The sequence below is a fragment of the Anthonomus grandis genome, chromosome 20, assembly GCF_022605725.1.
Source record: "Anthonomus grandis grandis chromosome 20, icAntGran1.3, whole genome shotgun sequence".
Taxonomy (NCBI): Eukaryota; Metazoa; Arthropoda; class Insecta; order Coleoptera; family Curculionidae; genus Anthonomus; species Anthonomus grandis.
This window is the reverse complement of record NC_065565.1, coordinates 7868309-8010309: the sequence shown is the minus strand read 5'-3', so window position 1 is coordinate 8010309 and position 142001 is coordinate 7868309. Positions and strand designations below refer to the sequence as shown.

The 142001-nt window shown below is 33.0% G+C and overlaps 8 protein-coding genes and 2 long non-coding RNA genes across 18 annotated transcripts; 4 read left to right on the top strand and 6 right to left on the bottom strand.

Moving 5' to 3' along the window:
• Positions 1–25627: 25627 nt before the first annotated feature.
• Positions 25628–46932, bottom strand: LOC126748016 (cysteine--tRNA ligase, cytoplasmic). 4 transcript variants are annotated; one of them, XR_007664583.1, is made up of 12 exons: positions 46653–46932; positions 42558–42824; positions 42283–42499; positions 42023–42233; positions 41471–41709; positions 35844–36077; positions 35465–35786; positions 26794–26991; positions 26518–26717; positions 26234–26322; positions 25943–26171; positions 25628–25873 (listed from the first exon to the last, which is right to left on the bottom strand). XR_007664583.1 is itself a non-coding variant. In XM_050457017.1 (11 exons), the coding sequence occupies exons 1-11, from the start codon at positions 46829–46831 to the stop codon at positions 26102–26104; spliced, it is 2226 nt and encodes a 741-aa protein (XP_050312974.1). In that variant the 5' UTR covers positions 46832–46932; the 3' UTR covers positions 25628–26101. The 4 variants fall into 4 exon arrangements, 3 of the variants coding, with proteins under 3 accessions (XP_050312974.1, XP_050312976.1, XP_050312975.1); XM_050457017.1 differs by having other exon boundaries at positions 25628–26171; XM_050457019.1 differs by lacking the exon at positions 25628–25873 and having other exon boundaries at positions 26147–26178.
• A 163-nt stretch (positions 46933–47095) lies between these two features.
• On the bottom strand, positions 47096–53366 carry LOC126748019 (eukaryotic translation initiation factor 3 subunit M). Its single transcript, XM_050457021.1, has 6 exons — positions 53199–53366; positions 52933–53112; positions 52587–52681; positions 52311–52529; positions 51840–52249; positions 47096–47362 (listed from the first exon to the last, which is right to left on the bottom strand). Exons 1-6 carry the CDS (start codon positions 53241–53243, stop codon positions 47136–47138), a joined length of 1176 nt encoding a protein of 391 aa, XP_050312978.1. The 5' UTR covers positions 53244–53366; the 3' UTR covers positions 47096–47135.
• A 92-nt stretch (positions 53367–53458) lies between these two features.
• Positions 53459–63450, top strand: LOC126748017 (60S ribosomal export protein NMD3). Its single transcript, XM_050457020.1, has 7 exons — positions 53459–53644; positions 59173–59458; positions 59525–59765; positions 59818–60111; positions 62650–62917; positions 62972–63148; positions 63209–63450. Exons 1-7 carry the CDS (start codon positions 53601–53603, stop codon positions 63402–63404), a joined length of 1506 nt encoding a protein of 501 aa, XP_050312977.1. The 5' UTR covers positions 53459–53600; the 3' UTR covers positions 63405–63450.
• Positions 60234–62145, bottom strand: LOC126748024 (uncharacterized). Of its 2 annotated transcripts, none has more exons than XR_007664586.1 (3): positions 61425–61772; positions 61062–61242; positions 60234–60515 (listed from the first exon to the last, which is right to left on the bottom strand). It is a non-coding gene; the product is annotated as an uncharacterized LOC126748024 (long non-coding RNA). The 2 variants fall into 2 exon arrangements; XR_007664585.1 differs by lacking the exons at positions 61062–61242; positions 61425–61772 and adding exons at positions 61243–61424; positions 61971–62145 and having other exon boundaries at positions 60242–60515.
• A 3319-nt stretch (positions 63451–66769) lies between the features above and the next one.
• Positions 66770–73002, bottom strand: LOC126748021 (replication termination factor 2). Its single transcript, XM_050457023.1, has 2 exons — positions 72839–73002; positions 66770–67767 (listed from the first exon to the last, which is right to left on the bottom strand). The coding sequence occupies exon 2, from the start codon at positions 67760–67762 to the stop codon at positions 66887–66889; it is 876 nt and encodes a 291-aa protein (XP_050312980.1). The 5' UTR covers positions 67763–67767; positions 72839–73002; the 3' UTR covers positions 66770–66886.
• Positions 73003–73322: 320 nt separating this feature from the next.
• LOC126747886 (gametocyte-specific factor 1 homolog) lies at positions 73323–82137 on the top strand. Its single transcript, XM_050456799.1, has 5 exons — positions 73323–73553; positions 76761–76923; positions 76981–77109; positions 81542–81733; positions 81789–82137. The coding sequence occupies exons 1-5, from the start codon at positions 73537–73539 to the stop codon at positions 81915–81917; spliced, it is 630 nt and encodes a 209-aa protein (XP_050312756.1). The 5' UTR covers positions 73323–73536; the 3' UTR covers positions 81918–82137.
• A 4011-nt stretch (positions 82138–86148) lies between these two features.
• LOC126747776 (uncharacterized) lies at positions 86149–86764 on the bottom strand. The gene is made up of 2 exons (XR_007664392.1): positions 86356–86764; positions 86149–86294 (listed from the first exon to the last, which is right to left on the bottom strand). It is a non-coding gene; the product is annotated as an uncharacterized LOC126747776 (long non-coding RNA).
• A 37-nt stretch (positions 86765–86801) lies between these two features.
• LOC126747775 (odorant receptor 4-like) lies at positions 86802–93899 on the top strand. Its single transcript, XM_050456576.1, has 7 exons — positions 86802–87173; positions 87274–87392; positions 92157–92360; positions 92423–92685; positions 92738–92939; positions 92997–93152; positions 93826–93899. The coding sequence occupies exons 1-7, from the start codon at positions 86990–86992 to the stop codon at positions 93877–93879; spliced, it is 1182 nt and encodes a 393-aa protein (XP_050312533.1). The 5' UTR covers positions 86802–86989; the 3' UTR covers positions 93880–93899.
• Positions 93900–97891: 3992 nt separating this feature from the next.
• LOC126747774 (protein phosphatase 1D) lies at positions 97892–120037 on the bottom strand. The gene is made up of 11 exons (XM_050456575.1): positions 119794–120037; positions 119161–119368; positions 115391–115510; positions 115193–115315; positions 114861–115076; positions 111026–111179; positions 110825–110962; positions 109891–110765; positions 103429–103544; positions 103123–103246; positions 97892–103017 (listed from the first exon to the last, which is right to left on the bottom strand). The coding sequence occupies exons 1-11, from the start codon at positions 119887–119889 to the stop codon at positions 102890–102892; spliced, it is 2298 nt and encodes a 765-aa protein (XP_050312532.1). The 5' UTR covers positions 119890–120037; the 3' UTR covers positions 97892–102889.
• Positions 120038–120302: 265 nt separating this feature from the next.
• Positions 120303–140646, top strand: LOC126747773 (PR domain zinc finger protein 5-like). 5 transcript variants are annotated; one of them, XM_050456574.1, is made up of 10 exons: positions 120303–120505; positions 123637–123863; positions 123934–124090; positions 124150–124337; positions 124401–124492; positions 124541–124635; positions 124692–124846; positions 129208–129400; positions 129460–129634; positions 139439–140646. In XM_050456574.1, exons 2-10 carry the CDS (start codon positions 123650–123652, stop codon positions 140558–140560), a joined length of 2391 nt encoding a protein of 796 aa, XP_050312531.1. In that variant the 5' UTR covers positions 120303–120505; positions 123637–123649; the 3' UTR covers positions 140561–140646. The 5 variants fall into 5 exon arrangements, with proteins under 5 accessions (XP_050312531.1, XP_050312530.1, XP_050312529.1 ...); XM_050456573.1 differs by having other exon boundaries at positions 124689–124846; XM_050456572.1 differs by having other exon boundaries at positions 124686–124846.
• Positions 140647–142001: the final 1355 nt, after the last annotated feature.

Here is a 142001-nt window from a genome sequence, read left to right as displayed (position 1 = left end):
TTTCAATTGAATTTAAAAGAAACGGGACGTTTTTTGGTGCAGATAGCAAAAACCCCCTTAAAGTTCGCAAACCCTTACAACACCCGTTACGCGACGGAGGTATTTTTAAGGGTTTTCGTCCGAAATTCCCTTTAAACATAATGACTCTCGCATATGGTCTCTATCTCTCTTTCTTTCTCTGTTTCGATCGCAGAAAACGAAAGGATGGCCTACATTTCTTTTATTAATTCGTTTTTTTTTTGTTATATTGTTTATATGGGAATGCAATGTCTTGTCCCTGACCTCGATTGCATACATGGATATCGATGTTTTTTTTTTTTAGCAATTTTGATTGGATTGAGGGTCAATGTCCCTTCCCCCTCCCCCCCCCCCCCCCGTTTAACTATTTGGTTACTACCTCAAAAAAAAACGATGAACCTCGATCCGGAAATGAGCCGAAAGCTATTAGAGCCAGCGGGATACTACGGCCAATAAATAAAAATCTACTTTAATGCGATTAAAGGGGTGAAAAAAATCGATTTATCATGATTTAATAATTGATATATAAAGAGAATTTTATGTTTAGTAGCCGCAGAGAGAGACACTGAACACCGATTTTTCCATTATAACATCACGTTTTGTATGTTTAATTCATCTTAAAGTGAAATTTGTCTCTTCATATAATAGTCACTAGTCAAGTTGTTTAATCACCAGTCAATGGAATCGAGCAAATTATGGTTCTCTTCCAAGCAGTCGAACCGATATTCTTCTTCTTCTTTTCAGGTAAGAACCACTCATCAAGTTGTCATGTTAATGGTCCGAATCTTCTTCCTTTTTCTGAATTGTCTTTTTCTTCTTCTTCTTCTTCTTCTTAATATTTTATGTCCCTCAAGTGCCTGGACTTGAAAAATCATGTTTTTCTTTCAGACAGTCGAACCAAAGATTCTTCTTCTTCTTCTTTTTTCCATGTAAGCGCTACTCGTTCACTTGTTCTCATTTTACCGACCTGAATCTTTTTCCCTTTTCTGAAATGTCAATCTTCTTCTTCTTCTTCTCTTCTTCTTAAAAAACCAATTTCTTAAAAGCACCTTTTGACCCTGAAGTGCCTGGACTTGAAAAATCATGTTTTTCTTTCAGACAGTCAAGAAGAGATTCTTATTCTTCTTTTGTCATGTAAGAACTACGCATCAAATAGTCATATTGATGGCCTGAATCTTTTTCCCTTTCCTGAAGTGTCAATTTTCTTCTTCTTCTCTTCTTCTTAATATCTTCTTGAGAACCGATTTCTTAAAAGAAACTTTGGTTCCCAATTGCCTGGAATTGAAAAATCATGTTTTTCTTCCAGGCAATTGATTAGAGATTATGCTTCTTCTTCTTTTCATGTAAAACTCACTTATCAAGTTGTCTATTGTCATGTTAATGACCTGAGCCTTCTTCTCTTTTCTGAAGTGTCATTTGAGAAAATTGGTCATAACTTTTTCCAGGTACATTTCCCAAAAAAGTTTTATAAGACTTTTTTGAAGTACTTTGGGCAATTTATCCATTTCCAAAAAAAAATCAATTTTTTCGAAAAAAAATTTTTTGCCAAATTTTTACCCAAAAATTTTCAATTTTTTCAAAAATCTTCAATAACTACTTAATTTATCAATTTTCGACAAAATGTTTTTCTATATAATTTGTTCTGTATTTGAATAGGAATCCAATGCTGAAAGAAAATTTTCCATATTCCAAGTAGTTTTCGAGAAAATGAGGAAAAACTGTTTTAGAGTTTTCCTCAATTTTCCGGAAAACTGTTGGATCAAAAAATTATTTTTTTATCGCATCTGACGCGCATTGACATTCTAAGCAACTTTTGTTCTAACAATTTTTTTTCTCTGACCAATAGTTTTCCAGAAAAAAAATTAAAACCGAAATTATGAACATTTTTCCAGGGGTACCCCTTTGGATTTTTTAAAGAAGTAAAAACTGGCTATAACTTTTTTCTGGTGCATTTTTCGAAAAAGTTTTATGAGAGTTTTTTTGATGTTTTTTTGATGATTAATCCACTTCCAGAAAAAAAATTAAATTAAAAAAAAAATAAAAATTTCAAATTTTTTGCTCAAAATTTTTCCGATTTTTCAAAAATCCTTCATAACTTCTTTATTTTGAGATTTAGGACAAAATATCACTCTATATGATTTGTTCTATATTTGAATAGGAATCCAATGCTGAAAGAAAATTTTCCATATTCCAAGTAGTTTTCGAGAAAATGAGGAAAAACTGTTTTAGAGTTTTCCTCAATTTTCCGGAAAACTGTTGGATCAAAAAATTATTTTTCTATCGCATCTGACGCGCATTGACATTCTAAGCAACTTTTGTTCTAACAATTTTTTTTCTCTGACCAATAGTTTTCCAGAAAAAAAATTAAAACCGAAATTATGAACATTTTTCCAGGGGGTACCCCTTTGGATTTTTTAAAGAAGTAAAAACTGGCTATAACTTTTTTCTGGTGCATTTTTCGAAAAAGTTTTATGAGAGTTTTTTTGATGATTAATCCACTTCCAGAAAAAAAATTAAATTAAAAAAAAAAAAAAATTTCAAATTTTTTGCTCAAAATTTTTCCGATTTTTCAAAAATCCTTCATAACTTCTTTATTTTGAGATTTAGGACAAAATATCACTCTATATGATTTGTTCTATTTTTGACTGGGAATATAATGCTGAAAGAAAATTTCCCATATTCCAAGTAGTTTTCGAGAAAATGAGGAAAAACTGTTTTGGAGTTTTCCTCAATTTTCCGGAAAACTCTTGGACCAAAAAATTATTTTTCTATCGCATCTGATGCGCATTGAAATTCTAAACAGTTTTTGTCTTAACAATTTTTTTCTCCATCCAATAATTTTCCAGAAAAAAAATAAAAACCGAAAGAATGAAAGTTTTTCCAGGGGTACCCCTTTGGAATTTTTGAGGAAGACTTTTTTGAGTATAACTTTTTCCAGGTACATTTTATAAAAAAGTTTTATAAGACTTTTTTGGAGTTTTTTAAGTGGTCTGTCGATTTGCCAAAAAAAAAATTTAATTTTTTGAAAATTTTTTTTTTTTTGATTTTTGGGTAAAAAAAATTTGTCATTTTTCGAAAATTGTACATAACTTCTTTATTTTTCGATTTACGGTTAAAAATTATTCTACATAATTTGTTCTATTTTTGATTGGGATTCCAATGCTAGAAAAAAAATGTCCATATTTCCAATAGTTTTCCAGAAAATTGGGAAAAACTGTTTAGAAGTTTTTTCCAGTTTTCCGGAAAACTGTTGAACCTAAAAATTATTTTTTTATTGCATCTGATGCGCATTGATATTCCAAACAACTTTTGTTTAAACAATTTTTCTCTTCGACCAATAGTTTTCCAGAAAAAAAATAAAAACCGAAATTATGAAAGTTTTTCCAGGGGTACCCCTTTGGAATTTCTGAGGGAGACTTTTTTGGGTATAACTTTTTCCAGGTACATTTTTCAAAAAAGTTTTATAAGACTTTTTTGAAGCATTTTAAACATTTTATTAATTTACAGAAAAAAAATTCAATTTTTTTCAAATTATTTTTTTTTCACGTTTTTTACCCAAAAATTTTCCAGTTTTTTAAAAATCGTCCATAACTTCTTTATTTTTCGATTTACAGCAAAATATTATCCTATATAATTTGTTTTATTTTTAATTTAGAACCCAATGCTAAAAGAAAATTTGCTATATTCCCACCAGTTTTCGAGAAAATGAGGAAAAACTGTTTTGGAGTTTTCCTCAATTTTCCGGAAAACTGTTGTACTTAAAAATAATTTTTCTATTGCATCTGATGCGCATTAACATTCTAAACAACTTTTGTTTAAACAATTTTTTTCTCCAACCAATAGTTTTCCAGAAAAAAAATTAAAACCGAAATTATAAACATTTTTCCAGGGGTACCCCTTTGGAATTTCTGAGGGAGACTTTTTTGGGTATAACTTTTTTCTGGTACATTTTCCAAAAAAGTTTTATTGGACTTTTTTGAAGGTCTTGGATCGATTTATCGATTGACAAAAAAAAAATAAAATTTTTTGAAAAAATTTTTTTTTCACAATTTTTTACCCAAAAAATTCCTCATTTTTTAAAAATTGCCCATAACTCCTTTATTTTGAGGTTCACGGAAAAATGTTACTCTTTATGATTTGTCCTATTTTTGATTGAGAATCTGATGCTAAAAAAAAATTTTCCATATTCCATGTAGTTTTTGTGAAAATACGGATCTTCCAAAGGCTTTTGATAGGATCAAAAATCCACCTCCCGCGCCCCCGCTTAATTTTTTCCAGGGGCGTCATCACGTTTCTCAGGTTCATTTTTTTTTTTTAATCAAATTGATTGCTTTGGCAAATTTAATTTCATTATGGAAATTAGCCTTCACCCGCCCCCCGCCTCCCCCCCGAGCTTATTGAAAATAAAAGCGGATACTTTCAGATCCCCAGCAAGACGGGGGGAAGATTAATGAGTTTTTAATCATTCGCGTGCAATAAGGTGACGGCAAATCGGTTTTATGTGTAACAAAAAAAAATAGTCTTTAAAATCCCTTGAAAGGGAGGTTTCTTGAACGTTTTTCCCTACACTTTCCATTGCCTATAGCGAATTAAACCAACAGAAGAAATCATCATCCCTTTTTTTAAGGGAGGAAGCCGATGATGGTCCTCCGGAGGCCTCAAGGGCAATTTATTTAAAAAAACAAGGAGGCCGCAGGGGGGGTGGTGGAAGGAAGAGGGTAGAAATCCGTTGTTTAGGATGGGCGTAAATTAATTTAAAAGTCTACTTGGAATAAAAAATTTGGCCTCCTAATCAGGTGGGGTGAGGACGAAAGGGACGCGACCAACTGGATTTTTCCCCGGTTCTGCATAAAGAATGAATTACATGAAAAATTCATGGGGTCCATCGTTAAGGGAAGATAAATAATAATTGACGGTTCACCTACGGTTTGTATGGTAATTACTACCGTCCCCCCTCCCCCCTGCCCCCTTTGTAGAAAGAAAAAAAAAGTTTTATTTTGTTACTAATTGGGGGTCTATAATAATTATAAGGGAGGACAATTTGGACGAGAGGGGGGTTATTTACTGTGGTAACTAAGTTATTAATTATTTAAAAGAAAAAAAACGATAGATAGATGTTAATTTAGTGTTTAGAGTCATCATTTGTTTAATCAATAATAGGGTTGTCCTCGTTAATGAAGATGTTTTGGGACATGCACAAGGTGTTTTTAGTACAATTTTTTTTTCTCCGTCCTGTATAAGTACAAAAAGAACTATAACGCGGTCGGAGAGTTTAACCAACCCTTTGGGGTCCCAAAAAACATCTTTTATTCATTCCGTATGGGCATAAAATCGATAAAAACTTTACCCCACATCATCCGTGTGTCACCCACGCAGTTTTTTTTCCACTCTACCCCTTTTCTTTTTTTCACTATAAAACTTCCGCGATGTATTAGACAGTGCGAGAGAGAGAGTGTGTGTTTTAACTTTAGGGGGAGTAAACGTTGTCAGTGCAAAGAAATCGGTTCATTCTGGACCAAAATAAGTGACCAAAAGAAGTCCTGGTGGATGTGTGGCGGATGGAATCTTTTATTAAATGTTCCAGGCACAGGAGAATGGTCTTTGTTGTTAATATATTTAGAGGTCAGTTGAATCTGGCTTTTACCATGTAATTCATACAGTTTTTGAGGCTTTTTTGGGTGATCTATATTAAAAAAATTTCCCGATTTTTCAAAAATCTTCTATAACTTCTTTATTTTTAGATTTACGGATAAATGTTATTCTTTACGATTTATTCAGTTTTTGATTTGAAATTTAATGGTAAAAGAAATTTTTCAATATTCCCAATAGTTTTTGAGAAAATTAAGGAAAACTGTTAAGAGGTTTTTCCAAATTTTCTGGAAAACTACTGAGTTTAAAAATAATTTTTTTACTGCATCTAATGCACATTGACATTTCAAATAACTTTTGTTTAAACAATTTTTCTCTGCAACCAATAGTTATCCAGAAAAAAAATAAAAATCGAAATTATGAACAGTTTTCCAGGGGTACCTCTTTGGATTTTTTGATGAAGGGTTTTTGAGGTATAACTTTTCCCAGGTACATTTTTTAAAAAAGTTTTATAAGACTTTTTTGAAGCATTTTAAACATTTTATCAATTTACAGAAAAAAAATTCAATTTTTTATCAAAAATTTTTTTTTCAAATTTTTTACCCAAAAATTTTCCAATTTTTCAAAAATTCTTCATAACTTCTTTATTTCTCGATTTACAGCGAAATGTTATTCTTTATAAGTTGTTCTATTTTTAATTTGGAATCCAACGCTAAAAGAAAATTTGCAATATTCCCACCAGTTTTCGTGAAAATGAGGAAAAACTGCTAAGAGGTTTTCCTCAATTTTCCGTAAAACTGTTAAATTTAAAAATTATTTTTTTATTGCATCTGATGCGCATTGACATTCCAAACAACTTTTGTTTAAACAATTTTTTTCTGAATTGAATAGTTATCCAGAGAAAAAATAAAAACCGAAATTATGAACATTTTTCCAGGGGTACCCCTTTGGATTTTTTTAGAGAGACTTTTTTGGGTATAACTTTTTCCAGGTACATTTTTCAAAAGAGTGTTATAGGACTTTTTTTGAAGTGTTTTGGGTGATCTATCGATTTACCAAAAAAATTTTTAATTTTTTCAAAAAAATTTTTTTTCAATATTTCACCCAAAAATTTTCAAATTTTTCAAAAATCCTCCATAACTCCTTTATTTTTCGATTTAGAGCTAAAAGTTATTTTTTATGATTTGTTCTATTTTTAATTTAGAACCCAATGCTAAAAGAAAATTTGCAATATTCTCACCAGTTTTCGTGAAAACGAGGAAAAACTGTTTAGAGGTTTTCCTCAATTTTCCGGAAAACTGTTGAACCTAAAAATTATTTTTCTATTGCATCTGATGCGCATTGACATTCCAAACAACTTTTGTTTGAACAATTTTTCTCTGCAACCAATAGTTATCCAGAAAAAAAATAAAAACCGAAATTATGAATATTTTTCTTCAGAATGAATATTTTCTTTCTTTTTTATTTTACTTCAGACTACTCAATAAATATATAAGAATATATACCAAATAATATATACCAAATATATAAGAATATATAAATTCCGACTACTAGAACCCGAGATATTCACTTGCCAATAAGAGGCAAATTATTTTGTCCCTTACAGGCACTCCTGGACTAAGAATTCCATTATCTTGACTTCTAGTAAACGGATTTTAGTGATTTTTTCAAAAAAGACTAAAGAAGACTTCAGACTAGTCAACAAATCAAGAATTTCTAAATTTGGACTAATAGAACCCGAGATATTCACTTGCCAATGAGAGACAAATTATTTTCCTCCTTACAGGCACTCCTGGACTAAGAATTCCATTATCTTGACTTCTAGTCAATGGATTTTAGTGATTTTTTCAAAAATGCCTAAAAAAGACTTCAGACTAGTCCAGAAAACTGATGCAAGAACTCCAAAATCCCATTAAACCCCAATAAATTCATGTCAAACTTCCAAAACTCCCTCTGGACTTCGTTCCTAACGTTTTGAACTCCTGTACCATCTGAGGGTCTAATTCCGGAATTTTTTAAGCAAACTATTACCTGGAAGGGACGAAACCGACGAGTCCAGATGTATGGAATTAAAATTTAAATTCATTACATTTCACGTAGGACCCAAAGGAACCCACTGTTCCAGAATCGTCCCTTCCAGGACGCCTCACGGGCGTTTCCCGCCTTACCGAAGGCCTCCGACGCTTGCAACCAATGAATGTTGAATGAGTGGCCGTCGTGATTTCCCGATCTGACCCCTCTCGATTTTTTTTTAAATTAGTATTAAAGTCCGTTTGTGTGTGTGTAAGTTTGGGTCACCTTGTACGCGAAATTTGTATTAAATGCAACTGAACTTTGGTCAATGTATAATTAACTGGGAATGTAAAAAAAGGCGTCACACTTAAAGAACATTAATTCACTAATAAACCCCATAAAAGCCTATAAGAGATGTAATCCCATTTAATAGACCCCTAGTTACCAATTTATCACCAGGAGTAACTAAAAAAAGAAATAATTTATTGCATTTTTCTTCACCAAAAATGCATTAGCTCCAACCACACACACACAAGAGCACGAGCCTTCAGTTTACCCTCTCTTAGTTACCGTCGAACCGAACCCACCCCACCCCACCCCACGTACGTGTACTCTTAAAACCGTTTTCACAAAAAAAAAACAAAAAACTGTCGCCAGATTGTTCCCTTTGTTTAGCACTATAAAATCAAATTCCCCAGAAAAACATCTGAAAAGTGGAAGAGCCCCGCCCCTCGCGATCACTTTTGAGGGTTTGTCCTAAAAAATAGCATGTGCCCGGTTGCCTTCACCTGCCCCCTTGCTAAGGGTGCCGACTGCGTACAAATTTTTTTTTTTTTTTTTTAATGGTTTAAAGAAGAGTAGGGGGCCGCGTGTACCGTCCGTGGGTCACGGCACTCAAGTAATTTTTACGGGAGGGGGGGGGGGGGGAGGGGGGAGTAAAAGGCCTTTTTGAGGCTAATTGGTATTAATAAGGAGGAGGACATTTTCTATTAAGAAAACGCTCGAGAGGGAGTCGCGCTTAATGTCCCGTTAATTAATTGAGCGTTTCGTGCTTTTACGCTCCTAAATTTACTGGATGCTCGCGGATGACAGTAAATACTTTTAAGGTATGAGTTACCTTTGGAAATTAAGGGGGGGAGAGTGCTTAAGTGCTTTTTTGCAAATTAAAATGGATTTCACCGTTTTTTCTTTATTAGTAAAGTAAGCCGATGCTCCTCTAGACTAGAATAACTCAATCGAAAGCCTTTGAACAATCCAACTTGGGCATCAATGTTTTGTGCCGATTATATTAAAGTGGAAGGTTTTTAATTAGTCGCTTCTTAACGCAAACTAATTAATTAAAGCCTGAGGTCCCCCTAACAGTAAGAAGGGCTTAAGTCCTAATAAAACCGCGCGGAACGAAGTCACGAGGAAGCATATAGAAGAGAGTCGGTTATCTTAAAAGGATTTAAATGGAGATGCTTTGAATAAAAAAAAGAGGTTCTGAGAGAGGGCTGGGGGGAAGGGGTTTAAACTACCCTTAGAGCCGCCCCTGTTTTTTTTTATGTAAGAAAGTGATTGGGGTGGGGACTAAATCGCCCTCAGGAAGCATCGAAGCTTTTTGTGTGTAGCATTCGTGCCTACTTATACTCAGGGTTGTGGCAGGGTTTTTTTTTTGTTTGATTTTAGTTGGTGGTGGTACCCATGTTCATGTATTGTCCCCCCCACTTTGAAAATTGTGGAAAAGTGATTTTTTTGGACCTGGTTTTTGAGCCTGACAATGAGCATCAAAAGTGCGAGATCTCGGCTAAAATGAGAGCTATGACCTCATGGAAGGTCTCGTTGGATTGAGAATGACGAAATTAAGAGAAAACCGTTGGAATTTTCCAGATAGGGTTCATAGAAGCGGAGATATCGGCCTTCAAAGTTTGGGATTTTTCATTTTTCGGGTATATCGAATTTTTTCACCAAAAAATGATTTTTCAAAAAATCGAACTAATTATACCAGGGGCTTAATGGCATTCCGTACATCACGAAAACACCGGGTTATACCGAGATCCGAGCAGAAATAACAAAATTAGAGCACGTTGAAAATTGGGAAAAAGTCATTTTTGGACCTCGTTTTTGAGCCCAAAAATGAGCATCAAAAGTGAGAGATCTCAGCTAATATGAGAGCTATGACCTCATGAAAGGTCTCATTGGATTCAGAATGACAAAATTAAGACAAAACCGTTGAAATTGTCCAGATAGGATCGATAGAAGCAGAGATATCGACCTTCAAAGTTTGAGATTTTTCATTTTTCGAGTATACCCCCCCGTATCGAATTTTTTCACCAAAAATTGATTTTTTTCGAAATTAAACTGAGTATACCAGCGTCTTATTTGGGTCACCTAGATTAAGAAAACACCGGGTTATAACAGGATCCGAGCAGAAATAAGGGAATTAGAGCACTTTGAAAATCGCGAAAAAATCACTTTTGGACCTCGTTTTTGAGCCCAAAAATGGGCCCTAAAAGTGCGATATCTCAGCTAATATGAGAGCTACAACCTCACGAAAGGTCTCATTGGATTTAGAATGACGAAATTAAGAGAAAACCGTTGGAATTTTCCAGATAGAGTCCATAGAACCAGAGATATCGACCTTCAAAGTTTGGAACTTTTCATTTTTCGGGTATACCCCCTCCGTATCGATTTTTTCACCAAAAATTGATTTTTTTCGAAATCAAACTAAGTATACCAGCGTCTCATTTGGGTCACCTAGATTACGAAAACACCGGGTTGTAACAGGATCCGAGCAGAAATAAGGGAATGAGAGCACTTTGAAAATCCTGAAAAGGTCACTTTTGGACCTCGTTTTTGAGCCCAAAAATGGGCTCTAAAAGTGCGAGATCTCAGCTAATATGAGAGCTACGACCTCACGGAAGGTCTCATTGGATTCAGAAGGACAAAACTAAGACAAAACCGTTGGAATTTTCCCGATAACCTCCATAGAAGCCGAGATATCGACCATCAAAGTTTGGAATTTTTCATTTTTCGGGTATACCCCCCCGTATCAAATTTTTCACCAAAAATTCATTTTTGAAGTTTTCGAACTAACTATACCAGGGGCTTAATGGCAATCCGTACATCACGAAAACACCGGGTTATACGGAGATCCGAGCAGAAATAAGGGAATGAGAGCACTTTGAAAATCCTGAAAAAGTCACTTTTGGACCTCGTTTTTAAGCCCAAAAATGGGCCTCAAAAGTGCGAGATCTCAGCTAATATGAGAGCTACGACCTCAGGAAAGGTCTCATTGGATTTAGAATGACGAAACTAAGACAAAACCGTTGGAATTTTCCCGATAGCTCCCATAGAAGCCGAGATATCGACCTTCAAAGTTTGGAATTTTTCATTTTTCGGGTATACCCCCCCGTATCGATTTTTTCACCAAAAATTGATTTTTTTCGAAATCAAACTAAGTATACCAGCGTCTTATTTGGATCACCTAGATTACGAAAACACCGGGTTATAACAGGATCCGAGCAGAAATAAGGGAATGAGAGCACTTTGAAAATCGTGAAAAAATCACTTTTGGACCTCGTTTTTGAGCTTAAAAATGGGCTTCAAAAGTGCCATATCTCAGCTATTAGAAGAGCTACGACCTTGCGGATGGCCTTGTTGGATTCAGAATGACGAAATTAAGAGAAAACCGTTGGAATTTTCCGGATAGAGTCCATAGAAGCCGAGATATCGACCTTCAAAGTTTGGGTTTTTTCATTTTTCGGGTATACCCCCCCGTATCGAATTTTTTTACCAAAAAATGATTTTTCAAAAAATCGAACTAACTATACCAGGGGCTTAATGGCAATCCGTACATCACGAAAACACCGGGTTATACCGAGATCTGAGCAGAAATAAGGGAATTAAAGCACTTTGAAAATCCTAAAAAAGTCACTTTTGGACCTCGTTTTTGAGCCCAAAAATGAGCATCAAAAGTGCGAGATCTCAGCTAATATGAGAGCTACGACCTCAGGAAAGGTCTCATTGGATTTAGAATGACGAAACTAAGACAAAACCGTTGAAATTTTCCAGTTAGTGTCGATAGAAGCAGAGATATCGACCTTCAAAGTTTGAGATTTTGCATTTTTAGGGTATACCCCCCCGTATCGAATTTTTCACCAAAAATTCATTTTTCAAGTTTTCGAACTAACTATACCAGGGGCTTAATGGCATTCCGTACATCACGAAAACACCGGGTTATACCGAGATCCGAGCAGAAATAACGAAATTAGAGCACGTTGAAAATTGGGAAAAAGTCACTTTTGGACCTCGTTTTTGAGCCCAAAAATGAGCATCAAAAGTGCGAGATCTCAGCTAATATGAGAGCTACGACCTCAGAAATGGTCTCATTGGATTCAGAATGACAAAATTAAGACAAAACCGTGGGAATTTTCCAGATAGAGTCCATAGAAGCCGAGATATCGACCTTCAAAGTTTGGGTTTTTTCATTTTTCGGGTATACCCCCCCATATCGATTTTTTCACCAAAAAATGATTTTTCAAAAAATCGAACTAATTATACCAGGGGCTTAATGGCATTCCGCACATCACGAAAACACCGGGTTATACCGAGATCCGAGCAGAAATAAGGGAATTAGAGCATTTTGAAAATCGTGAAAAAGCCACTTTTGAACCTCGTTTTTGAGGCCAAAAATGGGCACCAAAAGTGCAAGATCTCAGCTAATATGAGAGCTACGACCTCATGGAAGGTCTCATTGGATTCAGAATGACGAAATTAAGAGAAAACCGTTGGAATTTTCCTGATAGCTCCCATGGAAGCCGAGATATCGAACTTCAAAGTTTGGAATTTTTCATTTTTCGGGTATACCCCCCCGTATCGATTTTTTCACCAAAAATTGATTTTTCAAAAATTCAAACTAACTATACCAGGGGTTTAATGGCATTCCGTACATCACGAAAACACCGGGTTATACCAGGACCTGATTCGGAAAGTGCCCTTTTAGTCGCCTCTTACGACAGGCAGGGCATACCGGAGGGCTATTCTCGTTCCCGACCCTCCACGGGAGATTATCATTACTATTATCATTATTATTACAATTCAGCAGCGTCCTCTATTACGTCGTTCGTTAATTATTTATACACACGCAAGTAGCAATTTTGCCAACGCTGTATATATACTGTTTCAACAACCGAATCTGAAGGGGACAAACTCAACTGGTTCTCTGCTAAATCAAAAGGGGTTTTGATACCACTCAGATGTTATAATGACTGTGTCAATTAATTTTCCTGAAATTACTATACCTATATGACAAAAGATCTCCTCAAGGGGACCTTAAGGGGTGAATTATTAAACAATCTCTGTGGTACAGGTGGCTTTTCTTACTTCGCGTCACGCCATTTCATATATCTCGATGTCATCCCCAAAAAGCAGAAAGAAAAGACGACGTTTTTTTTTTTTTGGGGAGGGGGGGGGGGCGGAAGGACCTTTTATAAATTTATAAAGTGACGGCCCTAAAATGTATTGTGCCCTTCTTATCGGCCTACTTTGTCCTCTCCGGCAAAGTAGAAGAAGACGAAGAAGAATAATAAAAAAAAAAGGAAAACGCTAAGGAAGATAAATTAAAAAAAAAATGTAATTACGGAAAGCGAGAGGGATGTCGTGACTGTCTATTGCTCCCCCCGTCTCGCCCCTCTCGAGGGGGTTTTTTTGACGTTATCACGGATGATGTTACCGGGTGACACCCACGTAGAATAAAGATTGGGAGAGGCAGGGGGGGAGAGGGAGGTAAGGAGTAATTAGGGTCCAAAAAATGTTCCCATAGCACAGTTTCATTGTACTGCTACTACTACTACTGTGTTTTTTCAATTTAAAACCGTTACAAATCTGAGCAAAAAAAAATGAAACCAAGCATATAATTATTTAAATGCAGTGGAGTGCAAAGAAGAAACACTCAAAGGAACCCTAATACTAAATGAGAAAAAAACGTACCAACGGTCAATCTTTTCAAAAAAATTACATATCTCGATCGAGTATCAATCGAACGCAAATGCGGAAAATAATGAGGTCGAATGTGTCAATCTTAAGTTTCCGGCAATTGACTTCCGCTTATTTATATGCATAATGGGAAACGGAACAACATGTTATAAGGGCCGCTACTACTTGAGGGTTTACCTATTTCACCAGAAAATAAAAGAAACGTCACAATACGGGGCATGTCAATCTGTGCACCGAACTGCATCTCTACAATAATGGAATCGGATGCAAATATTCAGTTGGGCGTAAGGAACCGACCGTTACGCAGTTTCCGGTTTTGATTTGATTGTTATCTCGCTCATTTACTTGCGGTTCAATGTATACGCGCCTTAAGGTGCCGCCATATGCAGTAATTCTTACAGAGTTGTCAGTCGTTATTAATACAATTGAATGACAGTTCGATGTGGCAACCGCGGCACTATAAGGTGTCAGTTGTCACTCGCTCTGTCAATGTCACTCAAACGTCATTTTCTTAAAAAGGCTCAAGATTGTCAAAATTGTCAAAACTCCCCGAATTTGAAGGTGAACATTCTTGTTGCAGAAAAAGTGGGAATTTGTCATGGGATTGCATTAAGCCGATACGTGTCTAATTAGGGTTTGGGTACCACTGGGTTACGGGAACTATTTTTACCGAACACTTGAAATTTTGGGCACCACTAGGGGAGAGTATTTGAGGGTCTTTTCCAGGCATTTGAGGCACTTTGAGTGCCTGTAAGTGACTTTTGAGTCTTCCTAAGTCTTTTCCAATCATTCGAGAGTATTTGAGGGTCTTTTCCAGGCAGTTGAGGCACTTTGAGTGCCTGTAAGTGACTTTTGAGTCTTCCTAAGTCTTTTCCAATCACTCGAGAGTATTTGAGGGTCTTTTCCAGGCATTTGAGACACTTTAGATGCTTGTAAGACACTTTTGAGTCTTCTTAAGTGTCTTAAGAGTTACTGAGTGTCATTTTCAGGCATTTGAGGCACTTTAAGTGCCTGTAAGTGACTTTTGAGTCTTCCTAAGTCTTTTCCAATCACTTGAGAGTATTTGAGGGTCTTTTCCAGGCATTTGAGGCACTTTAGATGCCTGTAAGGCACTTTTGAGTCTTCTTAAGTGTGTTGAGAGTTACTGAGTGTCTTTTCCAGGCAGTTGAGGCACTTTGAGTGCCTGTAAGTGACTTTTGAGTCTTCCCAAGTCTTTTCCAATCACTCGAGAGTATTTGAGGGTCTTTTCTAGGCATTTGAGGCACTTTGAGTGCCTGTAAGTGACTTTTGAGTCTTTCTAAGTCTTTTCCAATTACTCGAGAGTATTTGAGGGTCTCTTCCAGGCATTTGAGACACTTTGAGTGCCTGTAAGTGACTGATTTTAGTGATTTTTTCAAAAAAGACTAAAAAGGCTTCAGACTAGTCCACAAATCAAGAATTTCTAAATTTGGACTACTAGAACCCGAGATATTCACTTGCCAATAAGAGACAAATTATTTTCCTCCTTACAGGCACACCTGGACTAAGAATTCTATTATCTTGACTTCTAGTGAACGGATTTTAGTGATTTTTCCAAAAAACACTAAAGAATACTTCAGACTAGTCCACAAATCAATAATTTTTAAATTTGGACTACTAGAACCCGAGATATTCACTTGCCAATAAGAGACAAATTATTTTCTTCCTTACAGGCACACCTGGACTATGAATTTCAATATCTTGACTTCTAGTGAACCGATTTTAGTGATTTTTTCAAAAAAGACTAAAAAGGACTTCAGACTAGTCTACAAATCAACAATTTCTAAATTTGGACTATTAAAACTCGAGATATTCACTTACAAATAAGAGACAAATTATTTTCCTCCTTACAGGCATTCCTGGACTATGAATTCTATTATCTTGACTTCTAGTCAACGGATTTTAGTGATTTTTTCAAAGAAGACTAAAAAAGACTTCAGACTAGTCCACAAATCAATAATTTCGAAATTTGGACTACTAGAACCCGAGATATTCACTTGCCAATAAGAGACAAATTATTTCTCTCCTTACAGGCATACCTGGACTAAGAATTCCATTATCTTGACTTCTAGTGAATGGATTTTAGTGATTTTTTCAAAAAAGACTAAAGAAGACTTCAGACTAGTCCACAAATCAAAAATTTGCAAATTTGGACTACTATAACCTGAGATATTCACTTGCCAATTAGAGACAAATTATTTTCCTCCTTACAGGCACTCCTGGACTAAGAATTCTATTATCTTGACTTCTAGTCAACGGATTTTAGTTATTTTTTCAAAAAAGACTAAAAGGGCTTCAGAGTAGTCCATGAATCAATAATTTATAAATTTGGACTACTAGAACCCGAGATATTCACTTTCCAATAAGAGACAAATTATTTTCTTCTTTACAGGCACTCCTGGACTAAGAATTCCATTATCTTGACTTCTAGTCAACGGATTTTAGTGATTTTTTCAAAAAAGACTAAAGAATACTTTAGACTAGTCCACAAATCAAAAATTTCTAAATTTGGATTACTGGAACCCGAGATATTCACTTGCCAATGAGAGACAAATTATTTTCCTCCTTACAGGCACTCCTGGACTATGAATTCCATTATCTTGACTTCTAGTGAACGGATTTAAGTGATTTTTTCAAAAAAGACTAAAAAGGCTTCAGACTAGTCCACAAATCAATAACTTATAAATTTGGACTACTAGAACCCGAGATATTCACTTGCCAATAAGAGACAAATTATTCTCCTCCTTACAGGCACACCTGGACTATGAATTCCATTATCTTGACTTCTAGTCAACGGATTTTAGTGATTTTTTCAAAAAAGACTAAAAAAGACTTTAGACTAGTCAATAAATCAAGAATTTCCCAATTCCGACCACCAGAACCCGAGATATTCACTTGCCAATAAGAGACAAATTATTTTCCTCCTTACACTTCCTTTTTTTTTTACTGTGTGTATAATGTGACGGTAAAGCATGTTCTGTAGTCGACTCAATTTTATCCAACTTTAAGGTCTGATGATGGCCTTAATATGAGAGCAAAACACGTGTAATCTACTGTTAGAGTTAATAAATACTTTTGAGACCGAGCCTTTATAGTTCCCTTTAGATTCTTCCAGGCAGTTGAGGTTTTAGTGAAGCAATCAGTTAAAAACCAGCAAAAACCGCCCCTAGAATGAACAATTAGGGGCCTTTTACTCAAGTAAAACTGCCTTTAAAGCCCGCATTTCAACTGCCTGGGATAGAATATAATAGAACCACCTTCAAGGGAGTTAAACTGAGTCAATTCGAAGACTTAGGGCCTGGAAAACAATTTTTCTTTTAGACCTAAGAGGAGGTATAAGAAAATTGATGGTTTGTCCACGATATCTCAAGAACGGAGAGAGCAAACCAGTTCAAATTTTCAAGGATAAAAGACACTAAACCAATAAGTATCTGATTACTTTTTGGGTACCATTCGGGTACTAGAAGTATTTTTTTCAGCCCTTGAAGGGGCGTAATATCGATTTTTTGGGCCCCACTGCAAACCGTACCTTGAGACTTGAGGAATATTTAGGTAACTTTGATAGAGAGAGACAAAATTCGTCACGCGTGTTTCTGCTTATCGACGCCCTCAGGCCAAGGCAACCGGATAAGGAACAGGAAAATTCATTAAAGGGACCGTGAACACCGTGCCAATAAGTCATTAATGATTGGTAAAATTGCCAAGTCACGATAATAAAATTAAGATATTTTCCTTGCGAATATTCGAGCATAGAGAAGCCCTAAAATCAATTAATTCCGCTCAATTTGTCTCTCGCGGTCATCGTCTTAGAGCTTAAAGGGGATGAAAAGTCTTCGTCCTCGCCCCTTCACCCCCCCCCCCCTACGAGGGTTAATCGGAATCGCAAACGTTATTTATGCCTCCCCATTGTTCCACCCAGTCACGACTTAAAATACATAAATCTTCTCCTTCTCCCTTCTCTCCCTTACTAATTAAAAATGCAAGGAAGGCCCGTTTGCGACTGATCGGAACAAAGTTTGACCTTTAATGGGCTCAAGGTCAGTACCAGTACCGTTTTATTAGGACGTCTGCTAGATGGAGATCAAGCCTAAGAGTTCCTAAAGAAACTCACTGAGAAACAGTCGAAAAGGGAAAGAAACTCAGCTGTAAGAGAGAAGAAAGTTCCAGTTTTCCAGTTATTCCAGCACTTCTTTCAAGGTTATAAGGGCTGATTTCCAGAGAACCACTTGTTTGGAAGAAAACTGGAAAGAGGTCTTAGGGAAAGTCACTTCGAGAGAGTCAAAAAATGACGAGGGAAGGACTGGGGTAATTGAACAAACGTTTAAATACTTCCAGGCAGTCCGCCTGCCATTGTGTCATCGAATTCGGCACCTACTTCGACGCTTTTTACCGCAAAAAAACAGTTGAACGGCTCAGAAGAACCGTTGAACCTCATTTGCCATTCCGCCATTGGATTCGGCACCAAGGTCCTTATTTATCGTTAGGAACCTCTAGTTATTGTGTTTTTGCCGCTTCCAGCTTTAGTTGACTAGTTGTCTCTTGCTGTCGCAATGTTTAAGAGGGAGTGAGCGAGAGGGTGAATTCCTACTTCCAGAAAAAGCGCCTCCCTTAGTAAGATAAATCCGCTCGCTCCCTTTAAGACCGCGCTTTGTTTTTTAAAAGGATAAATTTAATTAAATTTATTATACAAGGGAACCTTATCTACCCCCCTTGATTTTTCTTCTCTCTCTGTTGTAGGACCGAAAATACCATCACGTTGCGAGAGAGAGGGAGGGTGAGGAGGGAGGCGCGATTCGCCTCCGGAACAATATTCATGATGGCTGCGCCCGGTTAATATAAGGCGTCGCCCTTAGGGAAATTAAGGAAGCGAAATTAGCATTTAGGATAAAAACAACCGAACGACGCGAGTGTAACCTTCTTATTCCCTCCCTCCCCGTTCGTTTTTACGCAGAGTATTTAGATTTCACGCAGCAAAAAAGGGGGGAGGGAGGGGGGGTCTCGTGTGAATCCGACCTTAGCATAATCATCCGGAGCACGTGATTTTTACTGCGTCAACTGAATCAAAACATATTTGATGCACCTTTGATGAGTTACTGCATAATGACCTTCTTCCCTTCATTCGTTTTACGCTTCTCTAGGTTTTACGCAATTCTTTAGATATTACGCAAAAACGGGAGGATCATGTGAATTCGACCTTAGGATAATCACCAATCAAGTGACTCAAGAAAATGTACTTGATCCACTTTTGATTTATTGATGAGTTACTGCATAATGACCTTCTTCCCTTCCTTCGTTTTACGCTTCTCTAGGTTTTACGCAATTTTTTAGATATTACGCAAAAAGGAGAGGATCGTGTGAATCCGACCTTAGTGTAATCACTCGGAGCACGTGATTTTTACTGCGTCAACTGTATCAATGAAATTATACTTTGATTTATTGATGAGTTACCGCATAATGACCTTCTTCCCTGCCTTCATTTTACGCATCTCTAGGTTTTACGCAATTCTTTAGATTTTACGCAAAAAAGAGAGGATCGTGTGAATCCGACCTTAGCATAGTTACCCGGAGCACGTGATTTTTACTGCGTCAACTGAATCAATGAAATTATACTTTAATTTATTGATGAGTTACTGCATAATGACCTTTCCTTCATTCACTTTACGCTTCTCTAGGTTTTACGCAATTCTTTAGGTATTACGCAAAAAGGAGGATCGTGTGAATCCGACCTTAGCATAATCACCCGGAGCACGTGATTTTTACTGCGTCAACTGAATCAATGAAATTATACTTTGATTTATTGATGAGTTACTGCATAATGACCTTCTTCCCCTCGTTCGTTTTACGCTTCTTTAAGTTTTGCGCAAAAAGGAGTGGATCGTGTGAATCCGACCTTAGCATAGTCATCTGGAGCACATGATTTTTACTGCGTCAAAACATACTTGATGCACTTTTGATTTATTGATGAGTTTTTGCATAATGACCTTCTTCCCTGCGTTCATTTTACGCATCTCTAGGTTTTACGCAATTCTTTAGATTTTACGCAAAAAAGTGAGGATCGTGTGAATCCGACCATAGCATAATTACAGAGTACGTGATTTTTACGGCGTCAACTGAGTCAACGAAATTATATTTGATGCACCTTCGGTTTATTGATGAGTTACTGCATAATGACCTTTCCTTCATTCACTTTACGCTTCTCTAGGTTTTACGCAATTCTTTAGATATTACGCAAAAAGGAGAGGATCGTGTGAATCCGACCTTAGCATAGTCATCTGGAGCACATGATTTTTACTGCGTCAAAACATACTTGATGCACCTTTGATTTATTGACGAGTTACTGCATAATGACCTTCTTCTCTGCGTTCATTTTACGCGTCTCTAGATTTTACGCAATTCTTTAGATTTTACGCAAAAAGGAGAGGGTCGTGTGAATCCGACCTTAGCATAATTACCCAGAGCACGTGATTTTTACTGCGTCAACTAAATGAATGAAATTATTCTTTGATTTATTGATGAGTTACTGCATAATGACCTTCTTCCCCTCGTTCATTTTACGCTTCTTTAAGTTTTGCGCAAAAAGGAGTGGATCGTGTGAATCCGACCTTAGCATAGTCATCTGGAACACATGGTTTTTACTGCGTCAAAACATACTTGATGCACTTTTGATTTATTGATGAGTTTTTGCATAATGACCTTCTTCCCTTCGTTCGTTTTACGCATCTCTAGGTTTTACGCAATTCTTTAGGTATTACGCAAAAAGGAGAGGGTCGTGTGAATCCGACCTTAGCATAATCACCCGGAGCACGTGATTTTTACTGCGTCAACTGAATCAACGAAATTATATTTAATGCACCTTTGATTTATTGATGAGTTACTGCATAATGACCTTCTTCCCTCCCCATTCAATTTTACGCAATTCTTTAGGTATTACGCAAAAATGAGAGGGTCATGTGAATCCGACCTTAGATTAATCACTAATCAAGTGACTCAAGAAAATTCACTTGATGCGCCTTTGATTTATTGATGTACCACCTGTGAACCTTCCAGGAACGTTTAGGGAATAAATAAAGACGATATCCCCGGTTGAACGTTCCTGTCTGGAAGATTCACTGGTGAATCAATTATTTAAAATTGATTAATTAAAGTTTGTTTATTGTGTTAATTGATCACGTTTGTTTTGTTGAAAATCATCAAATAAAAGACAAATTGTGGGTCTTGCAACGTGTGTTTTTATTGATTTACATCAGTTCGTTTATTGATTAATCGAGGGTTAATAAGAAGACAAATTGTGGTTTTTTTTCAATGTTTTTATTGATTTATGACGAAAGGAGGTTTTCTCCATTTATTGAGGCTCTCGCTACTGTTTAAATCATTTCTTCATCTTTAAAAGCACATAATTAAAGTTGGTTTGTTTAATAATTACCTAAAAAAGACAAAGATTAGAAAAAGAGAGAGAAATTGTGATTTTCCCTTTTTTTTGTTTGATGCGTACAAGATGCTCCGTTGATTGAGGCACGTGCCACTTTTTGAATCTCTAAAAATGAAGACATGATGTGAAAAATGAGAAAACGTGAAAATAAAAAAAACCTCTTACCGGTTTTTCCTCATTTTCTGGAAAACTATTTGGGATATGGAAAATGTTTTTTTAGCCTTGGGTTCCTTATTAAAATTAGAACAAATCATATAAAGTAACTTTTAGTCGTATATTGAACAGAAAAGATGTTAAAAGGGATTTTTGAAAAATATTTGGCCAAAAAAAAAAATTTTTTGAAAAAAAATTTTTTTTTTGGAAATCGATAAATCACTTAAAATTGATCAAAAAAGTCTTATAAAACTTTTTTATACAATGTACCTGGAGAAAGTTATACTCAAAAAAGGCTTCCTCAAAAATTCCAAAGGGGTACCCCTGGAAAAATGCTCATAATTTCGGTTTTTATTTTTTTTCTGGAAAACTATTGGTTGGAGGAAAAAATTGTCAAGACAAAAGTTGTTTGGAATTTTAATGCGCATCAGGTGCCATAAAAAAATATTTTTTAAATTCAATAGTTTTCCGGAAAATTGAGGAAAACTCTTAAACAGTTTTTCCTCATTTTCTCGAAAACTATTGGGAATATGGAAAATTATCTTGTAGCATTGGGTTCAGGGTCAAAAATAGAACAAAGCATGTAGAATAACTTTTAGTCGTAAATTGAAAAATAAAGAAGTTATGGGCGATTTTTGAAAAATGAAAAATTTTTCGGCCAAAAATTCGAAAAAAAATTTTTTTCAAAAAATTAAATTTTTTTTTGGCAAATCGATAAATCATTTAAAAAACTTTAAAAAAGTCTCATAAAACTTTTTTGAAAAATGTACCTGGAAAAAGTTATACTCAAAAAAGTCTTTCTCAAAAATTCCAAAGGGGTACCCCTGGAAAAACTTTCGTAATTTCGGTTTTTATTTTTTATCTGGAAAACTATTGGTCGTAAAAAAAAACTGTTGAGACAAAAGTTGTTTGGAATTTCAATGCGCATCAGATGCGATAAAAAAATAATTTTTACCTTCAACAGTTTTCCAGAAAATTGAGGAAAACTCCAAAACAGTTTTCCGCAATTTTCTCGAAAACTATTGGGAATATTGAAAATTTTCTTGTAGCATTGGGTTCATGGTCAAAAATAGAACAAATCATGTAGAATAACTTTTAGCCGTAAATCGAAAAATAAAGAAGTTATGGACGATTTTTGAAAAATGAAAAATTTTTGGGCAAAAAATTAAAAAAAAAAAATTTTTTTCAAAAAATTAAATTTTTTTTGGTAAATCGATAGATCACTCAAAATCCTTCAAAAAAGTCTCATAAATTTTTTTTGCAAAATGTACCTGGACAAAGTTATACTCCAAAAGTCTTCCTCAAAAATTCCAAAGGGGTACCCCTGGAAAAATTGTCATAATTTCCGTTTTTATTTTTTTTCTGGAAAACTATTAGACGTAGAAAAAAACTGTTGAGACAAAAGTTGTTTGGAATTTCAATGCGCATCAGATGCAATAAAAAAATAATTTTTACCTTCAACGGTTTTCCAGAAAATTGGGAAAAACTTCTAAACAGTTTTCCCCAATTTTCTGGAAAACTATTGGGAATATTGAAAATTTTCTGGTAGCATTGAGTTCCTGGTCAAAAATAGAACAAATCTTAAAGAATAACTTTTAGCCGTAAATGTAAAAATAAAGAAGTTATGGACGATTTTTGAAAAATTGAAAAATTTTTGGGCAAAAATTTAAAAAAAAAAAAATTCAAAAAATTAAAAATTTTTTTTTGGAAATCGATAAATTACTCAAAATTGATTTAAAAAGTCTTATAAAACTTTTTTATAAAATGTACCTGGAAAAAGTTATATTTAAAAAAGTCTCCCTCAAAAAATCCAAAGGGGTACCTCTGGAAAAATGTTCATAATTTCGGTTTTTATTTTTTTTCTGGAAAACTATTGGATGGAGAAAAAAATTCTTAAGACAAAAGTTGTTTGGAATTTCAATGCGCATCAGAAACGATAAAAAAATTATTTTTACCTTCAACAGTTTTCCAAAAAACTGGAAAAAACTTCCCAACAGTTTTTCCCAATTTTCTGGAAAACTATTGGGAATATGGAAAATTTTCTTACAGCATTGAAATCCCAATCAAAAATAGAACAAATCATTTAGAATGACTTTTAGCCGTAAATTGAAAAATAAAGAAGTTATGGACGATTTTTGAAAAATGAAAAATTTTTGGGCCAAAAATTCGAAAAAAAAAAAATTTCGAAAAATTAATTTTTTTTTTTGGCAAATCGATAGATCATTTAAAAAACTTCAAAAAAGTCTTATACAACTTTTTTATAAAATGTACCTGGAAAAAGTTATACTCAAAAAAGTCTTCCTCAAAAATTCCAAAGGGGTACCCCTGGAAAAATGCTCATAATTTCGGTTTTTATTTTTTTTCTGGAAAACTATTAGTCATAGAAAAAAACTGTTGAAACAAAAGTTGTTTGGAATTTCAATGCGCATCAGATACGATAAAAAAATTATTTTTACCTTCAACAGTTTTCCAGAAAATTGGGAAAAACTTCCAAACAGTTTTCCTCAGTTTTCTCAAAAACTATTGGGAATATTGAAGATTTTCTTGTAGCATTGGGTTCCTGGTCAAAAATAGAACAAATCATGTAGAATAACTTTTAGCCGTATATTGAAAAGTAAAGAAGTTATAGAGGATTTTTGAAAAATGAAAAATTTTTGGGCAAAAAATTAAAAAAAAAAATTTTTTTCAAAAAATTAAATTTTTTTTGGTAAATCGATAGATCACTCAAAACCCTTCAAAAAAGTCTCATAAATTTTTTTTGCAAAATGTACCTGGACAAAGTTATACTCCAAAAAGTCTTCCTCAAAAATTCCAAAGGGGTACCCCTGGAAAAACTGTCATAATTTCCGTTTTTATTTTTTTTCTGGAAAACTATTAGACGTAGAAAAAAATTGTTGAGACAAAAGTTGTTTGGAATTTCAATGCGCATCAGATGCAATAAAAAAATAATTTTTACCTTCAACGGTTTTCCAGAAAATTGGGAAAAACTTCTAAACAGTTTTCCCCAATTTTCTGGAAAACTATTGGGAATATTGAAAATTTTCTGGTAGCATTGAGTTCCTGGTCAAAAATAGAACAAATCTTAAAGAATAACTTTTAGCCGTAAATGTAAAAATAAAGAAGTTATGGACGATTTTTGAAAAATTGAAAAATTTTTGGGCAAAAATTAAAAAAAAAAAAAATTCAAAAAATTAAAAATTTTTTTTTGGAAATCGATAAATATCTCAAAATTGATTAAAAAAGTCTTATAAAACTTTTTTATAAAATGTACCTGGAAAAAGTTATATTTAAAAAAGTCTCCCTCAAAAAATCCAAAGGGGTACCCCTGGAAAAATGTTCATAATTTCGGTTTTTATTTTTTTTCTGGAAAACTATTGGATGGAGAAAAAAATTCTTAAGACAAAAGTTGTTTGGAATTTCAATGCGCATCAGAAACGATAAAAAAATTATTTTTACCTTCAACAGTTTTCCAAAAAACTGGAAAAAACTTCCCAACAGTTTTTCCCAATTTTCTGGAAAACTATTGGGAATATGGAAAATTTTCTTACAGCATTGAAATCCCCATAAAAAATAGAACAAATCATTTAGAATGACTTTTAGCCGTAAATTGAAAAATAAAGAAGTTAGGGACGATTTTTGAAAAATGAAAAATTTTTGGGCCAAAAATTCGAAAAAAAAAAATTTCGAAAAATTAATTTTTTTTTTTGGCAAATCGATAGATCATTTAAAAAACTTCAAAAAAGTCTTATACAACTTTTTTATAAAATGTACCTGGAAAAAGTTATACTCAAAAAAGTCTTCCTCAAAAATTCCAAAGGGGTACCCCTGGAAAAATGCTCATAATTTCGGTTTTTATTTTTTTTCTGGAAAACTATTAGTCATAGAAAAAAACTGTTGAAACAAAAGTTGTTTGGAATTTCAATGCGCATCAGATACGATAAAAAAATTATTTTTACCTTCAACAGTTTTCCAGAAAATTGGGAAAAACTTCCAAACAGTTTTCCTCAGTTTTCTCAAAAACTATTGGGAATATTGAAGATTTTCTTGTAGCATTGGGTTCCTGGTCTAACTAGGAATAACTTTTAGACGTAAATGGAAAAATAAAGACGTTATGGACGATTTTTGAAAAATGACAAATTTTTTTACTCAAAAATCAAAAAAAAAAAATTTCAAAAAATTAAATTTTTTTTTAGTAAATCGATAAATCACTCAAAAAACCCCAAAAAAGTCTCATAAAACTTTTTCGAAAAACCAACCTAAAAAAAGTTATTTGCATATTTCCCAAAATTGTTTTTCTTTTTTTTTTAGCAACGAATTGATGCCATTTTTTCAAAAATTCCCTGAAACACAAAAACGATAAAAAAATCTGATGACATTTACTCGACAGACAATCATTCACTAAAAAATAACCAAAAAAAAAAAAACAAACGATGATTTTTTCAATTGTTTTATTGATTCACAAAAAGTCTTTCCGTTGATTGTCACCTTTAAATCAAGTCTCCTGTTTTTTTATTGATTATGGCACTTACCACCCATTGAATCGACTCTCTATAAGTGAAAACCGTGATTTTTTTTTTAATGTTTTTATTGACGTACAAAGGGTCAATTAGTGACTGTTTTCACCCCAAAAAATGTTACTATTTGATACTAAACGAACGTCAATGGTACGAATATGACCTAAATAAAAGAAAAGAAAAACGTAATCGACACCGCACAATTAAGTCACTTAAATCTATATAAAATTACCCTCCATTCAAAAACAAAACAACGAAATTCTCTGTATTGTTCCCTACGCGTTATCAGCGTCTTGTTTCCGGGATTTTGGCCTTTAGTGTCTTTATTATCGGGTATTGTGTATCAAATTTGAGCCCTTCGATTGATTGATTGATTGACAGAAACTCGATATCAATTGTCCTGTTTGGTTGTGTGAGAAAATTTAAAAAACAAAAACACCATAAAAAAATTTATTGTTAACCTACAAACTGAGCACACTCAGTCAATCACTATGAATTTAGCGAAGCCAAATACTCCGCATACCTCCTCTCTTGGGCCTGATAAACCTTTTGCAGCTTCTTCGCTTGCCCTTTGCTCAGTTCCTTACCTTCGATGTCGTGCGTAGGAAAACCCTTTAACAGGAAAAATCGTAAATAGAGACAAGGAAACTTCATTTTCATGGAAATCCCACTCCTGAGGCAACGAAAGGATCAAAGGGAAATTATTGTTTGAGGATGGATGTGAACGAGTCCGAAACGGGTAAGGAACGTTACAAGGATGATTCAGTGGCCGGCGCGCCCTCCAGACCTGACCCCCCCGACACTCACCTTATCGTCAAAGAGCGAATACTTATCCGTCTCGCTCCTGAACATCTCTTTAGGCGGAACCCTTTTTTGAGCATCCTTCAAGGCCTGCTCCGCTTTCTTCCGTTCCTTTTCCAGCGCCCTCTCTTCATCCATCCTCCGTTTGGCTTCTCGCTCTTTCAACAACGTCTCCTTGTCGACCAGTTTGACCGCGCTACTGCCGTCTGAAACAACACGAGACGAACACAACAAACCTTGGAGTGACCTTCAACAAAGAACAACAGGGACGGACTGACTCACCGTCCTTGTCCTCCAGACGCACCCCCACGCTGGGCAAAATTTCGTCCCTGATGCGATCGCATTCGGTTAAAATGTCGAGGGCTTTGAGGTTACGCGCCTCCGAACGCACCTTGTCCCGGAAATCGGCTAAAATTCGGATGTAGGGCAAAATGGTGGCCTCGGTACTACAATGGGCCGGTTCGGAGGTACTCGGGAAGCCTACAAAGAAAAAGGGGATGTTGTCCTTGGGGGGGGGTGGTGGGTTGAAACTACCGATAAAAGACGCGACGACGTACGACCATCTGAGAGTGTGCGACAAGGACAGACACACCAAAGCTTGCTATGATCTCTGTTTAGGATAAGAAAGGGTGAGAAATTAAGAGAACAGGACTAAGAGAAGTTCGTTCGATAAAGCAAAAATTGCAACAAATTAATTAATAGAAGAGATGAATTGTTCTCCGATTTATGGTTAAAAACGATCGGGTTTCATAGCTAGTCGAACGCAGATTATGAGGAAATCAAGGGTGTGCTGGAAGGGTTGCAAAACAAGTTGTTGTGATAAAAAGGTTCGTTGAGAACAAAAATTGCTGTGATATGACAGTTCGGTGTGCAAAAAAATTGTTGTGATATGACAGTTTGGTGTGCAGAAGAAATGTTGTGATATAGGAACTTGTGCAAAGAAAATGCTGTGATATGAATGTTTGGTGTGCAAAAAAAATTGTTGTGATATAAGGATTTGTTGTGCAAGGTTTGTCTTTTTTTGTTAAAGTGTTTGTTGTGCAAAAGTTGCTGTGATATAAAAGTTTTTTGTGCAAGGTTTGTTTTATTAAAGGATTTGATGTCTAAAAAAATTGTTGTGATATGAATGTTTCTTATGAAGAAAAAATGTTGTGATATAAAGGTTTATTATGCAAGGTTCCTTCTTTTTTATTAAAGGGTTTGTTGTCCAAAAAAAATGTTGTGATATAAGCTTTTATTGTGCAAGGTTTTTTTTTCTTAAAGGATTTATTGTGCAAAGCAAATGCTGTGATATGAATGTTTGTTGTGCAGAAAAAATCTTGTGATATAGGAACTTGTGTAAAAAAATTGCTGTGATATGAAAGTTGGGTGTGCAAAAAAAATGTTGTGATATAAGAATTTGTTGTGCAAGGTTTGTTTTTTTTATTAAAGGATTTATTGTGCAAAAAAATTTTTGTGATATAGGAACTTGTGCAAAACAAATGCTGTGATATGAATGTTTAGTGTGCAAAAAATGGTTGTGATATAAGGAGTTTATTATGCAAGGCTTCTTTTTTTTTATTAAAGGTATTGTTGTGCACAAAAATTGTTGTGATATAAGGGTTTATTGTGCAAGGTTTCTTTTTTTTAAATAAAGGGTTTGCTGTGCAAAAAAAAAATTGCTGTGATATTACAGTTTGGTGTGCAAAAAAATTGTTGTGATATGACAGTTTGGTGTGCAAAAAAATGCTGTGATAACAGGGTTTGTTAAAACAAAAAATTGTTGTGATATAAGGGTTTGTTGTGCAAGGATTGTTTTTTTATTAAAGGGTTTGTTATGCAAAAAAATTGTTGTGATATGAATGTTTGTTATGGAGAAAAAATGTTGTGATATAAAGGTTTATTGTGCAAAGTTTGTTTTTTTTTAATACAGAGTTTGTTGTGCAAAAAAAATTGTTGTGATATAGGAAGTTGTGCAAAAAAAAAATTCTGTGATATAAGAGTTTGTTGTGCAAAGTTTCTTTTTTTTATTAGAGGGTTTGTTGTGCAAAAAAGTTGCTGTGATATAAGAGTTTTTTGTGCAAAGTTTGTTTTTTTTAATAAACAGTTTGTTGTGCAAAAGAAAATGCTGTGATATAAAGGTTTTTTGTGCAAGGTTTTTTTTTATTAAAGGGTTTGTTGTGCAGAAAAACTGTGATAACAGGGTTTAAGGAAAACAAATGTTGTGATATAAGAACTTGTGCACAAAAATGCTGTGATATGAGGGTTTGTTGTGCAAGGTTTGTATTTTTTATTAAAGAGTTTGTTGTGCAAAAAAAATTGTTGTGATATAAGGGTTTAATGTGCAAGGTTTGTTTTTTTTTCCTAAAGGATTTATTGTGGAAAAAAAATGCTGTGATAACAGAGTTTAAGGGGAAAAAATGTTGTGATATAAAAGTTTGTTGTGCTAAAAAATTGTTGTGATACCAGAGTTTAAGGGAAAAAAATGTTGTGATATAAAGGTTTGTTGTGCTAAAATTTTTTTGTGATAGCAGGATTTATTAAGGAAAAAAAAATGTTGTGATATAGGAACTTGTGCAAAGAATGCTGTGATATGAATGTTTGGTGTGCAAAAAAATTGTTGTGATATAGGGGTTTGTTGTGCAAGGTTTGTTTTTTTAATTAAAGGGTTTGTTGTGCAAAAAAAAATTGCTGTGATATAAAGGTTTGTTCTGCAGAAAAAATGTTGTAATATAGGAACTTGTGCAAAAAAATGCTGTGATATGAATATTTGGTGTGCAAAAAAATTGTTGTGATATAGCAACTTGTGCCAAAAATGCTGTGATATGAATGTTTAGTGTGCAAAAAATGGTTGTGATATAAGGAGTTTATTGTGCAAGGTTTGTTTTTTTTATTATAGGATTTGTTGTGCAAAAAAAAATTACTGTGATATGAAAGTTTGCTGTTCAAAAAAAAAATTGTTGTGATATAAAGGTTTGTTGTGCAAGGTTTCTTCTTTTTTATTAAAGGATTTGTTGTGCAAAAAAATGCTGTGATATGAATGCATGGTATGCAAAAAAATTGTTGTGATATAAAGGTTTGTTGTGCAAGGTTTTTTCTTTTTTATTAAAGGATTTGTTGTGCAAAAAAATGTTGTGATATAGGAACTTGTGCAAAAAAATGCTGTGATATGAATGCATGGTGTGCAAAAAAATTGTTGTGATATAAAGGTTTATTGTGCAAGGTTTCTTCTTTTTAATTAAAGGGTTTGTTGTGCAAAAAAAATTGCTGTGATATAAAGGTTTGTTGTGCAGAAAAAATGTTGTGATATAGGAACTTATGCAAAAAAATTGTTGTGATATAAAAGTTTGTTGTACAAGGTTTCTTCTTTTTTATTAAAGGATTTATTGTGCAAAAAAATGTTGTGATATAGGAACTTGTGCAAAAAAATGCTGTGATATGAATGCATGGTGTGCAAAAAAATTGTTGTGATATAAAGGTTTATTGTGCAAGGTTTCTTCTTTTTTATTAAAGGATTTGTTGTGCAAGAAAATGTTGTGATATAGGAACTTGTGCAAAAAAAATGCTGTTATATGAATGCTTGATGTGCAAAAAAATTGTTGTGATATAAAGGTTTGTTGTGCAAGGTTTTTTCTTTTTTATTAAAGGATTTGTTGTGCAAAAAAATGTTGTGATATAGGAACTTGTGCAAAAAAATGCTGTGATATGAATGCATGGTGTGCAAAAAAATTGTTGTGATATAAAGGTTTATTGTGCAAGGTTTCTTCTTTTTAATTAAAGGGTTTGTTGTGCAAAAAAAATTGCTGTGATATAAAGGTTTGTTGTGCAGAAAAAATGTTGTGATATAGGAACTTATGCAAAAAAATTGTTGTGATATAAAAGTTTGTTGTACAAGGTTTCTTCTTTTTTATTAAAGGATTTATTGTGCAAAAAAATGTTGTGATATAGGAACTTGTGCAAAAAAATGCTGTGATATGAATGCATGGTGTGCAAAAAAATTGTTGTGATATAAAGGTTTATTGTGCAAGGTTTCTTCTTTTTTATTAAAGGATTTGTTGTGCAAGAAAATGTTGTGATATAGGAACTTGTGCAAAAAAAATGCTGTTATATGAATGCTTGATGTGCAAAAAAATTTTTGTGATATAAAGGTTTGTTGTGCAAGGTTTCTTTTTTTAATTAAAGGGTTTGTTGTGCAAAAAAAATTGCTGTGATATAAAGATTTGTTGTGCAGAAAAAATGTTGTGATATAGGAACTTGTGCAAAAAAATTGTTGTGATATAAAGGTTTGTCGTGCAAGGTTTCTTTTATTAACTAAAGGGTTTGTTGTGCAAAAAAAATTGCTGTGATATAAAGGTTTGTTGTGCAGAAAAAATGTTGTGATATAGGAACTTGTACAAAAAATTGCTGTGATATGAGGGTTTGTTGTGAAAGGTTGGTTTTTTTTTATTAAAAGGTTTGTTGTGCGAAAAAATTGTTGTGATATAAGGGTTTTTTGTGCAAGGTTTCTTTTTTATTAAAGAATTTGTTGTTCAAACAAAATATTTGTGATATGGATATTTGTTGTGCAAAAAAAATACTGTGATATGAATGTATGTTGTGCAAAAAATGGTTGTGATATGAGGGTTTATTGTGCAAGGTTTCTTTTTTTTTATTAAAGGGTTTGTTGTGCAGAAAAAATGTTGTGATAAAAGGGTTTGTTGTGCAAGGTTTGTTTTTTTTTATTAGAGGGTTTGTTGTGCAGAAAAATTGCTGTGATATGAAAGTTTAGGGTGTAAACAAAATGTTGTGATATGAAAGTTTAGGGTGTGAAAAATAATTGTGGTGATATGAATGTTTGTTATGGAGAAAAATTGTTGTGATATAGGAACTTGTACAAAAAAAATTTGTGATGAAAGGGTCTGTTGTGCAAGGTTTGTTTTTTTTTATTAAAAGGTTTGTTGTGCATAAAAATTGTTGTGATAGAAGGGTTTATTGTGCAAGGTTTCTTTTTTTTATTAAAGGGTTTGTTATGCAAAAAATTGTTGTGATATAGGAACTTGTGCAAAAAAAATTGTGATAAAAGGGTTTGTTGTGCACAGAAATTGTTGTGATATAAGGGTTTGTTGTGCAAGGTTTGTTTTTTTATTAAAAGGTTTGTTGTGCAAAAAAATTGTTGTGATATAGGAACTTGTGCAAAAAAAATGCTGTGATATGGAAGTTTGTTGTGCTACAAAAGTAAGAAAAATTGTTCTGATATAGGAACTTGTGCAAAATAAATGCTGTGATATAACGGTTTATTGTGCAAGGTTTCTTTTTTTATTATTAGAGGGTTTGTTGTGCAAAAAAATGTTGTGATAAAAGGGTTAATTGTGCAAAAATAAATGTTGTGATATAAGGGTTTGTTGTGCAAAAAAATACTGTAATATGAATATTTGGTGTGTAAAAAATGGTTGTGATGTGCAAAAAAATGCTGTGATATAAGAGTTTGTTGTGCAGAAAAAATGTTGTGATAACAGGGTTTAAGGAAAAAAACATGTTGTGATATAGGAACTTGTGCAAAAAATTGCTGTGATATAAGGGTTTGTTGTGACAGGTTTGTATTTTTTATTAAAGGGTTTATTGTGCAAAAAAATTGTTGTGATATAAGAGTTTGTTGTGCAGAAAAAATGTGATATAGGAATTTGTGCAAAAAAAAATGCTGTGATATAAGAGTTCGTTGTGCAGAAAAAATGGTTGTGATAAAAGGTTTATTGTGCAAGATTTCTTTTTTTTTATTAAAGGATTTGTTGTGCAGAAAAATTGTTGTGATATAGCAACCTGTGCAAAAAAAGTGCTGTGATATGAATATTTGGTGCAAAAAATGATTGTGATATAAGGGTTTGTTGTGCAAACAAAAATTACTGTGATATGACAGTGTGCAAAAAAAAATGCTCTGATATAGGAACTTATGCACAAAAATGCTGTGATATGAGGGTTTGTTGTACAAGGTTTGTATTTTTTATTAAAGGGTTTGTTGTGCAAAAAAATTGTTGTGATATAAGAATTTGTTGTGCAAAAAAAATGCTGTGATATGAATGTTTAGTGTGCAAAAAAATGGTTGTGATATAAGGGTTTATTGTGCAAAAAAAATGTTGTGATACAGGAACTTGTGCAAAGAAAATGCTGTGATATGAATGTTTGGTGTGCAAAAAAATGGTTGTGATATAAGGGTTTATTGTGCAAAAAAAATGTTGTGATACAGGAACTTGTGCAAAGAAAATGCTGTGATATGAATGTTTGGTGTGCAAAAAAATTGTTGTGATATAAGGGTTTGTTGTGCAAGTTTTTTTTATTAAAGGATTTGTTGTGCAAAAAAATGCTGTGATAGCAGTGTTTGTTGAAACAAAAAATTGTTGTGATATAAGAACTCGTGCAAAAAATGCTGTGATATGAAAGTTGGGTGTGAAAAAATAATTGTGATGATATGAAAGTTTGTTGTGCAAAAAGATTTGTTGTGCTACAAAAGTAAGAAAAATTTTTGTAATATAGGAACTTGTGCAAAAAAAATGCTGTGATATAACGGTTTATTGTGCAAGGTTTCTTTTTTGTTATTAGAGGATTTGTTGTGCAAAAAAATGTTGCGATAAAAGGGTTTGTTGTGCAAAAAAATTGTTGTGATATAAAGGTTTATTGTGCAAGGTTTCTTCTTTTTTATTAAAGGATTTGTTGTGCAAAAAAATGTTGTGATATAAGGGTTTGTTGTGCAAAAAAATACTGTGATATGAATATTTGGTGTGTAAAAAATGGTTGTGATGTGCAAAAAAAATGCTGTGATATAAGAGTTTGTTGTGCAGAAAAAATGTTGTGATAACAGGGTTTAAGGAAAAAAACATGTTGTGATATAGGAACTTGTGCAAAAAATTGCTGTGATATAAGGGTTTGTTGTGACAGGTTTGTATTTTTTATTAAAGGGTTTGTTGTGCAAAAAAATTGTTGTGATATAAAGGATCATTGTGCAAGGTTTCTTCTTTTTTATTAAAGGATTTGTTGTGCAAAAAAATGTTGTGATATAGGAACTTGTGCAAAAAAATGCTGTGATATAAGAGTTGGTTGTGCAGAAAAAATGTTGTGATATAGGAACTTGTGCAAAAAAAAATGCTGTGATACAGGAACTTGTGCAAAGAAAATGCTGTGATATGAATGTTTGGTGTGCAAAAAAATTGTTGTGATATAAGAGCTGGTTGTGCAGACAAAATGTTGTGATATAGAATCTTGTGCAAAAAAAAATGCTGTGATATGAATGTGTGTTTTGCAGAAAAAATGTTGTGATATAAGGATTTTTGTGCAAGGTTTGTGATTTTTATTAAAGGGTTTGTTGTGCCAAAAAAGTTGCTGTGATATAAGGGTTTTTCGTGCAAGGTTTGTTTTTTTTTATTAAAGGAATTGTGCATAAAAAAGTTGTGATAAAACGGTTTCTTGTGCAGAAAAAATGTTGTGATACAGAAACTTGTGCAAAAAAAAATACTGTGATATGAATATTTGATGTGCAAAAAATTATTGTGATATAAGGGTTAATGTGCAACATTAACAGATATAAAGGTTTTTTGTGCAAAAGAATTTTTGTGATATGAATGTTTGTTGTGCAGAAAAAAATGTTGTGATATAGAAACTTGTACAAAAAAATGCTGTGATAACAGGATTTCTTAAGGAAAAAATATGGTGTGACACTAGGATTTGTTGTGCAGAAAAAATGTTGTGATATAGGAACTTGTGCAAAAAAAAATGCTGTGATATGAATATTTGGTGTGCAAAAAATTATTGTGATATAAGGGTTAATGTGCAACGTTTGTTTTTTCTTATTAAAGGATTTGTTGTGTAAAAAAATTGTTGTGATATAAAGGTTTTTTGTGCAAAAGAATTTTTGTGATATAAGGTTTTTTTGTGCAAGTTTTCTTTTTTTTTATTAAAGGATTTGTTGTGCATAAAAAATGTTGTGATATAGAAATCTGTGCAAAAAAAAATACTGTGATATGAATGTTTGGTGTGCAAAAAATGATGGTGATATAAGGGTTTGTTGTGCGGAAAAAATGTTGTGATATAGGAACTTGTGCAATAAAAATGCTATAATATGAGGGTTTGTTGTGCAGGGTTTGTATTTTTTATTAAAGGGTTAGTTGTGCAAAAAAATTGTTGTGATACAGGAACTTGTGCAAAAAAAAAATACTGTGATATGAATATTTGATGTGCAAAAAATTATTGTGATATAAGGGTTAATGTGCAACGTTTGTTTTTTTTTTATTAAAGGATTTGTTATGTAAAAAAATTGTTGTGATATAAAGGTTTTTTGTGCAAAAGAATTTTTGTGATATAAGGTTTTTTTGTGCAAGTTTTCTTTTTTTTTATTAAAGGATTTGTTGTGCAAAAAAAAACTGTGATATGTTTGGTGTGCAAAAAAATTGTTGTGATATAAGGGTTTATTGTGCAAGGTTTGTTTTTTCTTCTTAAAGGGTTTGTTGTACACAGAAATTGCTGTGATATAACAACTTGTACAAAAATTGCTGTGATATGAAAGTTGGGTGTGCAAAATAATTGTTATGCTACAAAAGTAAGAAAAATTGTTGTGATAAAAAGAAATTAAAAAAAAAATACAATTCAATAACTTCAATTAAGAAAATTCAAATTTTCAGGTAAAAAAACAATTTATTATCAACTTTGAAGAGCCACATCTCGGCAAATACCAACGGTACCACTGTTCCAGTGGTACCAAACCATTCAGCAGATCCCAAAAATTCTTTGAACAAATTGTCCCAATTGCCTGGAATAAAAAAAAAATATATTCCTAGATCAGTGAAAATCCCCTAAAAAACGAGGAAAATTAACCGAGTCAACAGAACCAAGAAAATCAGACCTCAGTACCCTAAAATTGTTTAATCAACACTTCAAATTATTTATTTCAAATAAAATTTGTAAATAGAAAAAGACGACACACCCTGTATATAATAGCCATACCACTTACCGATCCTCGGGATACCGGGGGTCGTCCCGAAAACCCCCAAAATCTTCGTGACGTACACGGCGAGATCGTACAACAGCACCTGATTGGCCGGTTTCCGCACCTTAAGGTAAACATTCGCCGCGCTCACCAACTCCCTTAAAGCGTCCAGGGCCGACTTGGTGTCGATGTTATCGCACAGGGCCGTATGCACGTTTTCTTTCGCGCTCAATAATTTTTTATTTAAATTTAGCTCCAGTTCGGACCATTTTGTGAAAGTGTCAAAGGTCGTCGCGTCGGACAGTGTCAGTTGGTGAGTGGCGTCTTTTACGTTTAAGAAAAACTCCTTAAAAAAAGCAAAAAACGTGAGGAAACGTCGCTTTTTTCGTGAGTTATGACTCACGTTGAACAGTTTCTCGTACTGTAGGGCGCACTCCATGGTGTTCCGGCTGTAGTCCAGAGTGTCCCTCCAGGCGTGTAATAGAAAAGCGAACCTCAATTGTCTTGCCGTGTACTTGGACAGGGCCTCTTGTATGCTGACGAAGTTTTTGAGGGATTTGGACATTTTGCAGCCGGCTATCGTTAAATGGCCCGAGTGGAGGAAGTATTTTACCCATTCGGGGTTGCCGAAATGGGCCTGAAAATCGAGAGTTTTTCCGTATTTTCGTGAAAAGTGTGGGGGGTTTTGAAAGTTTTCTTGTAGCGTTAGAATCGGGATTGAAAATAGAAGGGATTATGTGGTGTAGCGTTTGGGCGTAAGTTGGAAATTAAGGGAGTTATGAGGGATTTTTGTGAAAATTGGAAAAAATTTGGATGAAAAATTGAAAAAAAAATTTTTTGAAAAAATTATTTTTTTTTTTGTAAATGGATAAATGCTCAAAAAGGTTCAAAAAAGTCTTATAAAGTTTTTTTGGAAAATGTACCAAAAAAAAGTTATGCCCGTTTTTCCAAAGGGTCCCTCAAAAGTTCCAAAGGGGTCATAATTTCGGTTTTTATTTTTTTTCTGGAAAACTACTGGATTAAAAAAAAAATTGTTAAAACAAAAGTTGTTTGGAATTTCAATGCGCATCAGATGCAATAGAAAAATAATTTTTAACTTCAACAGTTTTCCAGAAAACTGGAAAAAACTTCTAAACAGGTTTTCCTCATTTTCTGGAAAACTATTGGAAAAATTGAAAATTTTCTTTTAGCATTGGATTCCTAGTGAAAAAGAGAACAAATCATAAAGAATAACATTTGGTCGAAAATTGGAAAATAAAGGAGTTATGGATGATTTTTGAAAAATTTGAAAAAAAATTTTTTTTTTGGAAATGGATAAATCACTAAAAAAACATCAAAAAAGTCTTATAAAACTTTTTTGAAAAATGTACCAGAAAAAAGTTATTGCAATTTTCCAAAGTGTCCCTCAAAAATTCCATAGGGGTCATAATTTTGGTTTTTATTTTTTTCCTGGAAAACTACTGGATAGAAAAAAAAATTTTTAGAACAAAAGTTGTTTGGAATTTCAATGCGCATCAGGTGCAATAGAAAAATAATTTTTAACTTCAATAGTTTTCCAGAAAACTGGAAAAAACCTCTAAACAGATTTTCCTCATTTTCTGGAAAACTATTGGAAAAGTGGAAAATTTTCTTTTAGCACTGGATTCCTAGTCAAAAATAGAACAAATCATAAAGAATAACATTTAGTCGAAAATTGAAAAATAGATGAGTTATGGATGATTTTTAAAAAGTTGAAAAATTTTTTGAGTCAAAAATTTGAAAAAAAAAATTTTTGGAAAAATTATTTTTTTTTTAATAAATCGATACATCACCCAAAACACTTCAAAAAAGTCTAATGACATTTTTTTAAAAAATGTACCAAAAAAAAGTTGTAACCGATTTTCCCAAAAATTGCTCTTCCAAAGGGGTACCCCTTGAAAAATCTTTACAATTTTGGTTTTTATTTTTTTTCTGGAAAACTATTGACTGGAGAAAAAAAATTGATAAAACAAAAATTGTTTGGAATTTCAATGCGCATCAGATGCAATAGAAAGAAATTTTTTAACTTCATTAGTTTTCCAGAAAACTGGAAAAAACCTCTAAATCAATTTTCCTCAATTTCTGGAAAACTATTGGAAAAATGGAAAATTTTCTTTTAGCATTGGGTTCCTAGTCAAAAATAGAACAAATTATATAGAATACTATTTAGCCGTAAATCGAAAAATAACGAAGTTATAAAGAATTTTTGAAAAATTGGAAAAAATTTAGATGGAAAATTGAAGAAAAAATTTTTTTCAAAAAATTTTTTTTTTTTTTGGAAATGGATAAATTACTCAAAATACATTAAAAAAGTCTTATAAAACTTTTTTGAAAAATGTACCAAAAAAAAGTTATAACCGATTTTCTTAAAAATTGCTCCTCCAAAAGGGTACCCATGGAAAACTCTTCACAATTTTGGTTTTTATTTTTTTTCTGGAAAACTATTGGTTGGAGGAAAAAATTGTTTAAACAAAAGTTGTTTGGAATTTCAATGCGCATCAGATGTGATAAAAAAATAATTTTTACCTTCAGTAGTTTTCCAGAAAACTGGAAAAAACCTCTAAACAGATTTTCCTCATTTTCTGGAAAACTATTGGAAAAATGGAAAATTTTCTTTTAGCATTGGATTCCTAGTCCAAAGTAGAACAAATCATAAGGAATAACATTTAGTCGAAAATTGAACAATAAAGGAGTTATGGATAATTTTTGAAAAATTGGGAAAATTTAGATGAAAAATAGAAAAAAAAAAAATTTGAAAAAATTTAATTTTTTTTTTGGAAATGGATAAATCACTCAAAAAACATCAAAAAAGTCTTATAAAACTTTTTTTTAAAATGTACCAAAAAAAAAGTTATAACCGATTTTCCCAAAAATTGCTCCTCCAAAGGGGTACCCCTGGAAAAATCTTTACAATTTTGGTTTTTATTTTTTTTCTGGAAAACTATTGGTTGGAGGAAAAAATTGTTTAAACAAAAGTTGTTTGGAATTTCAATGCGTATCAGATGTGATAAAAAAATAATTTTTACCTTCAATAGTTTTCCAGAAAACTGGAAAAAACCTCTAAACAGATTTTCCTCATTTTCTGGAAAACTATTGGAAAAATGGAAAATTTTCTTTTAGCATTAAATTCCTAGTCAAAAGTAGAACAAATCATAAAGAATAACATTTAGCCGAAAATTGAACAATAAAGGAGTTATGGATAATTTTTGAAAAATTGGGAAAATTTAGATGAAAAATTGAAAAAAAAAAATTTTAAAAAAATTTAATTTTTTTCTTGGAAATGGATAAATCACTCAAAAAACATCAAAAAAGTCTTATAAAACTTTTTTTAAAAATGTACCAAAAAAAAGTTATAACCAATTTTCCCAAAAATTGCTCCTCCAAAGGGGTACCCCTGGAAAAATCTTCACAATTTTGGTTTTTATTTTTTTTCTGGAAAACTATTGGTTGGAGAAAAAAATTGTTTAAACAAAAGTTGTTTGGAATTTCAATGCGCATCAGATGCAATAGAAAAATAATTTTTAATTCCAGTAGTTTTCCAGAAAATTGGAAAAAACCTCTAAACCAATTTTCCTCAATTTCTGGAAAACTATTGGAAAAATGGAAAATTTTCTTTTAGCATTGGATTCCTAGTCAAAAGTAGAACAAATCATAAAGAATAGCATTTAGTCGAAAATTGAACAATAAAGAAGTTATGGATGATTTTTGAAAAATTGGGAAAATTTGGGGGAAAAATTGAAAAAAAAAAAATTTGAAAAAATTTAATTTTTTTTTTTGGAAATGGATAAATCACTCAAAAAACATCAAAAAAGTCTTATAAAACTTTTTTTAAAAATGTACCAAAAAAAAGTTATAACCGATTTTCCCAAAAATTGCTCCTCCAAAGGGGTACCCCTGGAAAAATCTTTACAGTTTTGGTTTTTATTTTTTTTCTGGAAAACTATTGGTTGGAGGAAAAAATTGTTTAAACAAAAGTTGTTTGGAATTTCAATGCGCATCAGATGTGATAAAAAAATAATTTTTACCTTCAATAGTTTTCCAGAAAACTGGAATAAACCTCTAAACAGATTTTCCTCATTTTCTGGAAAACTATTGGAAAAATGGAAAATTTTCTTTTAGCATTGGATTCCTAGTCAAAAATAGAACAAATCATAAAGAATAGCATTTAGTCGAAAATTGAACAATAAAGAAGTTATGGATGATTTTTGAAAAATTGGGAAAATTTGGGGGAAAAATTGGAAAAAATTTTTTTTTTAAAAATTTAATTTTTTTTTTGGAAATGGGTTAATCACTCAAAAAACATCAAAAAAGTCTTATAAAACTTTTTTAAAAAATGTACCAAAAAAAAGTTATAACCGATTTTCCCAAAAATTGCTCCTCCAAAGGGGTACCCCTGGAAAAATCTTCACAATTTTGGTTTTTATTTTTTTTCTGGAAAACTATTGGTTGGAGGAAAAAATTGTTTAAACAAAAGTTGTTTGGAATTTCAATGCGTATCAGATGTGATAAAAAAATAATTTTTACCTTCAATAGTTTTCCAGAAAACTGGAAAAAACCTCTAAACAGATTTTCCTCATTTTCTGGAAAACTATTGGAAAAATGGAAAATTTTCTTTTAGCATTAAATTCCTAGTCAAAAGTAGAACAAATCATAAAGAATAACATTTAGCCGAAAATTGAACAATAAAGGAGTTATGGATAATTTTTGAAAAATTGGGAAAATTTGGGGGAAAAATTGAAAAAAAAAATTTTAAAAAAATTTAATTTTTTTCTTGGAAATGGATAAATCACTCAAAAAACATCAAAAAAGTCTTATAAAACTTTTTTTAAAAATGTACCAAAAAAAAGTTATAACCAATTTTCCCAAAAATTGCTCCTCCAAAGGGGTACCCCTGGAAAAATCTTCACAATTTTGGTTTTTATTTTTTTTCTGGAAAACTATTGGTTGGAGAAAAAAATTGTTTAAACAAAAGTTGTTTGGAATTTCAATGCGCATCAGATGCAATAGAAAAATAATTTTTAATTCCAGTAGTTTTCCAGAAAATTGGAAAAAACCTCTAAACCAATTTTCCTCAATTTCTGGAAAACTATTGGAAAAATGGAAAATTTTCTTTTAGCATTGGATTCCTAGTCAAAAGTAGAACAAATCATAAAGAATAGCATTTAGTCGAAAATTGAACAATAAAGAAGTTATGGATGATTTTTGAAAAATTGGGAAAATTTGGGGGAAAAATTGAAAAAAAAAAAATTTGAAAAAATTTAATTTTTTTTTTTGGAAATGGATAAATCACTCAAAAAACATCAAAAAAGTCTTATAAAACTTTTTTTAAAAATGTACCAAAAAAGAGTTATACCCGTTTTTCCAGAGTGTCCCTCAAAAATTCCATAGGGGTCATAATTTCAGTTTTTATTTTTTTCCTGGAAAACTACTGGATAGAAAAAAAAATCGTTAGAACAAAAGTTGTTTGGAATTTTAATGCGCATCAGATGCAATAGAAAAATTAATTTTACCTTCAACAGTTTTCCAGAAAATTGGAAAAAATTGGAAAAAAAAAAATTTTCAAAAAATTTAATTTTTTTTCGGAAATGGATAAATGACTCAAAAAACATCAAAAAAGTCTTATAAAACTTTTTCGAAAAATCTACCGAAAAAAAGTTATCCCCGTTTTTCCAAAGTGTCCCTCAAAAATTCCATAGGGGTCATAACTTCGGTTTTTATTTTTTTCCTGAAAAACTATTTGTCACAGAAAAAAACCGTTAAAACAAAACATGCTTGGAATTTCAACGCGCATCAAATGCAACCAAAAAATAATTTTTAACTTCAATAGTTTTCCAGAAAATTGGGAAAAACCTTCAAACACTCTTTCCCAATTTTCTCAAAAACCATTAAGATAATTCAAAAAATTTTAAACTCACAATAAAAAACCCCACTTAGAACAACATTTCACAATAAACCCGAAAACAACGAAATTATCGTTTTGTTTTTTTTTAATTTAATTTTTTTTCAGCTCACCTCACTCTGGGCGATCTCGTTATCGTGATGGGGAAACTTCAGGTCCACCCCCCCGGTGTGAATGTCCAAATACGGACCGCAAATGGCCGAAGCCATCGCGGAACACTCGATGTGCCAACCGGGACGTCCCGGACTCCAGGGGGACCTCCAGGACGGCTCTCCCGGTTTACTTTTCTTCCAGAGGGCGAAATCGTTCGGCGAACGTTTCTCGTTACGCATTTCTGACGTCATCAAGTCACCTTGGTAGATACAGGTGTGTTCAGTTAGTGACTTTGTCATAGGTGTATACTGACGGCTGATGTGTATCAGGTCAGTAGCAAGGTAAATTACCAAGCAACACACTGATATAATTGTATGTAAATTTAAAACGATTCATTCATTATAGGAGGAAGGTTAAAAAGATCTTTTATATGCCCCATAAAAAAAAGTCCATAGGGTTAAGATCGGGCGATCTGGCCGGCCACTCGTTAGACCCTCGACACCTTTTAGGGGGTAAAAACGTATAATGTGTTGCTCGGGGGTTATTATTAGTAGGGACACGCTGACTCTTACCTTCTCCCTCTTGTAAACTATTAAAGTCCCCATAAGCCTCCGGGACCAGTTTGGCATAATGATGTTTCTCCTTTTTATCGAAGGCGGAGACGTCAAAGTACACGGAACCGTTCGCTTCGTAACCGAACCCGTTTTTTATAATGCCCTCGATAAAAGAAATGATTTCCGGTATATGTTCGCTCACTCTGGTCAAGACATTAGGCCTCAGAACCTGTAAGTTTTCATTTAATTCAACGACATTTAATTGCGGCGAAACTCACATTTAACGAGTCCATGTCTTTATGAAACTCCTCCTCCCAATGTTTGGGTAGCGAGGTAAAGATGGCGTTATCGGTGACGGTACCGCCGAATTTACCGTCCAACCAATCGGACACGGGGTCTTTACTGTCCATAACGAACCTCTGTTGGGCCTCGATGATTTTTTGGTCGTTTCCCCCCTTAATGGCGTTTTCTAGGTTCAATATGGACTCGTTGAGCCTGCACGTAAACGATCATTTATTATAGACTCGATTTGACCCCGGACACCTCTGTTTACCTATTGAGCATCTTTTCGTACATGGGTTCCTTGTCCGGATCGGTGTTTTCTTTCGCTTTTACGGTGATGTTCTTTAGAACCTCCCCCGCGTCGTTAACGATCGTTTGCAATTCTCGTTTTTCCGAGACGTATTGGTCGAATAAATAGTTTTGTCGCGCCCTCTTGATGATTTTATCGTCGATATCGGTTATGTTCATTACGTAGAGGATGTCGTAGTTGAAGTAGTCGGTGAGGACCCTTCGGAGGATGTCGAAGGTTATGTAGGACCTAAGAAATGACGTGTGTGAAGAAAAGGGTTTTTCCGGGTTTTCTGGAAAACCGTTGGGGGTATGGAGGATTTTTTTTCAGCAAAGGATGCCTGATCAAAAATTGGACGAATCATGTAGAATAAGATTTGGGCGTGAATTGGAAAATAAAGGAGTTATGGAGGATTTTTGAAAAAATTGAAAAAAAATTTTTTTTTTTGGGAAATCGATAAATTGTGCAAAATGCTTCAAAAAAGTCTTATAAAACTTTTTTTAAAAATGCACCCAAAAAAAGTTATCGCAATTTTCCAAAGTGTCCCTCATAAATTCCATAGGGGTCATCATTTCGGTTTTTATTTTTTTTTCTGGAAAACTACTGGATGGGAAAAAAATTGTTTTAATAAATGTTGTTTGGATTGTCAACGCGCATCAGATGCAATGAAAAAATAATTTTTTTTTTCAAGAGTTTTCCAGAAAATCTGGAAAAACTTCTAAACAGTTTTCCCGAGTTTTCTCGAAAACTATTGGGAAATTTGAAAATTTTCTTTTAGCATTGGATTGCTGATCAAAAATAGAACAAATCATCTAGAATAACTTTTAGTCGTAGATATCGAAATAAAGAAGTTATGGACAATTTTTGAAAAAATAGCAAATTTTTGAAAAAAATTTTTTTTTGAAAAAATTTTTTTTTTTTTGATAAATCGATAAATCACTCAAAACACTTCCAAAAAGTCCTATAAAACTTTTTTGAAAAATGTACCCAAGAAAAGTTATTCCAATTTTCCAAAGTGTCCCTCATAAATTCCATAGGGGTCATGATTTCGGTTTTTATTTTTTTTCTGGAAAACTACTGGATGGAGAAAAAAATTGTTTTAATAAAAGTTGTTTGGATTGTCAATGCGCATCAGATGCAATGAAAAAATAATTTCTTTCTTTAAGAGTTTTCCAGAAAATCTGGAAAAACCTCTAAATAGTTTTCCCGAGTTTTTTCGAAAACTATTGGGAAATTTGAAAAATTTCTTTTGCCATTGGGTTCCTTGTTAAAAATGCTACAAATCATCTAGAATAATTTTTAGTCGTAAATTTGGAAATAAAGAAGTTATGGACAATTTTTGAAAAAATGGCAAATTTTTGGCAATTTTTTTTTTTTGATAAATCGATAAATCACTCAAAACACTTCAAAAAAGTCTTATAAAACTTTTTTAAAAAATGCACCTAAAAAAAGTTATACCCAATTTTCCAAAGTGTCCCTCATAAATTCCATAGGGGTCATCATTTCGGTTTTTATTTTTTTTCTGGAAAACTACTGGATGGAGAAAAAAATTGTTTTAATAAAAGTTGTTTGGATTGTCAATGCGCATTAGATGCAATGAAAAAATAATTTTTTTTTTCAAGAGTTTTCCAGAAAATCTGGAAAAACTTCTAAACAGTTTTCCCGAGTTTTCTTGAAAACTATTGGGAAATTTGAAAATTTTCTTTTGCCATTGGGTTCCTTGTTAAAAATGCTACAAATCATCTAGAATAACTTTTAGTCGTAAATCTCGAAATAAAGAAGTTATGGACAATTTTTGAAAAAATGGCAAATTTTGGAAAAAAAAATTTTTTAGAAAAAAATTTTTTTTTGATAAATCGATAAATCACTCAAAACACTTCCAAAAAGTCTTATAAAACTTTTTTGAAAAATGTACCCAAAAAAAGTTATACCCAATTTTCCAACGTGTCCTTCATAAATTCCAAAGGGGTCATGATTTCGGTTTTTATTTTTTTTCTGGAAAACTACTGGATGGGGAAAAAAATTGTTGCAACAAAAGTTGTTTGGAATTTCAATGCGCATCAGATGCAATGAAAAAATAATTTCTTTCTTCAAGAGTTTTCCAGAAAATCTGGAAAAACTTCTAAACAGTTTTCCCGAGTTTTCTCGAAAACTATTGAGAAATTTGAAAATTTTCTTTTAGCATTGGATTGCTGATCAAAAATAAAACAAATCATCTGGAATAACTTTTAGTCGTAAATTTTGAAATAAAGAAGTTATGGACAATTTTTGAAAAAATGGCAAATTTTTGGAAAAAAATTTTTTTTGAAAATTTTTTTTTTTTTTTTGATAAATCGATAAATCACTCAAAACACTTCCAAAAAGTCTTATAAAACTTTTTTGAAAAATGCACCCAAAAAAAGTTATATCTAATTTTCCAAAGTGTCCCTAATAAATTCCATAGGGGTCATAATTTCGGTTTTTATTTTTTTTCTGGAAAACTACTGGATGGGAAAAAAAATTGTTTTAATAAAAGTTGTTTGGATTGTCAACGCGCATCAGATGCAATTAAAAAATAATTTTTAAATCCAACAGTTTTCCGGAAAATTGAGGAAAATCCTTAAACAGTTTTTCCTCATTTTAACAAAAACTATTGGGAATATTGAACATTTTCTTTTAGCATTGTATTCCTCATGAAAAATAGGACAAATCATAAAGAATCACATTTAACCGTAAATCTAAAAATAAAGAAGTTATGGAAGATTTTTGAAAAATTGACAGTTTTTGGGTCAAAAAATTTTTTCAAAAAATTTAATTTTTTTTTTCTAAATGGATAAATCGCTCAAAAAACTTTAAAAGAAAAACTTTCAAAAAAAAAAAAAGCATTATAAAATTTTTTTAGAAAATGTGCCTGGAAATAGAAGAAGAAGAATGGAAAGACATTTGACCCTCAAAGTGACCACTCACTTTAAACTCCTGTATCTAAAAAAGTAGTGGGAGTATTTCCATGAAACAAAAAGCAAAAGATTCTTTAAAATATTCTCAAAAAATAATGTTTATGGTTCAAAACAGTCCAAGCAATAATTTTGGAAATATTGGAATTTTTAGATAGCGACACCCCATGGACAGGTTTGACCCTAAAAGTGACCACTCACTTCAAAGTCCTGTATCTAAAAAAGTAGTGGGGGTATTTCCATGAAACAAAAAACAAAAGATTCTTTAAAATATTCCCTAAAAATATTGTCTATAGTTCAAAATGGTCCAAGCAATAATTTTGGAAATATTGGACTTTTTAGATAGTGATGTCCCATGGAGAGGTTTGACCCTAAAAGTGACCTCTTACTTCAAAGTCCTGTATCTTAAAAAGTAGTGGGGGTATTTCCATGAAACAAAAAGCAAAAGATTCTTTAAAATATTCCCTAAAAATATTGTCTATAGTTCAAAATGGTCCAAGCAATAATTTTGGAAATATTGGACTTTTTAGATAGTGATGTCCCATGGAGAGGTTTGACCCTAAAAGTGACCTCTTACTTCAAAGTCCTGTATCTTAAAAAGTAGTGGGGGTATTTCCATGAAACAAAAAGCAAAAGATTCTTTAAAATATTCTCTAAAAATAATGTTTATGGTTCAAAATGGCCCGAGCAATAATTTTTTAAATATTTGACTTTTTAGGTAGTGGGGTCCAGTTTTTCCTAATTTCCTCGAAAACTATTGGGAATATGGGAAATTTTCTTTTACCATTAAATTCCTCATTAAAAATAGAACGAATCGTAAAGAATAACGTTTGGCCATAAATTGAAAAATAAACGAGCTATGAAAGTTTTTTGAGAAATTGGCTTAAAACATAAACAATATCAGAATCAACTTACTTATAAACAAAAAAATGACCAATACAGAATTGAAATAAACAAATAAACATTATTAAATAAACAAATGCATAAATATCGAGCCCCTTAAAGACCCAACCGAGTTTTTATAACCCGAGAAACATACTACCCGGAGGTTTCATTCGAACCCTCCTTGAGGATCCTAAGGGGTCGAATTTAGGCCTCAAAATGTCCTTATTATGAGCCAAACGGACTAATTATTTAAATGTACCTTGCGTGTCCCATATGGGACGCGTCGTAAACCGTAGGCCCGCAACTGTACCAATAAACCTTTTTACCCGATAAGGGCACGAAAACCTCCTTTTGCCTGGTCAAGCTGTTGTACAGTTTCAAAGTGGGCCGTTTGTCTTGAGAGGGGGGCGACCACGGGGGTTGTACACGTTTCGACATTATTAATTAACTTTTATAGGGTAAAAAACACTCAATAAAAACCCTTTTGCTAAGGGGGTAAACAATTAACCTAAAAACCGTCTGTCAAACTTAAATGACAGTCGCGAGATGACGTTTGTTTTTGCACGTGGCTTGAGTGTCACTTTTAGTGAAGCGATTCGCCAACAGATGGCGCCGGTGCTATAACAAGTTTCCTGGAGGGGGGAAAACCCCATTTGCAACAATTCACTCAATCTGGGGCACAAAATAATGACAAACGACAAAAAAAAAAAAATCATCATTTATATTTCCGTTATAAATTATTTTAAACAGCTTGAGCTTGTTGTTGTTGTTGTTGCATCATTTCAATTTGGGCGGCGTTGACGGTCTTCATTCCGTCCTGTACCACCGACAAATTGTTCTTCCACGAGTGCAACAGATCCCTCAACTGTTGCCACTGCGACCTGCCGAAGGTGCGATGCATCGTGCTCGACACGAAGACTTTTTTAGCCGCCTGGTCCATACGTGCCGTCACCAGTTTGGTCTTTAGGACTGAAATTAATTGATTATTTTGTCGTAGATGGCGCTGTTAGTTTTGTTTAAATTGTCCTAGTTTGTGAATGGGGTCGGGAGTTGTTAGATCCGGTTAGTGGGCGGGCCAATGTTTGATTGATAGGGAATGCTGATTTTTTTTTTTGGGAGATTTTGATTGTTTCAAAGGTTGACATCAAGGGTACCTAGATCTGGTTAGTGAGTGGGCCAATGGGGAAGATAGGGAAGAAGAGTGAAGAATTCCAGGATTTCCAGTGTAATTTTTTAGATGAAAATGCCAAGGAAAAAACGACCAGAATTCTTACTCTGATCAGTTTTTCCTCATTTTCTTCAAAACTATTGGGAATAGAGACAATTTTGGTTTAGCATTGGAATCCTAGTCAAAAATAGAACAAATCATTAAGAATGAGATTTAGTCGTAAATTGCGAAATAAAGAAGTTATAGAGGATTTTGAAAAAATTGGAAAAAAATAAAAAAAAAATTTTTTTTTAAAAATTGATTTTTTTTTGGAAATGGATAAATCTATCAAAAAACTGCAAAAAAGTCTTATAAACATTTTTTGAAAAATGTACCTGAAAAAAGTTATAGCCAAAAATGTCTTTCTCAAAAAAATCCTGGAAAATGATCATTATTTTGGTTTTTATTTTTTTTCTGGAAAACTACTGGATGAAGAAAAAAATTTATTAAACAAAAGCTGTTTGGAATTTCAATGTGCATCAGATGCCATAGAAAAATAATTTTTAAGTTCAATATTTTTCCAGAAAATTGGAAAAAACCTCTTCAAAGTTTTTCCTCATTTTCTGGAAAACTATTGGGAAAATAGAAAATTTTTTTTGACCATTAAATTCCTTGTCAAAAATAGAACGAATTATAAAGAATAAAATTTTACTGTAAATCTGAAAATAAAGATGTTATGAAGGATTTTTGGAAAATTGGAAAATTTTTTTGAAAAAAAAAAATTTTTGAAAAAAATTGAATTTTTTTTTTGTAAATTGATACAACGTTTAAAATGCATCAAAAAAGTCTTATAAAACTTTTTTGAAAAATGTACCTGGAAAAAGTTATAGCCAGTTTTCTCTTCCTTAAAAAATTCAAAGGGGTACCTCTGGAAAAATCTTCATAATTTCGGTTTTTATTTTTTTTCTGGAAAACTACTGGATGGAGAAAAAAATTGTTTAAACAAAAGTTGTTTGGAATTTCAATGCGCATCAGATGCCATAAAAAAATATTTTTTAAGTTCAATAGTTTTCCAGAAAATTGGGAAAAACCTCTAAACAGTTTTTCCACATTTTCTGGACAACTATTGGAGATATGGAAAATCTTCTTTTACCATTAAATTTCTTGTCGAAAATAGAACAAATTATAAAGAATAAAATTTCACTGTAAATCTGAAAATAAAGAAGTTATGAAGGATTTTTGGAAAATTGGAAAATTTTTTTGAAAAAAAAAAATTTTTTGAAAAAAAATGATTTTTTTTTTGTAAATTGATACAACGTTTAAAATGCTTCAAAAAAGTCTTATAAAACTTTTTTGAAAAATGTACCTGGAAAAAGTTATAGCCAAAAAAGCCTCCTCAAAAATTCCAAAGGGGTACCCCTGGAAAAATGTTCATAATTTCGGTTTTTATTTTTTTTCTGGAAAACTATTGGTCGGAGAAAAAAATTGTTCAAACAAAAGTTGTTTGGAATTTCAATGCGCATCAGATGACATAGAAAAATAATTTTTAAGTTCAATAGTTTTCCAGAAAATTGGGAAAAACCTCTGAACTGTTTTTCCAAATTTTCTGGAAAACTATTGGAGATATGGAAAATTTTCTTTTACCATTAAATTCCTTGTCAAAAATAGAACAAATTATATAGAATAAAATTTTACTGTAAATCTGAAAATAAAGAAGTTATGAAGGATTTTTGGAAAATTGGAAAAATTTTTTGAAAAAAAAAAAAAATTTGAAAAATTTAATTTTTTTTTTGTAAATTGATAAAACGTTTAAAATGCTTCAAAAAAGTCTTATAAAACTTTTTTGAAAAATGTACCTGGAAAAAGTTATACCCAAAAAAGTATCCCTCAAAAAATCCAAAGGGGTACCCCCGGAAAAACTTTTATAATTTCGGTTTTTATTTTTTTTCTGGAAAACTACTGGATGGAGAAAAAAGTTGTTCAAACAAAAGTTGTTTGGAATTTCAACGCGCATCAGATGCCATAGAAAAATAATTTTTAGGTTCAATAGTTTTCCAGAAAATCGGGAAAAACCTCTGAACAGTTTTTCCTCATTTTCTGGAAAACTATTGGAGATATGGAAAATCTTCTTTTACCATTAAATTCCTTGTCAAAAATAGAACAAATTATAAAGAATAAATTTTCGCTGTAAATCGAAAAAAAAAGAAGTTATGGACGATTTTTGAAAATCTGGAAAAATTTTGGGTCAAAAAATTTGAAAAAAAAATTTTTCAAAAAAATTGATTTTTTTTTTGTAAATTGATGAAACGTTTAAAATGCTTTAAAAAAGTCTTATAAAACTTTTTTGAAAAATGTACCTGGAAAAAGTTATAGCCAAAAAAGCCTCCTCAAAAAATCCAAAGGGGTACCCCTGGAAAAATCTTCATAATTTCGGTTTTTATTTTTTTTCTGGAAAACTACTGGATGGAGAAAAAAATTCTTTAAACAAAAGTTGTTTGGAATTTCAATGCGCATCAGATGCCATAGAAAAATAATTTTTAAGTTCAATAGTTTTCCAGAAAATTGGGAAAAACCTCTGAACAGTTTTTCCTCATTTTCTGGAAAACTATTGGAGATATGGAAAATCTTTTTTTACCATTAGATTCCTTGTCAAAAATAGAACGAATTATAAAGAATAAAATTTCACTGTAAATCTGAAAATAAAGAAGTTATGAAGGATTTTTGGAAAATTTGAAAATTTTTGGGTCAAAAAATTTGAAAAAAAAAATTTTGAAAAAAATTGAATTTTTTTTTGTAAATTGATGAAACGTTTAAAATGCTTCAAAAAAGTCTTATAAAACTTTTTTGAAAAATGCACCTGGAAAAAGTTATACCCAAAAAACCCTTCATCAAAAAAATCCTGGAAAATGTTCATAATTTCGGTTTTTATTTTTTTTCTGGAAAACTATTGGTCGGAGAAAAAAATTGTTTTGACAAAACTTGTTTGGAATTTCAACGCGCATCAGATGCAATAAAAAAATAATTTTTAGGTCCAATAGTTTTCCGGAAAATTGGGAAAAACCTCTGAACAGTTTTTCCTCATTTTCTGGAAAACTATTGGAGATATGGAAAATTTTCTTTTACCATTAAATTCCTTGTCAAAAATAGAACGAATTATAAAGAATAAAATTTTTTTGTAAATCTGAAAATAAAGAAGTTACAGAGGATTTTTGGAAAATTGGAAAATTTTTTTGAAAAAAATATTTTTTTTTTAAATTTAATTTTTTTTTTGTAAATTAATAAATCGCTCAAAAAACTCAAAAAAAGTCTTATGAAACTTTTTTGTAAAATGTACCTGGAAAAAGTTATACCCAAAAAGCCCTATTCAAAAAAATCCTGGAAAATTTTCATAATTTCGGTTTTTATTTTTTTTCTGGAAAACTACTGGATGGAGAAAAAAACTGTTTAAACAAAAGTTGTTTGGAATTTTAATGCGCATCAGATGCCATAAAAAAATATTTTTTAAGTCCAATAGTTTTACAGAAAATTGGGAAAAACCTCTGAACAGTTTTTCCTCATTTTCTGGAAAACTATTGGAGATATCGAAAATTTTCTTTTACCATTAAATTCCTTGTCAAAAATAGAACGAATTATAAAGAATAACATTTCACTGTAAATCTCAAAATAAAGAAGTTACAGAGGATTTTTGAAAAAAAAAAAAAGATTCCAAACAATTCAAGATCTTTTACTCAATTTCTAAGTCAAAATTCCAGGATTTCCAGGCCAATTCCCCGGACGAAAACCTCATAAATGCCAGCAACAAAATTCCCAAAACTTCACCTCAATTCCCGGGACAAGAACCTCAAAAACCCCCCTAGTAAAAGGGGATAAAACTTCCAAGAATTTAGGATTTTTTTTGCTCAATTTCTGAACCAAAATTGTCAACAATTTCCACGTTTTTCATCCCCAATTCCTGGACCAACTGGGACAAAATGCCCAATGATTCAGGACTTTTTTTATTATTAACATTCCAGAGGGTTTCCAGGCCAAAAAGACAACGTTTTAGCACCTCAAAAACCCTCTGTAACTGGACTATTATAACCTGGTTTGGTACCCCAAGATCCAGAAAACTGCTTTAAATTCACTTATAAAAAAAACACAATCAAAGGCCTCGGAGAGGTCACAAAAGGTAGCAGCTACTTTTTCCCCCCCCCCACCCCATCAGATTAATAATGAACGATTATTCCAGGCAATTGCACACTGCCTGGAATAATTTCTGTCAATTATTCCAGGCAAAACTGGTCAGAACCTCCACCTTACCTTCGATAATAAAGGCCTCCACTTCATCCCCAGTCAATTGCAATTCCTGCTCGATGGCATCGAAGGAGATCTCCGGAGTGGCCTCGGCCAACTGCATAAAGCTCAACAGTCTCATTTTCCTCATGTTTTGTTCGTGATTCAGGCCCTGATTGGTCACGAACTCCTTGTGCTCTTTAAAAAACTTTAAATACGCCCCCAGGTTTTCGGAAACGAAAATGTTCAACAGATCGTGGATCAGTTGACCCTTGAGGATGTGGACGGGTTTTAGGGACAAAAGGGGGTCCAGGAGGAACGTTTTGGGGTCCGCAATGGCGGTCGTGATGCACCTGATGGCGTCGTCGCGCGCGTGCGAGGCCGTTTTGTCGGTGTAGGTGCCCAAAAGTTCCACCATTACTTTGGCCGCCTGTTCGCTATAGAAAAATTGGACTTTAAACCCCTTTAAACGAAGAATGTTTTATTTGCAAGGCTGACCTCTGATTGCTTTTTAATAGAACCTCGTGTAAGAGCCTATAGAGCTTTTGAAGCTCTTCGTTGGATAGCGGACACTGGCCAAACTGCTGCTTCAATTGACCGATATCTTGGAAAATCGTCTTGATTTGGTCCGTTTGTTTGGCGATTTGCAGCAAGTGATAATAGACCGGGTATCTCATCGGTGATCTTTCGTCGAGCGACTGATACAGTAGCCATAATCTGTGTGTGTGTTTAGGTTGATAAATGAATGGGTTTTTTAAGGTTATAGGAACTTACGCTCTGAGGCACACCTCGCCCAGTTTCTGACCCTGGGCTTTGGTGAGTTTTTCGCAAAAGGCCAGAATTATGTTTTCGGCCCTGTCCGGGGACACCTGCAATCAATTGCGCCCCCTTCATAATCATGCCACTAAAGGGACTTTAATACAATATCCAATAAACCCCCCTTAACCCAACCAAATATAACAAGCAAAGGACCCTTTAACATAACCTATATTTGCCGCAGAACAAAATTTGTTAGCCCCCTTTTTAAAGCCGTCCCTTCACTTGACACAGTGTAACAACTAAATGAAGCGACAATTTGAACTAACAGAAGCACAAGAACGATATAAGCATCTTCACTTACCAGGACCATCATAGAAACGATATCGTTTAATACGAGCTCCACTTCGGCCTCGTTGCCCTCTTTAAAACATGTCTCACACACCCCAATAATTTTATGTAAATCGTCCTCGATACCTTTCTCGGATCGTTCCTCGGATATTTCGGCGCCCAAGCTTTTTAGGTAGCCCCTCAATTCTTGGGTCTAAAAACCCCACGAATCAGTTAGTCATTCATAGTGCCCCATTACACTTAAAAGACGGGGCATCTTTAGACGATAATGATTTTTACCTGATCCTCTAGGGGGATATCAATGAAAACCGGTGGAACTTGCATATTAGAAGCTTCTTATCAAGACGAACGTGTTAAAAAAGCCCTAAAAAGGTCTAATTTGACTCAGACAGAAGGAAAATCAATAACGTGACATGACAGGATGACGTGTAACTACAATAATAATCTATCTCTGTTTAATCGGCACCATTTTATTGAAGTGAGAGGAAGAGAGAGCGATTGCTTTACGTCAGCCGTCATAACCTTTCTAACCTCACAAATTGAAATGTCAAAAAAGCATGCACGCTTTGTTTTGTTTATAGGTGTTTTGCAACAAAAAAACCCTTTAATTTAATAACCTTAACCCTTAACTAAACCTTAACCCTTCAATTTTTAGGATATAAAACTGAGTGTATTGGGAAAATGGAGGCTTTTGATGTTGCTAGTGAGAATGCCACGGCCATTGTGTAAGTAAAAACACCCCAAATTGCTTGTATTTTTATATAATTCAGGCTTCCTTATTCTTATTTCTACTTTGCTAAAGGGTTTTGCTGATTAAAGGAGGCTTAAATAAGGGTTGGGCCAGTTTAAAGGCCTTAAAGTAAGGCTATGTAAGAAAATCAATAATGTTTCTTCATATGAAAGAAATGTTTCCGAGACATGTGTCGAGTGTCAAATTTTTCAAAAATCTCCCATAACTTCTTTATTTTGGGATTCATGGTTAAATGTGATTCTTTATGATTTGTTTTATTTTTTATGGGGAATTTAATGGTAAAAGAATTTATTTGATATTCCTAATAGTTTTTGAGAAAATGAGGAAAAACTGTTCAGAGGTTTTTCCCAATTTTCTGGAAAACTTTTGAAAATAGACATAATTTTTTTATTGCGTTTGATGGCCATTGGGATTTCAAACAACTTTTGTTTTAACGATTTTTTTCTCCAACCAATAGTTTTCGAGAAAAAAAATAAAAACCAAAATGATAAACAGGATTTTTTGAGGGATGCTTTTTTGGGTATAACTTTTTCCAGGTGCATTTTTCAAAAAAGTTTTATAAGACTTTTTTGAAGCATTTTAAACGTTTTATCAATTTACAAAAAAAAATTAATAAAAAAAAAAAAAATTTTTTTTCAAATTTTGTACCCAAAAATTTCCCAGTTTTTTCAAAAATCGTCCATAACTTCTTTATTTTTCGATTTACAGCAAAATGTTGTTTTACATGATTTGTTCTATTTTTAATTTGGAATACAATGCTGAAAGATTATTTTTAAAATTCCCCATAGTTTTCAAGAAAATTAGGAAAAACTGTTTAGAGGTTTTTCCTAATTTTCTGGAAAACTGTTGGAGTTAAAAATTATTTTTCTATTGCATTTGATGCACATTAAAATTCCAAACAACTTTTGTTTTAACGATTTTTTTCTACAACCAATAGTTTTCCAGAAAAAAAATAAAAACCGAAATTATGAACATTTTCCAGGGGTACCCCTTTGGAATTTTTAAGGGACACTTTTTTGGGTATAACTTTTTCCAGGTGCATTTTTCAAAAAAGTTTTATAGGACTTTTTTGACATTTTTTGAGCTCTTTATCCATTTCCAAAAAAAAAAAAAATTTTTTTCCAAAAAAATTTTTTTTTACAATTTTGACCCAAAAATTTTCCATTTTTTTCAAAAACCTATCATAACTCCTTCATTTTGAGATTTACGGCAAAATCTTATTCTACATAATTTGTTCCATTTTTGATTGGGAATCCAATACCGAAAAAAAATTTTCCATTTTCCCAATAGTTTTCGAGAAAATGAGGAAAAATTGTTTAAGAGTTTTCCTCAATTTTCCGGAAAACTGTTGGACTTAAAAATTATTTTTCTATTGCATCTGATGCGCATTGAAATTCCAAACAACTTTTGTTTAAACAATTTTTTTTTTCAACCAATAGTTTTCCAGAAAAAAAATAAAAACCGAAATTATGAACGTTTTTCCAGGGGTACCCCTTTGGAATTTTTGAGGGACACTTTCTTGGGTATAACTTTTTCCAGGTGCATTTTTCAAAAAAGTTTTATAAGACTTTTTTGACATTTTTTAAGCCTTTTATCCATTTCCCAAAAAAAAAAATTTTTTTTTCAAAAAAAAATTTTTTTCACAATTTTGACCCAAAAATTTTCCATTTTTTCAAAAACCTGTCATAACTCCTTCATTTTGAGATTTACGAAAAAATCTTATTCTACATAATTTGTTCCATTTCTGATTGGGAATCCAATACCGAAAGAAAATTTTCCATTTTCCCAATAGTTTTCGAGAAAATGAGGAAAAATTGTTTAAGAGTTTTCCTCAATTTTCCGGAAAACTGTCGAATTTGAAAATTATTTTTCTGTTGCATATGATGCGCATTGATAATCCAAACAACTTTTGTTTAAACATTTTTTTTCTCCAACCAATAGTTTTCCAAAAAAAAAATAAAAACCAAAATTATGAACATTTTTCCAGGGGTACCCCTTTAGAATTTTTGAGGGACACTTTTTTGGGTATTACTTTTTCCAGGTGCATTTTTCAAAAAAGTTTTATAAGACTTTTTTGACATTTTTTGAGCTCTTTATCCATTTCCAAAAAAAAAAAAATTTTTTTTCAAATTTTTTACCCAAAAATTTTCCAGTTTTTTCAAAAATCGTCCATAACTTCTTTATTTTTCGATTTACAGCAAAATGTCATTTTACATGATTTGTTCTATTTTTAATTTGGAATACAATGCTAAAAGAAAATTGTAAAAATTCCCCATAGTTTTCAAGAAAATTAGGAAAAACTATTTAGAGGTTTTTCCCAATTTTCCGGAAAACTGTTGGACTTAAAAATTATTTTTCCATTGCATTTGATGCACATTAAAATTCCAAACAACTTTTGTTTTAACGATTTTTTTCTACAAGCAATAGTTTTCCAGAAAAAAAATAAAAACCGAAATTATAAACATTTTTCCAGGGGTACCCCTTTGGAATTTTTGAGGGACACTTTTTTGGGTATAACTTTTTCCAGGTGCATTTTTCAAAAAAGTTTTATAAGACTTTTTTGACATTTTTTGAGCTCTTTATCCATTTCCAAAAAAAAAAATTTTTTCCAAAAAAATTTTTTTTTCACAATTTTGATCCAAAAATTTTCCATTTTTTCAAAAACCTGTCATAACTCCTTCATTTTGAGATTTACGGCAAAATCTTATTCTACATAATTTGTTCCATTTTTGATTGGGAATCCAATACCGAAAGAAAATTTTCCATTTTCCCAATAGTTTTTGAGAAAATGAGGAAAAACTGTTTAAGAGTTTTCCTCAATTTTCCGGAAAACTGTTGGACTTAAAAATTATTTTTCTATTGCATCTGATGCGCATTGAAATTCCAAACAACTTTTGTTTAAACGATTTTTTTTTTCAACCAATAGTTTTCCAGAAAAAAAATAAAAACCGAAATTATGAACATTTTTCCAGGGGTACCCCTTTGGAATTTTTGAGGGACACTTTTTTGGGTATAACTTTTTCCAGGTGCATTTTTCAAAAAAGTTTTATAAGACTTTTTTGACATTTTTTAAGCCTTTTATCCATTTCCAAAAAAAAAAAAATTTTTTTTTCAAAAAAAAATTTTTTTCACAATTTTGACCCAAAAATTTTTCATTTTTTCAAAAACCTGTCATAACTCCTTCATTTTGAGATTTACGAAAAAATCTTATTCTACATAATTTGTTCCATTTCTGATTGGGAATCCAATACCGAAAGAAAATTTTCCATTTTCCCAATAGTTTTCGAGAAAATGAGGAAAAATTGTTTAAGAGTTTTCCTCAATTTTCCGGAAAACTGTCGAATTTAAAAATTATTTTTCTATTGCATATGATGCGCATTGATATTCCAAACAATTTTTGTTTAAACAATTTTTCTCTCTAACCAATAGTTTTCCAGAAAAAAAATAAAAACCGAAATTATGAACATTTTTCCAGGGGTACCCCTTTAGAATTTTTGAGGGACACTTTTTTGGGTATAACTTTTTCCAGGTGCATTTTTCAAAAAAGTTTTATAAGACTTTTTTGACATTTTTTGAGCTCTTTATCCATTTCCAAAAAAAAAAAAAAATTTTTTCCAAAAAATTTTTTTTCAAATTTTTTACCCAAAAATTTTCCAGTTTTTTCAAAAATCGTCCATAACTTCTTTATTTTTCGATTTACAGCAAAATGTCATTTTACATGATTTGTTCTATTTTTAATTTGGAATACAATGCTGAAAGAAAATTTTAAAAATTCCCCATAGTTTTCAAGAAAATTAGGAAAAACTATTTACAGGTTTTTCCCAATTTTCCGGAAAACTGTTGGACTTAAAAATTATTTTTCCATTGCATTTGATGCACATTAAAATTCCAAACAACTTTTGTTATAACGATTTTTTTCTACAAGCAATAGTTTTCCAGAAAAAAAATAAAAACCGAAATTATAAACATTTTTCCAGGGGTACCCCTTTGGAATTTTTAAGGGACACTTTTTTGGGTATAACTTTTTCCAGGTGCATTTTTCAAAAAAGTTTTATAAGACTTTTTTGACATTTTTTGAGCTCTTTATCCATTTCCAAAAAAAAAAAATTTTTTTCCAAAAAAATTTTTTTTTTCAAATTTGACCCAAAAATTTTCCATTTTTTCAAAAACCTGTCATAACTCCTTCATTTTGAGATTTACGGCAAAATCTTATTCTACAATATTTGTTCCATTTTTGATTGGGAATCCAATACCGAAAGAAAAATTTCCATTTTCTCAATAGTTTTCGAGAAAATGAGGAAAAACTGTTTAAGAGTTTTCCTCAATTTTCCGGAAAACTATTGAATTTAAAAATTATTTTTCTATTGCATATGATGCGCATTGATATTCCAAACAATTTTTGTTTAAACAATTTTTCTCTCTAACCAATAGTTTTCCAGAAAAAAAATAAAAACCGAAATTATGAACATTTTTCCAGGGGTACCCCTTTAGAATTTTTGAGGGACACTTTTTTGGGTATAACTTTTTCCAGGTGCATTTTTCAAAAAAGTTTTTTAAGACTTTTTTGACATTTTTTAAGCTCTTTATCCATTTCCAAAAAAAAAAATTTTTTTTCAAAAAAAAATTTTTTTCACAATTTTGACCCAAAAATTTTCTATTTTTTCAAAAACCTGTCAAAACTCCTTCATTTTGAGATTTACGGCAAAATCTTATTATACATAATTTGTTTCATTTTTGATTGGGAATCCAATACCGAAAGAAAATTTTCCATTTTCCCAATAGTTTTCGAGAAAATGAGGAAAAACTGTTTAAGAGTTTTCCTCAATTTTCCGGAAAACTATTGAATTTAAAAATTATTTTTCTATTGCATCTGATGCGCATTGATATTCCAAACAATTTTTGTTTAAACAATTTTTCTCTCCAACCAATAGTTTTCCAGAAAAAAAATAAAAACCAAAATTATAAACATTTTTCCAGGGGTACCCCTTTGAATTTTTTGAGGGGGAAATTTGCTCATAACTTTTTCCAGGTGAATTTTTCAAAAAAGTTTTATAAGACTTTTTTGAAGCATTTTAACCAATTTATCAATTTTCAAAAAAAAAATCGATTTTCAAAAAAAAAAAAATTTTTTTTCCAAAACTTTCCAGTTTTTCAAAAATCTTCAATAACTCCTTTATTTTTCAATTTACGACCAAATGTTATTCTACATAATTTCTTCTAATTTTAATTGAGAACCCGATGCTAAAAAAAAATTGTCAATATTCCCAACAGATTTCCAGAAAATAAGAAAAAACTGTTGAGAGGCATTGAAATTCCAAACAATTGCAAATAATTTCCCACTCACTACACTAATTGAAAGAGAGCGTATAGTCTATGGTACCGTACCGAAAGCCTTAGCCAAGTCACAAAAAACACCAACACATTCTCTGTCATTATTCAAAAAGTTCTCACTTTATTGTCAAAAAAAACCTCTGGATTAGAGTAACTTCCCTCCACATTTAGACGCTGTTGCCTGTGCGGTCTGGACATAGAACCGAACCCGTCCAACATGTGCGCGGGCTGCCTGAGGAACCAAGTGAACATCACCGAAGGCATCTCCGAACAGGCCACCCTGCACTTTTGCAGGGGCTGCGAGCGGTACCTTCAACCCCCATCCGAGTGGGTGCACTGCGCCCTCGAATCCCGGGAATTATTAACCGTCTGCCTGAAGAGGCTTAAGGGCCTCAATCGGCTCAAACTCGTCGACGCCGGGTTCGTGTGGACCGAACCGCATTCCAAACGCATCAAGGTGAATTGGGTTGAGGTTTATCGAAAAAATTAAAGCAATAATTGAACCCCTGTAATTTCTTATGAGGTTAAACTGGTGGTGCATGGGGAGGTGATGGGAGCGGTACTACAAAAGGAGTTCGTGGTCGTGTACACTTTGGCGCATCAGATGTGCGACGACTGTCATCGCACTGAGGCGAAAGACTACTGGAAGGCATTGGTGCAAGTGAGACAGAAAGCGGAGAACAAAAAGACGTTTTACTACTTGGAGCAGCTGATTTTGAGGCATAAGGCTCACGAGAGCACGTTGGGGATCAAGCCGATCCATGGTAATTGGGGATTTTAACTTGTGAAACGAATGAATGCACTTCCTGTATCTAGGGGGACTGGATTTCTTTTATGCTACCGAAGCTCACGCGAAGAAAATGGTCGATTTCCTCACGACGGTTTTGCCCTGCAAGTATCAACATTCCAAGAAGTTGATCTCCCACGATATCCACAGTAACGTGTACAACTACAAGTTCACTTATTGCGTGGATATCGTGCCGATATCCAAGGACAGTGTGGTGTGTCTTCCGAAGAAGTTGACTCGGTCGTTGGGGGGGATTTCGCCGATTTGTCTGGTCTACAGGGTGACTAATGCGATACATTTGATCGATCCGTCTACCGGACAAAGTGAGTAATTGTTCTGATTTTTCCAGGTTTTCTGGAAAACTGTGGGAGGGAAAATTTCTTTTTTTTTGATGCGTTGTCCCAGTAACGGTTTTCTTGAAAAAAAAGTGTTTTTTTTTTGGGATTTTTGTAAAGCCTTTGACTGTATCAAGATTTTTTTTAATGTACTGAAAAACAGTTGAATAACTCCAAAAGGGCTGTAGATACAAGGAAACTTGTAAGGACCTTTTTGGTAAAGAAACTCACTGGCTTTCATATGAAACTAAAATCAATAAAATCCTTACAGTAGTTTCAAAGATATTGGGATTTTTGTGAAGCCTTTGACTGTATCAAGATTTTTTTTAATGTACCGAAAAACAGTTGAATAACTCCAAAAGGGCTGTAGATACAAGGAAACTTGTAAGGACCTTTTTGGTAAAGAAACTCATTGGCTTTCATACGAAACTAAAATCAATGAAATCCTTACAGTAGTTTCAAAGATATTGGGATTTTTGTAAAGCCTTTGATTGAATCAAGATTTTTTTTAAGATACTGAAAAACAGTTGAATAACTCCAAAAGGGCTGTAGATACAAGGAAACTTGTAAGGACCTTTTTGGTAAAGAAACTCATTGGCTTTCATACGAAACTAAAATCAATGAAATCCTTACAGTAGTTTCAAAGATATTGGGATTTTTGAAAAGCCTTTGACTGTATCAAGATTTTTTTTAAAGTACCGAAAAACAGTTGAATAACTCCAAAAGGGCTGTAGATACAAGGAAACTTGTAAGGACCTTTTTGGTAAAGAGACTCAATGGCTTTCATATGAAACTAAAATCAATAAAATCCTTACAGTACTTTCAAAGATATTGGGATTTTTGTAAAGCCTTTGACTGCATCAAGATTTTTTTTAAAGTACCGAAAAACACTTGAATAACTCCAAAAGGGTTGTAGATACAAGGAAACTTGTAAGGACCTTTTTGGTAAAGAAACTCACTGGCTTTCATATGAAACTAAAATCAATAAAATCCTTACAGTAGTTTCAAAGATATTGGGATTTTTGTAAAGCCTTTGACTGTATCAAGATTTTTTTAATGTACCGAAAAACAGTTGAATAACTCCAAAAGGGCTGTAGATGCAAGGAAACTTATAAGCACCTTTTTGATAAAGAAACTCATTGGCTTTCATATGAAACTAAAATCAATAAAATCCTTACAGTAGTTTCAAAGATATTGGGATTTTTGTGAAGCCTTTGACTGTATCAAGATTTTTTTTAATGTACCGAAAAACAGTTGAATAACTCCAAAACGGCTGTAGATACAAGGAAACTTGTAAGGACCTTTTTGGTAAAGAAACTCAATGGCTTTCATATGAAACTAAAATCAATAAAATCCTTACAGTAGTTTCAAAGATATTGGGATTTTTGTGAAGCCTTTGACTGTATCAAGATTTTTTTTAATGTACCGAAAAACACTTGAATAACTCCAAAAGGGCTGTAGATACAAGGAAACTTGTAAGGACCTTTTTGGTAAAGAAACTCAATGGCTTTCATATGAAACTAAAATCAATAAAATCCTTACAGTAGTTTCAAAGATATTGGGATTTTTGTGAAGCCTTTGACTGTATCAAGATTTTTTTTAATGTACCGAAAAACAGTTGAATAACTCCAAAACGGCTGTAGATACAAGGAAACTTGTAAAGACCTTTTTGGTAAAGAGACTCATTGGCTTTCATATGAAACTAAAATCAATAAAATCCTTACAGTAGTTTTAAAGATATTGGGATTTTCGTGAAGCCTTTGACTGTATCAAGATTTTTTTTAATGTACCGAAAAACAGTTGAATAACTCCAAAAGGGCTGTAGATACAAGGAAACTTGTAAGGACCTTTTTGATAAAGAAACTCATTGGCTTTCATATGAAACTAAAATCAATAAAATCCTTACAGTAGTTTCAAAGATATTGGGATTTTTGTGAAGCCTTTGACTGTATCAAGATTTTTTTTAATGTACCGAAAAACAGTTGAATAACTCCAAAACGGCTGTAGATACAAGGAAACTTGTAAGGACCTTTTTGGTAAAGAGACTCATTGGCTTTCATATGAAACTAAAATCAATAAAATCCTTACAGTACTTTCAAAGATATTGGGATTTTTGTGAAGCCTTTGACTGTATCAAGATTTTTTTTAAAGTACCGAAAAACAGTTGAATAACTCCAAAACGGCTGTAGATGCAAGGAAACTTGTAATTACCTTTTTGGTAAAGAGACTCATTGGCTTTCATATGAAACTAAAATCAATAAAATCCTTATAGTAGTTTCAAAGATATTGGGATTTTTGTGAAGCCTTTGACTGTATCAAGATTTTTTTAATGTACCGAAAAACAGTTGAATAACTCCAAAAGGGCTGTAGATGCAAGGAAACTTGTAAGGACCTTTTTGGTAAAGAGACTCAATGGCTTTCATATGAAACTAAAATCAATAAAATCCTTACAGTAGTTTCAAAGATATTGGGATTTTCGTGAAGCCTTTGACTGTATCAAGATTTTTTTTGTTTCATTCATCCCAGTTTGCGAACTCGGCAGCACCGCCTACTACCGCACCCCGTTCGGCGCCATCTGCAACCCGAAACAATTGGTCGAGTACGTCGTGATGGACATCGAACCCATCATGGACAAGGACAAAAAACAATTTCCCGGACAGGGAACCATCTCCAGCAGGCACGTGTTGGCCGACGTCTGGTTGGTACGTGCCTCGGAATTGGGCATCAACGAGAACACCACCCACGCCCGCACTCATCTGGGACACGTCCTGAAACCCGGCGACTCCGTTCTGGGGTAAGTAGGTCCGGAGGGCGCGCGGGCCCCTTTGCACCTTCGCTTGTTTTCCAGTTACAACATCCAGGACAGCAACGTCAACGATGCGACGTTCGAGAATCTAGATCGGGCCAGTATTCCGGACGTCGTGCTGGTGAAGAAGCACTTCGGAGATCGGGCGTCTAAAAAGAGACAGAGGATCTGGAAACTGAAGAGGATGGCCCAGGAGGAGACCGGAAGTATTGACGGGAAGTACGAGGAACTTTTATAAAACCGGAAGTGGTTTCCTGATGATGATTTATTTGTTTCTAGGGACTTTAATGAGTTTATGGACGATTTGGAGGAAGATCCGGAACTGAGGAGGAACGTCAACATATTCAAGGACAGTGCCAAGATGGCGGCGCTTCCGGTGGACATGTTCGATGACAATTACGATCCTAACGGGGTCACTTTGGAGGAAATGCTGGACGATTTGGACGTCAACGATGTGGAAATGGCCGATGAATAATCGGAATTTCTTTTGTTTTTTTTGAATAAAGTGGTTCTTTGTTATGCTTTTGTTTTTTTTGTTTGTCATTATTAATTAAGCATACTTTAAGGAATATTATGCTTTTTATTTCATGAAAATCATCTAAGTAGTTTTTGAGATATTGGACTTTGAAGTCAGTGGATACCTTAGAGATCAAACATGATTTTTGGACACTTGCCTATATAAATCCTGATATCCCCGAAATGATACCTGGTACTGCTTTGAATTTTAAGCATCGTTTGTTAAGCATACTTCAAAGAGTATTATGCTTTTTGTTTCATGAAAATGCTCCAACTAGTTTTTGAGATATTGGACCTTGAAGCCAGTGGATGCCTTAGGGATCAAACAAGATTTTTGGACACTTGTCCATATAGAGTCTGATATCTCGAAAATGGTACTTGGTACCACTTTGGAGTTTAATGATTATTTATTCAGCATACTTCAAAGAATATTATGCTTTTTGTTTCATGAAAATGCTCCCACTAGTTTTTGAGATATTAAACATTGAATTCAGTGAGCGCCTTAGAGATTAATAGTGATTTTTGGACACTTGCCCATATGAAGCCTGATATCTCCGAAATGGTACCTGGTACCACTTTGGAGTTTAAGCATTATTTATTAAGCATACTTCAAATAATATCATCCTTTTTATTTCATGAAAATCATCCAAGTAGTTTTTAAGGTACTGGACTTTGTAATGAGTATGTGCCTTGGGGATCAAGCATAACTTTTAGATACTAGTGCATATAATATTTAATATCTCCAAAATGGTACCTGGTACTGCTTTAGAATTTAAGAATTATTTGTTAAGCATACTCTGAAGAATATTATGCTTTTTGTTTCATGAAAATGCTCCCACTAGTTTTTAAGATATTAGACTTTGAAGTCAGTGGGTACCTTGGGCATTAAGTTTAATCTTCAGTGACTTGTGCATATAAAGTCTGATATCTCCAAAATGGTACCTAGTACTGATTTGAAACCTAAGTATTATTTATTGAGCATGCTTTAAAGAATTTAATGCTTTGTTTCATGCGAATACTTCAAGTAGTTTTTGAGTTTTGAGAGTTTGAATTTAGTGGGTACTTTGTGCATTAAATGTAATTTTTGGATACTTGCGCATTAGAAGTTTGATATCTTCGAAACGGTACCAGCTACTGATTTAAAACAAGCATTATTTATTAAGCATACTTTGAGAAATACTTTGCTTTTTATTTCATGAAAATGCTTCAAGTAGTTTTTGAGATATTGGAGTTTAAAGTCATTGGACCCCTTGGAGATCAAGCATAACTTTTAGACACTTGCACATATAAAGTTTGATATCTCCGAAATGGTACTTGTACTGACTTGGATTTTAAACATTATTTTTTAAGCATACTTCAAAGAATATCATGCTTTTTGTTTCATGAAAATGCTCCCACTAGTTTTTGAGATATTGGACTTTGAAGTCAGTGAATGCCCTAGAGATTAATAATGATTTTTGGACAGTTGCCCATATAAAGTCTGATATCTCCGAAATGGTACCTAGTATTGATTTAAAACCTAAGCATTATTTATTGGGCATGCTTTGGATAATATTATGCTTTTTATATTATCCGGGTACTTCAAGCAGTTTTTGAGGTACTGGAGTTTAAAGTCAGTGAACCCCTAGCAGATCAAGCATAACTTTTAGGCACTTGTTCATATAAAGTCTGATATCTTCGAAATGGTACCTGGTACTGATTTAAAACCAAGCACTATTTATTAAGCATACTTTGAAAAATATTTTGCTTTTTATTTCATGAAAATGCTTCAAGCAGTTTTTGAGATATTGGACTTTGAAGACAGTGGATACTTTCAGAAATTAATTTAATTTTTGAGCACTTGCGCATAGAAAGTCTGATAACTTTGAAATGGTACCTGGTACTGATCTGGAACCCAAGTATCATTTATTAAGCATTCTTTATTGAATATCATGCTTTTTGTTTCATGAGAATTGTTTAATTAGTTTTTGAGTTATTAGACTTTGAAGTCAGTGTGTACCTTGGGCATTAAATATAATTTTTGAACATTTTCGCATTTGAACTATGATATCTCCTAAATGGTACCTAGTACTGCTTTGAGGTTTAAGCATTATTTATTAAGCATACTTCAAATAATATCATGCTTTTTATTTCATGAAAATCATCCAAGTAGTTTTTGAGGTACTGGACTTTGAAATGAGCGTGTGTCTTGGGGTCAAGCGTAACTTGTAGACACTAGCGTATTTAATAATTAATATCTCCAAAATGGTACCTGGTACTGCTTTGAATTTTAAGCATTATTTATTAAGCATATTTTAAAGAATATTATGCTTTTTGTTTCATGAAAATGCTCCCACGTGTTTTTGAGATATTGGACTTTGAAGTCAGTGGGTACCTTGGGCATTAAGTTTAATCTTCAGACACTTGTGCATATAAAGTCTGTTATCTTCGAAATGGTACCTGGTAGTGATTTAAAACAAGCACTATTTATTAAGCATACTTTGAAAAATACTTTGCTTTTTATTTCATGAAAATGCTTCAAGTAGTTTTTGAGATATTGGAGTTTAAAGTCATTGGACCCCTTGGAGATCAAGCATAACTTTTGGACACTTGCACATACAAAGTTTGATATCTCCGAAATGGTACTTGGTACTGACTTGGATTTTAAACATTATTTTTTAAGCATACTTCAAAGAATATCATGCTTTTTGTTTCATGAAAATGCTCCAACTAGTTTTTGAGATATTGGATTTTGAAGTCATGGATGCCTTAGAGATTAATAATGATTTTTGGACACTTGCCTATATAAAGATTGATATCTTCGAAATGGTACCTGGTACTGACTTGGATTTTAAACATTATTTCTTAAGCATACTCTAAAGAATATCATGCTTTTTATTTCATAAAAATGCTCCCACTAGTTTTTGAGATATTGGACTTTGAATTCAGTGAGTGCCTTAGAGATTAATAATGATTTTTGGATACTAGCCCATATAAAGCCTGATATCTCCAAAATGGTACTTGGTACTGACTTGGATTTTAAGCATTATTCTTTAAGCATACTTCAAAGAATATTATGCTTCTTGTTTCATGAAAATGCTCCAACTAGTTTTTGAGATATTGGACTTCGAAGTCAGTGAATGCCTTAGAGATCAATAATGATTTTTGGACACTTGCCCATATAAAGTCTGATATCTCCGAAATGGTCCCCTGGTACGACCTCAGAAATGGTCTCGTTGGATTCAGAAGGACGAAACTAAGAGAAAACCGTTGGAATTTTCCAGATAGAGTCCATAGAACCAGAGATATCGATCTTCACTCAGCTTAAATAAGAAGACTATAATATGGAGAAAAAAAACAATTTTATTACGTTATCATAATCACTCGCTGTTTTAATGAACGTTATCAAATTTATTTGTTATTGAATCGATGATAAGTTGATAAGGGGACAAATTTATTGAATTAATTATAAAACGGATTGTAAGTGACCCAATGCGCCCGGTCCTGCTCCTTTTCCGACTTGTGACTGGTGAACAGGGACTTGTAGACGTCCGAAGCCTTCTGGTCGTCGGCGATGCTGTACTGCGCGCTCATCTTCCTGATCTCCTCCATTTTCGTCACTTTTCCCGAGGAAATGACGTTTCCGATCTTCGACAGGCTCTTGAGTTTCTTTAGTGCACCCTGCTGTTGTTGTTGTTTCCCTAAAGGTCTCTTTGATCCAGACGCTGGTACCTCCTCACTGGGTTCACTTTTGATCTTCTTCTTTTTTTTATTCTTGGCCTGCCTGATCTGCATCCTGTCGGTCATCAGTTGCAGATCCTCGTCAGTGGTTCCGTTGAGGATCACCACGTCCTCCTCCTCAAAGGGTTCGGTGCACTTGTGGCATATTTTGGTGCCGATTTCCTTGTAGGCACGTTCGGAAAACACGCAGCCGCAGTTCCATATGGCGACGAACCGGAATTTCCCGCTCATTTCCAGACTTAGGACTGGACAGATGTACGGGGAACCCCTGTGGTCCACGCTGCCGCCCTTTTTATCCTCGTCCCTCTTAAATTCCGGGTTTTTTGTGAGTTTTAAGAGTTTCACGTCTTTTAGGCTTTTAATATGCCTGAATTGCGGGGGCATGTTGGTTCTGTCCAACAGTGATTCGATCACGGACATTTTGTTGTAAAGTTTGCCCAGGTGGCATGTGACTATCGGTTCCTGAAGTACGTCTTGGGTTATGGCGCAACATTTCCAAAGAGCGGCCAGTTCGGCGTCTTTGTCTTTTTGTTCGGGTTTCTTTTTTACTTTGACCAGTTCGTCCCTTCTAGGGATGGTACCGCCGTCACAACCCATAGTGGCTGAAATTAATGGGGCGTAAGAGGAGTCTCTAAAAGAGGTTCAGGTTCTTTTGGGCGTTAAACAGCTTGCAAATAGGAATGGAAGGAGAGAGAGAAATTGTTGGGACCTTCTTGACGGTTTTTTCGCATTTTCTGGAAAACTATTGGGAATATGGAAATTTTTTTTTTAGCATTGGGTTCCAAATTAGAAATAGAACAATTCATAAAGGATAACGTTTTGTCGTAAATCTGATAATTAAGGAGTTATTGAGGATTTTTAAAAATTTTTGGGTGAAAATTTTTTTTTCCAAAAATTTAATTTTTTTCTGGCAAATCGATAAATCACTTAAAATACTTCAAAAAAGTCTAATAAAACTTTTTTGGGAAATGTACCAAAAAAAAGTTATACTCAAAAAAGTCTTCCTCAAAAAAGCCAAAGGGGTACCCCTAGGAAAATGTGAATAATTTAGGTTTTTATTTTTTTTCTGGAAAACTATTGATTGGAGAAAAAAATGGTTGAAACAAAAGTTGTTTGGAATTCTAATGCGCATCAGATGCAATAGAAAAATAATTTTTAAATTTAATAGTTTTCCAGAAAATTGAGAAAAACCTCTCAACAGTTTTTCCTCATTTTCTGGAAAACTATTGGGAAAATGAAAATTTTTTTTTCAGCATTGGAATCCTATTCAAAAATAGAACAAATCATGTAGAATAGCATTTAGTCCTAAATCTCAAAATAAGGGAGTTATGGAGGATTTTTGAAAAATAAAAAATTTTTGGGCCAAAAATTAAAAAAAAAAAAATTTCAAAAAATTAAATTTTTTTTTTGGCAAATCGATAAATCACCTAAAACACTTCAAAAAAGTCTAATAAAACTTTTTTAAAAAATGCACCAGAAAAAAGTTATACGCAATTTTCCCAAAAAAATCTCCCTCAAAGAATCCAAAGGGGTACCCCTGGAAAAATGTGCATAATTTCGGTTTTTATTTTTTTTCTGGAAAACTATTGATTGCAGAAAAAAATCGTTGAAACAAAAGTTGTTTGGAATTTTAATGCGCATCAGATGCAATAGAAAAATATTTTTTAAATTCAATAGTTTTCCAGAAAATTGGGAAAAACCTCTAAACAGTTTTTCCTCATTTTCTGGAAAACTATTGGGAAAATGAAAAAAATTTTTTCAGCATTGGAATCCCCATTAAAAATAGAATAAATCATGTAGAATAACATTTAGTCCTAAATCTCAAAATAAAGGAGTTATGGAGGATTTTTGAAAAAATAGAAAATTCTTGGGCCAAAAATAAAAAAAAAAAAAATTTCAAAAAATTAATTTTTTTTTTGGCAAATCGATAGATCATTTAAAAAACTTTAAAAAAGTCTAATAAAACTTTTTTGGAAAATGCACCAGAAAAAAGTTATACGCAGTTTTCCCAAAAAAAGTCTCCCTCAAAAAATCCAAAGGGGTACCCCTGGAAAAATGTTTATAATTTTGGTTTTTATTTTTTTTCTGGAAAACTATTGGTTAGAGAGAAAAATTGTTTAAACAAAAGTTGTTTGGAATGTCCATGCGCGTCAGATGCGATAGAAAAATAATTTTTAAATTGAATAGTTTTGCAGAAAATGGGGAAAAACCTCTCAACAGTTTTTCCTCATTTTCTGGAAAACTATTGGAAAAATGGAAATTTTTTTTTCAGCATTGGAATCCCAATCAAAAATAGAACAAATCATGTAGAATAACATTTAGTCCTAAATCTCAAAATAAGGGAGTTATGGAGGATTTTTGAAAAAATAGAAAATTTTTGGGCCACAAATAAAAAAAAAAAATTTTTCAAAAAATTAATTTTTTTTTTGGCAAATCGATAGATTGTTTAAAAAACTTCAAAAAAGTCTAATAAAACTTTTTTGGAAAATGCACAGGAAAAAAGTTATACGCAATTTTCCCAAAAAAATCTCCCTCAAAGAATCCAAAGGGGTACCCCTGGAAAAATGTTCATAATTTCGGTTTTTATTTTTTTTCTGGAAAACTATTGATTGCAGAAAAAAATGGTTTAAACAAAAGTTGTTTGGAATTTCAATGCGCATCAGATGCAATAGAAAAATAATTTTTAAATTCAATAGTTTTCCAGAAAATTGGGAAAAACCTCTAAACAGTTTTTCCTCATTTTCTGGAAAACTATTGGGAAAATGTAATTTTTTTTTTCAGCATTGGAATCCTATTCAAAAATAGAACAAATCATGTAGAATAACATTTAGTCCTAAATCTCAAAATAAAGGAGTTATGGAGGATTTTTGAAAAAATGAAAATTTTTGGGTGAAAAATTGGAAATTTTTTTTTTTTCCAAAAATTGAAATTTGTTCTGGCAAATCGAAAAATCACTTAAAATACTTCAAAAAAGTCTAATAAAACTTTTTTGGAAAATGCACCAGAAAAAAGTTATACGCAATTTTCCCAAAAAAATCTCCCTCAAAGAATCCAAAGGGGTACCCCTAGGAAAATGTGCATAATTTCGGTTTTTATTTTTTTTCTGGAAAACTATTGATTGGAGAAAAAAATGGTTGAAACAAAAGTTGTTTGGAATTTCAATGCGCATCAGATGCAATAGAAAAATAATTTTTAAATTCAATAGTTTTCCAGAAAATTGGGAAAAACCTCTCATCCGTTTTTCCTCATTTTCTGGAAAACTATTGGGAAAATAAAATTTTTTTTTTCAGCATTGGAATCCTATTCAAAAATAGAACAAATCATGTAGAATAACATTTAGTCCTAAATCTCAAAATAAGGGAGTTATGGAGAATTTTTGAAAAAATAGAAAATTTTTGGGCCAAAAATGTAAAAAAAAAATTTTTTCAAAAAATTGAATTTTTTTTTGGCAAATCGATAGATCGTTTAAAAAACTTCAAAAAAGTCTAATAAAACTTTTTTGAAAAATGCACCAGAAAAAAGTTATACGCAATTTTCCCAAAAAAATCTCCCTCAAAGAATCCAAAGGGGTACCCCTGGAAAAATGTGCATAATTTCGGTTTTTATTTTTTTTCTGGAAAACTATTGATTGCAGAAAAAAACCGTTGAAACAAAAGTTGTTTGGAATTTTAATGCGCATCAGATGCAATAGAAAAATGTTTTTTAAATTCAATAGTTTTCCAGAAAATTGGGAAAAACCTCTCAACCGTTTTTCCTCATTTTCTGGGAAACTATTGGGAAAATGAAAATTTTTTTTTCAGCATTGGAATCCTATTCAAAAATAGAACAAATCATGTAGAATAACATTTAGTCCTAAATCTCAAAATAAGGGAGTTATGGAGGATTTTTGAAAAAATGGAAAATTTTTGGGCCACAAATAAAAAAAAAATATTTTTCAAAAAATTAATTTTTTTTTTGGCAAATCGATAGATCGTTTAAAAAACTTCAAAAAAGTCTAATAAAACTTTTTCGAAAAATGTACCTGAGAAGAGTTATACGCAGTTTTCCCAAAAAAAGTCTTCCTCAAAAAATCCAAAGGGGTACCCCTAGGAAAATGTGCATAATTTCGGTTTTTATTTTTTTTCTGGAAAACTATTGATTGGAGAAAAAAATGGTTGAAACAAAAGTTGTTTGGAATTCTAATGTGCATCAAATGCAATAAAAAAATAATTTTTAAATTCAATAGTTTTCCAGAAAATTGGGAAAAACCTCTCAACAGTTTTTCCTCATTTTCTGGAAAACTACTGGGAAAATGGACATTTTTTTTTCAGCAGTGGCATCCTATTCAAAAATAGAACAAATCATGTAGAATAACTTTTAGCCGTAAATCTCAAAATAAAGGAGTTATGGAGGATTTTTGAAAAAATGAAAATTTTTGGGTGAAAAATTGGAAAAATTTTTTTTTTCCAAAAATTGAAATTTTTTCTGGCAAATCGATAAATCACTTAAAATACTTCAAAAAAGTCTAATAAAACTTTTTTGGAAAATGCACCAGAAAAAAGTTATACGCAATTTTCCCAAAAAAATCTCCCTCAAAAAATCCAAAGGGGTACCCCTGGAAAAATGTTCATAATTTTGATTTTTATTTTTTTTCTGGAAAACTATTGATTGGAGAAAAAAATTGTTGAAACAAAAGTTGTTTGGAATTCTAATGCGCATCAGATGCGATAGAAAAATAATTTTTAAATTCAATAGTTTTCCAGAAAATTGGGAAAAACCTCTCAACAGTTTTTCCTCTTTTTCTGGAAAACTACTGGGAAAATGGAATTTTTTTTTTCAGCATTGGAATCTCATTCAAAAATAGAACAAATCATGTAGAATAACTTTTAGCCGTAAATCAAAAAATAAAGAAATTATAGACAATTTTTGAAAAATAAAAAATTTTTGGGCAAAAAATAAAAAAAAAAAAAAATTCAAAAAATTAATTTTTTTTTTTTTGGCAAATCGATATTTCACCTAAAACACTTCAAAAAAGTCTAATAAAACTTTTTCGAAAAATGGTCCTGGAAAAAGTTACACCTAATTTTCCAAAAAATCCATGGAAAACTTCCATAATTTAATTTTTTTCCTGGAAAACTATTGAGTATAGAAAAAAATTGTTTAAACAAAAACTGTTTAGAATCTCAAAAGGCACCAGATGCAATAAAAAAACAATTTTTACCTCCAACAGTTTTCTCGTAACAGGAAAGAGAAAGAGAGAGAGACCCTATACCCGAGACCTTAACAATAGAGGTTCTATTCCCCAAATCTCCTCGAAGAATTGAGGTACCAACTGAAAAACAACACGAATTGCCCCTAAAAGGTTACAATTACATAGAAAGCAATCAATAATAGACAATATACTGTTGGATAGTGTATACACGGATTTTGCAAAGGCTTTCGATAGGCTGTCTAGACAAATGCAACTTACTATACTAGAAGGACATGTACAATGGAAAAATTGATAAAAGAGGAAAGAATACTCACTAATTGAGAGGAACCACTAACCTATAGGACAGAGAAGGATATTATAAAAGAATTATACAGATTTGATGGTGTTTTGAGGAGGAGCGGGAGGCACCAAGGCTAGAAGAGGGAAAGCTGTTGTATGCCATAAAAACCCTTTATAGTATGTACTATGCTATATGGACTAACCTGCTGAGTTGCCAAGAATTGCCTAATATGGACACAAAAATGAGTACTAATACTACTATTGATTATTATCCTTATCCAGACCAGTAATTAAGGGATTTTTGCTTCAATAAATGATGCACTTATATTAAACACACAAACAAGAATCAGCTGTTTAGATGACATTGACAAGCCTTAAGCTACTGTCACACTCGACACGTAAAAACTACCCCAACTGAAACGGCTCTGGCAACCTTAATTTATAAGCCAGAGGGACGTTTTTACCCTCAAATCCATCCTCAGGAATCCCACTATAATATTGTAAAAAAACTATGAGTGGTTCCCAAGTTATGACCAGTAATAAATAAATAAATAAAAATCTTAAGAGACGCATGGCGGAATGTCAAAATGGTTGACGTAAATGACGCGCTTTGGCGCGTGTATAAAAGCCTTACGACAAACTGTCAATGTCAAACGATAATAATGACGTTTATTTGTGACAGATGGCTGTCACTTGATCAGCTGTTCAACTGCTGGATGTAATCAATCAATAATTTTCTGAAAACTGTTGCTCAGTTTAGTGTTGGTAGATGTTGGATTAATTAATTAATTAATATTCTGTTTATTCCTGCTATTTTTGTGCTTAATTGCGATATTCCTTAAAGAAGAGATTAATTGGAAGAATTTAAGGTTTATAGAGTATCAGAACCTGTTTGTTAAGCATGGAGCTGCTCAGAGAGTAAGTTTATTGATATTTGTTAAAGTGTATGTTTAAAATTATTGATTTATGGACTATTCTGAAGACTATTTTGAAGAAATCGCTAAAATCCGTTGATTAGAAGTCAAGATATGGGCATTTTTAGTCCAGGAGTGCCTGTAAGAAGCAAAATAATTTGTCTCTTGTTGGCAATTGAATATCTCGGGTTCTAGTAGTCCAAATTTAAAAATTCTTGATTTATAGACTAGTCTGAAGTCTTTTTTAGTCTTTTTTGAAAAAATCACTAAAATCCGTTCATTACAAGTCAAGATATGGGCATTTTTAGTCCAGGAGTGCCTGTAAGGAAGAAAATAATTTGTCTCTTATTGGCAATTGAATAACTCGGGTTCTAGTAGTCCAAATTTAGAAATTATTGATTTATTGACTAGTCTGAAGTCTTTTGTAGTCTTTTTTGAAAAAATCTCTAAATTCCGTTCACTAGAAGTCAAGATAATGGAATTCTTAGTCCAGGAGTGCCTGTAAGAAGCAAAATAATTTGTCTCTCATTGGCAAGTGAATAACTCGGGTTCTAGTAGTCCAAATTTGGAAATTATTGATTCATGGACTAGTCTGAAGTCTTTTTTAGTTTTTTTTGAAAAAATGACTAAAATCCGTTGACTACAAGTCAAGATAATAGAATTCTTAGTCCAGGAGTTCCTGTAAGAAGCAAAATAATTTGTCTCTTATTGGCAATTGAATATCTTGGGTTCTAGTAGTCCAAATTTAGAAATTATTGATTTGTGGACTAGTCTGAAGTCTTTTTTAGTCTTGATTGAAAAAATCACTAAAATCCGTTCACTAGAAGTCAAGATAATGGAATTCTTAGTCCAGGAGAGCCTGTAAGGAAGAAAATAATTTGTCTCTTATTGGCAAGTGAATATCTCGGGTTCTAGTAGTCCAAATTTGGAAATTCTTGATTTGTGGACTAGTCTGAAGACTTTTTAGTCTTTTTTGAAAAAATCATGAAAATCCATTCACTATAAGTCAAGATAATGGAATTCTTAGTCCAGGAGTGCCTGTAAGAAGCAAAATAATTTGCCTCTTATTGACAAGTGAATATCTCGGGTTCTAGTAGTCCAAATTTGGAAATTATTGATTCATGGACTAGTCTGAAGTCTTTTTTAGTCTTTTTTGAAAAAATTACTAAAATCCGTTGACTAGAAGTCAAGATAATGGAAATTTTAGTCCAGGAGTGCCTGTAAGGAGGAGAATAATTTGTCTCTTATTGACAAGTGAATATCTCGGGTTCTAGTAGTCCAAATTTAGAAATTATTGATTTATTGAGTAGTCTGAAGTCCTTTTTAGTAATTTTTGAAAAAATCACTAAAATCCGTTCACTAGAAGTCAAGATAATGGAATTCTTAGTCCAGGAGTGCCTGTAAGAAGCAAAATAATTTGCCTCTTATTGACAAGTGAATATCTCGGGTTCTAGTAGTCCAAATTTGGAAATTATTGATTTATGGACTACTCTGAAGACTATTTTAGTCTTTTTTGAAAAAATCACTAAAATCCGTTGACTAGAAGTCAAGATAATGGAATTCTTAGTCCAGGAGTGCCTGTAAGAAGAAAAATAATTCATCTGTTATTGGCAAGTGAATATCTCGGGTTCTTATGGTCCAAATTTAAAAATTATTGATTTGTAGACTAGTCTGAAGTCTTTTTTAGTCTTTTTTGAAAAAATCACTAAAATCCATTCACTATAAGTCAAGATAATGGAATTCTTAGTCCAGGAGTGCCTGTAAGAAGCAAAATAATTTGCCTCTTATTGACAAGTGAATATCTCGGGTTCTAGTAGTCCAAATTTGGAAATTATTGATTTATGGACTACTCTGAAGACTATTTTAGTCTTTTTTGAAAAAATCACTAAAATCCGTTGACTAGAAGTCAAGATAATGGAATTCTTAGTCCAGGAGTGCCTGTAAGGAGGAAAATAATTTGTCTCTTATTGGCAAGTGAATAACTCGGGTTCTAGTAGTCCAAATTTGAAAATTATTGATTTATGGACTAGTCTGAAGTCTTTTTTAGTCTTTTTTGAAAAAATCACTAAAATCCGTTCGCTAGAAGTCAAGATAATGGAATTCTTAATCCAGGAGTGCCTGTAAGGAAGAATATAATTTGTCTTTTATTGGCAAGTGAATATCTTGGGTTCTAGTAGTCCAAATTTAGAAATTATTGATTTATTAAGTAGTCTGAAGTCCTTTTTAGTCTTTTTTGAAAAAATCACGAAAATCCGTTCACTAGAAGTCAAGATATTGGAATTCTTAGTCCAGGAGTGCCTGTAAGAAGCAAAATAATTTGCCTCTTATTGACAAGTTGATATCTCGGGTTCTAGTAGTCCAAATTTGGAAATTATTGATTTATGGACTAGTCTGAAGTCTTTTTTAGTCTTTTTTGAAAAAATCACTAAAATCCGTTCGCTAGAAGTCAAGATAATGGAATTCTTAATCCAGGAGTGCCTGTAAGGAAGAATATAATTTGTCTTTTATTGGCAAGTGAATATCTTGGGTTCTAGTAGTCCAAATTTAGAAATTATTGATTTATTAAGTAGTCTGAAGTCCTTTTTAGTCTTTTTTGAAAAAATCACGAAAATCCGTTCACTAGAAGTCAAGATATTGGAATTCTTAGTCCAGGAGTGCCTGTAAGAAGCAAAATAATTTGCCTCTTATTGACAAGTTGATATCTCGGGTTCTAGTAGTCCAAATTTGGAAATTATTGATTCATGGACTAGTCTGAAGCCTTTTTAGTCTTTTTTGAAAAAATCACTAAAATCCATTCACTATAAGTCAAGATAATGGAATTCTTAATCCAGGAGTACCTGTAAGAAACAAAACAATTTGTCTCTCATTGGCAACTAAACATCTTACATTGAATAATTAAAAAATGACTCTGAAGGCCTGGAAAACGTGCAAATTCGTCCTCCAACCGCTCGAAAAAGTCTGGAAAACGTGAAAAACGACTTTAAACGAACCCTGGAAGTCGCACAAAATGATCCCAAAAGCCTGGACGGAATCAAAGATTAATTTCCAAGGCCTCGAAATAGCGCAAAAAACAATCGACTCCAGAAGCCTGGAATTAGCTTATACATAAGAGCAGTTGCTCCAGAAGCCTGGAAGAAACCATAACCTAATTGTTCCCACCTTCTTATATACTTCCAGGCAAAACTGTCGGTAACTTTTATCAAATTTTTAGTAACGAAGAAAAGGTGATGTGTCCCTACAACGGCGCCCATCACATCCGAAAGTCCCGAATGGAGGTTCACTTGAAAAAGTGCCGTTTAGCTTACAGGGGCGCCAACAATTTGGCGATTTGCGACTTTAACGCGGCCCATCGGATACCCGAGCAAGAGCTCCAGGTAAACAAACCCACGTGCCGGTACTTCAATGATCAAATGCTAAAGTCAGTGTTTTAGTACCACCACGACATGTGCCCGGACCGTAAGGTCATGGAAATCCACGTTTACGGGGAAAAGGACGTCGCGACGGTCGGGGCGAACGTCCGTCCCCCGGTACCGGTACCGATCGACGACTCTTGGGACGAGGCAAGTTCGCGATACGAAACTATCGATATTTTTGGACTATCGATAGTTTGTTCGAATATCGCCCGCGCGATGTACGGTGACTCGATTACATTTTATTCCGGATATTGGAATTCTTAGTCCAGGAGTGCCTGTAAGGAACTAAATAATTTGTCTCTTATTGGCAAGTGAATATCTCGGGTTCTAATAGTCCAAATTTGGAAATTATTGATTCATGGACTAGTCTGAAGTCTTTTTAGTCTTTTTTGAAAAAATGACTAAAATCCGTTGACTACAAGTCAAGATAATGGAAATTTTAGTCCAGGAGTGCCTGTAAGGAGGAAAATAATTTGTCACTTATTGGCAAGTGAATAACTCGGGTTCTAGTAGTCCAAATTTAAAAATTCTTGATTTATTGAGTAGTCTGAAGTCTTTTTAGTCTTTTTTGAAAAAATCACTAAAATCCGTTGACTAGAAGTCAAGATAATGGAATTCTCAGTCCAGGAGCGCCTGTAAGGAGGAGAATAATTTGTCTCTCATTGGCAAGTGAATATCTCGGGTTCTAGTAGTCCAAATTCAAAAATTCTTCATTTTTTGACTAGTCTGAAGCCTTTTTAGTCTTTTTTGAAAAAATCACTAAAATCCGTTGACTAGAAATCAAGATAATCGAATTCTTAGTCCAGGAGTGCCTGTAAGGAGGAAAATAATTTGTCTCTTATTGGCAAGTGAATAACTCGGGTTCTAGTAGTCCAAATTTGAAAATTATTGATTTATTGAGTAGTCTGAAGTCTTTTTAGTCTTTTTTGAAAAAATCACTAAAATCCGTTGACTAGAAGTCAAGATAATGGAATTCTTAGTCCAGGAGCGCCTGTAAGGAGGAGAATAATTTGTCTCTCATTGGCAAGTGAATATCTCGGGTTCTAGTAGTCCAAATTCAAAAATTCTTCATTTTTTGACTAGTCTGAAGCCTTTTTAGTCTTTTTTGAAAAAATCACTAAAATCCGTTGACTAGAAATCAAGATAATCGAATTCTTAGTCCAGGAGTGCCTGTAAAAAGCAAAATAATTTGTCTCTCATTGGCAACTGAATATCTCGGGTTCTAATAGTCCGAATTTAGAAATTCTTGATTTGTTGACTAGTCTGAAGTCTTGTTTAGTCTTTTTTGAAAAAATCACTAAAATCCGTTGACTAGAAGTCAAGATAATGGAATTCTTAGTCCAGGAGTGCCTGTAAGGAGGAAAATAATTTGTCTCTCATTGACAAGTGAATAACTCGGGTTCTAGTAGTCCAAACTTGGAAATTATTGATTCATGGACTAGTCTGAAGTCTTTTTAGTCTTTTTTGAAAAAATCACTAAAATCCGTTGACTAGAAGTCAAGATAATGGAATTCTTAGTCCAGGAGTTCCTGTAAAAAGCAAAATAATTTGTCTCTCATTGGCAACTGAATATCTCGGGTTCTAATAGTCCGAATTTAGAAATTCTTGATTTGTTGACTAGTCTGAAGTCTTGTTTAGTCTTTTTTGAAAAAATCACTAAAATCCGTTGACTAGAAGTCAAGATAATGGAATTCTTAGTCCAGGAGTGCCTGTAAGGAGGAAAATAATTTGTCTCTCATTGACAAGTGAATAACTCGGGTTCTAGTAGTCCAAACTTGGAAATTATTGATTCATGGACTAGTCTGAAGTCTTTTTAGTCTTTTTTGAAAAAATCACTAAAATCCGTTGACTAGAAGTCAAGATAATGGAATTCTTAGTCCAGGAGTGCCTGTAAGGAGGAGAATAATTTGTCTCTTATTGGCAAGTGAATATCTCGGGTTCTAATAGTCCAAATTTGGAAATTATTGATTCATGGACTAGTCTGAAGTCTTTTTAGTCTTTTTTGAAAAAATCACTAAAATCCGTTGACTAGAAGTCAAGATAATGGAATTCTTAGTCCAGGAGTTCCTGTAAGGGACAAAATAATTTGTCTCTCATTGACAAGTGAATAACTCGGGTTCTAGTAGTCCAAATTTGGAAATTATTGATTCATGGACTAGTCTGAAGTCTTTTTAGTCTTTTTTGACAAAATCACTGAAATCTGTTCACTAGAAGTCAAGATAATGGAATTCTTAGTCCAGGAGTGCCTGTAAGTAGAAAAATACTTTGTCTCTTATTGGCAAGTGAATATCTCGGGTTCTAGTAGTCCGAATTTGGAAATTCTTGATTTATTGACTAGTCTGAAGTCTTTTTTGAAAAAATCACTAAAATCCGTTGACTAGAAGTCAAGATAATGGAATCCTTAGTCCAGGAGTGCCTGTAAGAAGCAAAATAATTTGTCTCTCATTGGCAATTGAATATCTCGGGTTCTAGTAGTCCAAATTCAAAAATTCTTCATTTTTTGACTAGTCTGAAGTCTTTTTAGTCTTTTTTGAAAAAATCACTAAAATCCGTTGACTAGAAATCAAGATAATCGAATTCTTAGTCCAGGAGTGCCTGTAAGGAGGAGAATAATTTGTCTCTCATTGGCAAGTGAATATCTCGGGTTCTAGTAGTCCAAATTCAAAAATTCTTCATTTTTTGACTAGTCTGAAGCCTTTTTAGTCTTTTTTGAAAAAATCACTAAAATCCGTTGACTAGAAGTCAAGATAATGGAATTCTTAGTCCAGGAGTGCCTGTAAGGAGCAAAATAATTTGTCTCTTATTGGCAAGTGAATATCTCGGGTTCTAATAGTCCAAATTTAGAAATTCTTGATTTGTGGACTAGTCTGAAGTCTTTTTTAGTCTTTTTTGAAAAAATCACTAAAATCCATTCACTAGAAATCAAGATAATGGAATTCTTAGTCCAGGAGAGCCTGTAAAGAACCAAATAATTTGTCTCTTATTGGCAAGTGAATATCTTGGGTTCTAGTAGTCCAAATTTAGAAATTCTTGATTTGTTGACTAGTCTGAAATCCTTTTTAGTCTTTTTTTTAAAAATTACTAAAATCCGTTGACTAGAAGTCAAGATAATGGAAATTTTAGTCCAGGAGTGCCTGTAAGGAGGAAAATAATTTGTCTCTTATTGGCAAGTGAATATCTCGGGTTCTAGTAGTCCAAATTTAAAAATTCTTGATTTATTGAGTAGTCTAAAGTCTTTTTAGTCTTTTTTAAAAAAATCAATAAAATCCGTTGACTAGAAGTCAAGATAATGGAATTCATAGTCCAGGAGTGCCTGTAAGAAGGAAAATAATTTGTCTCTCATTGGCAAGTGAATATCTCGGGTTCTAGTAGTCCAAATTTAAAAATTCTTGATTTATTGAGTAGTCTAAAGTCTTTTTAGTCTTTTTTAAAAAAATCACTAAAATCCGTTGACTAGAAGTCAAGATAATGGAATTTTTAGTCCAGGAGTTCCTGTAAGGAACCAAATAATTTGTCTCTTATTGACAAGTGAATATCTCGGGTTCTAATAGTCCAAATTTAAAAATTCTTGATTTATTGACTAATCTGAAGTCTTTTTAGTCATTTTTGAAAAAATCACTAAAATCCGTTCACTAGAAGTCAAGATAATGGAATTCTTAGTCCAGGAGTGCCTGTAAGGAGGAAAATAATTTGTCTCTTATTGGCAAGTGAATATCTCGGGTTCTAGTAGTCCGAATTTAGAAATTCTTGATTTGTTGACTAGTCTGAAGTCTTTTTTAGTCTTTTTTAAAAAAATCACTAAAATCCGTTGACTAGAAGTCAAGATAATGGAATTCTTAGTCCAGGAGTGCCTGTAAGAAGCAAAATAATTTGTCTCTTATTGGCAAGTGAATATCTCGGGTTCTAGTAGTCCGAATTTAGAAATTCTTGATTTGTTGACTAGTCTGAAGTCTTTTTTAGTCTTTTTTAAAAAAATCACTAAAATCCGTTGATTAGAAGTCAAGATAATGGAATTTTTAGTCCAGGAGTGCCTGTAAGTAGAAAAATAATTTGTCTCTTATTGGCAAGTGAATATCTCGGGTTCTAATAGTCCAAATTTAAAAATTCTTGATTTGTGGACTAGTCTGAAGACTATTTTAGTCTTTTTTGAAGAAATCACTAAAATCCGTTCACTAGAAGTCAAGATAATGGAATTCATAGTCCAGGAGTGCCTGTAAGGAGGAACATAATTTGTCTCTCATTGGCAATTGAATATCTCGGGTTCTAATAGTCCAAATTTAAAAATTCTTGATTTATTGACTAGTCTGAAGTCTTTTTTAGTCTTTTTTGAAAAAATTACTAAAATCCGTTGACTAGAAGTCAAGATAATCGAATTCTTGGTCCAGGAATTCCTGTAAGGAAGAAAATAATTTGTCTCTTATTGACAAGTGAATATCTCGGGTTCTAATAGTCCAAACTTAAAAATTCTTGATTATCGACAAATATCGATAGTTTCGTATCACCAAGGCAAGCGCTCATTTGTTTCCCCCCCTCTCCCTCTCCAATTTCGACCCTTTAAAACGAAGCGACGACTTTTTAGGTGGAAGTACCCACGTACGACCCCCGAAAGTACTGCGAATCGAACCGGGTGCTGCGACGTATCGATACCGAGTCGGCGTCTATCAGGAGGGACTTTAGGATCGCGGAACGGCACCGGATCAACAATCTGGAACCCCATCAGGAAGGGGGGGGGTCCACGGAGGAACCCAAGAAACCACCGGTTGCCGCTATGGTAAGGTCAAAAGGTCAAATGTACGATGGCGGGTTTTAACCGGTTTCGTTTGTAGAAGAGCCTTCCTCCGACGAGAGCGTTTTCGCCTTCCGGGAATATCGAAAATACACCGGAAGCGATTACGGAAATGATGGCGTCCTTGGCGATGAAACCGACGGTTGTCATACCGACGACTAAGAAATAAGTCGCGCTTACATAACCTTAATGTTGACTATGGACATGAGTAAACTTTCGGTTTTTTTTTGTTTTAGGTTTTTTTACAGTAAATTGGACTTGATTTTACTGGTTACGACACGATAAACGTCTGTGGGTTAATGTCTTTATTATTTAACTACATTTCTAGTTCTGTTTGTATCTTGTAAGTTGTCTATTATAAAGGAAAATAAATGAATATGTTTGTTGAAGGCGTTTTTATTAAATAATACTTGCCCTCGGTTAAGTTGTTGCTGCAAATTATTGATTTGTGGACTAGTCTGAAGAAGTTTTTGAAAAAATCATTAAAATCCGTTGACTAGAAGTGGAGATATTGGAATTCTTAGTCCAGGAGTTCCTGTAAGGAAGAAAATAATTTGTCTCTTATTGACAAGTGAATAACTCGGGTTCTAGTAGTCCAAATTTAAAAATTATTGATTCATGGACTAGTCTAAAGTCTTTTTAGTCTTTTTTGAAAAAATCACTAAAATCCGTTGACTATAAGTCAAGATATTGGAATTCTTAGTCCAGGAGTGCCTGTAAGGAACAAAATAATTTGCCTCTTATTGGCAAGTGAATAACTCGGGTTCTAGTAGTCCAAATTTGGAAATTATTGATTCATGGACTATTCTGAAGTCTTTTTAGTCTTTTTTGAAAAAATCACGAAAATCCGTTAACTAGAAGTCAAGATAATGGAATTCTTAGTCCAGGAGTGCCTGTAAGGAACCAAATAATTTGTCTCTCATTGACAAGTGAATAACTCTGGTTCTAGTAGTCCGAATTTCAAAATTTTTGATTTATAGACTAGTCTGAAGTCTTTTCTAGTCTTTTTTAAAAAAATCACTAAAATCCGTTGATTAGAAGTCAAGATATTGGAATTCATAGTCCAGGAGTGCCTGTAAGTAGGAAAATAATTTGTCTCTTATTGGCAAGTGAATATCTTGGGTTCTAGTAGTCCAAATTTGGAAATTATTGATTTATGGACTAGTCTGAAGTCTTTTTAGTATTTTTTTAAAAAATCACTAAAATCCGTTCACTAGAAGTCAAGATAATGGAATTCTTAGTCCAGGAGTCTCTGTAAGGAACCAAATAATTTGTCTCTCATTGATAAGTGAATATCTTGAGTTCTAGTAGTCCAAATTTGGAAATTATTGATTTGTGGACTAGTCTGAAGTCTATTTTAGTCTTTTTTGAAAAAATCACTAAAATTCGTTCACTAGAAGTCAAGATAATGGAATTCTTAGTCCAGGAGTCCCTGTAAGGAACCAAATAATTTGTCTCTCATTGATAAGTGAATATCTTGAGTTCTAGTAGTCTAAATTTGGAAATTATTGATTTATGGACTAGTCTGAAGTCTTTTTAGTATTTTTTGAAAAAATCACTAAAATCCGTTCACTAGAAGTCAAGATAATGGAATTCTTAGTCCAGGAGTCCCTGTAAGGAACCAAATAATTTGTCTCTTATTGGCAAGTGAATATCTTGGGTTCTAGTAGTCCAAATTTGGAAATTATTGATTTATGGACTAGTCTGAAGTCTTTTTAGTATTTTTTTAAAAAATCACTAAAATCCGTTCACTAGAAGTCAAGATAATGGAATTCTTAGTCCAGGAGTCTCTGTAAGGAACCAAATAATTTGTCTCTCATTGATAAGTGAATATCTTGAGTTCTAGTAGTCCAAATTTGGAAATTATTGATTTGTGGACTAGTCTGAAGTCTATTTTAGTCTTTTTTGAAAAAATTACTAAAATCCGTTGACTAGAAGTCAAGATAAAGGAATTCTTAGTCCAGAAGTGCCTGTAAGGAACAAAATAATTTGTCTCGCATTGGCAAGTCAATATCTCAGGTTCTAGTAGTCCAAATTTAAAAATTATTGATTCATGGACTAGTTTGAAGTCTTTTTAGTCTTTTTTAAAAAAATCAAGAAAATCCGTTTACTAGAAGTCAAAATAATGGAATTCTTAGTCCAGGAGTCCCTGTAAGGAACCAAATAATTTGTCTCTCATTGGCAACTGAATATCTCGGGTTCTATTAGTCCAAATTTGGAAATTATTGATTTGTGGACTAGTCTGAAGTCTATTTTAGTCTTTTTTGAAAAAATCACAAAAATCCGTTCACTAGAAGTCAAGATAATGGAATTCTTAGTCCAGGAGTCCCTGTAAGGAACCAAATAATTTGTCTCTCATTGATAAGTGAATATCTCGGGTTCTAGTAGTCCGAATTTGGAAATTATTGATTCATTGACTAGTCTGAAGACTTTTTTAGTCTTGATTAAAGAAATTACTAAAATCCGTTGACTAGAAGTTAAGATAATGGAATTCTTAGTCCAGGAGTGCCTGTAAGGAACAAAATAATTTGTCTCTTATTTGTAAGTGAATATCTTGGGTTCTAGTAGTCCAAATTTGAAAATTATTGATTCGTGGACTAGTCTGAAGTCTTTTTAGTCTTGATTGAAGAAATGACTAAAATCCATTCACTAGAAGTCAACATATTGGAATTCTTAGCCTAGGAGTGTCTGTAAGGAACCAAATAATTTGTCTCTCATTGATAAGTGAATATCTTGAGTTCTAGTAGTCCAAATTTGGAAATTATTGATTTGTGGACTAGTCTGAAGTCTATTTTAGTCTTTTTTGAAAAAATTACTAAAATCCGTTGACTAGAAGTCAAGATAAAGGAATTCTTAGTCCAGAAGTGCCTGTAAGGAACAAAATAATTTGTCTCGCATTGGCAAGTCAATATCTCAGGTTCTAGTAGTCCAAATTTAAAAATTATTGATTCATGGACTAGTCTGAAGTCTTTTTAGTCTTTTTTAAAAAAATCAAGAAAATCCGTTTACTAGAAGTCAAAATAATGGAATTCTTAGTCCAGGAGTCCCTGTAAGGAACCAAATAATTTGTCTCTCATTGGCAACTGAATATCTCGGGTTCTATTAGTCCAAATTTGGAAATTATTGATTTGTGGACTAGTCTGAAGTCTATTTTAGTCTTTTTTGAAAAAATCACAAAAATCCGTTCACTAGAAGTCAAGATAATGGAATTCTTAGTCCAGGAGTCCCTGTAAGGAACCAAATAATTTGTCTCTCATTGATAAGTGAATATCTCGGGTTCTAGTAGTCCGAATTTGGAAATTATTGATTCATTGACTAGTCTGAAGACTTTTTTAGTCTTGATTAAAGAAATTACTAAAATCCGTTGACTAGAAGTTAAGATAATGGAATTCTTAGTCCAGGAGTGCCTGTAAGGAACAAAATAATTTGTCTCTTATTTGTAAGTGAATATCTTGGGTTCTAGTAGTCCAAATTTGAAAATTATTGATTCGTGGACTAGTCTGAAGTCTTTTTAGTCTTGATTGAAGAAATGACTAAAATCCATTCACTAGAAGTCAACATATTGGAATTCTTAGCCTAGGAGTGTCTGTAAGGAACCAAATAATTTGTCTCTCATTGATAAGTGAATATCTTGAGTTCTGGTAGTCCAAATTTGGAAATTATTGATTTGTGGACTAGTTTGAAGTCTATTTTAGTCTTTTTTGAAAAAATCACTAAAATCCGTTCACTAGAAGTCAAGATAATGGAATTCTTAGTCCAGGAGTCCCTGTAAGGAACAAAATAATTTGTCTCGCATTGGCAAGTCAATATCTCGGGTTCTAGTAGTCCAAATTTAAAAATTATTGATTCATGGACTAGTCTAAAGTCTTTTTAGTCTTTTTTAAAAAAATCAAGAAAATCCGTTCACTAGAAGTCAAGATAATGAAATTCTTAGTCCAGGAGTCCTTGTAAGGAACCAAATAATTTGTCTCTCATTGGCAAGTGAATATCTTGGGTTCTAGTAGACCAAATTTGGAAATTATTGATTCTTGGACTAGTCTGAAGTCTTTATACCGTCAAGGTCATACAAATCTCCTGGAGGTCACGCAACTCAACTGTCAAAAGAATGCGTACAGCATCCATCAAAGTAGGCGACAGGGGAGGCGGGGCTTGCCTTTGTGAAAGTTAATTCAAGGTCATTCGTTTAGAATTTTTTTGATCAAGATTTTCGATTATTTTGCCACTCTATAGACCTTAGATCGGGTGATCTTTGAATCTGCCTCTTTAACCCCAGTTTCTCCCTTTCTGCATCTTCCTGGTCAATGAAACAAATGCAACGATTCTCTTCCTCCCGCGTTCATTCGTTGGAAATCCTCGTCAGAGCCTCCTCCAGAGGATAAAATCAACTCTATAAAAACGCCTCAACTTAAACAGTCTCTTTATTGGTTATCATCAGTACAAACTACTCCTCTAAGGTCTCTTGATAAAATACAAAACGGCGAACACCAGGATCGCAAGGAGAGCCAGATGCACGACCATACACGCGACATTCGACACCGCCGGGTATCTGGAAGGAAATCATCGTGTCCATAAAATTCCTCGTAAATCGATTTTTATTAATCGTTCACCTGTCGCAGGTTCTAAAAGGGAGACATTTCGATTCGACAACGTAATCGGTATCGTCCAGAGTGTTGATGTGAAACCGCTCGATCGTCGATAATAATTCGCTTTTAGCGGCCATTGTTTACTTGGGAAACTGTGACATTGTATAATGTTAACCTCCTGTTGACAATTTGGGGTTTTGACATTCCGTAATTGAGTACGGCACCCGTGTCTACATAGGGTAACCCTCTGTATAGGCAAATCACGGTCTCGTTCCTATATAGTCGTTTCATTTGTTTAATGGTGTCTGGATGGTCTGGAAATGGTGTCTATCTCTCTTGGTGTGCCAGATTAAACAAGGAAAACTTGGAGGAAATGACTGATTAGGTTCAAAGTCCACGTCGACCCAATGAAACCTCTTTTTCTTTCTTTTGTTTTGACATTCCGCGTCTTCATTTATACAAAACCGGGGGAGGAGGTGACCCTCCCTCACGTTCCTTTTCATTTTAAACTTGTCCGCCATTTTGAGTGACAAATTACAGTGACGCCCCGATAATAAAAGACCTCTCTCTCTCTCTCTCACGTAATAATTGCACTAAATAAATCACCCTCTTTGTTCTGTATATATATATATAACTGCTCTATTATATTCAAGTCTCAATGATGCAGAACAACAAGACGTTTTTCAAATTCAACATTTCGGTGCTAAAGTTTTGCTTCTTATGGGAAAACGATCCGGATTATCAGTATAACTGGACCAGAGTGATCAAGGATTTGATCATGATCTCTTCTCTGATGCCTTGCGCCATTCCCATATTGGCGGATTTCATTATACAGTTGTGCGGTATGTTTTTGTTTGGATCCTGGCAACTTCTGGATTACTATGGACCCCTCTAGCACTCTTTTATCTTTTAACCCTTTCTACTCTCTCTTTTCTTTTCAAGATGGCGTGCCCAACCTGACGGCAGCAGTAGAAAACATGATCGCTTTGAACTGCATCGTAGGCATGATCTACATGGTCATTTGTTTCATCAACAATAGGCGGACGATTATTAAGTTGATGGTGGGTAGTTGTACTACTTAGTCACTGGATTCTGGATTTATTATTGATGATGATGATGATGATAATTTGGTCCAGATTTAAGGTGGTGGTTCTTCCAGGCAATTGAGGTCGGAATTAATGAGTAAAAGTTCAGTCAGGATTGAGGGCGAATAATTGTACTGTAATTGGGGTACTGTTACTGTTTATTATTGTCAAAGTTTGTACAATAGTGAATTTATTCGTTATTTATTAGTACAATTTTTCAAAAAAGTACAATTCTAATTGTACTGCAATTGGGTTTATTATTTTCAAGGTTTGTACAATAGTGTATTTATTCGTTATTTATTAGTACAATTTTTTAAAAAAGTACAATTCCGATTGTACTGCAATTGGGTTTATTTATTGTTAAAGTTGTACAATAGTGGATTTATTCGTTATTTATTAGTACAATTTCTCAAAAAAGTACAAAGGGAAAATTGTACTGCAATTGGGTTTATTATTGTCAAAGTTTGTACAATAGTGGATTTATCAGTACAATTTTTCAAAAAAGTACAATTCTAATTGTACTGCAATTGGGTTTATTTATTGTCAAGGTTTGTCCAATAAAGGATTTATTCGTTATTTATTAGTACAATTTTTCAAAAGAGTACAAAGAAAAAATTGTACTGTAATTGGGTATATTTATTGTCAAAGTTTGTACAATAATGGATTTATTCGTTATTTATTAGTACAATTTTTCAAAAAAGTACAATTTCAATTGTACTGCAATTGGGTTTATTTATTATCAAGGTTTGTACAATAGTGGATTTATTCGTTATTTATTAGTACAATTTTTCAAAAAAGTACAATTGGAATTGTACTGCAATTGGGTTTATTTATTGTCAAAGTTTGTACAATAGTGGATTTATTCGTTATTTATTAGTACAATTTTTCAAAAAAGTACAAAAGGAAAATTGTACTGCAATTGGGTTTATTATTGTCAAAGTTTGTACAATAGTGGATTTATCAGTACAATTTTTCAAAAAAGTACAATTCTAATTGTACTGCAATTGGGTTTATTTATTGTCAAGGTTTGTCCAATAAAGGATTTATTCGTTATTTATTAGTACAATTTTTCAAAAGAGTACAAAGAAAAAATTGTACTGTAATTGGGTATATTTATTGTCAAAGTTTGTACAATAATGGATTTATTCGTTATTTATTAGTACAATTTTTCAAAAAAGTACAATTTCAATTGTACTGCAATTGGGTTTATTTATTATCAAGGTTTGTACAATAGTGGATTTATTCGTTATTTATTAGTACAATTTTTCAAAAAAGTACAATTGGAATTGTACTGCAATTGGGTTTATTTATTGTCAAAGTTTGTACAATAGTGGATTTATTCGTTATTTATTAGTACAATTTTTCAAAAAAGTACAAAAGGAAAATTGTACTGCAATTGGGTTTATTATTGTCAAAGTTTGTACAATAGTGGATTTATCAGTACAATTTTTCAAAAAAGTACAATTCTAATTGTACTGCAATTGGGTTTATTTATTGTCAAGGTTTGTCCAATAAAGGATTTATTCGTTATTTATTAGTACAATTTTTCAAAAGAGTACAAAGAAAAAATTGTACTGTAATTGGGTATATTTATTGTCAAAGTTTGTACAATAATGGATTTATTCGTTATTTATTAGTACAATTTTTCAAAAAAGTACAATTTCAATTGTACTGCAATTGGGTTTATTTATTATCAAGGTTTGTACAATAGTGGATTTATTCGTTATTTATTAGTACAATTTTTCAAAAAAGTACAATTGGAATTGTACTGCAATTGGGTTTATTTATTGTCAAGGTTTGTACAATAGTGGATTTATTCGTTATTCATTAGTACAAATTTTCAAAAAAGTACAAAGGGAAAATTGTACTGCAATTGGGTTTATTATTGTCAAGGTTTGTACAATAGTGGATTTATTTATATTGAGGCGTTCGTGCGGTACGAACTGGGGACACAGAAGAGTTTTAGTACAAATTCTTGTACAATTAGTGACTCAATTTTGTATTAAAAGTTGTACTAAAAAGGCCCTCGCATCGCTAAGCAGTTTCTAAGGTGTCTCGATTTTTGTGCAAAAATTATGATAAATGGAGAAACTACTTAGTGGTGCGAGGCCTCTGGCCACGCACAAGGGTTTTTTTAGTACAAATTTTTAAAAAGTACAATTTTCTCGTAATATTTTGTACAAATTTTTGACGAATTTTTTGCATTAAAAATTGTTCTAAAAATAGTACAAATATTATTAAATATTTTGTACAATTTTTCACTGTTTTTTTGTATTAAAAATTGTACTAAAAATCCCCTATGCGTGGCCAGAGGCCTCGCATCACTAAGCAATTTTAAAATTGTTTCAATTTAGGTGCAAAAATTGTGATAATTGAGGAAATTGCTTGGTAGTTCGAGGCCTCTGGCCACGCACAAGGGATTTTTTAGTACAATTTTAAAAAGTACAATTTTTTCGTTCTATTTTGTACAAATTTTCACGAATTTTTTGTATTATAAATTGTACTAAAAATAGTACAAATATCTTGTAAAATTTGTCACTTTTTTTTGTATTGAAATTTGTACTAAAACCAGTACAAATATTATGAAATATTTTGTACAATTTGTCACTGTTTTTTTGTATTGAAAATTGTACTAAAAAAGCCCTTATGCATCACTAAGCAATTTTGAAATTGTCTCAATTTAGATGCAAGAATTGTGACAATTAGAGAAATTGCTTGGTGGTGTGAGGCCTCTGGCCACGCACAAGGGTTTTTTTAGTACAATTTTAAAAAGTACAATTTTCTTTTTATATTTTGTACAAATTTTCACGAATTTTCTGCATTAAAAATTGTACTAAAAATAGTATTAGTATTATTAAATATTTTGTACAATTTGTCACTGTTTTTTTGTATTAAAAATTGTACAAAAAAAGCCCCGTGGCCAGAGGCCTCGCATAAGGGTTTTTTTAGTACAAATTTTTAAAAAATACAATTTCCTCGTAATATTTTGTACAAATTTTTGACGAATTTTTTGCATTAAAAATTGTTCTAAAAATAGTACAAATATTATTAAATATTTTGTACAATTTGTCACTGTTTTTTTGTATTAAAAATTGTACTAAAAAGCCCTTATGCGTGGCCAGAGGCCTCGCATCACTAAGCAATTTTGAAATTGTCTCAATTTAGATGCAAGAATTGTGACAATTAGAGAAATTGCTTGGTGGTGTGAGGCCTCTGGCCACGCACAAGGGTTTTTTTAGTACAATTTTAAAAAGTACAATTTTCTTTTTATATTTTGTACAAATTTTCACGAATTTTCTGCATTAAAAATTGTACTAAAAATAGTATTAGTATTATTAAATATTTTGTACAATTTGTCACTGTTTTTTTGTATTAAAAATTGTACAAAAAAAGCCCCGTGGCCAGAGGCCTCGCATAAGGGTTTTTTTAGTACAAATTTTTAAAAAATACAATTTCCTCGTAATATTTTGTACAAATTTTTGACGAATTTTTTGCATTAAAAATTGTTCTAAAAATAGTACAAATATTATTAAATATTTTGTACAATTTGTCACTGTTTTTTTGTATTAAAAATTGTACTAAAAAGCCCTTATGCGTGGCCAGAGGCCTCGCATCACTAAGCAATTTTGAAATTGTCTCAATTTAGATGCAAGAATTGTGACAATTAGAGAAATTGCTTGGTGGTGTGAGGCCTCTGGCCACGCACAAGGGTTTTTTTAGTACAATTTTAAAAAGTACAATTTTCTTTTTATATTTTGTACAAATTTTCACGAATTTTCTGCATTAAAAATTGTACTAAAAATAGTATTAGTATTATTAAATATTTTGTACAATTTGTCACTGTTTTTTTGTATTAAAAATTGTACAAAAAAAGCCCCGTGGCCAGAGGCCTCGCATAAGGGTTTTTTTAGTACAAATTTTTAAAAAATACAATTTCCTCGTAATATTTTGTACAAATTTTTGACGAATTTTTTGCATTAAAAATTGTTCTAAAAATAGTACAAATATTATTAAATATTTTGTACAATTTGTCACTGTTTTTTTGTATTAAAAATTGTACTAAAAAGCCCTTATGCGTGGCCAGAGGCCTCGCATCACTAAGCAATTTTGAAATTGTCTCAATTTAGATGCACAAATTGTGATCATTGAGGAAATTGCTTGGTGGTGCGAGGCCTCTGGCCACGCACAAGGGTTTTTTTAGTACAAATTTTTAAAAAGTATAATTTTCTCGTAATATTTTGTACAAATTTTCACCCATTTTTGTATTAAAAATTGTACTAAAAATAGTACAAATATTATTAAATATTTTGTACAATTTGTCACTGTTTTTTTGTATTCAAAATTGTACTAAAAAGCCCTTATGCGTGGTCAGAGGCCTAACATCAATTGTCTCAATTTAGGTGCAAAAATTGAGAAAATTGCTTGACAGGCACCCACAAGGGCTTTTTTAGTACAAACTTTTCAATAGTACATAATTCTGTTAATATTTAGTACAATTTGCATCAAAAATTGTACTAAAAAACGTTCTTTCTCTCTCGATAAGTGTCACGCTCAAGAGCCTGGAAGAACCAAACAATTCCCTTTTCATGGAACCAGGAAGAAGAACCCATGTGAAGTAGAAAAACCTCCCTGGCCTCCTCCCTCTCTTCCACCTTCACATCATCCTCAAAGTGACCTTCAACATGAACCTTAGAAGGAGGAACCATTTTTTGACGCGTCATCCGCCTTTTTTTTTTATAGAAAAGCATCGACTACTTCGATAAATACGGCAACTCCTCTACGACCATCAGAACCGAGGAGAACGCGAACCTGTTCAGCAAAGTCTTCATGTTCTACGGCATCGTGGGCAACTTCGTCTACATGCTGATGCCCCAATTGAGCGTGAACAAATGCTACCGATCGCGAACCAGTCAAATGATCGAGGACGGGGTTCCGTGCGGACTAGTAAGCTATGGAACCATCCTCTCTCCCTCTCTCTCTCTCTTTCTTAAAAGAGACCCTTGTAGGTCGTACGTAGCGCCTTCCCTTTCCGCTTCGACCTCACCCCCGTCTTCGAAATCGTTTTTATCCATCAGATCTACACTTGCACCATGGTGACCGTGGTGGTGGTGGTGCTTACCATGCTACTGTGCGGGTTCCTTATGCACATCGTGAATCAGATAGAGAACCTTCGCTTGTTTGTGGACCAATTGCACCATCATACACCTCAGGGGGAGAAGTTCACCGAGAAGTTGTTGTTCGTGATTCGGTACCATATCGACGTGATTGAGTGAGTTTGGGTGCGAATAAACCGCATGAAAGTCACCTAATTTGGTTCGCAGGTACTCGCAGAGCACCGCGGACGCTTTTAGTACCATGCTCCTGTTTTATATCACGCTCACCTCGTTGGTTTTGAGCGTTTTATGTTTCGAGATCATTATGGTGGACGCCATTGAGGATTCGGTCAGGTTCACTTTGCACCTGTTCGGCTGGATCGTCATCTTGTTCTCCGTGTGTTATAACGGGCAACTGGTGATAGATCAGGTGGTTTTTCGGGCCGTTTATCTTTGTCTGGAACCTTACGGTTGGTTTGTTTTCCAGAGTCTGGCCGTGGCTCAAGATATTTATTCGTTGGACTGGTTCGATTGTCCTCTGGATACTCAGAAGAGGATCAAAACGATCATGATGCGGTCTCAGAAGCCGTTGGTGATGGACGCGGCCGGTATGGGGGTGATTTCGTTGCCGGCGTTTTTAAAAGTACGTAAAATGGGCACTTTGGTCAACCCTTTGTTAGAAAAAATTGTACTAAATACGCTCTGTAAAAAGATTAATAATGTCTTGTTTTGGCCACGCCCAATAGCTTTTTTAGTACAATTTTTAGCACAAAATTAGATGGAAAATTGTACAAAATATTAATAAAAATTTGTACTAAAGACCCTCTTGTGCGAACCCTGTTCTTATATCGGTCAAATGTACTACTGGACAATACCACCACCTTTTGTGATTTTAGTACAATTTTAAATAGGAAATTCTTGAGCCATTATCAAACGTGTACATGCAATATAGGCCGTTCAAATAATTGTACTAATTATTATAAAAAAATGTACAGTCACTCGTACATGGTACCGAAGCCTGGAAAAGGGCAAGAATTGCCTGAAAAAATTAGTTAAAGCAGATTTAGGAAACTTAGTAACTCATCTACTATAATTCAACCAAAAAGTGCCTGGAAAAATTAAGTCAATTCCACTTTTAAAAAAGTTGAAATCTAGTAATTCATCTACTATAATTAAACCAAAAACTGCCTGGAAAGAGACAAATAGTACAAATGACTGAGTGCCGAATCCATGGGCAGAATGGCAGATACGAAATAAATTTTGAGTGCTAACAAGTGACGTCACACCACTGAAACATTTTTTATTTTCATTTGTAGGTTCTGAGTTCGGCCTATTCCTTCTTCACCCTCTTATTGAAGTTTAAGCAATAAATTATACGAGTATAATAAAGGGTGAGTGTTAATTAATAAAAAATGCCTTTAACAAACGTATTTGTTTATTTATTTTCTTATTTATAGACAAATAGAGGTACATCTCTAATAATAAAGGCGGTAAAAGTTCACTGGCGTTTTTTGTTTTATTGTTGTTGTTCTAACCAAAACCTAGTCCGAATTACTTAAAGTTATTTGCTTCTTACAGGCACTCCTGGACTAAGAATTCCAATATCTTGACTTCTAGTAAACGGATTTTAGTGATTTTTTCAAAAAAAACTACAAAAGACTTCAGACTAGTCAACAAATCAAGAATTTTTAAATTTGGACTACTAGAACCCAAGATATTCACTTGCCAATGAGAGACTAATTATTTTCCTCCTTACAGGCACTCCTGGACTATAAATTCTAATATCTTGACTTCTAGTCAACGGATTTTAGTGATTTTTTCAAAAAAGACTACAAAAGACTTCAGACTAGTCAACAAATCAAGAATTTCCAAATTCGGACTATTAGAACCCGAGATATTTACTTGCCAAAGAGAGACAAATTATTTTGCCTCTTACAGGCACTCCTGGACTATAAATTCCAATATCTTGACTTCTAGTCAACGGATTTCAGTGATTTTTTCAAAAAAGATTACAAAAGACTTCAGACTAGTCAACAAATCAAGAATTTCCAAATTCGGACTATTAGAACCCGAGATATTTACTTGCCAAAGAGAGACAAATTATTTTGCCTCTTACAGGCACTCCTGGACTATAAATTCCAATATCTTGACTTCTAGTCAACGGATTTTAGTGATTTTTTCAAAAAAGACTACAAAAGACTTCAGACTAGTTAACAAATCAAGAATTTTTAAATTTGGACTACTAGAACCCGAGATATTCACTTGCCAATAAGAGACAAATTATTTTGTTCCTTACAGGCACTCCTGGACTAAGAATTCCATTATTTTGACTTCTAGTCAACGGATTTTAGTGATTTTTTCTAAAAAGACTAAAAAGACTTCAGACTAGTCCACAAATCAAGAATTTCTAAATTTGGACTACCAGAACCCGAGTTATTCACTTGCCAATGAGAGACAAATTATTTTCTTCCTTACAGGCACTCCTGGACTAAGAATTCCTTTATCTTGACTTCTACTCAACGGATTTTAGTGATTTTTTCAAAAAGACTAAAAAGGACTCCAGACTAGTCCATGAATCAATAATTTCTAAATTCGGACTACTAGAACCCAAGATATTCACTTGCCAATAAGAGACAAATTATTTGGTTCCTTACAGGCACTCCTGGACTAAGAATTCCAATATCTTGACTTCTAGTTAACGGATTTTAGTAATTTTTTCAAAAAAGACTACAAAAGACTTTAGACTAGTCCACAAATCAATAATTTCCAAATTTGGACTACTGAAACTCAAGATATTCACTTGCCAAAGAGAGACAAATTATTTTGCCTCTTACAGGCACTCCTGGACTAAGAATTCCATTATCTTGACTTCTAGTCAACGGATTTTAGTGATTTTTTCAAAAAAGACTAAAAAAGACTTCAGACTAGTCAACAAATCAAGAATTTTTAAATTTGGACTATTAGAACCCGAGATATTCAATTGCCAATAAGAGACAAATTATTTTGTCCCTTACAGGAACTCCTGGACTAAGAATTCCATTATCTTGACTTCTAGTCAACGGATTTTAGTGATTTTTTCAAAAAAGACTACAAAAGACTTCAGACTAGTCAACAAATCAAGAATTTCCAAATTCCGACCACTAGAACCCGAGATATTCAATTGCCAATGAGAGGACCCTTCGTCTATTATTTTGCTTTGCATAATGGCACTTATGGTAATTTTATTATTAGTATGACCTTCAGACGTCCTTGAACTTTGATCATATCCTAATCCTAATGAAGTTTTCCAATTTGGCATCGAAAGTTCTCCAATTACACTGACGTATGACTTTGAAACTTAAATTTGACACTTACAAAGGCAAACCGCCTCCCCTGATCGACTGACACCTTGTGACCTTCAAAAAAATGCCAAGGTCACCAAGAAAAACGACCTTGAAATCACCTTGGAAACACGTTTTAATTGTTTATCTCTCTCTCTCAACTGCCTGGAAGAAATTTTTAATTTATTCCAGGCACTCGATCCAGTCATAGGACTCAATGGTTTAAGAAACTTTAGTTCTCTTTCTCTGTCTCTCTCATGTTCTATTGGTTCAAGAAATCAACTGATCTAATGTCTATAGAGTAGAAAGCAATGGAAGAAAATAAAAAGAGAGAAGAACAATTTGATTCGTCCAGGCAGTTGAAGCATATTTTTTTAGGGCTTTTATTATTAGTATGACCTTCAGTCGTCCTTGGACTTTGACCATATAGCAACACAAAGGCAAACCGCCTCCCCTAATCAACTGCCACCTTTCAACCTTGAGGAAATTGTAGCATTTGACCTTGTCAAGGTCACCAAGAAAAACGACCTCAAAATCACCTTGGAAACACGCTTTAATTGTTTATCTTTCTCTCTATCTCTCTAAACTGCCTGGAAGAAATTTTTAATTAATTCCAGGCAGTTGATTGAGTCAAAGTAGTGTTCAATGGTTTAAGAGACTTTAGTTCTCTCTCTCTCTCTCGTGCTCAATTGCCTGGACGAAATAAATGACGATCTAATCTCTCAAGGACAACAGCTTCAAGAAATTCCAGGTTTAAGTATGACCTTCAAATATCCTTGGCTCTTGGTCACATCCTAATTTGACCGACGAATGACCTTGAAACTGACCCTCACAAAGGCAAACCGCCTCCCCTGATCGTCTGATCGACTGCCACCTTGCGACCTTCAAAAAACTGCCAAGGTCACCGAGAAAAACGACCTTGAAATCACCTTGGAAACACGTTTCAATTGTTTATTTTCATCTCTCTGAACTGCCTGGACGAAATAAATGACGATCTAATCCTAAGGACAATAGGTTCAAGAAATCAACTGATCTAAAGTCTATAGAGTAGAAAGAAATGAAAGAAAATAAGGAAAAGAGAAGAATGGTTTGATTCGTCCAGGCAGTTGAAGCATAATCAATTTTTAGGTCTTTTATTATTAGTATGACCTTCAGTTGACCTTGGACTTTGACCATATAGCCACACAAAGGCAAACCGCCTCCCCTGATCGTCTAATCGACTGCCACCTTTCGACCTTGAGGAAATTGTAACTTTTGACCTTGCCAAAGTCACCGAGAAAAACGACCTTGAAAACAAGTTTTTATTGTTTATCTTCCTCTCTATATCTCTCTCAACTGCCTGGAATAAATTTTTTATTAATTCCAGGTAGTTGATTGAGTTATAGGGTTCAGTGGTTTAAGACTCTCTCTGTCTCTCTCTCTCTCTCTCGTGCTCAATTGCCTGGATCTCTCAAGGACAATAGGTTCAAGAACAGGTTCAAGTATGACCTTCAAATATCCTTGGATCTTGATCACATCCTTATTTGACCGACGAATGACCTTGAAACTCCGAATTGACCCTTACAAAGGCAAACCGCCTCCCCTGATCGACTGACACCTTGTGACCTTCAAAAAATGCCAAGGTCACCAAGAAAAACGACCTTGAAATCACCTTGGAAACACGTTTTAATTGTTTATCTCTCTCTCTCAACTGCCTGGAAGAAATTTTCCAATTAATTCCAGGCATTTCTGTATGAAGACCCTGAAATCATAGGGTGCCGTGGTCAAATACGTTTTGTCAAACATGGAAAAAATGAAGAAGAAGAAGAAGAAGAAGAAGAAGAAGAATGATTTCATTCTAACCAGCCATAAATCGAAATAAAGAAGGAAGGACAGTTTGACTGTGTCCTTCCTCTAACTTATTAGACGTTAGCTATCTCTCTCTCTTTCTCAACTGCCTGGAAAAATGTACTAATTAATCCAGGCACAGTTGATCCAGTTTGTCACGAATATCCAGAAGGAGAGTAATTAAATAAAAATTCCACGATAATTAACAAAATCGTCGGATTCATAACCAAAACACTTTTTAACTATAAACTTTATTTCTGGATAAAATAAATCTGTTACAAATATAGTTATTATACAATAATTCATGTGTAAACATCTTATCATCATTTTTGTTTAGTAACAAAGGCACAATTACGCTACCGAATTTGTTCATTATTAGATATGTCGAAAAAAAAAAATTTATAGCAGCTACACATACGAAGGTGTTCCAAGTGGGTGGTGAATTTTTCGAAAAATCTTCGATAGCTCGTTTATTTTGAGGTTTACGGCTAAATGTTATTCTTTATGATTTGTTCTGTTTTTGATGGGGAGTCTAATGATGTAGGAAAATTTGCGATATTTCCAATAGTTTTTGAGAAAATTAAGGAAAACTGTTTAGAGGTTTTTCTCGATTTTCTGGAAAACTTTTGGAAATAAAAATTATTTTTTTGTTGCGCTGGATGGGCGTTGGGATTCCGAACAAGTTTTGTTATAAGAATTTTTTTCTCCGACCAATAGTTTTCCTGGAAAAAAATTAAATACCAAAATTTCCGAAGGGAGATTTTTTTTTGGGAAAATTGGGTGTAACTTTTTTTCGGTGCTTTTTTCAAAAAAACTTTATTAGGCTTTTTTGAAGGTTTTTGAGTAACTAATCGATTTCCAACAAAAAAAAAATTAATTTTTTAAAAATTTTTTTTTTACCCAAAAATTTTCCATTTTTTCAAAAAATCTTCTATAACTCATTTATTTTGAGATTTACGGGTAAATGTTGTTCTATATGATTTGTTCTATTTTTGATTGTGATTCCAATGATACAAGAAAAATTTCAATATGCTCAATAGTTTTTGAGAAAATGAGGAAAAACTGTTTTGGAGTTTTCCTCAATTTTCCGGAAAACTGTTGGATATAAAAACTACTTTTTTATTGCTTCTGATGCGCATTGACATTCCAAACAACTTTTGTTTAAACAATTTTTTTCTCCAAACAATAGTTTTCCAGAAAAAAAATAAAAACTGAAATTATGAACATTTTTCCAGGGGTACCCCTTTGGATTTTTTCAGAAAGGGAAAATCAGGTATATCTTTTTCCAGGTACATTTTTTAAAAAAGTTTTATAAGACTTTTTTGTTGTTTTTTAAGCGATCTATCGATTTCCAAAAAAAAAATTCAAATTTTTCCAAAAAAATTTTTTTCAAATTTTTCACCCAAAAATTTTCCATTTTTCCAAAAATCTTCAATAACTCCTTTATTTATCAATTTTCGACAAAATATTATTCTATATAATTTGTTCTATTTTTGAATAGAAATCCAATGCTCAAAGAAAATTTTCCATATTCTCAATAGTTTTCGAGAAAATGAGGAAAAACTGTTTTGGAGTTTTCCTCAATTTTCCGGAAAACTGCTGGATATAAAAATTATTTTTCTATGGCATCTGATGCGCATTGAAATTCCAAACAACTTTTGTTTTAACAATTTTTTTCTCCGACCAATAATTTTCCAGAAAAAAAATAAAAACTGAAATTATGAACATTTTTCCAGGGGTACCCCTTTGGATCTTTTGAAGGAGAAATTTGCTCATAACTTTTTCCAGGTACATTTTCCAAAAAAGTTTTATAAGACTTTTTTTAAGTCCTTTGGGCAATTTATCTATTTCCAAAAAAAATAAAAATTTTTTCGAAAAATTTTTTTTTTACAATTTTTTATCCCAAAATTTTCCAATTTTTCAAAAATCCTCCATAACTTCCTTATTTTGAGATTTACGACAAAATACCATTCTTTATTACGATCTATCGATTTCCAAAAAAAAAATTCAAATTTTTCCAAAAAAATTTTTTTCAAATTTTTCACCCAAAAATTTTCCATTTTTCCAAAAATCTTCAATAACTCCTTTATTTATCAATTTTCGACAAAATATTATTCTATATAATTTGTTCTATTTTTGAAAACGAATCCAATGCTATAAGAAAATTTTCCATATTCTCAATAGTTTTCGAGAAAATTAAGAAAAACTGTTTTGGAGTTTTCCTCAATTTTCCGGAAAACTGCTGGGTATAAAAATTATTTTTTTATGGCATCTGATGCGCCTTGACATTCCAACCAACTTTTGTTCTAACAATTTTTTTCTCCGATCAATAGTTTTCCAGAAAAAAAATAAAAACCAAAATTTGGAACATTTTCCCATGGGTACCCCTTTGGATTTTTCCAGGAAGACTTTTTTGGGTATAACTTTTTTCAGGTACATTTTTCAAAAAAGTTTTATAAGACTTTTTTGTTGTTTTTTCATCGATTTATCGATTTCCAAAAAAAAAAATTCAAATTTTTCCAAAAATTTTTTTTTTCAAATTTTTCACCCAAAAATTTTCAAAAATTCCCCATAACTTCTTTAATTCGAGATTTACGACAAAATGTTATTCTACACGATTTGTTCTATTTTTAACTGGGATTCCAGTGCTAAAAGAAAATTTTCTATATTCCATATAAGAATAAAATTTTCTGACTAATTCACAGTTTTTGAGAAATTTCGATGCACCTTACAAAATTTTGGATAACTTCTTTGCTATTAAAGATAAAGTCATGATTCAAAGTTTCTTAAGATCTCCAGTTCATTTTCTCACTTTTATAGAAGAATGAAATTTTTTGAGAAATTGACAGTTTTGAGTAATTTGAAAATTTTGAATTTTTAGCATGTTTATGATGTCAACACTTCACAAAAATGTAAATAACTTCTTTGCTATTAAAGATAGAGTCATGATTCGAAAACCCTTATGATCTCCATATCATTTTCTCACTTTCATATAAAAATGAAATTTTTTGAGAAATTGACGGTTTTTGAGAAATTTACAAATTTTGATTTTTTTTTTATTTTTTGGATATAACTCTTTTCTAGTACATTTTGCAAAAAAGTTTTATAAAACTTTTTCCATGTTTTTTGAGCGATTTATCGATATCCAAAAAAAAAATTAAATTTTTCCAAAAATTTTTTTTTTCAAATTTTTCACCCAAAAATTTTCCATTTTTTCAAAAATTCTCCATAACTCTTTTATTTTTTGATTTACGGCTAAATGTTATTCTATATTATTTGTTCTATTTTTGAAAAGGAATCCAATACTAAAAAAAAATCTTCAATATACCCAATAGTTTTCAAGAAAATAGGGAAAAACTGTTTTGGAGTTTTCCTCAATTTTCCGGAAAACTGCCGGATATAAAAATTATTTTTCTATCGCATCTGATGCGCCTTGACATTCCAAACAACTTTTGCCTTAACAATTTTTCTCTCCAACCAATAGTTTTCCAGAAAAAAAATAAAAACTAAAATTATGAACATTTTTCCAGGGGTACCCCTTTGGATATTTTGAGAAACACTTTTTTGGGTATAACTTTTTTCAGGTACATTTTTCAAAAAAGTTTTATAAGACTTTTTTGTTGTTTTTTAAGCGATTTATCGATTTTCGAAAAAAAAATTGAAATTTTTCCAAAAATTTTTTTTTCAAATTTTTCACCAAAAAATTTTCAAATTTTTCAAAAATCTCCCATAACTTCTTTAATTTGAGATTTACAACAAAATGTTATTCTACATGATTTGTTCTATTTTTGAATAGGAATCCAATGCTAAAAAAAATTTTTCCATATTCCCAGTAGTTTTCGAGAAAATGAGGAAAAACTGTTTTGGTGTTTTTCCCGGTTTTCCAGAAATCTGTTGATACTAAAAATTATTTTTCTATGGCATCTGATGCGCCTTGACATTCTAAACAACTTTTTTTTAAACAATTTTTTCCTCCAACCTATAGTTTTCCAGAAAAAAAATAAAAACCAAAATTATGAACATTTTTCCAGGGGTACCCCCTTTGGATTTTTTCAGAAAGGGAAAATCAGGTATAACTTTTTCCAGGTACATTTTTCAAAAAAGTTTTATTGGACTTTTCTGTTGTTTTTTAAGCGATTTATCGATTTCCAAAAAAAAAAATCAAACTTTTTCAAAAATTTTTTTTTTCACATTTTTACCCAAAAATTTTCCATTTTTCCAAAAATCTTCAATAACTCCTTTATTTATCAATTTTCGACAAAATGTTATTCTATATAATTTGTTCTATTTTTTATTTGGAATCCAATGCTAAAAGAAAATTTTCCATATTCCCAATAGTTTTCGAGAAAATGAGGAAAAACTGTTTTGGTGTTTTTTCCGATTTTCCGGAAAACTGTTGGATATAAAAATTATTTTTCTATCGCATCTGATGCTCCTTGACATTCCAAACAACTTTTGTTCTAACAATTTTTTTTCTCCGACCAATAGTTTTCCAGAAAAAAAATAAAAACTGAAATTATGAACATTTTCCCATGGGTACCCCTTTAGATTTTTTCCGGAAGACTCTTTTGCTCATAACTTTTTCCAGGTACATTTCCCAAAAAAGTTTTATAAGACTTTTTTAAAGCATTTTGGGCACTTTATCCATTTCCAAAAAAAAATCAATTTTTCAAAAAAAAAATTTTTTCAATTTTTACCCAAAAATCCCCCATAACTTCTTTATTTTTCAATTTACGACCAAATATTATTCTACATAATTTGTTCCATCTTTAATAAGGAACCCAACGCCAAAAGAAAATTTTCCATATTCCCAATACTTTTCGAGAAAATCCGTTTATCCTGGAACACCCTTTACATGCCAACGTATGGTATATAAATAAAAACCAAATGTTTCTTTCGCAAAAAAACAAGAAAAGACCCTAATAAAAAAAGTTAAAAATAATTACGAAAACCGATTAAAATACTGTCTAACCTAAAAGAAATTATAATAAACCCAACTACTTAATTAGGTTGCCTTCTTAATGTAAAATTTCCACGTTCAGGAAGCAACCGCACTAAAATCATTATTACACCCTAAACAATAAAACATTAACGCATATTCATAATAACATGTTCATCAGGTAGGTACAATATCGAGAGAATAGTACGGGGACAAATGTAACGTATTGCACCCAATTGTATGCAATACGTCACATCGATCCACCCAAAAAAAAAAAACAAAAAAAAAACGTTTTTACCTGGACCTCTTTTTAACCGACTTACTTTTGTCCGACTGAGGGACTTTTTGGTGGAGCAGTAGTAACTTGGCAACGGCCCTTCGTTTCGCCGTTTTTCGCGATATACTGACCTTACCGACGACACCTAGCGGAGAGGGCACGCATTAAAAAAACAAAAACAACCGTTTGGAAATTAAAGACAGATTAATCAAGACGGTGACAGTTATTCAATTTTTTTTTTTTTTTTTACCTTTAAACGTGGCCCCCTTGATGTTTTCTTTGGCCTCGTTTTTTATATCCGACGGCCCCCTGCTACTTCGCAGATTGGCCGCGTAAGGAGTTTTCTTCGTTTCTCCTCGGTTCGAGTTTAGTACCTGAGAAACGTCGCCCAATTAGACCGAGGATTCGATTAAATGAGTTATAGTTGGCGCAGTCGGTAGGATCGGACTGCGCCAACTATGAAAAATCATCGCTTAAGAACCGCGTTTGTTTGATACGCATGATCGATCGTATCGGATGCCTTCGGTAACTCAAACAAAAAATGATCGTCGCTCACCTGCAATTTTCCTTCCGCCGTTCTACTTCTCGAATTTTTCTTCTTGTCCGCGGGCGGTTCCTTTGACCGCACCGAAGCGGTTCTCAACGACTGACGTTTAACGTTACTCACATTTTCTGCAACAACAACAATCGATTTGTATGAGGAAAAGAAGGACAGGGTTCAAAGGTTCTCCTCTAGGCCTCCTGACTGTCAAAGAACCCAAGAAGACTGTAAGAAGAGACTCAGTAGTCAAAATGGCTTCAAGTGCCTCTGGAACACCAATGAAATCGAGGAAAAACGGACCTGGAACGCTTGGAAGAAGATTTGAGGACGTACTCGGATGGTTCCATTCTGCTGATTACTATGGACCGGGAGGAACCTAATCAGAGATTCCCGAGGGAATGAACGTTGATACCACCCTAATTATAATTACTGCGATTAATTGAGGAAGGAGGAAATATTCTAAAAATGGAGCAATACTCGCTGTAAACCTTGCCTAAGTTTCATTTACATCGAAAGTAATCAGAGGTGAGCTGAATTATTGGTAGATATAGGTGTGCTAAAATGTCGACTAAAGGTATACAGGTGTGGCAAAGTGAGGTCTGGGGTGCGCAAGTTGGTGTGTCAATGAAAAAAAAAATGTCTGGCCCCCTTTGATTTTTTGAGGAAGACTTTTTGGGTGATTTATTGTGTTTAAATTTTCCAAAAACGTCCGTAACTTCGTTATTTTGAGTTTTATGGTAAAATGGTATTCTGGATGATTTGTTGTATTTTTGATAAGGAGTCCGATGCTAAAAAAAGTTTTTTGATATTTGTAATAGTAATCGAGAAAATGAGGAAAAACTGTTTCGGGGTTTTTCCCGGTTTTCCGGAAAACTGTTGGGAATAAAAAATGTTTTGTTTTAACAATTTTTTTCTCCAACCAATAGTTTTCCAGAAAAAAAATAAAAACCGAATTTATGGACATTTTTCCAGGGGTACCCCTTTGGATTTTTTAAGAAAGGGAAAACTAGGTATAACTTTTTTCTGGAACATTTTTCAAAAAAAAATTATAAGCATTTTTTGAAGGTTTTTTGATGATTTATCAATTTGCAAAAAAAAAAAAAATTTTCAAAAAAATTTTTTTTTCGGATTTTTCACCCAAAAAATTTCCAATTTTTCAAAAATCCTCCGTAACTCCTTTATTTTGAGTTTTACGAGAAAAAGTGATTCTACATGATTTGTTCCATTTTCGATAAGGAATCTAATGCTAAAAGAAAATTTTCAATATTCCCAATAGTTTACGAGAAAATGAGGAAAAACTGTTTAAGGGTTTTTCCCAATTTTCCGGAAAACTGTTGAAAATAAAAATTATTTTTTTATTGCATCTGATGCGCATTGACATTCCAAACAACTTTTGTTTGAACAATTTTTTTCTCCATCCAATAGTTTTCCAGAAAAAAAATAAAAACTGAAATTATGAAGATTCTTCCAGGGGTACCCCTTTGGATTTTTTAAGGAAGGGAAAACTGGCTATAACTTTTTTATGGTACATTTTTCAAAAAAGTTTTATTGGCATTTTTCAAAGGTTTTTGAACAATTTATCAGTTTACAACAAAAAAAATTTTTTTTTTCAAAAAATTTTTTTTTCGAATTTTTCACCCAAAAAATTTTCAATTTTTCAAAAATCCTCCATAACTCCTTTATTTTGAGTTTTACGAGAAAAAGTGATTCTACATGATTTGTTCCATTTTTGATAAGAAATCTAATGCTAAAAGAAAATGTTCAATATTCCCAATAGTTTTCGAGAAAATGAGGAAAAACTGTTTCGGGGGTTTTTCCCGATTTTCCGGAAAACTGTTGGGAATAAAAAATGTTTTTTTATTGCATTTGATGCGCGTTGACATTCCAAACAACTTTTGTTTTAACAATTTTTTTCTCCAACCAATAGTTTTCCAGAAAAAAAATAAAAACCGAAATTATGGACATTTTTCCAGGGGTACCCCTTTGGATTTTTTAAGAAAGGGAAAACTGGGTATAACTTTTTTCTGGAACATTTTTCAAAAAAAATTTACAAACATTTTTTGAAGGTTTTTTGATGATTTATCAATTTGCAAAAAAAAAAAAATTTTTTCAAAAAAATTTTTTTTTTCGGATTTTTCACCCAAAAAATTTCCAATTTTTCAAAAATCCTCCGTAACTCCTTTATTTTGAGTTTTACGAGAAAAAGTGATTCTACATGATTTGTTTCTTTTTCGATAAGGAATCTAATGCTAAAAGAAAATTTTCAATATTCCCAATAGTTTACGAGAAAATGAGGAAAAACTGTTTAAGGGTTTTTCCCAATTTTCCGGAAAACTGTTAAAAATAAAAATTATTTTTCTATTGCATCTGATGCGCGTTGACATTCCAAACAACTTTTGTGAAGACAACTTTTTTCTCCAGTCAGTAGTTTTCCAGAAAAAAAATAAAAACCGAAATTATGGACATTTTTCCAGGGGTACCCCTTTGGATTTTTTAAGGGAAAACTGAGTATAACTTTTTAATGGTACATTTTTCAAAAAAATTTTATTGGCATTTTTTAAAAGTTTTTTAACAATTTATCTATTTACAACAAAAAAAATTTTTTTTTTTCAAAATTTTTTTTTTCCAATTTTTCACCCAAAAAATTTCCAATTTTTCAAAAATCCTCCATAACTCCTTTATTTTGAGTTTTACGACAAAAAGTGATTCTACATAATTTGTTCTATTTTTGAATAGGAATCGAATGCTAAAAGAAAATTTTCAATATTCACAATAGTTTTCGAGAAAATGAGGAAAAACTGTTTCGGAGTTTTTCCCAATTTTCCGGAAAACTGTTGAAAATAAAAATTATTTTTCTATTGCATCTGATGCGCATTGACATTCCAAACAACTTTTGTTCTAACAATTTTTTTCTGCAACCCATAGTTTTCCAGAAAAAAAATAAAAACCGAAACTATCAAGATTTTTCCAGGGGTACCCCTTTGGATTTTTACATAAGGGAAAACTAGCTTTAACTTTTTTCTGGTACATTTCTCAAAAAAGTTTTATTGGCATTTTTTGAAGGTTTTTGAACAATTTATCAATTTACAGCAAAAAAAATTAAAAAAAAAAAAAAAAATTTCCAATTTTTTACTCAAAAAATTTCCAATTTTTCAAAAATCCTCTATAACTCTTTTATTTTGAGTTTCACGACAAAAAGTGATTCTACATGATTTGTTCCATTTTTAACAAAGAATCTAATGCTAAAAAAAAATTTTCAATATTCCCAATAGTTTAGGAGAAAATGAAGAAAAACTGTTTCAGAGTTTTTCGCAATTTTCCGGAAAACTGTTGAAAATAAAAATTATTTTTTTATTGCATTTGATGCGCATTGACATTCCAAACAACTTTTGTTTTAACAATTTTTTTCTCCAACGAATAGTTTTTCAGAAAAAAAATAAAAACCGAAATTATGAAGATTTTTCCAGGGGTACCCTTTGGATTTTTTAAGGATGGGAAAACTGAGTATAACTTTTTTATGGTAAATTTTTCAAAAAAGTTTTATTAACATTTTTTCAAGGTTTTTGAACAATCTATCAATTTACAACAAAAAAATATTTTTTTTTTCAAAAATTTTTTTTTTGAATTTTTAACCCAAAAAATTTCCAATTTTTTAAAAACCCTCCATAACTCCTTTATTTTGAGTTTTATAACAAAAAGTGATTCTACATGATTTGTTCCATTTTTGATAAGGAATCTAATGCTAAAAGAAAAATTTCAATATTCCCAATAGTTTTCGAGAAAATGAGGAAAAACTATTTCAGAGTTTTTCCCAATTTTCCGGAAAACTGTTGAAAATAAAAATTATTTTTCTATTGCATCTGACGCCCGTTGACATTCCAAACAACTTTTGTGAAGACAACTTTTTTCTCCAGTCAGTAGTTTTCCAGGAAAAAAATAAAAACCGAAATTATGAAGATTTTTCCAGGGGTCCTTTGGATTTTTTAAGGAAGGGAAAACTGGATATAACTTTTTTCCGGTACATTTTTCAAAAAAGTTTTATTGGCATTTTTTTAAGGTTTTTGAACAATTTATCAATTTACAGCAAAAAAAAATTAAAAAAAAAAAAAAATTTTTTTCCAATTTTTTACTCAAAAAATTTCCAATTTTTCAAAAATCCTCTATAACTCCTTTATTTTGAGTTTTACGACAAAAAGTGATTCTACATAATTTGTTCCATTTTTAACAAGGAATCCAATGACAAAAGAAAATTTTCAATATTCCCAATAGTTTTCGAGAAAATGAGGAAAAACTGTTTCAGAGTTTTTCCCAATTTTCCGGAAAACTGTTGAAAATAAAAATTATTTTTCTATTGCATCTTATGCGCCAAGACATTCCAAACAACTTTTATTTAAACAAATTTTTTCTCCGACTAATAGTTTTCCAGAAAAAAAATAAAAACCAAAATTATGGACATTTTCCCAGGGATACCCCTTTGGATTTTTTAAGGAAGGAAAAACTGAGTATAACTTTTTTATGGTACATTTTTTAAAAAAGTTTTATTGGCATTTTTCAAAGGTTTTTGAACAATTTATCAGTTTACAACAAAAAAAAATTTTTTTTTCAAAAAATTTTTTTTTTCAAATTTTTCACCCAAAATTTTTCAATTTTTTAAAAATCCTCCATAACTCCTTCATTTTGAGTTTTACAACAAAAAGTGATTCTACATAATTTGTTCCATTTTTAACAAAGAATCCAATGCTAAAAGAAAATTTTCAATATTTCCAACAGTTTTCGAGAAAATGAGGAAAAACTGTTTCAGAGTTTTTCCCAATTTTCCGGAAAACTGTTGAAAATAAAAATTATTTTTCTATTGCATCTAATGCGCATTGACATTCCAAACAACTTTTGTAAAGATACTTTTTTTCTCCAACCAACAGTTTTCCAGAAAAAAAATAAAAACCGAAATTATGAAGATTTTTCCAGGGGTACCCTTTGGATTTTTTAAGGATGGGAAAACTGAGTATAACTTTTTTATGGTAAATTTTTCAAAAAAGTTTTATAAGCATTTATTGAAGATTTTTTGATGATTAATCAATATACAACAAAAAAAAATTTTTTTTTTTTAATTTTTTTTTTCGAATTTTTTACCCAAAAAATTTCCAATTTTTAAAAACCCTCCATAACTCCTTTATTTTGAGTTTTATAACAAAAAGTGATTCTACATAATTTGTTCCATTTTTAATAAGAAATCCAATGCTAAAAGAAAATTTTCAATATTTCCAATAGTTCTCGAGAAAATGAGGAAAAACTGTTTCAGAGTTTTTCCCAATTTCCCGGAAAACTGTTGAAAATAAAAATTATTTTTCTATTGCATCTTATGCGCCAAGACATTCCAAACAACTTTTATTTAAACAAATTTTTTCTCCGACTAATAGTTTTCCAGAAAAAAACTAAAAACCAAAATTATGGACATTTTCCCAGGGATACCCCTTTGGATTTTTTAAGGAAGGGAAAACTGAGTATAACTTTTTTATGGTACATTTTTCAAAAAAGTATTATTGGCATTTTTCAAAGGTTTTTTAACAATTTATCAGTTTACAACAAAAAAAATTTTTTTTTTCAAAATTTTTTTTTTTCGAATTTTTCACCCAAAAAATTTTCAATTTTTCAAAAAACCTCCATAACTCCTTTATTTTGAGTTTAACGACAAAAAGTGATTCTACATAATTTGTTTCATTTTTAACAAGGAATCCAATGCTAAAAGAAAATTTTCAATATTCACAATAGTTCTCGAGAAAATGAGGAAAAACTGTTTTAGGGTTTTTCCCAATTTTCCAGAAAACTGTTAAAAATTAAAATTATTTTTCTATTGCATCTGATGCGCATTGACATTCCAAACAACTTTTACTTAAACAACTTTTTTCTGCAACCCATAGTTTTCCAGAAAAAAAATAAAAACCGAAATTATGAACATTTTTCCAGGGACACCCCTTTGGATTTTTTAAGGAAGGGAAAACTGAGTATAACTTTTTAATGGTACATTTTTCAAAAAAGTTTTATAAGACTTTTTTGAAAGTTTTTTGATGATTTATCGATTTACAAAAAAAAAAATTTTTTCAAAAATTTTTTTTCACCCAAAAATTTTTCAATTTTTCAAAAATCCTCCATAACTCCTTTATTTTGAGTCTTACGACAAAAAGTAATTCTACATAATTTATTCCATTTTTAACAAGGAATCCAATGCTCAAAGAAAATTTCCAATAACCCCAATAGTTTTCCAGAAAATGAGAAAAACTGTTACAATTTTCGGTCAAAAAGACCACACAAAACCCACGAAAAACCAGGCCCAACCAATGAAACAATGAGAACTCAAATTGCTACAACGACCTCCGAGGACTTTTTAATTACGCAATTTTTTGCCAGGAAAAACGTGTATACATCAAAGGAAGAAAAAGACACCAAAACACCATTTTCTCACACTCTTTAAAAACTCACCCTCTAAAGCTGCAACTCGGGCCTTTACCGTCTCCCCCCTCCCGTTTTCCTGGCTCCGTAACAGTCTGTCCGCCGCCACCCCCTCCCCTTTGCCCACGTGCATCACCATCCCGAGGGCGTTTTTCAACTTTTTCCTCTTGGTCAACTGGGCCTTGACGCTGCTCGTCTTTTGTTTCAGGGCCGCCGCCTTCTTCGTTTTCAGGCGGATTTTTTGAGCGAAAAACTTTCGGTCTCTTTTGTTTTTATGCTTGTCATCGTCAGGTTGCACCTGGACACTTGATTTTCTCGATTTTTCCGCCTCTTCCGCCAATTTTTTCAGTTTTTCCTCCGCGAGGGTGCAGGGGGCGGGTCCTTTAGGTTCCGCCAAAAATTTCTGCGTGAGACTCAACCGGACGCTTTTCCGTTGCTGTTGCGCTTCCGGTTCGACGAATTTCCGTTTGGTCGGCGCTTGTTTCTTTTCCGGAAGCGCTTCCGGGTTTTTTTTGTTTTTAATGCAGCTTTCGTCGTCGTTTGTTTCCTCGTCCGCCTCGATGTTGCTGCTCGAGATCTCGTTGATTTGTATGGTATTATCGTCGTCTACCGGTTTCTCCCTTTTTGCTTCCTCATCAATGTTTTCGGTAAAGTAGGCGCTGTCTCTCAGCTTTAAGGTGCACTGCTTCCTCACCGGGTCAATGCTTATCACGTTGGTGGAGGTGATTGAGTCATGGGAGGTGCATTGATCTTTAGGCAACGCCTCCTCCTCAATGGCACTTTTCTCTTTTAACGTCACTTCCGGTTTGGCATTGACTTCCGGTAATTTTTGAGGCACCACAGAGTCAACTTGGACAACAGACGTTTCTTCCGGTTTATTCGATTGAGAGGTGTTGACGTCACACCTGAAATTGTACCCCCACTCATCAAAATTGTACTGAAACCTGTACAGAACCGGACTCACCGCGTCACAATTTTAAGGCCGCTTTCCGGTAAATTTTTTTTACGGTCCTTCAGGACTTGGGCCCTGGGGGGACCCGGGGGGTCCAACATCAAAGTGACCGCCGACGTGTTGTCCGCCCTCATTTTGGTCGCGTGCCACCTATAAACGACAAACAAGAGAACCCTGAAGATGGAGAAAAAAGAAGAAACGTCGTCCCAATACCTTTCCAAAGCCTTCTCCACTAAAAGTTTACTGGGGTTAAGCCAGACTTTGTTGTAATCGTCGCTCAAGGCTTCGCACTCGTTATGCCTCTCGGCCTGCTGGACTATGTGGACGGCCATTGAGGGGCTCAACATGTTAAATAAACCGTCGGTACCTTAATAAGGGTTAAACGGAGGGTTAAATTCGACCTTGTTTCAACCCTTAAGTGATTTCTTGCAGTCGAAAGTACGAAAAACCCCATTAAGTAAGGTCCAAGGTCGAGTCAAGGTCACGTCCGTTAACGTCGAAGTATGAAAGTCAATTCAAGGTCACGTGAAAGGTCGATGCGGCGTCTTAAGGCAACGTTGAGGATCGCGTTGAAAGTCAAAGTCAACGTCCGAGATTGAAGGTCAAGAGTATGACGTCGGAGTGTGAAAGTCAAGTCAAGGTCGCGTGAAAGGTCAAGTCAGGTCGAGGTGACGTCGATATAAACAAATGCTTGATTAAATATTAATCGAAAGACCTCTGGCATAATATTTGGACCATGGAAAGGGGTAGAATTGACTTTTTAGCCACTTTTAGACCTAAAAACCTCATTTTAGACCCGAGAATCGTTTGACGATCGTGATAAAATGGTGACTATCGTCTCTGGAAATGTTCATTTGATCATAAAAGTGAAAATTCTGAAATTTTCCAGGCATAATTAGACCATGAAAAGGGGTAGAATGTTGAAAAATTGACTTTTAGACCCAAAAAACTCATTTTAGACCCAAAAAACGTTTGACGATCGTAATAAAATGGTGACTATCGTCTCTGGAAATATTCATTTAATCAGAAAAATGAAAATTCCAGAATATTCCAGGCATAATTGGACCATGAAAAGGGATAGAAATGTGGAAAATTTGAGTTTTAGACCTAAAAACCCCATTTTAGACCCAAAAAACGTTTGACGATCGTAATAAAATGGTGACTATCGTCTCTGGAAATATTCATTTAATCAGAAAAATGAAAATTCCAGAATATTCCAGGCATAATTGGACCATGAAAAGGGATAGAAATGTGGAAAATTTGAGTTTTAGACCTAAAAACCCCATTTTAGACCCAAAAAACGTTTGACGATCGTGATGAAATGGTGATTATCATTTCTGGAAATAATAATTTCATCAAAAAAGTAAAATTTCCAGAATATTCCAGGCATATTGGACCATGAAAAGGGGTAGAATGTTGAAAAATTGACTTTTAGACCTAAAAAACTCCATTTTAGACCCAAAAATTGTTCAACGATCGTGATGAAATGGTGACTATCGTCTGTGGAAATATCCATTTGATCATAAAAGTAAAAATTCTGGAATTTTCCAGGCATAATTAGACCATGAAAAGGGGTAGAAAATGAAAAAATCGACTTTTTACCCACTTTTAGACCCAAAAATCCCATTTTAGACCCAAGAATCGTTAAACGATCGTGATTAAATAATGACTATCGCTTCAGGAAATATTAATTTGGTCAGAAAAGTGACAATTCTAGAATATTCCACGCATAATTGGACCATGAAAAGGGGTAGAAATGTTAAAAAATTGACTTTTAGACCCAAAAACCTCATTTTAGACCTAAGAATCGTTTGACAATCTTGATAAAATGGTGACTATCGTCTCTGGAAATATCCATTTAATCAGAAAAGTGGCATTTCTGGAATATTCTAGGAACAGTTGGACCATAAAAAGGGGTAGAAATGTTGAAAAATTGACCTTTAGACCCAAAAACTCATTTTAGACCCAAGAATCTTGTGACGATCGTGATGAAATGGTTACTATTATCTCTGGAAATATTCAGTTTATTAGAAAAGTGACAATTCTGGAATATTCCAGGCGTAATTGGACCGTGAAATGGGATAGAAATGTGAAAAAATTGACTTTTAGACCTAAAAACCCCATTTTAGACCCAAAAAACGTTTGACGATCGTAATGAAATGGTGACTATCGTCTCTGGAAATATTCATTTAATCAGAAAAATGAAAATTCCAGAATATTCCAGGCATAATTGGACCATGAAACGGAGTAGAAATGTTGAAAAATTGACTTTTAGACCCAAAAAACTCATTTTAGACCTAAGAATCGTCAGACGATCGTGATAAAATGGTGACTATCGTCTCTGGAAATATCCTTTTGATCAAAAAAGTGAAAATTCTGGAATTTTCCAGACATAATTAGACCATGAAAAGGGGTAGAATGTTGAAAAATTGACTTTTAGACCTAAAAACCCCAATTTAGACCCAAGAAACTTGTGACGATCGTGATAAAATGGTTACTATTGTCTCTGGAAATATTCAGTTTATTAGAAAAGTGACATTTCCAGAAAATTCCAGGCATAATTGGACCATGAAAAGGGGTAGAAAGTGAAAAAATCGACTTTTTACCCAGTTTTAGACCCAAAAACCCCATTTTAGACCCGAGAATCGTCAGACGATCGTGATGAAATGATGATTATCGTTTCTGGAAATATCCATTTGATCAAAAAAGTGACAATTCTGGAATATTCCAGGTATAATTGGACCATGAAAAGTGGTAGAGAGCAGAAAAATTGATTTTTAGACCCAAAAACCTCATTTTAGACCCAAAAATCGTTTAAAGATCGTGATGAAATGATGACTATCGTCTCTGGAAATATCCATTTAAACAGAAAAGTGACATTTCTGGAATATTCCAGGCATAATTGGACCATGAAAAGGGGTAGAAATGTTGAAAAATTGACTTTTAGACCTAAAAACCTCATTTTAGACCTAAGAATCGTTTGACGATCGTAATGAAATGGTGACTGTCGTCTCTGGAGATATTCATTTAATCAAAAAAGTTACATTTCCAGAATATTCCAGGCATAATTGGACTATGAAAAGGGGTAGAATGTTGAAACATCGACTTTTTACCGATTTTTAGACCCAAAAATCCCATTTTAGACCCAAGAATCATCAGACGATCGTAATAAAATGATGACTATCGTTTCTGGAAATAATAATTTCATCAGAAAAGTGACATTTCTGGAATATTCCAGAGATAATTGGACCATGAAAAGGGGTAGAAATGTTGAAAAATTGACCTTTAGACCCAAAAACTCATTTTAGACCCAAGAATCTTGTGACGATCGTGATGAAATGGTCACTATTGTCTCTGGAAATATTCAGTTTATTAGAAAAGTGACATTTCCAGAAAATTCCAGGCATAATTGGACCATGCAAAGGGGTAGAAAGTAAAAAAAATCGACTTTTTACCCACTTTTAGACCGAAAAACTGACTTTTAGACCCAAAAACCTCATTTTAGACCTAAGAATCGTTTGACGATCGCGATAAAATGGTGATTATCGTTTCTGGAAATATTCATTTAATCGGAAAAGTGACATTTCCGGAATATTCCAGGCATAATTGGACCATGAAAAGGGGTAGAGAGTGAAAAAATCGACTTTTTACTCACTTTTAGAACTAAAAACGCCATTTTAGACCCCAAGAGTCGTCGACTATCGTAATAAAATGCCAACTATCGTCTTCGGAAATATACATTTGATCAGAAAAGTGACAATTCTGGAATATTCCAGGCATAATTGGACCATGAAAAGGGCTAGAACGTGAAAAATTAACTTCACTTTTCAACCTAAAAATCTAAACGAAACACTTCCGGATATATATTGATTAGACAGAACAGGATCGATCGAACGGCCTCCGAGACCACCCGATTTAACCCCCTCAGACTTTTTTTTTTTGTTTTTCATCAATTCACGTTTAATACCGCGACTTTTTTCACATTTTCAACTGCAAGCAAGTCATCAAGGGCGCGTGCGTCGTTTTTTACGAGTGTAAACCCACTCACCGAATATGAGACATCGATGCACGTTGGTGTCGATCGCCATCACCGAACAATCGGGATCCGGCGACACGACGAATTGATTATTTTGCGAATTGTAGGACCACAAGTCCCCCAGACTGCGCGCCACCGCCAAAAATGGAATTTCATCGATCGGAGTCGACCTACGTACCGGACCTTGATGTCCGATCTTCGGTCTGTTCCATACCACCCGAGGCACCCCTATAATATGTACAGGGGGTCTCAGAAAAGTATTTAAATAAAGCATTTAATTCAATTGTTTACTGTTATATTAACACTAACACACACTAGGGGGACTGTTCATTAATAAGCGTTACCTGACTTAGAGACCACTTTCCCACCGGAACTCTCTATCCTTCTCATTTCCTCCGGGGTTTCCGGTTTGTGGTCTTTGGTTAAAGGTTTCGCCTTCCATTCGGAAGTTCCCGGTTCCTGGTAGCCTAAAAAACGTTCAATTGTTTTCGGATATTGTTCCCCCCCCCCTACCCCCAAATCGATTTTTCCTTAAGGCTCACCTAAGATGATCCCGGAATCTCCCACGTGCCCGATATAAATTTTCCCGCGTCTAATGAAGGCCACCGAGGCGGTGGTACCTGCGGTACTGGGCAAACCCGAGCTGGTTTTCGGCCATTTTGCTGCAACGTTTCATTTGTTTAACGAATATTCCCGAATATTCACGCATTTAAACGAGTGGTACCGTCAAATTGGGAGATTGACGTTCCGTACATTGTTTGGGCACTTTTGGCTTTTTTTTTCACGTAATTTATTGACTATATGATGACTATTGATCTTGCAGAAATTTTTTGTTTCTTACAGGCTCTCCTGGACTAAGAATTCCATTATCTTGACTTCTAGTGAACCGATTTTAGTGATTTTTTCAAAAATGACTAAAAAAGACTTCAGACTACTCAATAAATCAAGAATTTCTAAATTTGGACTACTAGAACTCGAGTTATTCACTTTCCAATAAGAGACAAATTTTTATTTTCTTACAGGCACTCCTGGACTAAGAATTCCATTATCTTGACTTCTAGTGAATGGATTTTAGTGATTTTTTCAAAAAAGACTAAAAAAGACTTCAGACTACTCAATAAATCAAGAATTTCTAAATTTGGACTACTAGAACCCGAGTTATTGACTTGCCAATAAGAGACAAATTATTTTCCTCCTTACAGGCACTCCTGGACTAAGAATTCCAATATCTTGACTTCTAGTGAACGGATTTTAGTGATTTTTTCAAAAAAGATTAAAAAAGACTTCAGACTAGTCCACAAATCAAGAATTTCTAAATTTGGACTACTAGAACCCGAGTTATTGACTTGTCAATAAGAGACAAATTATTTTCCTCTTTACAGGCACTCCTGGACTAAGAATTCCAATATCTTGACTTCTAGTGAACGGATTTTAGTGATTTTTTCAAAAAAGATAAAAAAAGACTTCAGACTAGTCCACAAATCAAGAATTTCTAAATTTGGACTACTAGAACCCGAGTTAATGACTTGTCAATAAGAGACAAATTATTTTGTCCTTTACAGGCACTCCTGGACTAAGAATTCCATTATCTTGACTTCTAGTGAATGGATTTTAGTGATTTTTTCAAAAAAGATAAAAAAAGACTTCAGACTAGTCCACAAATCAAGAATTTCTAAATTTGGACTACTAGAACCCGAGTTATTCACTTGCCAATAAGAGACAAATTATTTTGTCCTTTACAGGCACTCCTGGACTAAGAATTCCATTATCTTGACTTCTAGTGAATGGATTTTAGTGATTTTTTCAAAAAAGACTAAAAAGACTTCAGACTACTCAATAAATCAAGAATTTCTAAATTTGGACTACTAGAACCCGAGTTATTGACTTGTCAATAAGAGACAAATTATTTTCCTCTTTACAGGCACTCCTGGACTAAGAATTCCATTATCTTGACTTCTAGTCAACGGATTTTAGTGATTTTTTCAAAAAATACTAAAAAAGACTTCAGACTACTCAATAAATCAAGAATTTCTAAATTTGGACTACTAGAACCCGAGTTATTGACTTGTCAATAAGAGACAAATTATTTTCCTCTTTACAGGCACTCCTGGACTAAGAATTCCATTATCTTGACTTCTAGTGAATGGATTTTAGTGATTTTTTCAAAAAAGACTAAAAAGACTTCAGACTACTCAATAAATCAAGAATTTCTAAATTTGGACTACTAGAACCCGAGTTATTGACTTGTCAATAAGAGACAAATTATTTTCCTCTTTACAGGCACTCCTGGACTAAGAATTCCATTATCTTGACTTCTAGTGAATGGATTTTAGTGATTTTTTCAAAAAAGACTAAAAAGACTTCAGACTACTCAATAAATCAAGAATTTCTAAATTTGGACTACTAAAACCCGAGTTATTCACTTGCGAATAAGAGACAAATTATTTTGTCCCTTACAGGCACTCCTGGACTAAGAATTCCATTATCTTGACTTCTAGTCAACGAATTTTAGTGATTTTTTCAAAAAAGACTAAAAAGACTTCGGACTATTCAATAAATCAATAATTTCCAAATTTGGACTACTAGAACCCGAGATATTCACTTGCCAATAAGAGACAAATTATTTTCCTCCTTACAGGCACTCCTGGACTAAGATTTCCAATATCTTGACTTCTAGTCAACGGATTTTAGTGATTTTTTCAAAAAAGACTAAAAAGACTTCAGACTAGTCCATAAATCAATAATTTCCAAATTTGGACTACTAGAACCCGAGATATTCACTTGCCAATAAGTGACAAATTATTTTCCTCCTTACAGGCTCTCCTGGACTAAGACTTCCATTATCTTGACTTCTGGTGAACGGATTTTAGTGATTTTTTCAAAAAAGACTAAAAAAAACTTCAGACTACTCAATAAATCAATAATTTCCAAATTTGGACTACTAGAACCCGAGATATTCACTTGCCAATAAGAGACAAATTATTTTCCTCCTTACAGGCACTCCTGGACTAAGAATTCCATTATCTTGACTTCTAGTCAACGAATTTTAGTGATTTTTTCAAAAAAGACTAAAAAGACTTCGGACTATTCAATAAATCAATAATTTCCAAATTTGGACTACTAGAACCCGAGATATTCACTTGCCAATAAGAGACAAATTATTTTCCTCCTTACAGGCACTCCTGGACTAAGATTTCCAATATCTTGACTTCTAGTCAACGGATTTTAGTGATTTTTTCAAAAAAGACTAAAAAGACTTCAGACTAGTCCATAAATCAATAATTTCCAAATTTGGACTACTAGAACCCGAGATATTCACTTGCCAATAAGTGACAAATTATTTTCCTCCTTACAGGCTCTCCTGGACTAAGACTTCCATTATCTTGACTTCTGGTGAACGGATTTTAGTGATTTTTTCAAAAAAGACTAAAAAAAACTTCAGACTACTCAATAAATCAATAATTTCCAAATTTGGACTACTAGAACCCGAGATATTCACTTGCCAATAAGAGACAAATTATTTTCCTCCTTACAGGCACTCCTGGACTAAGAATTCCATTATCTTGACTTCTAGTCAACGAATTTTAGTGATTTTTTCAAAAAAGACTAAAAAGACTTCGGACTATTCAATAAATCAATAATTTCCAAATTTGGACTACTAGAACCCGAGATATTCACTTGCCAATAAGAGACAAATTATTTTCCTCCTTACAGGCACTCCTGGACTAAGATTTCCAATATCTTGACTTCTAGTCAACGGATTTTAGTGATTTTTTCAAAAAAGACTAAAAAGACTTCAGACTAGTCCATAAATCAATAATTTCCAAATTTGGACTACTAGAACCCGAGATATTCACTTGCCAATAAGTGACAAATTATTTTCCTCCTTACAGGCTCTCCTGGACTAAGAATTCCATTATCTTGACTTCTGGTGAACGGATTTTAGTGATTTTTTCAAAAAAGACTAAAAAAAACTTCAGACTACTCAATAAATCAAGAATTTCCAAATTTGGACTACTAGAACCCGAGATATCAGCATCTGACAAGCACTCAAGATATTTTTTTATTTCGACTGCCTAAAACTAATTTCTCATTTATTCCAGGCAGTTGAAGCAGTATCAAAAGCCTGTGCCAAGTCTAGAAACATTGCCAAACACGTTTTAATCCATATTTCCTACACTAACTCGCCCTAATCTATTAATTTCATCAAACAACGCCCAAACTGTCTTAAGGATACAATAAAACACCACGAAAAAGTTCAATTTTCATTGACACACTTATCGCTAAACTAAAATCGTAAACACGCCCTTACATTGTTCCCTCCACATGGCGTAATGGGTCGCAATGTATCCGTCCCTTATGGCCCTCAACACCTCCTCGTCATTGTCGCTCCAAAAGTTTTTGTGCTTTATGATGGTTTCCATGAGGTGTTCTTTGGCAAAAGAGGCCGCCTCCACACCCCCGTGTCCATCGTAGATACCGAAAAAGGCGTATTCGAGGTCCTTTTCGTCTTCGGTTTGCTACAAAAAGGCAAACAGAGGCTCAAGGAACACTTTCTCGAGTTGGGGGGGGGGCACAGGAAGGTTTTGGACAATTTTTAGGGATGTTTTATGATCTTATTGAGGCCTTTGATACTATCCAACATGGGCAAGCTGTCAAGGGAGATTTAAGTCGAGGGTGGTGGTACCCATGAATATCGGGTGGATTGTATGCAACTGAGGTTCAAATTATGAGGTAAAATAAGGGTTAGAGTGAAAATGCTCCTTTGCAGCCCAGATTTTGACGTAGAAAAGTGGGAATTAGGGTTCAAGGAGTCAGTTTGGGAAGGATTTAAATGGGGTACTTGAATGGCCCCAAATTGAAGCTTCAAGCGGTAATTACTAATTAAAACAGATAAAACAGAGGCAAAACCGAGTACAGATTTAATAATTAAGGAAAAACCCACCTGGTAAGCGACAGAAAAACTGTCCTCCATATATTTACGACCGCCCTGACGACAATTGCCGGTTACCCGAAGGTTCACCCCTATGGACGCGGGCATTTTATCACATTTAACCCTAAAATCGATTAAAACTTATTCAATTAACAATTTAAAGGCATAAAACGTGTTTATTTATGTTTGTTAACTCGCGAATGATGATGGTTTGTGTGCCATTTTTTTTTTCTCTCTCTCTGTTGTTGTGTTTATATAATTGACAGTGACAGTGACAGACGTCAGGGCGAGTGACAGAAAGGTGTCGTCTGCATACAGCTGACAGCTGTAGTAGCTACAGATCACGGAATGATAATTATTCCAGGCATTTAAAGAATAGCCTGGAAAATCAGGAAAAACGTTTAATATTTATATTATATTAAACATAACCTAACATTGCCAAAGTTGTATGCACGCCCTCTCGCGGCAACCGTGCCGACCACTGACGCGTTGTTGTTGTTTTGGTTCGTTTTGAGGTTATGTTCGCCTCAAGTTTTCAAACGGGGGGGCATCAATTGAACTGAGCCCCAATTTCTAGGGAATCGAAATCGTTTTTCAGTATTTAATTGTGAAATAATGAAAATAGGGGCTTCGATTTAATTGAATTGTGTGTTTTAAAGGGTTTTGGGGGAAGGGGGATGGTGTAATAAGTTGGTTTTGATTGAAGGATTGCGTTGCACCTTTGGTGAGTACAATAGTTGCCTTGTTTGCATTATAAGGGATGCTAGAGTTAGGTGTGCTTTACATAGAGGTTTAATTAGCAAAAAGGCTCTATATAGTATAAAGCTATAAAAGGAATTGCCAATATTGACACATAATTTAACCTAAAAACTTGCCGCAGCAAGGACAAGTTCAATTTTTGAACGAATTGTAGTGATTTTTTCAAAAAAGACTAAAAAAGACTTCGGACTAGTCCACAAATCAAGAATTTCTAAATTCGGACTACTAGAACCCGAGTTATTCACTTGCCAATGAGAGACAAATTATTTTCCTCCTTACAGGCACTCCTGGACTAAGAATTCCATTATCTTGACTTCTAGTGAACGGATTTTAGTGATTTTTTCAAAAAAGACTAAAAAAGACTTCAGACTAGTCCATGAATCAATAATTTCCAAATTTGGACTACTAGAACCCGGGTTATTCAGTTGCAAATAAGAGACAACTTCCTTACAGGCACTCCTGGACTAAGAATTCCATTATCTTGACTTCTAGTCAACGGATTTTAGTGATTTTTTCAAAAAAGACTAAAAAGACTTCAGACTAGTCCATGAATCAATAATTTCCAAATTTGGACTACTAGAACCCGAGTTATTCACTTGCCAATGAGAGACAAATTATTTTTTTTCCTTACAGGCACTCCTGGACTAAGAATTCCATTATCTTGACTTCTAGTGAACGGATTTTAGTGATTTTTTCAAAAAAGACTAAAAAGACTTCAGACTTGTCCATAAATCAATAATTTCCAAATTTGGACTACTAGAACCCGAGATATTCACTTGCAAATAAGAGACAACTTCCTTACAGGCACTCCTGGACTAAAAATGCCATTATCTTGACTTCTAGTGAACGGATTTTAGTGATTTTTTCAAAAAAGACTAAAAAAGACTTCAGACTAGTCCATGAATCAATAATTTCCAAATTCGGACTACTAGAACCCGAGTTATTCAGTTGCAAATAAGAGACAACTTCCTTACAGGCACTCCTGGACTAAAAATTTCATTATCTTGACTTCTAGTGAACGGATTGTAGTGATTTTTTCAAAAAACACTAAAAAGACTTCAGACTAGTCCATGAATCAATAATTTCCAAATTTGGACTACTAGAACCCGAGTTATTCACTTGCCAATGAGAGACAAATTATTTTCCTCCTTACAGGCACTCCTGGACTAAGAATTCCATTATCTTGACTTCTAGTGAACGGATTTTAGTGATTTTTTCAAAAAAGACTAAAAAAGACTTCAGACTAGTCCACAAATCAAGAATTTCCAAATTCCGACTACTAGAACCCAAGATATTCACTTGCAAATAAGAGACAACTTCCTTACAGGCACTCCTGGACTAAAAATTTCATTATCTTGACTTCTGGTGAACGGATTTTAGTGATTTTTTCAAAAAAGACTAAAAAAGACTTCAGACTAGTCAATAAATCAAGAATTTCTAAATTCGGACTACTAGAACCCGAGTTATTCAGTTGCAAATAAGAGACAACTTCCTTACAGGCACTCCTGGACTAAGAATTCCATTATCTTGACTTCTGGTGAACGGATTTTAGTGATTTTTTCAAAAAAGACTAAAAAGACTTCAGACTAGTCCATGAATCAATAATTTCTAAATTTGGACTACTAGAACCCGAGTTATTCACTTGTCAATGAGAGACAAATTATTTTCTTCCTTACAGGCACTCCTGGACTAAAAATTCCATTATCTTGACTTCTAGTGAACGGATTTTAGTGATTTTTTCAAAAAAGACTAAAAAGACTTCAGACTTGTCCATAAATCAATAATTTCCAAATTTGGACTACTAGAACCCGAGATATTCACTTGCAAATAAGAGACAACTTCCTTACAGGCACTCCTGGACTAAAAATGCCATTATCTTGACTTCTAGTGAACGGATTTTAGTGATTTTTTCAAAAAAGACTAAAAAAGACTTCAGACTAGTCCATGAATCAATAATTTCCAAATTCGGACTACTAGAACCCGAGTTATTCAGTTGCAAATAAGAGACAACTTCCTTACAGGCACTCCTGGAGTAAAAATTTCATTATCTTGACTTCTAGTGAACGGATTGTAGTGATTTTTTCAAAAAACACTAAAAAGACTTCAGACTAGTCCATGAATCAAGAATTTCCAAATTTGGACTACTAGAACCCGAGTTATTCACTTGCCAATGAGAGACAAATTATTTTCTTTCTTACAGGCACTCCTGGACTAAGAATTCCATTATCTTGACTTCTAGTCAACGGATTTTAGTGATTTTTTCAAAAAAGACTAAAAAGACTTCAGACTAGTCCATAAATCAATAATTTTCAAATTTGGACTACTAGAACCCGAGATATTCACTTGCCAATGAGAGACAAAGTATTTTGTTCCTTACAGGCACTCCTGGACTAAGAATTCCATTATCTTGACTTCTAGTGAACGGATTTTAGTGATTTTTTCAAAAAGGACTAAAAAAGACTTCAGCCTAGTCCATGAATCAATAATTTCCAAATTTGGACTACTAGAACCCGAGTTATTCACTTGCAAATAAGAGACAACTTCCTTACAGGCACTCCCGGACTAAAAATTCCATTATCTTGACTTCTAGTGAACGGATTTTAATGATTTTTTCAAAAAAGACTAAAAAAGACTTCAGACTAGTCCATAAATCAATAATTTCTAAATTCGGACTACTAGAACCCGAGTTATTCACTTGCAAATAAGAGACAACTTCCTTACAGGCTCTCCTGGGCTAAAAATTCCATTATCTTGACTTCTAGTGAACGCATTTTAGTGATTTTTTCAAAACAGACTAAAAAGACTTCGGACTAGTCCATAAATCAATAATTTCCAAATTTGGACTACTAGAACCCGAGTTATTCGGGCCAGTTTAGTTAGTCATTGCCCCATTTAAGTGAGTTCTGAGCTGATCCCCTTGTTCTGAGCACAATATATGCGTCGCTTCTCCACATGTTATTTTCCAAGTACTCTCAACTTTGACACAATCAAAAGCTTCGCTAAGGTCACCCAATCATGTTCTCGGGCCAGCTGGCTAACTAGATCAGAAGCCTAGTGATTTAAATTAACTAATTATTAATACTTTTCTCGCCTCAGTTAAAATCGAAACATGGCGGAGGGTCAGTATAATGTAACAAAAACCGAAGTAGACCAGCAGTCCTCGACTTTGGAATATTATGATGTGCAAGGGGACGAGTCCACCATTAACGAACACTATATTACTACTATAGGAGACAATGAGGAAACTCTATATTTATCGGTTGAGGATGCAAATCCGGAGACTTTCGAGGTCACTTTAGAGGATCTACAACATCTGACTATCGGTGACTATTTTGACTCCTCGATTCAATTAAAACCCTGATGTTCATGCCCTTTTCTCTCTCTCTCTCTCAGAAAATGGTACCGTGGTACCCGAAGAAAAATCAGAATCCCTTGACACGGACGGTTCTAATATCGTGGTACTGATGCCGAAACATTCAAACAAGTTATACGGGGTCATACAGGCCCGTGACGAACTGGGGGACGTCCAAAAGTACAAATTCCAATTCAGGTTCGTTTGTTAATAATTATTGTGACTCGAGAAAACCTCAATTGAGACCCTCAATTTAGGACGAACGAGGAAGGAAAACTGGAAATAATGGAAGAAACTTTGAGTCTCGTCACAGAGGAACAGTCCGGTGGTACTGTCGAGACTAAAATTGAGAATTTAGCCGAAGAGGAGGAGGAGGAGGGGGGTTATGAGTCCGTACCAGCCGGTACCAGTTTACTTAAGACCAATTTACTGCTTCGTAAGCCAGGTAGTACCCAAATTGGTGCTCGAAAGAGTTTTAATAATATTAAGGTGGATTTTCCCTCTATAGCGTTCGCAGCTGTGAATATAAAGGAGGAATCTTGCAATAACTTTGAGGAGGAGGGAGAGCCATATCCAGAGGATGTAACCGGCTTAAAAAGGGTACCTTTGGCCAAATGGTTCTTATGTAAAATAATAATTTATTTATAGGAACAAAGCGAACTGAACGTGGTTCAGCAACTTTTATACAAAAACAGCCATATAGAGGTGCAGTACGAGACCGAGCTGGACTCGGATGTTGTTGCGTATGTTTATTATTATTTTTTTTTTAAATTAATTAACTTAATAATAGTAGTAGTAGTAGTAAGTGTCAAGTTAGTCCAATAGAAGAAGAACAGGAAGAGCTGGATATAAATGAAATTAATCATGAAGAAGTGATGATCGATGGTAGTCCCGCTCGTAGGACCAAATATGAGTTTGAGGAGGTAGAGAGGGAGGTGGATTTGAGCCAAACTGGTGAGTGAAGATTTTTTTTTTACTAATTAAATTGAACCTGTTTTTGAAAAATCTGGAAATTTCCGGGCGGATGGTGTGCGAAAGGGAATAACATTTTGCCGAAAATTTGAAAATAAAGAAGTTATCGAGGGTTTTTGAAAATTTTTTGGTGAAAATTTTGAAAAAAAAAATTTTTGAAAAAATTAATTTTTTTTTTTGGGAATGGATTAATCACTCAAAAAACGTCAAAAAAGTGTTATAAAACTTTTTTGAGAAATGTACCAGGAAAAAGTTATAGCCAAAAAATCCAGAGGGGTACCCCTGGAAAAATGTCCTTAATTTCGGTTTTTTTTTTTTTCTGGAAAACTATTGGTTATAGAAAAAAATTGTTTTAATAAAAGTTGTTTGGATTGTCAATGCGTATCAGATGCAACAAAAAAATAATTTTTCAGTTCAACAGTTTTCCAGAAAATTGGGAAAAACCTCTTTTTAGTTTTTCCTCATTTTCTGGAAAACTATTGGAAAAATTGAAAATTTTCTTTTAGCGTTGGATTCCTACTCAAAAATGGAACAAATCATAAAGAATAACATTTTGCCGTAAATCTGGAAATAAAGAAGTTATGGAGGATTTTTGAAAAATTGGAAAATTTTTCACCGAAAATTTTGAGGAAAAAAAATTTTCGAAAAAATTTTTTTTTTTTTTTGGAAATGGATTAATCATTTAATAAACGTCAAAAAAGTTCAATAAAACTTTTTTGAAAAATGTACCAGGAAAAAGTTATACCCTAAAGAGTCTTCCTCAAAAATTCCAAAGAAGTACTCCTGGAAAAATGTCCATAATTTCGGTTTTTATTTTTTTTCTGGAAAACTATTGGTTGGAGAAAAAAATTGTTGGAACAAAAGTTGTTTGGATTGTCAATGCGCATCGTATGCAACAAAAAAATAATTTTTCAGTTCAACGGTTTTCCAGAAAATCGGGAAAAACGCTTTTTCAGTTTTTCCTCATTTTCTGGAAAACTATTGGAAAAATTGAAAATTTTCTTTTAGCGTTGGATTCCTACTCAAAAATAGAACAAATCATAAAGAATAACATTTTGCCGTAAATCTCAAAATAAAGAAGTTATGGAGGATTTTTGAAAAATTGGAAAATTTTTGGGTGAAAATTTTGAAAAAAAAAATTTTTGAAAAAATTTAATTTTTTTTTTGGGAATGGATTGATCACTCAAAAAACGTCAAAAAAGTCTTATAAAACTTTTTTGAAAAATGTACCAGGAAAAAGTTATAGCCAAAAAAGTCTTCCTCAACAAATCCAAAGGGGTACCCCTGGAAAAATGTTAATAATTTTCTTTTTTATTTTTTTTCTGGAAAACTATTGGTTGGAGAAAAAAATTGTTGGAACAAAAGTTGTTTGGATTGTCAATGCGCATCATATGCAACAAAAAAATAATTTTTTAGTTCAACGGTTTTCCAGAAAATCGGGAAAAACCTCTTTTCAGTTTTTCCTCATTTTCTGGAAAACTATTGGAAAAATTAAAAATTTTCTTTTAGCATTGGATTCCTACTCAAAAATAGAACAAATCATAAAGAATAACATTTTACCGTAAATCTCAAAATAAAGAAGTTATGGAGGATTTTTGAAAAATTGGAAAATTTTTGGGTAAAAATTTTGAAAAAAAAAATTTCGAAAAAAATTAATTTTTTTTTTTGGAAACGTATTAATCACTCAAAAAACGTCAAAAAAGTGTTATAAAACTTTTTTGAAAAAAGTACCAGGAAAAAGTTATAGCCAAAAAAGTCTTCCTCAAAAATTCCAAAGGGGTACCCCTGGAAAAATGTTCATAATTTCGGTTTTTATTTATTTTCTGGAAAACTATTGGTTGGAGAAAAAAATTGTTCAAACAAAAGTTGTTTGGATTGGCAATGCGCATCATATGCAATAAACAAATCATTTTTCAGTTCAACGGTTTTCCAGAAAATCGGAAAAAACCTCTTTTCAGTTTTTCCTCATTTTCTGGAAAACTATTGGAAAAATTGAAAATTTTCTTTTAGCATTGGATTCGTATTCAAAAATAGAACAAATCATAAAGAATAACATTTTGCCGTAAATCTGGAAATAAAGAAGTTATGGAGGATTTTTGAAAAATTGGAAAATTTTTGACCGAAAATTTTGAAAAAAAAAATTTTCGAAAAAATTTATTTTTTTTTTGGAAATGGATTAATCTTTAAAAAAACGTCAAAAAAGTCTAATAAAACTTTTTAAAAATGTACCAGAAAAAAGTTATACCTCATAAAAATTTTGAAAAAAAAAATTTCGAAAAAAATTAATTTTTTTTTTTTGGAAACGGATTAATCACTCAAAAAACGTCAAAAAAGTGTTATAAAACTTTTTTGAAAAATGTACCAGGAAAAAGTTATAGCCAAAAAAGTCTTCCTCAAAAATTCCAAAGGGGTACCCCTGGAAAAATGTTCATAATTTCGGTTTTTATTTATTTTCTGGAAAACTATTGGTTGGAGAAAAAAATTGTTTTAACAAAAGTTGTTTGGATTGTCAGTGCGCATCATATGCAACAAAAAAATAATTTTTCAGTTCAACGGTTTTCCAGAAAATCGGGAAAAACGCTTTTTCAGTTTTTCCCCATTTTCTGGAAAACTATTGGAAAAATTGAAAATTTTCTTTCAGCATTTGATTCCTCTTCAAAAATAGAACAAATTATATAAAATAACTTTTTGCCGTAAATGTGGAAATAAAAGAGTTATGGACGATTTTTCAAAAATTTCAGTCCCAGTTGCCTGAAATAATTAGTACAACTTCTGGACTTTTTCCAGCCACTTATTGGAAAATGGGGCGTTTCCTTCAAGGAAATTCAGGCAGTCAAGGTATTTCCATAAAACACGGATAGAGTTTCAATTTTCCAGGCAATTGGTGAAAATTGCCTGGAATTTCTTCAGGGCAGGACTTATTCCAGGCATTTAGATAGAAATTCCGGGAAATTTTTTGGGTTTTTCCAGGCAGTTGAATGCCAGTTTTCCTCAAGGAATTTCAAGCAATAAATAGGAAATTGCGTATTTTTTCCAGGCAGTTGAAAAATTGCCTGGAAAAAAACAATTGAAAAATCCAGTTTTTCCAGGTTAAGTCGGTGTTTTTTTCTTCAATGAGGAAATTCGGACAAAAAAATTCCTCTAGGGAATTGAAAATTGAATTTCCAGGGAAATTGACTGTGTTCCTTCCAGACAGTCGACTGATTGACTGGAAAAAACAATTGAAAATCCAGTTTTTCCAGGTTAAGTGGGTGTTTTTTTGGAATTCCTTATTTTTATCCAGACACTTGAAAATTCACTCTGGAAAGTTCTATCAAAATTTATGGAAATTGCGGATTTATTCCAGACAGTTGAAGTTTATCCATAAAACAGTTGAAAAAACCACAAAAATGAGAAAATTCGGACAAAAAATTCCTCTAGGGAATCGAAAATTGAATTTCCAGGGAAATTGACTGTGTCCCTTCCAGACAGTCGAACAATTGCCTGGAAAAAACAATTGAAAATCCAGTTTTTACAGGTTAAGTGGGTGTTTTTTTGGAATTTTTTATTTTTATCCAGACCCTTGAAAATTCACTCAATTTCCTGGAAAGTTTCATCGAAATTTATGGAAGTTGAGTGGTTCTTCCAGGCAGTTGAAGTTTTCCCATAAAACAGTTGAAATGAGGAAATTTGGACGAAAAAATTCCTCCAGGGAATCGAAAATTGAATTTCCAGGGAAATTTACTGTGTCCCTTCCAGGCAGTCGAACAATTGCCTGGAAAAAATAATTGAAAAATCCAGTTTTTCCAGGTTAAGTCGGTGTTTTTTTGGAATTTCTTATTTTTATCCAGACCCTTGAAAATTCACTCAATTTCCTGGAAAGTTTTATCAAAATTTATGGAAATTGCGTATTTGTTCCAGAAAGTTGAAGTTTTTCCATAAAACAGTTGAAAAAACCACAAAATGAGGAAATTCGGACAAAAAATTCCTCTTGGGAATTGAAAATTCAATTTCCAGGCAAATTTACTGTGTCCCTTCCAGGCAGTCGAATAATTGCCTGGAAAAAACAATTGAAAAATCCAGTTTTTCCAGGTCAAGTGGGTGTTTTTTTGGAATTTCTTATTTTCATCCAGACCCTTGAAAATTCACTCAATTTCCTGGAAAGTTTCATCAAAATTTATGGGAATTGAGTGTTTCTTTCAAAGAATTTCCTTCGTCTGGATAATCGGCTTTTCCAGGATCTAATAAACCCAAAAAAAGGGCATTTTCCAAGCGGATTGAATAGTTCTTGGTCCAGTAAACCATTTTCCATGACTCTGGTCACCATTTTTTCTTATTGACTAGTACCAGTTTACTCATAACAGATCCGACAACCAATCACGACTCAATCAACATCCCCACCACCATAATAAACTACGTGCATCAAGAACCACTCGATCCTCCACCGGCGAAACAATCGACAACCGAAGAGTTTCCCGACCTGGAAATATTCGAGAAAAGATTCGCGAAAAACAAGGAGGCGAAACAGGCGAAGCGCTTTCATCAGTTCTTAAATAGGTGCGGGCGCGCGTGTTTCTTCCCTTCGAGGGTCTCTTCAGGTTTTGCGTGTGTTTTAGAACGACGATCTCGTACGCCCCGATAAGGAACAAACGACTGCCAAGGAAACAGGCCATAAATCCGGTCAGGGAGCGGAAGGACGAGGAAATTATCGTGCAAGAGGTGATGGTGTCCTCCAAGGGGACATTTATTGAAAGGGGGAGCGTGAGGAGGAACAAGAAGCGATATTTGAGGGTAAGTGCGGTGACACCAAAAGTGGTGGGGGTTTTGGAGGTAGAAAGAGAGAGAGAGAGAGAGTTCTTGCTTATGCCCCCTCCTTTGAGGGAAAGCGAGAGGTTTCTTGGAGGAGGCAGGTTTTCTTTTGTTTTCCCTGTGATTTTTCAGGCAAATGAAGGTTTTTTTTCCAGGCAATTGGAAGTTTTTTCTTGAAACAATTGAAAAAAAAAGTGCCAAATTTCCAGGAAAAATTGAAAAATTCTTCCAGGCAATTGAAGGAGAAACGTCTTGAAAAATTCGGTTTTTCCAGGCACTTGATGAAAAATGTCTGGAACTACATTAAATTTCGGGTAGATTTTCTGGAATATTTCCGGGAAATTGATGAAAAATGCTTGAAATTTCAGGCATTTTCTTGATTTTTTTTCCAGGAAATTGCCTGGAAATTCATTAAATTTTGTGCGTTTTCTTGTTTGTTTTTCCAGGCATTTGATGGAAATTTCCTGGATTTTCTCGATTTTTTTCCAGAAATTTGCCTGGAAATTCAGTAAATTTTGTGCGTTTTCTTGTTTGTTTTTCCAGGCATTTGATGGAAATTTCCTGGATTTTCTCGATTTTTTTCCAGAAATTTGCCTGAAATTTCAAGCATTTTTTTCCAGGAAATTGCCTGAAATTTCAGGCATTTTTCCAGAAAATTGACTGGAAATTCATTAAATTTTGTGCGTTTTCTTGATTTTTTTCCAGGCATTTGATGGAAATTTCCTGGATTTTCTCGATTTTTTTCCAGAAATTTGCCTGGAAATTAATTAAATTTTGTGCGTTTTCTTGTTTGTTTTTCCAGGCATTTGATGGAAATTTCCTGGATTTTCTCGATTTTTTTCCAGAAATTTGCCTGGAAATTCAGTAAATTTTGTGCGTTTTCTTGTTTGTTTTTCCAGGCATTTCATGGAAATTTCCTTGATTTTCTCGATTTTTTCCAGAAATTTGCCTGAAATTTCAGGCATTTTTTTCCAGAAAATTGACTGGAAATTCATTAAATTTTGTGCATTTTCTTGTTTGTTTTTCCAGGCATTTGATGGAAATTTCCTGGATTTTCTCGATTGTTTCCAGAAATTTGCCTGAAATTTCAGGCATTTTTTCCAGAAAATTGACTGGAAATTCATTAAATTTTGTGCGTTTTCTTGATTTTTTTCCAGGCTTTCGATGGAAATTTCCTGGATTTTCTTGATTTTTTTCCAGAAAGTGGATGAAAATTTCATGGATTTTTATGAGACAGTTGATAGAAATTGCCTGGAAATGTATTAAATTTCAGGCATTTTCTGGATAATTTTTTTAAAGAAACCGATGGAAATTGCCTGGAAATGCACAAAAATTCCAGGCAATTTTTATCTATTTCCTGGAAAAAATTGAAATTTCTGGTAATTTCCTGGAACAAAAAACAATTAACAGAAATTTCCTGGAATTTTCAATTTTTGCCAGGAAGTAGATGGAAATTGCCTGGAATTTTTGAGAAATTTTGTGCATTTTACTTGTTTTTTTTTTCCAGGAAATTAAGTGAAATTTCCCGGAATTTTAATTAAATTTTTAATTTTTTCCAGACATTTGACGGAAATTTCGTGACATTTTAATAAATTTCGTGATTTTTTTAAATTTTTTCCAGGCAGTTGAAGTAACATTTTCTTGGCGATTTCCAGGCATTTTCCAATAAAATTCATTAAATTTTGTTCATTTTAGGTATTTGTTTTATTTCCAGGCAGTTGATGGAAATTTGCCGGGAATTTCAATAAATTTTGAACATTTTGTAAATTTTTTCCAGGTAATTATTGGAAATTCATTAAATTTTAGGCGTTTTCTGGATTTTTTTCCAGGCAGTTTATTGGAAAATGCCTGGAATTTCATGAAATATTGTTCATTTTACTTGTTTTTTATTCCAGGAAATTAACAGAAATTTCCTGGAGAAAATTTAAATTTTCAATTTTTTCCAGACGTTCGATGAAAATTTCCTGGATTTTCGTTAAATTGTGTGCACTTTTTAAATTTTTTTATCCAGAAAATTTCCTGAAATTCCTTGATGTTTTTCCAGGCATTTTATTTAAAAAATGCCTGGAATTTCATGAAATTTCGGTTATTTTACTTGTTTTTTTTTCCAGGAAATTCCACAAAAATTTCCTGGAATTTTATTTAAATTTTGTAAATTTTTCCAGGCAATTGTTAAAAATTCATCAAAGTTCAGGCGTTTTCTGGATTTTTTTCCCAGCAAGTTTATTGGAAAATGCCTGGAATTTCGTTAAATTTTGGACATTTTATAAACGTTTTTCAGGTAATTGTTGGAAATTCATTAAATTTTAGGCATTTTCTGTATTGATTTTTATGAGACAGTTGATAGAAATTTCCTGGAAATTCATCAAATTTTGTGCGTTTTATTGATTTTTTTTTCAGGCATTTGACGGAATTTCCTGGATTTTTGTTAAATTCTGTGCATTTTCCTAATTTTTTTATCCAGGAAATTTCTGTTAATTTCCTGGAAAAAAAAACAAGTAAAATAACCAAATTTTCATGAAATTCCAGGCATTTTTTAAATAAAATGCCTGGAAAAACATCAAGGAATTTCCAGTAATTTTCTGGATAAAAAATATTAAAAAAGTGCACACAATTTAATGAAATTTCTGTTAATTTCCTGGAATTTTAATTGAATTTTTAATTTTTTCCAGGCAGTTATAGTCTGGAATTTAGTTACATTTTTGGCATTTTTTTCCAGGAAGTAGATAGAATTTTCTGGATTTTTCCAGGCATTTTCCAATAAACTGTCTGGAAAAAATATGCAGAAAATGCGTAAGATTTTAAGCAACTGCCTGGAAATAGCCAAGAAAATGCACAAATTTTCTTAAAATTTCAGGAAGTTTCCATTAATTGTCTGGAAATAAATCAATGCCTGAAATTCCAGGCAATTTCCATCTACTTCCTGGAAAAAAAACAAAGAAAAGATCCAAAATTTCGAAAAAAATTGAAAAATTTTTCCAGGCACTGGATGACAAAATGCCTGGAATCTCATGAAATTTTGGTTATTTTGTTTTTTTTCCAGGAAATTAGCAGAAGTTTCCTGGAATGTTTAACTTTTTTCCAGGCATTTGACGGAAATTTCCTGGATTTTTGTTAAATTTTATGTGCACTTTCTTAATTTTCTGGAAGGAAAAAACAAGTAAAATGACCAAAATTTCATGACATTCCAGGCATTTTTAATTAAATCGCCTGGAAAAAGCCTGAAATTTCAGGTAATTTTCTGGATAAAAAAAATTAAGAAAGTGCACACAATTTAATGAAATTTCTGTTAATTTCCAGGAATTTTAATTGAATTTTCAATTTTTTTCAGGTATTTAATGGAAATATTGTGATATTTTAATAAATTTTGTGCATTTTATTAAATTTTTTCCAGGCAATTGTTAGAAATTCATTAAATTTCAGGCATTTTCTGTATTTTTTTCCAGGCAATTTATTGGAAAATGCCTGGAATTTCAATCAAATTTTGGTCACTTACTTGTTTTTTTGTTCCAGGAAATAGCAGAAATTTTAATTGAATTTTCAATTTTTTTCCAGGCAGTTAAAGTAAAATTTTCTTGAATATTTCCAGACAGTTGATTAAAATTTCAGGCATTTTCTGGATTTTATTGGAAAATGCAATTTAAGAAAGAATTTCACTAAATTTTGTTTTATAAATTTTTTCCAGGCAATTGTTGGAAATTCATTAAATTTCGGGCGTTTTTTGGATATTTTTCCAAGCTTATTGGAAATTGCCTGGAAATTCATTAAATTTTAGGCATTTTCTGGATTTTTTTCCAGGAAATTTATTGGAAAATGCCTGGAATTTCACTAAAATTTGGACCTTTTCTTTGTTTTTTCCGGGAAGTAGATGGAAATTTCCTGGAATTTAAAGTAAATTTGTGATTTTTTTTCCAGGCAGTTGAGATGCAATTTAATTAAATTTTTGATCTTTTCTTTGTTTTTTTTCCAGGCATTTGGTAGAAATTTCCTGGATTTTCGTTAAATTGTGTGCACATTCTTAATTTTTTTATCCAGAAAATTGCCTGAAATTTCAGCCTTTTCCAGAATTTTTTTCCAGTTGGTTTATTTAAGAAATGCCTGGAATTTCATGAAATTTTGGTCATTTTACTTGTTTTTTTTCCAGGAAATTGACAGAAATTCCCTGGAATTTTAATTGAATTATCAAATTTTTTCAGGCATTTTCTGGATTTTTTTTCCAGGCAGTTTATTGGAAAATATCTGGAATTTAATTAAATTTTGGACATTTTGCAAACTTTTTCCAGGTAATTGTTGGAAAAAATTCATTAAATTTCAGGCATTTTCTGGATTTTTTCCAGGAAGTTTATTGCAAAATGCCTGGAATTTCACTAAAATTTGGACCTTTTCTTTGTTTTTTTCCAGGAAGTAGATGGAAATTGCCTGGAATTTTAGGCATTTTTTCATTTTCAGGCAATTGACAAACACTTCCTGGATTATTAAGAAAATTTGTGCATTTTCTTGACTGCCTGGAAACAGGCAGTTAATTAAAATTTTAGGCTTTTTCTGGATTTTTTCCAGGCATTTGTTCAAAATTCGTTAAGTTTTAGGCATTGTCTGGATTTTTTTCAAGGCAGTTTATTGGAAAATGCCTATAATTTCACTAAAATTTGGACATTTTCGTTGTTTTTTTCCAGGAAGTAAGTAGATGGAAATTGCCTAGAATTTTAAGAAATTTTGTGCATTTTTCCAGGAAATTAACAGAAATTTCCTGGAATTTCCAGACATCTGGAAAAAACAATTGAAAAATTCCGGTTTTCCAGTAAAACTACTAAAATTTCAATTGGTGTGAATTGCCTGGAATTTCAGATTAAGTCTCGTGAATTTTCTTGCGTTTTTTCCAGGCAATTGTTGAATGGTTGCCTGGATTTTCTTTATTTTATTTTCAGGCACTTAATAAAAAATGCCTGAAATTTCGGGCATTTCATGGAATTTTAATAAATTTTGGGCATTTTCTTTCCAGACAGTTGATGGAAATTGCCTGGAAATTCATTTAATTTCTTTGATTTTGGACATTTTCCAGACAATTGAAAAACTGCCTGGAAAAACACAGCAAAACAATTGAAAAATCCCAATTTTCCAGGATAACTACTATAATTTCAAATTTCGTCCAGGAATTAATAAAAATTACCTCAAATTTCCGGTATTTTTTTAATGTTTTCCAGGAAATTGTTGCAAATTTCGAGCATTTTCCTGATTTTCACAAGCAATTAATAGAAATCGTGTATTATTTCTTTCAAGGAAATTAAATAAATGTCGTATTTCTTCCAGACAGTAGTTGAAGATCCAAAAGCACCTTCGACAACTGCCTGAAACAAATATAATACATTTAATTAATTTCCCTGAAAAAAAAAAAACAAGATGGCCGCCAAAAAAAACCGCCATGAAAGGACAAATGGAAAACACCATTAACGGCTTGTCAATCAGACAAGTGACATATGTCACTGTCAGTCACTCTTGTCAATGTCATATAAATTCGAAAATGTAAACATAAAAAACGGTCGTTCCTCTGAATAAACTTTAATGCAAAAAAAAAGGGCAATAAATTTAGTAAACGGTGTATTTGAACTGAAAAACTGAAACTTGGCTTATTTAGTCGAGCGTTTGGAGACCAGGAAGTAAGTGGTTTTATTTAAATTAAACTCTATAATAGCCCTCTCTCTTACCTAAGTTTTAAGGCATTTTATGCAAGTTATTTCACTAAAATATCCCTTTTTTTTCTCACTATAACATGGAGCATATTAGGGCCTAGTACATCTTCACTTATATAGAATTCTTGTCCTAAAAAAAAAGCTGCTATTCACCCTTCGACTATTCTCATAACCTAAAACTTACTCATGTTCTCTCTCGGCTAACTGCCTTAAGGTGCCTTTGATAGTAATACCTCCTATTTGTCATTGATATTCCAATAATTTCCATATTAATTAGCAGTTGAATTCAATCTTCTTTAGATCCAGATAGTTGATGTGAGAAATTTAACCTACAATGAATTGTTCTTTATATAAATTACTTTCTCTCGATTAGACTGTTTTGCCCAGATTTGTTGTTAGGAGACCCATACGCAGCCCACTGTTTCGACAATTTATTAGACTATTTTAGCCTGTTTATGGCACCTTTAGGATGGTCAGTTTAAGGGGCTCTTTAAAAGTCAATTAATTGTGGTTAAATGTTGTGAGACATTGGTCTTGCCAGTAAATGGTTTTTGATCTTTTGCTTGAAGACTATTGGGAATATGAGAGTTTTTGTTTTAGTATTGGAGTCTAAATTGAAAATAGAAGAAATTGTGTAGAGTACTGTTTTGTCCTTATTCGAAAAATAAGGAAGTTATGGAGGATTTTTGAAAAGTCGAAAAAAATTTTTTTGGAAAAATTTAATTTTTTTTTTTGGAAATGGATTAATCATTAAGAAAACACCAAAAAAGTCTTATAAAACTTTTTTGAAAAATGCACCAGGAAAAAGTTATAGCCAGTTTTCCCTTCCTTAAAAAATCCAAAGGGGTACCCCTGGAAAAATGTTCATAATTCCGGTTTTTATTTTTTTTCTGGAAAAGTATTGCTTGGAGAAAAAAATTGTTTAAATAAAAGTTGTTTGGAATTTCAATGCGCATTAGATGCAATAGAAAAATAATTTGTAAATTCAATAGTTTTCCGGAAAATTGAGGAAAACTCTTAAACAGTTTTTCCTCATTTTCTCGAAAACTATTGGGAAAATGGAAAATTTTCTTTTAGCATTAGAATCCTATTCAAATATAGAACAAATCATGTAGAATAACATTTTGTCCTAAATCTCAAAATAAAAGAGTTATGGAGGATTTTTGAAAAAATTAAAAATTTTTGGGTCAAAAATGTGAAAAAAAAAATTTTTTGAAAAAAATTTTTTTTTTTTGGAAATGGATAAAGAGCTCAACAAACGTCAAAAAAGTCTTATAAAACTTTTTTGGAAAATGAACCTGGAAAAAGTTATAACCGATTTTCCCAAAAATTCCTTCCTCAAAAAATCCAAAGGGGTACCCCTGGAAAAATGTTCTTAATTTCGGTTTTTATTTTTTTTCTGGAAAACTATTGCTTGGAGAAAAAAATTGTTTAAATAAAAGTTGTTTGGAATTTCAATGAGCATTAGATGCAATAGAAAAATAATTTTTAAAGTCAATAGTTTTCCGGAAAATTGAGGAAAACTCTTAAACAGTTTTTCCTCATTTTCTCGAAAACTATTGGGAAAATGGAAAATTTTCTTTTAGCATTAGAATCCTATTCAAATATAGAACAAATCATGTAAAATAACATTTTGTCCTAAATCTCAAAATAAAAGAGTTATGGAGGATTTTTGAAAAAATTAAAAATTTTTGGGTCAAAAATGTGAAAAAAAAAAAATTTTTTGAAAAAAAATTTTTTTTTTTGGAAATGGATAAAGAGCTCAAAAAACGTCAAAAAAGTCTTATAAAACTTTTTTGGAAAACGTACCTGGAAAAAGTTATAACCGATTTTCCCAAAAATTCCAAAGGGGTACCCCTGGAAAAATGTTCATAATTCCGGTTTTTATTTTTTTTCTGGAAAACTATTGGTTGGAGAAAAAAGTTGTTAAGACAAAAGTTGTTTGGAATTTCAATGCGCATTAGACGCAATAAAAAAATAATTTTTAGGTCCAACAGTTTTCCGGAAAATCGAGAAAAACCTTTAAACAGTTTTCCCTCATTTTCTCGAAATCTATTGGGGTTATCAAAAATTTTCTTGTAGCATTGAATTTCAAATTGAAAATAGAACAAATCATGTAGAGTAATATTTTGTCCTAAAACTCAAAATAAGGAAGTTATGAAGGATTTTTGAAAAATCGGAAAAATTTTGAGCAAAAAAATTGAAAAAAATTTTTTTCAAAAAATTTAATTTTTTTTTTGGAAATGGATAAATTATCAAAAAAACACCAAAAAACTCTTATAAAATTTTTTCGAAAAATGCACCAGAAAAAAGTTATAGCCAGTTTTCCCTTTTTTAAAAAATCCAAAGGGGTACCCCTGGAAAAATGTTCATAATTCCGGTTTTTATTTTTTTTCTGGAAAACTATTAGTCGGAGAAAAAAGTTGTTTAAATAAAAATTGTTTGGAATGTCAATGCGAATCAGATGCAATAAAAAAATAATTTTTAGGTCCAACAGTTTTCCGGAAAATCGAGAAAAACCTTTAAACAGTTTTCCCTCATTTTCTCGAAATCTATTGGGGTTATCAAAAATTTTCTTGTAGCATTGAATTTCAAATTGAAAATAGAACAAATCATGTAGAGTAATATTTTGTCCTAATTCGAAAAATAAGGAAGTTATGGAGGATTTTTGAAAAATCGGAAAAATTTTGAGCAAAAAAATTGAAAAAAATTTTTTTCGAAAAATTTAATTTTTTTTTTGGAAATGGATAAATTATCAAAAAAACACCAAAAAACTCTTATAAAATTTTTTCGAAAAATGCACCAGAAAAAAGTTATAGCCAGTTTTCCCTTTTTTAAAAAATCCAAAGGGGTACCCCTGGAAAAATGTTCATAATTCCTGTTTTTATTTTTTTTCTGGAAAAGTATTGCTTGGAGAAAAAAATTGTTTAAATAAAAGTTGTTTGGAATTTTAATGCGCATCAGATGCAATAGAAAAATAATTTTTAAGTCCAGCAGTTTTCCGGAAAATTGAGGAAAACTCTTAAGCAGTTTTTTCTCATTTTCTTAAAAACTATTGGGAAAATGAAAAATTTTCTTTTAGCATTAGAATCCTATTCAAATATAGAACAAATCATGTAGAATAACATTTTGTCCTAAATCTCAAAATAAAAGAGTTATGAAGGATTTTTGAAAAAATTAAAAATTTTTGGGTCAAAAATGTGAAAAAAAAAATTTTTTGAAAAAAAATTTTTTTTTTTGGAAATGGATAAAGAGCTCAAAAAACGTCAAAAAAGTCTTATAAAACTTTTTTGGAAAACGTACCTGGAAAAAGTTATAACCGATTTTCCCAAAAATTCCTTCCTCAAAAAATCCAAAGGGGTACCCCTGGAAAAATGTTCATAATTCCAGTTTTTATTTTTTTTCTAGAAAACTATTGGTTGCAGAAAAAAATTGTTAAGACAAAAGTTGTTTGGAATTTCAATGCGCATCAGATGCAATAAAAAAATAATTTTTAGGTCCAACAGTTTTCCGGAAAATTGGGAAAAACCTCAAAACAGTTTTTCCTCATTTTCTCGAAAACTGTTGGGGGTATCAAAAATTTTCTTGTAGCATTGAATTTCAAATTGAAAATAGAACAAATCATGTAGAGTATTATTTTGTCCTAATTCGAAAAATAAGGAAGTTATGAAGGATTTTTGAAAAATCGGAAAAATTTCGAGAAAAATTTTTTTTTTGGAAAAATTAATTTTTTTTTTGGAACTTGATTAATCATTAAAAAAACACCAAAAAACTCTTATAAAACTTTTTCGAAAAATTCACCTCGACAAGGTTATAGTCAATTTTCCCCAAAGGCTTTAACAGCTTTTCCTCATGTTCCCTTTAATAACAAATAACAATTTTTCAACCATTTTGTCTTCATAATCTGTAAACGTCAAAGAACCCTAACAACTCATGGTTCCAGAACCCTTAGCACCCCAATGGGAACCATCCAACCCGGTCAGTTCATCTTCATCTAACCCAAAACTCAATAATAATTCATGATTGTTCGATTCATTTGTTGTCCTTTTCTCACACCTTAAAACAGAGTGAATGATGGTACAGCTCGTTCTTATTGCAGATCACTGCAACCGTGGAACTCTCAGATTCAGAAGAGGAACCCACTAAACAAACCCAAACTGACAAGGAAATCATCGAGATACACTCGGACAACGAGTGTAACAAAGACAAACCTTTAACGAAAAGGCCTAGAGGGAGACCCCCTAAAAAGCCACTTAATTCATCGAAAGTGCATGACAAAGAAACCATTATCGAAATCGACTTAAATAAAGAAGAAGAAGAGTCCGTTGTAAAAAGCAAAAAGGGTCGACCCGGGACTGTAATTGACCCAATTAAATCCAAAGAAATCGTTTGTCCCCACTGCCCTAAAACCTTCGCGAGCCAAAACAGCCTGAACACCCACATCATCCATCATAACCTAGAAAACAGTTTGAAGAACAAAGCGAGGATGAGCACCACTCAAACTAAATTCGATTACAATCACAAATGCGACAAATGCGGGCAAAGTTTCAAGAACTCGATCCTGCTAAAGAAACACTGTTGCACCCAACTGACGTGTTCGGTGTGCCTCAAGACCTTTAGGGACGTGACCCTGTTGAACATCCACAAAAAGAGTCACACCAAGTCGAACCTGGTGCGCACCACCAGCGTGGCCACCGTCACCCCCAAAAAGAACAAATCGACGAACCCGCAACCGACTTTCAAGTGTCCCGAGTGTCCGAAAGTGTGCGAATCCGACAAGAAACTGAACGTTCACGCGAAAACCCATAAGAAGTTCGTCTGTTTGTCTTGTTCATTGAACTTTTCCTCCAAACTGTTGCTGGACACACACGTGCGGACTCACTGCGTAAAACCCCCCGGTAACAAGCGACTCTCTTTCGGCGTAAGAAAGTCGTTCGTGCAACACACGCCGCCTAACAAAAGACAGTCGGTACTACTGGTACGACACGATTGCGACAAGTGCCCCATGAAGTTCTCGACTTTTCGCAGTTTGTACACGCATAAAGTGCAAACGCACGGGCTCAGCACCCCCGATAAGAGTTTGACCGGTACCGCCAAAGCGGCGGGTAAAAAGTACAAACCGGTGGCGGCACACTCGGGAATACCCGCCAACGATCGTTTGAAGAGGGCGTACGCCGCTCTGAGGAAGAAATTAACGGAAACCGACGGTTTGGCGGTTTGACCAGGAATTTATTTTTTGTAATGTTCAGTTAGATTTAGTTTTTTTTGCAATTATTGTTGTAATTAAATTATGGAGACCTTAAAGAAGTTTTATTAACGTTCAAACGCGACGTTCGGGGAGTGTGAAGAATGCGGTAAGGCAAGGCGAAAGTACAATTTTAAGTACTCGAGTCTGTCTCGTGCCAAGTTCTTCCCTCCGGGAGGTTCTGGGGCTCCGGTTGGAAATCTTGGGCCGGAATAATCACCCGATCTGTCTCCCGTTGACGAGTTTTTTTTTCTCTATTTGCGGTGCTCTTAAATTGCTACAAGAACTCCTTCTAGTTGAGTTTCTGAGGCTCCAGTTGGAACTCTTGGGCCGGAATAATCACCCGATCTGTCTCCCGTTGACGAGTTTGTAAACGTCCAGGCGTTCGAATGGAAAGAATCTTGAGGTGCTCTTAAATTGCTACAAGAACTCTTTGCAATTGAGTTTCTGGGGCTCCAGTTGGAACCCTTGAGCCGGACAGTTCACCTGATCTATCTCCCATTGACAATTTCGTGAAAGTTTAAGTGTTTCAAGGAAAAGAATCTTGCGGTGCTCTTAAATCGCTACAAGAACTGATAGAACTCCTTCTAATTGAGTTTCTGGGGCTCTAGTTGGAACCCTTGGGCCGGAATATTCACCTGATCTATCTCCCATTGACAATTTTGTGAAAGTTTAAGTCTTTCAAGAAAAAGAATCTTGCGGTGCTCTTAAATTGCTACAAGAACTGATAGAACTCTTTGCAATTGAGTTTCTGGGGCTCCAGTTGGAACCCTTGAGCCGGAATAATCACCTGATCTATCTCCCATTGACAATTTTGTGAAAGTTTAAGTGTTTCAAGGAAAAGAATCTTGCGGTGCTCTTAAATCGCTACAAGAACTGATAGAACTCCTTCTAATTGAGTTTCTGGGGCTCCATTTGGAACCCTTGAGCCAGAAAGTTCACCTGATCTATCTCCCATTGACAATTTTGCGAAAGTTTAAGTGTTTCAAGGAAAAGAATCTTGCGGTGCTCTTAAATTGCTACAAAAACTAATAGAACTCATTGCAAATGAGTTTCTGGGGCTTTATTTCGAAGCCTTGGGCCGGAATATTCACCCGATCTGTCTCCCGTTGACAATTTTGTGAACGTCCAGGCGTTCTAATGAAAAGAATCTTGAAGTGCTCTTAAATTGCTAATAGAATTCATTGCAAATGAGTTTCTGGGGCTCCAGTTGGAACCCTTGGGCCGGAATGTTCACCTGATCTGTCTCCCATTGACAATTTTGTGAAAGTTTAAGTGTTTCAAGGAAAAGAATCTTGCGGTGCTCTTAAATTGCTACAAGAACTGATAGAACTCCTTCTAATTGAGTTTCTGGGGCTCCAGTTGGAACCCTTGAGCCGGAATAAGCACCTGATCTGTCTCCCGTTGACAATTTTGT

Coding starts and splice junctions, on each gene's coding strand:
- LOC126748016 (XM_050457017.1), bottom strand. CDS start 46,831: ATGTCGAAACGTGTACAACCCCCGTGGTCGCCCCCCTCTCAAGACAAA. Junction 35,787..35,843: donor AGTACGAGAAACTGTTCAAC/GTGAGTCATAAC, acceptor GCTTTTTTTAAG/GAGTTTTTCTTAAACGTAAA. Junction 26,323..26,517: donor ATTCGCTCTTTGACGATAAG/GTGAGTGTCGGG, acceptor TTCCTGTTAAAG/GGTTTTCCTACGCACGACAT.
- LOC126748019 (XM_050457021.1), bottom strand. CDS start 53,243: ATGCAAGTTCCACCGGTTTTCATTGATATCCCCCTAGAGGATCAG. Junction 53,113..53,198: donor ATATCCCCCTAGAGGATCAG/GTAAAAATCATT, acceptor TGGGGTTTTTAG/ACCCAAGAATTGAGGGGCTA. Junction 52,250..52,310: donor CTATTAAAAAGCAATCAGAG/GTCAGCCTTGCA, acceptor ATTTTTCTATAG/CGAACAGGCGGCCAAAGTAA.
- LOC126748017 (XM_050457020.1), top strand. CDS start 53,601: ATGGAGGCTTTTGATGTTGCTAGTGAGAATGCCACGGCCATTGT. Junction 53,645..59,172: donor GAGAATGCCACGGCCATTGT/GTAAGTAAAAAC, acceptor CTCCACATTTAG/ACGCTGTTGCCTGTGCGGTC. Junction 63,149..63,208: donor ACCGGAAGTATTGACGGGAA/GTACGAGGAACT, acceptor ATTTGTTTCTAG/GGACTTTAATGAGTTTATGG.
- LOC126748021 (XM_050457023.1), bottom strand. CDS start 67,762: ATGGGTTGTGACGGCGGTACCATCCCTAGAAGGGACGAACTGGTCAAA.
- LOC126747886 (XM_050456799.1), top strand. Junction 77,110..81,541: donor TCGACGACTCTTGGGACGAG/GCAAGTTCGCGA, acceptor ACGACTTTTTAG/GTGGAAGTACCCACGTACGA. Junction 81,734..81,788: donor AACCACCGGTTGCCGCTATG/GTAAGGTCAAAA, acceptor TTTCGTTTGTAG/AAGAGCCTTCCTCCGACGAG.
- LOC126747775 (XM_050456576.1), top strand. CDS start 86,990: ATGATGCAGAACAACAAGACGTTTTTCAAATTCAACATTTCGGTGCTA. Junction 92,361..92,422: donor ACGGGGTTCCGTGCGGACTA/GTAAGCTATGGA, acceptor AGACCCTTGTAG/GTCGTACGTAGCGCCTTCCC. Junction 93,153..93,825: donor CGTTGCCGGCGTTTTTAAAA/GTACGTAAAATG, acceptor TTTCATTTGTAG/GTTCTGAGTTCGGCCTATTC.
- LOC126747774 (XM_050456575.1), bottom strand. CDS start 119,889: ATGCCCGCGTCCATAGGGGTGAACCTTCGGGTAACCGGCAATTGTCGT. Junction 110,963..111,025: donor GTGGAGAAGGCTTTGGAAAG/GTATTGGGACGA, acceptor TGTCGTTTATAG/GTGGCACGCGACCAAAATGA. Junction 110,766..110,824: donor GGCCTTAAAATTGTGACGCG/GTGAGTCCGGTT, acceptor GTACAATTTCAG/GTGTGACGTCAACACCTCTC.
- LOC126747773 (XM_050456569.1), top strand. CDS start 123,650: ATGGCGGAGGGTCAGTATAATGTAACAAAAACCGAAGTAGACCAGCAG. Junction 123,864..123,933: donor TCTACAACATCTGACTATCG/GTGACTATTTTG, acceptor TCTCTCTCTCAG/AAAATGGTACCGTGGTACCC. Junction 129,401..129,459: donor TTTCATCAGTTCTTAAATAG/GTGCGGGCGCGC, acceptor CGTGTGTTTTAG/AACGACGATCTCGTACGCCC.